This window comes from Biomphalaria glabrata, chromosome 7 (genome assembly GCF_947242115.1).
Source record: "Biomphalaria glabrata chromosome 7, xgBioGlab47.1, whole genome shotgun sequence".
Lineage (NCBI taxonomy): Eukaryota > Metazoa > Mollusca > Gastropoda > Planorbidae > Biomphalaria > Biomphalaria glabrata.
Window position 1 is genome coordinate 6,351,028 of NC_074717.1, and position 144,179 is coordinate 6,495,206.

The following is a 144,179-nucleotide window of genomic DNA, read 5'->3' on the forward strand; positions in this document are numbered from 1 at the left end:
GACTTCGTTTGGCGAGGTGGCTAATAAATTTAATATTTAAAAAAAATAGCTACAAAAAAAAAAACACAAAAAAAAACAACACATGAAATTGCTGTAAACCATGAATTTTATGCAAAGTAAAAGAGCCAATGTTGTATCATATTTTTGTCATATAACAAATCCAAAATCTTTCTCTTTGATAATCTTATCACCTTTTCTAAAATGGTATTTATAACGTTTACATATATAACTGTATAACGGGTGGCAGATTATCACTCTTTGTAATGAACATGAAGCTGATCTTGTTTTGACCACTTGATTATGCTCCTACATCTGGGACTATTACTTTACAACTGATGAACTCCAGCGGGTATATTACAATGAACAGTGTATTTGATCATGAACTATATACAACTTCTCAATAACCTTGACTGCTCAACAGTAAAATATGGTCTGGACGTGGATGCGTTAACCTGTTTGTCTTGTGTGTTAGTGTAAATCAGGGATTCTCAACCTGTGGGTCGCGACCCCCTTGGGTGTCGATCGACGATATATCAGGGGTCGCCTAAGACCATCGAAAATATGGATTGTTATTGTCTATTCTTCTATTGCTGCATGTGTGTGTGTGTAAGGGGTCGCAACAGAGTGGGGGTGTAAAAGGGGGTCGCCGAGCATAAAAGGTTGAGAACCGATGGTGTAAATGAAAGTATGGCCTGAATAAAAAAAATAAAAAAAGGGGGGGGGGCAGCAAATTAAGTTCATTAGTTGACTCAGTTCTTCAATTCTTTTAAATTAATTACTTACCACATATCGTATTCATACGTGCGCACTTTTCTACAGAAAAATAATAGATTCAGTTTGACATCAATTAATAAGTAGCGATACATTTACATGTAGACCACTCGTTATCTCTGGCTAGACTTTGAGAATAAAAAGGAAACAATGAATCAAAACTAACGGCGGTCTCATTGGCGTATCTAGGGGGTGGGGGGGAGAGAGGAGGGGGGAATTTGAAAATTTCCCCGGGCTGCCATTAGAGGGGAGCCCCCCAAATGAGTATTTTTTTTTTATTCAAATTAAATATTACGCAAAATTCAGGAGCCCCCAATGAGGTCAAGCCCACCGGGCCCTCAAACGATGGAAAATTTCTAGTTGCGTCCCTAGGCGGCCTCGCGGCTAAACTCAAAACTTGATAGAAGAATTGAGAGTCAACCCCCTAGTCAAACGTAGAAGCTGCTAATCTTTATGAAGCTCATATATTTACATGTCGACAGATTATTATAAGCTTGCCTTCTGTATCACTCGTTGACGTTTCCTTGAACCCATCAGCGTAGGACTGCAATGGCCTTGCTCATCTAAAGGCTCAACCTTAAATATGGAAAGGAAATTGCGACTCCAGTTTTACAGTCGCCTCTTCACTCAAATTACGCGCTGTTTGGTCTTAGCTGTTCTTTGGTCTTAGCTGTTCTTTGGTCTTAGCTGTTCTTTGGTCTTAGCTGTTCTTTGGTCTTAGCTGTTCTTTGGTCTTAGCTGTTCTTTGGTCTTAGTTGTTCTACGACTAAAAGCAGCTACAGCACGTCTTATTTAATAAATCAAGGATGTTACTGCATGTTTTAATCTAGTAAAGTTTATTAGTAACTTAAAGTCGTTTTTTTCTTGCTGTCTATCTGCACCAGGGAAGAAGCAGCACTTGTATGAATCTGTCCTAGCATTTAGAATAAGAAATATGCATTTAACTCTTTGTCTTTCTGAATGTTGCATTAGGTTTTGTTTTTGTTATTTGTAAATTATGGTTCAGTGTTTTATGTATTATTCTAGTTAACTGCTCTATTTTGCCTCTGTTGTTTCTTAATGTTTTCTTGAGTTGAGGGGTCCCAAACGGAGGATGCATATTCTATTATTGGCCTAACCAAGGTTAAATAACATTTTAGTTTTATGTTCTTATTTGATTTGTAAAAAATTCTTTTAATAAACTCAAATGCTTTGTATGTTTTTTTAAAGTAGTTTCATCAATATGTGAATTCCATGATGGTTTCTCATTTATTATAACACCTAGGTATTTTACGTATTTTTAGTCTGTTTATGGTCTGTGTCTCTGGTTTACCATGTCTGGTTTACCATGAATAAATGGTATCTTTATGTTTTCATTTTATTTTATTGTTTTACTGTTTATGTAACTCTTAATAACATGTGGGTCTATTTAGATCTACTTGTTATGTTTGCATATATACGTCTATGGTTAGAACATTCTCTTAATGACCTTAGCTTGTTTAAAATGTAGTCAAATGTTTGACATATTAATTGGACCTCCCTTCACATTCTGAAGATAATTAGATCCTAGCTCAAACCTGGCAACACGACGAGGGATGGTAGCGGGCAAGGTTCAATCCCGGGACCTTCGAGAGCAAGAAATATGTATTAGATCTTGAATATTTCTTTCTGCATTAGACTGTTAGACCCAATGAGGTCCCAACGAGATTTGCATTTAATATTCTATCTCAATGAGGCTCAAACGAAATATTCAATTAATATTCTATGTTTCTCTGTCTCATATTTGAACTTAAAAGATTTTTTCGAAAATATAACCTAAGGGACATTATCACTTTTGTACTTTGCTCAGCGCAATTTGTCAAGAGTTGTCTCTCTTATTTCTCAAACTTACACTGGTGGCGCCTCATAATTGAAAAAAAAAATTCTTTCGCCCCCCCCCCCCTTTTAATCAGTTGGGGACCTGGAGGAGAAAGAAAAAAAAATACTTGCAGATATAATACATACGATATCCTGCGTTCTGAGCTTCAGAAAATCTTTCTCCTGGCGTCAAAAGACTCCCTTTATCCCCTGGCGTCCAAAAGACTCCCTTTTACCCCTAGTCCAAAAGACTTCCTTTATCTCCTAGTGTAAAAGATCCCATGTAAAAAAGCAAAAAGGAAAAAGGGAGGGGGAGGGGGTTGTTGACATTGTAATGTTTTCTTGCAATCAGATCGCGCTGTAATCATTCTAGTTTAAAAAAAAAGTCGCTAGTCAAATTAAGTCTAATAAAGAAAAAGTGCAGCACTGTCAATACTATTTAGCGAGGGAAATTCGAGATACATAAAACGTGGGCCTACGCCTTGTTTTCATCTTTGTGTTTAGTAAGAATCTTATTTTTTGTGACACAAAAATCGTCGACCTAACGATTTACACAAGTTAGGAGCGTTTCGACCAGCCTGACATAAGAAAGTTGTGAAGACGTTTTGAGATGCCCTCTTCAAAACGTTTTAATACATAGGCTACCGGTAGGCCCTATATTGTCGCTGAAAAAGGGGCGGGAAAAAAAAATGAATATTTTAAAAGCACTTTAGTTTAAGATGGAACGGTGTACGTCTCTTGCTTAAATTATTTTAATTTCTAAGACATTGGTTATAATATCCTACCATTTTGTTTAATTAATATTCAAACAGGGGTTGATAAATATATATATATATATACCTACCTTTTTTTGGCCCCTTGATATATAATCTAAACTGCTTCGCCACTAATCGCCACCATCCGTTTGTCTGGAACTTGCGCCCCTTAAAAGAAGGCCCCGACCCCACAGTTTGAGAAACGCTGATCTTCTTATCTAATCTTATCTCATCTCATTTAGGCCTATTACAGACGTTACTTAAGAAAAGAAGATAATTACGTCCTACGCATTTCCTGAGTCAATCTAGTCATGCATGTAATGCTGGTTTTCCATCCTATTCACCAATGGCACCTTAGAAAGAACACTTGTATGAATTTGTTCTAGCTATTTGTCTTTCTGAGGTTTTGTTTTCTATTTGTAAATTTATAGTTCAGTGTTTTATGTGTAACCGCTACTTCACTTTTTTTTTCTTCTGCCCTGAAGTGTGTCCAAGTTTAGTGATTTTACTAATGGTGTCACTCTAATCAAATTGAAATCTTATCTTATATATTACAAATATATTAAATAGCCTACATCTTATATATTCGTTTGTTATAAATCTCACTGCTATATTATGTATCCTATACTCTTAAGCGAGCAATTCTTGTATGTATGTATGTATGTATGTATATATATTTATATTTATATATATATATAAATTTTATTTCGAAAACGGCTCTAACGATTTTCTTTAAAAGTTCACGGTATGTGCATAATAGTGAGAAAAAAATTCTCAACTCATTGGCCACATCAGGAAAACTCGAGGTCGACCGTTATATCGGTTTGAAAATGGCTCATTATCGAAAAATTTATTTTGGCTAGAATGTTTTATGAATGAAATTTTCTATATGACGTCAATGGGAAAAAAAACTTGACACCGCTTACGTCACTAGGCTCACAGCAGTACACTAAGACATTTCTTCGCAAACAAGAAAAAGTTTTAATGATTCAATTGGCGTAATTAAACATTTGCGCACCATCTTAATTTACATTGATCCATTATGAAACTATGGAAGAAAAATAATGAAATATCTTTATGTATAATTAGTTATTGTGTTTTAAAGGCTTTATAAATTGTTTACACTTGAATTGCGTACACCCGTAGGTAGCTTTTACTTTGTTATTATTTTGCTGGTGAATTATTTCAATGTGTTTAAGCTTCGAAGTCTGCCGTCCAATACCAAAACGTAGGAAATGGTCATAACACAGCTTATCTATGCCTTACTTGCACAATCAGGGCCGGCCCTAACATTTGCGGGGCCCTATGTGAAAAAAATGAGGATTGCGCGTGGACCAGTAAGGGTATTGATAAGGATAATAAGTGAAAATAAAGATTTTGTATTAGAAAATAAATTCGTATTTGCATTACATTTTTATTAAATGAAAGCTGACGATGCCGTTTTTTTATATCACGCGTAGGACTGGCGTTTACCATATTGATTGACACCCCAAAATGACAATTTTGTCTTTTTAAGGACATTTTTATGTGTTTCAGGAGGAGATTTCCAGGAGCTCCTTGAAAACAAGGAGACCACGGGAACCCTATTATAAATTATAATGGTTTAATTTAATAATTTACACCTAGAATTAGCGCGGAGCTTTTGAACCTTCGGGGTCCACCACTGTGACAACATAGGCCTAGGGCTGGCCCTGATGATATCCAGCTCGCGGTCAACGAATTTTCATCACGCTGCTGCCCTTTTTTTTTTATTTGTTAACTTATAAACCTCGGTAAAACAGAAGTCATGTTCCAAAAGTCACTCAATAAAACCTACTCAGCCCAAAGATCACTGCCATAGACATCCCTTAAAGTGGTAGATAACTTCACATTATCTGGGAAGCATTGTATCAATTGACGCATTGTTTTAAAGAGAGTTTGATATGTGATTATGGATAGTCGTGCTTTTGGACGCCTTCAAGCGAGAGTGTGGCGAAATAAATCGCTCGCCTGTCTACAAAAATCAGTTTCAACCAGTATTCTCTCAACCCATCTATGTGGATCTGAGACATGAGTACTTTATAGAAAGCAACTAAGACTTCTTGAACGACTTCACCAAAGACCACAATACAAACAGCGATATTCTTGCAAAATGGTATGAAATTCGAGTCCGAAGATAAGTGAGGAATGCAGTATTTCCCTTTGCTGTGCAGCCCCAACTGTGATCTACATATTTTGCCACATCCAGAGCAAGCATAACCATTGTCCGCAGGTGGCCGATTTAGATTTTCTTTTCGCCGTCTGCGTTTGTTCTCGGCTGCAGATTTTCTTTTTGTCTCAAATGTGTATCCCGCGGCCTTCGTGAGAGACCTCCAGCTGTCTCGTTCGGAGGCCGCATGCAACCAGGTGCTCTCTTCTATGTTAGCCAAGGAAAGTTGACGACTAAGCTGGTCTTTGAAGAATTTCCGTGGAGCGCTTCTGTCACGTCGACCACCTTTTAGCTCACAAAAAAAGACTGCCTTGGCATTCGTTCGTCTCCCATACGGGATACGTGCCCTACCCAGTGCAACTGTTGGACCATAAGAAGTCCTTCTATACTGTCCATACCGGCGTTGGCAAGGACATCGCTGTTTGTAGTGCGGTCCTGCCACCGTATGTCCATGATGGAGCGCAAGCATCTTTGGTGAAAGCACTCAAGAAGTCTTAGTTTTTTCTGTAAAGTGTCCATGTCTCAGAGCCATAATGAATATATTAATTGCAATATTAAATGTCAGAAAGTAACAATTTTAGAAGTTACACTGCAAAGACTTTCTTACAAGCCTATAATAGCCCAATAGTTCTACATGAAAGAAGCAATGTAAAACGTTAAGACGTGAGCTGTGGTTTTCTATAGGCCTACTGTTGGGGTGACTTTCTATTCTAATCGCCATGTACACTTACATTGAGAACTGAAAGAACTAAAAAGCAACTCTTCGGATTGATAGTCTTTACCCGATAGTTCATTTTAGTAATTACAACAATATTCCCAAAATAACTTCGGGTAAATATCCTTCCTTAACAAATTATTCATCCGAGCGAGGCTCGGTCACCTGATATTTAGATCTTAAGTAAGTTGTTTTTAAGTGTTTGATTTAATCTAGATCTGTGTGTCTCTAATTAAATTTAAAAGAGAATGAGTTTTAAACCTGCCTTTATCCATCTATTCTCATCCTGCAGGAGGTTTGGATTAGCTAGTGTGCAATAATTTTCATTTATGGAGGAACGTTCCAAACCAATGATACCAAAAAACAACAGATGTAAATTTATATATCTATAAGTTTAACTGTAATCCTATACTCTTAAGCGAGCAATTCTTGTATGTATGTATGTATGTATATATATTTATATATATATATAAATTTTATTTCGAAAACGGCTCTAACGATTTTCTTTAAAAGTTCACGGTATGTGCATAATAGTGAGAAAAAAATTCTCAACTCATTGGCCACATCGGAAAAACTCGAGTTCGACCGTTATATCGGTTTGAAAATGCCTCATTATCGAAAAATTAATTTTGGCTAGAATGTTTTATGAATGAAAATTTTCCGTGACGTGAACGGGAAAAACGCTGCCTACGTCACTAGGCTTACCGCAGTACACTAGAATATTTCTTTGCAAACAAGAACGAGTTCTCAAGGATCAATAGACCTAATGAAACATTTGCACACCATCTTACTGTAGATTGATTTATTATAGAACTATGAAAGAGAAGTAATGAAATTAAATGTACGATTAGTTATTGTGTTTTGAAGGCTTTATAAATTGATAACACTTTAATTGCCTAGAGCGGTGTAGATACCTTGTACTTTGTTGTTTATTTTGCTGGTGACCTTCAGCTGTTCTATTTCAGTTAAAGCAAGTTGCCGCCTGTCTTTTAAGCGTTTCGGTATTACGTCGTCCACTTTTTCAGCTCACCAAAAAAAGACTGCCTTTGGCATGTGTTCGTCTGAGATTCGTCTTCCATACAGGCCGCTCTGTCCAGCGTAACTGACGGACTTAAAGAATTACCTCTATTCAAAGCCCCGGATACACATTTGAGACCAAAGAAAATCTGCTGCCGAGAACAGAGGCAGACGCGAAAAGAAAATCTTAATCGACCACTGTTTGACAATGGTTATGCTTGCCCTGGATGTGGCAAAATTTGTAGGTCGCAGCAGGGGCTGCGTAGCCACGGGAAATACTGCAATCCTCATTAATCTTAGGAATCGAAGACAAGCCTTATTATTATTTTTTTTTTGCTGTTGAATTATTACCATGTGTTCGTGCTTTGTGTCTACTGTCCCGTACCAAAACAAAGGAAATGGTCATAACACAGCTTCTCTACGCCTTACGTGCTCACACTGAACATGATATCTAGCCAGCGGTCAACGAGTTTGCGTACGCTGCAGCCTCTTTTTATTTAACTATACACCTCGGTAAAAAGCATGGGGTTAGGGCTTGGAGATGGAAGGCCCAGTTGAGATCTGAATGGAGGGATGTGTATAAGCAGGCCATATCCCTCCACGGGCTGTAGCACCACTGGGATGGATGGATGGTATGAACTTCTTATAGTCCAACAGTCAGGCTGGGCAGGGCACGTATCCCGTATGGGTAACGAGCATATATTATTTGGCGTAACAGAGGTGTCCCATGGAAACGTTTCTTTAGAAAACTAATGCAATGATTTAAGTCTATTAAGAAAAAATGCGCCATTTTACATTGTCACAAAGTGCCTGTTTTACCCTATAACGTAGAGATTTGCGTCACTTGATGTTTCGTACTAAAGACACAATGAATATACTAATTCCATAATTAAAGGTCTGAACGTAACCATCTAAGAAGTTACACTGCAAAGGCTTTCTTCCAAGCCAATAATAGTAGACCTACAATAGTTTTACACAAAAAATGGATTGTAAAACTATAAGACGGATGTGAGCTGTGGTTTGTCTAGACTATAGAAGGACTTAAGAGACTTTATATTTAATCGCCATGTATAATTACATTTAGAACTAACAGAACACTAAATGTAACTCTTCAGATTAGTAGTATTTATATGATCGTTCATTTTCGTAATTACAAAAATATTCCCAAAATGACTTAGGAAATTATTTAACCGAGCTAGGATCGGTCATCCAGGTACTAAATAATAATAATAATAAATAAATACATAAAATGGGCGAATTTTTTTTTAATGGCGATATTAACTTTTTATTTGTTTATTTTTACAGGCAAGTGATATATGTTATAACATGACCTACGACCTTTAGGGTTTCCCTAAGTCTCTAGATTCTAGATTTACTAGATAGGGGTACCTGGCTTTTTTTTTTTTTATATTCTTATCTCGACGATCTCTAGATTCTATCTATAGATCTAGTCTATATCCTTCTTAAAAGTTTTACATGCCTTTAAGACAACCATTTATCTTCCTTCTTTGCAGAAGTGCTCGGGTATTGACGTGTTCACTGAAACGGCTCAGTTGTTTCAGAAGTATAACATTCACATTGTTATCATCGACTAGAGTTGAGGCTAGACCTTACTTTGGCAGTGGTAGACTTTTCTCTTCGAAATCCACAAAAACAATGGCATTATCAGAAGAAGAAGCCAAAAAGGCATGTGTTCCACCACCAATTGAAACAGAGGTAGATTCTTGATTACTCTAGAGTCTAGACTCTCTGCTCTAAACTAAATTGATTAATTTACTAATAAATTATAAATACTAATTCAAAAAATTGATATGACCAGATATCTTATGTATAAAATAATATAAATATAGACTATAAAAAAATATTATAATAAATCTAGATCTAGAGCCTCTACAAAGTCTACTTAGACTTACACTGTCACTATGTAAGTATATAAATCTAGATTCTAATAACAATGCCGACAATGGTTTAATCAATTAAGACTTAAGTCTAAGTATTTTAACTTTTAACCTATTATTATTAAATTTATAGATTATCTAATATTACTGTATATCTAATCTGTTTATCTAATAAATTACTCAATTACTGTCTGATAATTAAAGAAAAATAGAAATCTATGACAGATCAAAATCAAGAAGTAGATAAAAGCTAGTTCTAAATAAACCACTTTTTCAAGCCTATTAAATCCATGTATAGTTAGTTATAGACAAATTTGACTTGACTAATAGACTAGATATAGATGTAATTGATTCGACTGTTCTAGAATTTCTGCCTGACTGTATGGCATGCACTTTGGGGTGTCTTGTTGTTTTTACATGTTGTGGATGTTCGGAGTTGAAAATAATTTACTTCCTAGTCCAAATCTCTCTTAAGACGAGGGGATGGCAGTGGGCAGGGTATGTACCTGAGACCACAAAGAAGTCCAAATGATAGTCAAACAGGTAAACCGCACGACCAGACAGCCAATGACATTGAATCCTGTCCCCTTTTATTCGTTATGCAGGAGGTCTGAGCTAGGAGGTATTAATAAATCGTCATTTCTAAATGAGCGCCTCAAACAGACATCAGCTACACACTCTTTTACTACACAATCTTTTGACTGTCTCCCTCCATTCCTCTGACTAGAATATCTTTCAATGACAAGCCTGCCCATTCCTTGATCCTGTTTTCCCATCGCTTTCTCTGAGTCTTCTTTTCCCTGGTATTGTTCCCTGCAGGTAGGTCTTTGTTTTAGTTTGTGTTTTTTTGACAGAGTTCAGCATGTCATTGTGGTGCCTAATCGCCACCATGATCCTGTTTCAGATTTCCTCATTTGCGGTGGGGTCTATTATGACATTGATGTATTGATGTATTCCCCCAAAAAGCAGCAGACATTTTTTTTAGGGGGGGGGGTGTTTCTAAGGTGATATTTATTGTTGTTAGTCTTATAGAATGATTCAAGATAAGCAGCTCTGTCATAAGCTATGCTAAGAATGAGAGCAGACTCTAGAATGCCAGAGTGAGAGGATGTGTTTTTATTGTGAGTTAGATTTGTTTAAATATATTTTTTTTTTATTATTTCATCTCAAGCTGAATTTGTCTATTTGTTATAAAAGTTATATTTAGTTTTTTTCACAAAAGAACTTTATTCAAGCTATTTCAAGCTATATAAATTAAGATATAATACACCTACATCTTTTGAGTTGTCTACTAAGGACAGACTACAAAATGGGGTGCAGATCTTCATCTGACTTTGTACATTCCTACTAATTAATTATTAAAATAATCATTTCAGGGCTTCTTTTTCCAACAAACTATGCTGAGAGTAAAAGATCCTAAGAAGTCTCTGGATTTTTATTCAAGAGTCATGGGCATGACGTAGGTTAATAATATAAATATAAGTTTATTAGTATATATACAATTTTTTTTTCTCCTTAACTGCATGCACAACCAACAATTTGTGTGCTATTAAGATCTCCCTGATCTGTAGGTAAGTTATAAACACAGGGACATAGGCAGAGTTGTAAACTATCATTACTATAAAACTCCAAGACACTAGATGATAGTAATTGGTATGAATCAGGATACGTCATAACCTGTTTTTGTTTTTTTATATGAATCAGTAAATACACTGATCTAAGGATCCTATGGTCTTGAATTGGGAACTCAAATGAAATATTTTATTATGTTTAATTTAAATTATTATTACGTTGTGCTTGACTGTTCACTGTGTGTATTTTTTTTTAAATAAAGAAATTCTTTTATTTTCAGTCTGTTGCTCAAACTAGATTTTCCAGCAATGGATTTTTCTCTTTACTTCATGGGCTATGAGAATCCAGCAGATATTCCAACTGACCAAAAAGAAAGGGTCAAGTTTTGTTTTTCTAGGAAAGCTACACTTGAACTTACTCAGTAAGTGAAGACTGGGATTTTTAATTTCGGGATCTTTAGGGCACCTCTGAGTCCACCGAGTTTTAATGGATACCTGAGTTTAGTTGGGTAAAAATAAAGGTGGTTTGTTATGGCACCCTTGTTAACCGTGGGCCACAGAAACAGAGGACCATTACATCATCTGTCCAACTTTACTTTTTTGTTTGAGATGTCGCCATGCCTTGATAGCGTATTTCTAACAGGTGCAGACTGCCAGAACCAACTCCAAAGTAAGACTCCAAGTGCAAAAAAAAAGAAGAAAAGATGTACTCCTTTAAATGTACAAAAAAAATGTTTTGCATGCATATTTTTATCTATGTAGTAACGCACAAGTTGTGTGATTAGCAACATTTTGTTTTAATACTTTCTATTCTGTTCTTTTGCAATCTGTTTGATTAAAAAAAATATTCAATGTCTCCTTCACCTCAGCACACTTGTGCAGAAAATGTTTAAATGTCAGTTCCCATCACTGAAAATCAACCATACAGAGACCTATAGTTTCCTTAATGGTCAGGATCATTCTTGGTTTGGGTGCACCATGTTTTGTGAATAATAATACTAACTATCATCACCACTTTTCATTTTGTTTCATTCCATTTTAAGTTTTTGCTTATAATTTGATTGGCTAGTTGCTTTTGCATGTTGGGTAATTAGGTTCACTTCCTGTCATCATTTATACTTCATAGTCATCTTCTGCTCTCCTTAGCAGACATGTTATTTACAGTTTGTATGTTGATGTATAATATTGATTTATCTGCACAGCAACTATGGAACTGAAAATGATGAAAAACAGTCTTACCACAATGGCAATTCAGATCCTCGTGGTTTTGGTAAGTGAATAGTGTAAAGGAAAGACATTACTGATGCTACTACAGTTTGCTTGTTATATTTCATTATTTTAAGACTTCATTTTTATACTTTCTGTTCAAATGGTTTCAAATGTTTCAACTTCTTGTTTACCCAGGTCACATAGGCATTGTAGTACCAGATGTCTACAAAGCTTGTGACAGATTTGAACAGCTTGGAGTACCATTTATTAAAAAGCCAGATGGAGGTCTGAAGATTCTCATTTTGATATCTCTTTTAATAATAAACAGTTGCTCTTTTTTAATTCAAATCTAATAAAATTGTAAAAAAAATCTTTTTTTTTTTTTTTTTTTTTTAAATAGATGTTCAGAAGCTGAAATAAAAAAGTCACAGCACATCCTCATTGGTTATTTTATCTTGCCACCTTATTTTAAATATCTCCTTAAGCACTAGAGGTGGAGGATAATTGTATTTAGCATTTTTTCCTGCCTAGAGTAGGTTGACCATGTTTCTCTACCGTATAGCAGAGTGATCATCACACAGATATCTAATTGTTATAATATTTAACATCTGATAGTAATAATTATAACTTAACCTTTTATTTTAATGTACCAACAGGTAAGATGAAAGGACTTGCATTTATCCAAGACCCAGATGGATATTGGATTGAGATACTTAATCCAGTCAACATGGCTAACAATTAGGAGAGTTGCCCAGAAAGATTTTTACACAAACTTGTTTGAAATAAATTGTGAAATTGACTTTAATATGATTATTTTTTTATATATATTAACTAATACAAAATATAAATGTTGATACTAATTGCTGTTTGTTAGTGTGGCTAATGAAGGTTGGCATAATGATATAATGTATGTGAATACAATGTATGTGAATACAATTTTAAAACTTGTGTTTTTATATTTTTGTACTTTGTTTAAAAAGATAATTTTTATTGGTGCAATCAAATGGAAATTCTGTTTTGACAATTGACCACCTCAGCGTAACTACTGTACAATAACAATATAGATGCAAATATGAACAACATTCACAGCCGAAACACATACACACTTACAACCAGCGTTTAATGAATTAGACTTTTATGAATGTACTTCTTGATGACGACTGATGACCTTGTAACACTCTGACCGAAAGTGGGATGAAGGCGTTTTTAAATCTTTGTTTTAGTCCTAATGGAAAGAAGAAGACCACTTTGTTCAGATCTGATGTAACAGTGGTTTAATGGGTGCAGGTTATCTTTAAGAATCATGTTTTGGAAAGGCATGAAAAGCTCTTCAAGAGATGGTAGCTGTGTTTGAGTGATATATGATGCTTTTTTAATTAGTCGATTTAGTCTTTGTGCCAGTGAAGTATTACCATACTAGCAGGTAATGAAAAAGTTAATTAGACTGCTGATGGTTACTGTATAGAAAAATTTAATTATTGTTTTGTCGATGTTAAAAGTTCCTTAGCTTTCTAAGATAGAAGAGTGTGAATTTTGATGTAAAGACTTTGACAGTGTTCACTCCATTTCAGTTTGTTGTAGGTAGGTATTATTCTTGCACTTGCTCTATGGTTTGGTTGTTTATCTGAATTTCTGCAAGATGGCCTTTATGTTTCCTTAAATCTATTTTCATTTCTTTAATTTTAATTAGAAAACGTAAAGTACCGGTACTTTCAGACCTTGCGATCTATAAAGTAGATGATGTAAAGTTCACCTGTTTCTATGGTCCACAGTTAAGGTGGGTGTCATGGGGCCAGCGTGTTACAAAAATCTGTCGTCACTGAGATTCAAACCTGAAACCTCTACTATTGGTTTGAAAGCCAAGCACTTTACCACTCAGCCACCACACTCCATACACTTGACACTTTGGTGAGCACCAAATATTGGTTGTCAAAGCAACTATTTGCTTTTAAAAAATGTTGCATCAGTGAAAGACTTGAACTTTTGCAAGTCTGTTAGTATCTCAATCATTTCTAAAATAATTGGTACTTAACTTGAAATAACCTTTCTACTATGAAGCTATTTCAAACAAATAAAATATGGTTTGTGTCCCTTAACTCTTTCTCTCCATAATTATTTTTCCACTTTATGAAGGCATTCTTCATTTTGCTCATTACTATTTCACAACCTTGTAATGATTGGGCTACAATAGCTTTGTTGTTTGTTATAAGAAAATGTATTTGGTATATAATTAAAGGGAAATGCATGCTCTTTTTTATATAATTGAAAGTCAAGTTAAAAAAATTAAACATGTTTTTAATTTAATGAGGTCAAAATCAATGATGGTATCGTCGATTAGGAGAGAAAGAGTTAATTTCTAGAGTCCATATTTTTATAATTTCCATCCATAATACATTTCTGATTGCTGAGTAGACTACAAATGCTTTTAATATCCATATTGCCTAATGTTTAATGAAATAATGTTTAATTAACTAAAATAAAACAAGTGCACTTCAAATATATAAGTGTAGTTTCATCCTAGATTAATCACTTTAACTTATTAGTAATACATTTTAAATAGTTTTTAATTTATGAATTCAGCATCTGGCTGGAAGGTAAATAATTCAAAGACATCAAGTTAATATTAGGTTTTGTTTTGCTAAGCTTCACAAAATCAGAGAGATCAAAAGTAGACTTGGTGCATAGGTGGAGATAAGAAACTACAAACATTGTCTTTAATCCTCCCTCCCTTCATGAATTGTAGACCACCTATAACAAAGGGAAGTTCTACCTTTTCTAACTCCATGAATTGTAGCTGGACCACCTATAACAAAGGGAAGTTCTACCTTTTCTAACTCCATGAATTGTAGCTGGACCACCTATAACAAAGGGAAGTTCTACCTTTTCTAACTCCATGAATTGTTGCTAGACCACCTAAAACAAAGTGAAGTTCTACCTTTTCTAACTCCATGAATTGTAGACCACCTATAACAAAGTGAAGTTCTACCTTTTCTAACTCCATGAATTGTAGACCACCTATAACAAAGTGAAGTTCTACCTTTTCTAACTCCATGAATTGTAGACCACCTATAACAAAGTGAAGTTCTACCTTTTCTAACTCCATGAATTGTAGCTAGACCACCTAAAACAAAGTGAAGTTCTACCTTTTCTAACTCCATAAATTGTAGCTGGACCACCTATAACAAAGGGAAGTTCTACCTTTTCTAACTCCATGAATTGTAGCTGGACCACCTATAACAAAGGGAAGTTCTACCTTTTCTAACTCCATGAATTGTAGCTGGACCACCTAAAACAAAGTGAAGTTCTACCTTTTCTAACTCCATGAATTGTAGCTGGACCACCTATAACAAAGGGAAGTTCTACCTTTTCTAACTCCATGAATTGTAGCTGGACCACCTATAACAAAGGGAAGTTCTACCTTTTCTAACTCCATGAATTGAAGACCAGCTATTTTTAAATTTTAAAATAAGTTGTTAGTGGAGAAAAAGGATATTTTTAAAAAATATAATTTGTATATACAGCTAGTCTAATTAATATTTTACAGTACACTATTAAAAAAACATTGTTTAAATACTTTAATACTAAGAGGATGTCCAGGTTCGACTACATTATTCAAATTAATAACATAATTATGAACTAAAAAGAAGAAAAGAGTTTGAAAAAGAAATCATAAAGATGAGTGCACTCCTTTGCTGACAACTAATAGCAAAAAATGTACAAGAAATTTATGAGATTTCAATGAAATATATTTTGGCTATTTCAGATTTTTCCTCATTAGCCACAATATAGTGGCCATAAGCCTACTTGAAAACCTGCCAAGACAAATCCACCAAAGAATAACCTTTAGGTAGTGAGGGATTATTGTGTAACAATTTACATTGTAGTCTAGTGTTTATTATTAACTCTAACCCAATGTCTAGTCTAGTGTTATTATTATGTAGCATCGATTGTCAATTGTATTATAAAAGTAAACAAAATAATAAGGCTTGTCTTCGAGTTGAAAGATTAATGCAGTATTTCCTGTGGCTATGCAGACCCCAGCTGTGACCTACATATTTTGCCACATCCAGAGCAAAACATAATAATAAAAATAGATAAAGAACAAGAACACAATTGTATTCAATATTTTTGTAGTTTTAATTTCCCATTGAAATCCTGGCTACAATTAGCATGAAATGTATTTTTTAAAACAGTAGTAGACCAATATCTACTTGATATTGTAGGCTATTACAATATCATATCTTAACCACTGATAATCAAGCCAATTTCTAAGTGCAAGACAATCTAGTTCTAGCTGCATACAACACTGAAACTATAAATAGATTTGGGTCAGGGAGGGGAGAATCATAGAGGGACAAAAATCTAAATGAAAAAACAAAACTTTTAGAGATGGAAAAATAAGACTCCTCTTTTGCATACACTTGTCTCCCATTGTATAGAAACTACAGTAAACATAGATAAAGGTAACCCTGGCAAACTAAGTAATATGTACGTTAATTGTATTTTCATAATTTTCATTAATTACATTCTTGTCCCATACAGCTAAACAGTGACCATGCTCTCTTCAAGATTTTGATTCTTAATGTCAAATTATTTATTGAATCACAACCATTTGACCATATCATGGTTGATACTAGTATTTTATACACTATATACATAGCACAAATATATATTATATATATTTTTTATTTTTTTTTCCTCTTTTGCCAATTTACAGTTTTAATTTATTTCTTCAACAATATTTTAAAATTTTAATATACAAAATTCATAATGATTAAAAGCAGCATAATAGAGTACTGCATAGACATATTAACATATTATATAGGTCTACATTTCAATGCCTCTATAATCACAGTTGTTCCCCAATAATTAAATGTCAATGGCAGTGTCCTTAAAATGTAAAATTGATCTTGTGTTTTACTTTTTTAAATTACTGTACATAATATCACATCAACCATTTGTACAAGAGATCGTAAATAACAAGTCCATCTGTCTGAACAAATTGTTATAACAAATAAGAGTACATTTTGTAATATTTTGATTGCGGCAGTGGTATAACTAAAACAGTTTAAAAATATGGCTCTCAAAACATGGTTCCCTAACTAATAGGGTTGATACGGTTTCTTGAGTGAAACATTGCTTTACATGTTTCAGTTGTTCCTTCAGAATTGAAAATGATTACATCTTAACCCAAACCTCTTTCAGAAAAGGGGGGGGATTGATGGCTGTCAGGGTTCAAACCCAGGACCATAAAGATGACTGTCTAGAGCGCATACCACACAAGCAAGCAGTCATTCTATAAACAGTATGTAAACAGAATGACAAAAAAAAAAAAAAGTTAGAACCATTGGTTTGAAACAGAACCATTTGATAATTTTTAACTTAGTATCTTAAAATATAGCAACTATAAATAACAGATTAACCATAGCATCTGACATGTGAAATACTTCCAAATTCAGAACATATTTCATTCCTATTTAAAATTCAAACATACTTTACATGTTTCATTATACATAAGAGACAACAAATGCTAAAAATAAACAAGAGAAGTAAAAATATGAATATTGAATGACAACTTGAAAAAATCAACAAAGTCTGGAACATAATGAAAGACATGAATTGAAAGAGTTGAATTGAAAGAGTAGAACTAAATTTCATTTGTGAAAGTATTCAATTCAGTTTGTGACAGTTCAGTAATTAGGAATGAACAACCAATGAGCCTGTCATGGGATTCCTTACTACTTCCCAACTTATCAAATTAAATTGAACTGTTTAGTTTAATTCACAAATTTTACTAATCCTATCCAATTATTGTTGAAATAAATAAAAATAAACTAATTTAGATTTTATGAATGTGCTTGATATTTCAACACTGCAAAACAAAGGACATTTTCTTTTCTCTATTATTTCGCATGCAGGCAGAAATGCCCATAGGCCAGTTTCCTTACCAAATAAAATATGGACCATCAAACGAAAATAATTGTACTGTCCATTTAATTTTTTAAAGTCTGTGCATCTTAATTTATTATGAGTTTTAATTCTTGACAAGTTTCATGAGTTATGAGGCACAGATATAGCTCAGGTTGAATGATGCAAGTCATAATGCTCATTAAAACAGGATTTGATTAGTCAGCAAATGCCTTATTTCTTATATTGCAACATAACATTAATCATGGATTTTGTCACGTTTTTCTTTTTTCAATTGCCATTTGATAGGCACCCTCCACATTTCACACGCTAACCATGCACAAACTCCATGGTCTCATTTCTCAAGCATGAGTTACATCCTTCTTGGAAAGAATAGAATTCATTGCCAATGCAGCCAAAAAACTGATGCTGCCAAAACCGCATAATTATTTGCTTGATTAAGATCAAGAAGGTATGCTATAAATAGATGTGGAACTTTGGGTTTTGTATGTAGGCCTAAAAGTAATGAGAAAAATGTTTTTAGAGAAATTCCTATTAGTGCTCACATTTCTCCAAATATGTCAAAATTATATAAAACAATGATATTAATACTATTCTAGTCTATTCAAAATCTCCCTTACCTATAAATAGACAAATCACTAATAAAATACATTTTTAAAGTAAGTAAATAAGTTTATGAATATTTACACATTGGCCTAACAATAACATAGAATAGACTCTTAATACAAAGTCTGTGTAAACGCTATCCAAAATGAGATCATTCTATATAATAAAACTAAAATATGATGAACATAAAGTTTCACATCAAAAGATTAAAAATATGGTCAGAAAACAGTCTACATAAATCATGCATTCAGATAAACAGCATGGCCAACACTATTCAATAGATTTTTCATTTATTATATGATTTTAATAAAGTTGTACTCAGATTTGAATGTAATGTTAATGTGATCGTAAGGTACTTTGAACAAAGACAGTGTTGAAAAGAAAACCTAACTACATGGTTCTTACTAGGTACTAACTGTCCTACATTATGAAAAGATAAAAACATTACTAAGTCAACAAAGACAGTGCTACACTAATCAACTAACACATTTTTCCCTCACACTGAGGCTAGTGCTAACAGATAAACAGGTTAGGTTTGCTCCAGGTGGTCCACTAAAGTTGTGGTCAAGAGTGTTGTGGTGGTGACAGGGTTCAAAGAAGTATTGTCCAGGGTTTCTTAGCATCTTTCTCTCCATCTTCAGCAAACTGGGTGTAGAATAAAGAAAGTGTTTGATGGTTAACAAATTAAAGTCCATGCAGAAAGAGGAAAGGGGGGAGAAAGGGGGGGGGGGGGGAGAACTGTGCACAGGGCTTTATATAATCACACATTAGCTTATAAAACATGGGCCAGATTGGCATTGGCTGGACAAGGGTCAAGAAATTCTCTTTAAGACCCAAGTGAGCTAGAAGTCTAGTACAATGCAACGTCCACCGTGTTATATTTACAGAACAAATAATAATAATTTAAAAAAGGTAACACCTGCAACCTCTATAAACTGATGTCAAAATAATTCCTTAAAAAATTTAAATATTGTGCTGTTCAAAGACCCAATAAGGGAGTTAACTTCTAAGAGAAAAATAATAGTGCAATAAGCTTTTCTGTAATGACTCAATAGTAAGACACGTAGAAGTTGAGTTTAATTGGGTTTTTCCATATTGAAGCGACAGTACATTTAAAAAGTTAGAATGGAAATAGGTTAGAGGATTAACGGACAAGAGACAAAAAGACTGCTTGTAGTAAATCTTGAGATGTCGACTGTGCCCTTATTTTCTGTAATAAATTGTTTATCTAAAAGCCTAGATTATTTCATTCTATACTGTTTGTTCTGTGGTGATGAATACTTAAGAAACCTGCAGCTGTAATTAATAGCATTCCAAGTAATCAACATCATCTATATTAGATTTACACTCATTGAATCAACTAGATCTAACAATCACCAACAATACCCTTAGGGCAGATCTAAGAAATTATTATTAAACAAAAAAAAATGCTAATAATGCCTTAGCCCCACCTCTGAACATCAAGACTTATAACAGAAATCTACTTACCTGTTGAGCAAAGCGGTCCATGCAGGCCATTCTAATCCTTTCTGGGGTAGCCGGTGTGTACAAAGGAAAGTAACCTTTTAATCCTGAATGTGACCTTGCGGCCTTGATAGCAGCCTTGGTGGCCATCAAAACTGATGTGGCCAGACACAGGGGAGGCTCACCAACACCCTGGCCAAAAATATTTATACGATTTTTTTAAACACAATTCATATTTAGAAAAATATGGAAGAATTAAGCAAAAGAAAAGGGACCACATGAGGATACAATCATTTGTGTCCTAAGAACTGTCTGATCCAATTATACAAAATGTATGCTAGTGTATAACAATTATTTTGATACTGAAGGCTTCTGTCTAACTCTGCAATTCTAATTATGTCTAATTCTGGTTCTATTAGCAAGATTCAACAGTAGATGTCATATGTTGCTTTTACTAAACCATTTTATCTTCTTTTAAGCATCCCTTAAGTAGACTTCATTTACTAAGTATCCCTTCCTTTCACTACAAAGGGGTATGGTGGCTGAGTGGTAAAGGAATTGGCTACCAAACTGAGGGATCTCAGGTTCAAATCTCAGTGAGACTGGAATTGTTAATTTCTGGATTTTTAGGACACCCCTGTGTCTACCCAACTCTAATGGATACCTAACATGCTCAGGAAGTCAAGGCAGTTAGTCATTGTGCTGGCCACATGACACCCTTGTTAAACGTTGGCCATTGAAACAGATGACCTTCATATTATTTTCCCTATAGGTAGCAAGGTTTTTTTTGAGTACTCTAATTACTTTCACCATAAAAGACAAACAAAACCTTTTTTTTATGCTTTTAGAAAGGTTATCAGCCATTGTCCAAATTTTCTTATAAAACCCTTATGTCACCTGAGTATTCTAGAAGACCAAGGTTTACTTGAACTAAGTTTCATTTTATCTATTAAAATTTTTAAAGATTTCAATATATGTCAAATAAATTTCAAATGATAGATAATAAGATTACCTTGGAAGAGTAAACAGCTCTTGGATTTTGACTACTTTTGAGCAGAGAGACATTAAAAATATGTGGGATGTTACCAAACGATGGAATCTTATAGTTTCCTGGACCTCGGGATAGATGGATTCCCTCAGGAGACACTTTGTACTCTTCAAGCATCACAAGGCCATAACCCTAGAGTCAAACAGCAAAATTTAACATTAATTTTGTTTTTGACGTGTGATAATGTCCCTTGGAAATTGTATTGAAATGTGTAAATCCAATTTTCTAGCAATCAGTTTAAAAAATGTGAAGCTGGAATTCCATGAGATATTTGAGATTTTTTAAAATGAATACTGAGGTAGGAAGTATTTGTTACTAAAATAATCATAATTTAATGTTTGTTATATATTTCATTAAAATATTTGCAGACATGTAATAAACAACAATATGAATTAGTTTCTTTATTCCTATTTTTCTCAAAAAACTATTAACAAAATAAATTCTTATCTAAAAAGACAGGGCCTTCTGGCTAATCTTTCAAATTTTAGATTAGTTGAGACCAATTTTTCTATTATCTATTCTTTACTTTAAGATTTGCGTCATGTCTCATATATGGTAATTTAGAAAAAAAAAAGAATATTTAGACGTATCTAAAAAAATTATCATAAGAGACCTAAAAAATAGTTAAAGATTTTTAAAATGTAGACATATGAATTGTGAAGGCCAAACTCACCTGAGTAAATGCTCCTTCAATTTGTCCAACATCAATAGCTGGGTTAAGACTCTGGCCAACATCCATGACAATATCTGTCCTCAATACCTTCAAAATTATTTTATCATATTCATTAGATCACAGCCAATTGTTGTTGTTTTATAAGATTTAATATTCCATTATGTATAGAAGGTAACTTGAGGTTTATTGCTAGGTGACCAAGAGGATAAAGTTCATGATTAAAAATAAACTGATTGGGTTCAATTCTCCTCATACCAATTCCTCTAGGTGTTGAAAATATTTTTAAAAGGAGAAGGATCTTGATATTCAAAGCGAAATGAACGCATCACATATCAAACTGACTTATCAATCACATAGAGAAGAGAAAAGTGCAGGAAAAGATAAGCACAACAGCAGGCAATTTAGCTCCTCCACTGGGTCTAACAATAAACAGAGGAAAACAACAAGGTGTTCAAAATAAATGGGTCCCAACAACACCCAAGGCCAGGAAGATGTGGAATGTTTCACCTAACTTAACAATATCCTAGACAACCAAGGAGGAGCAGATGCAGATGTCAAAACCATCATTGGTAAATCTATCAGCTGGAGATCAAGGGAAATAAGCACTACCATTTTTCATGGTTGTTGATCATGATTCAAGTTAATTTGGTCATTGTTTCATAAAGCTATTGTTACAATTATTAATCAGAATTGGATTATTATTACTATTCTGCAATGGATTATTGATCCCATGTATCTCTACTGTGTTCCATTTGAACATTACTTTATGTCAGTCAAGTTATTGTGATTTATATTTGTGATTATTTATAGTGTTGATTTGAGTCTGCCAGCATTATTGCTTACCTGATGGTCTCCAGTGAGACAGTCTATCTCCACCTCTGAACAAGCAGCTCCAAATGAGAAATAGCTGAAAGGGCTATTGATCTTCCTGCTCCAGTCAAGATTGATACCTTCAAGTCTACGGGAGATAATTTGTTTTGGAAGTTTAAAATGACAACTTAAATAGTTTTTTAAAAAAGTGAGATAAAAACTAGGAGGGTGTGGTGGCCAAGAGGGAAAGCGCTTAGTTGACGAAATGATGGATTGAAGTTTGAATCCTGCTAGAGGCTGGACCATTCTCTAATGGGGAGCAGACACCAGTTTTTATTGATTTTTAAAAAATTAAGGTCTTAGACTAACTGGACGTGAAATGAAAACCACCTTGAATTATTCTTTACTGCTAGAGCTTATAGCAAAACTAAACATAGTTCTTTGTTGCTCACCTACAAGACCACCCTGTAACAATTTCAACTAAATACCAGTAGTTCTAAATTTTACAAAGCAATTAGTATATTATATATTTTTTCTGGGCTGCTCTTAGTTATTTATACATATGTTAGGTTTCTAAAAAAAAAGTTATAAAATCTATAACCATATTGAAAACATGACTGCTAAAATATTTATATAGGGCTTTGACATTTTCATAGTGTTAAACAAAATCGTTATACACTGAGAGAGATTTTTGAGAGTTTATAAAGGTGCTACTCCACAGCTTACTTATAATAGCCAACAGCTGATAATGGAACTCTGCTCTGGTGGGCTGCATGTGCCTATAGTCAAAAGAAGAAGACATATTGTTTAATTGGTACACCAATATATAAATTTCAACAAGCTACAACACTAGATAATGTATGGAAATGTATTTATTAAATATTACATTTATAACATAAAACAAATCAGTATGTTATTATTAATTAACAAATGATAATACTTATAATAGCCATTAAGTTTTTTTGGATTGTTTTTGTCCAAATCTGGAAAAACTATTTATTTAGAATTGTCACATGCATTTTAAGCTATGTGACTGTGGGTCATCATACGCATATAGTTCTGGCTTGTAATAAGACAAAAGATAATTTTATTGATCCAATCAAGTAGAAATTCAGTTTGACTACAATTGACAACCCAAGCATAACTACTGTACAATAACAATATAGATGAAAAATTCGAACAACATTCACACACAAAACACAAACACATTCACAAACAGCGCTTTATGAATTAGACTTCTATGTACTTCTCAATGATGACAGATGATCTTGTAACACTTTGACCAAAAGTGGGATAAAAGAGTTTTTAAATCTTTCTGTTTTAGTCCTAATAGAAAGGGAGACGACCATTTTGTTCAGATCTTATGTAACAGTGGTTTAATGGGTGCAGATTGTCTTTAAGAATCATGAGTGTTTTGGAAAGGCATCTTTCATGAAAAAGCTCTTTAAGAGATGGTAGCTGTATTCGAGCTATTCAAGAGATGGTAGCTGTGTTTGATATACGATGCTTTTTTTATGAGTAATAATGCAATTAGACTCGCATGAATTTCAGATTACTTATATTGAACAGAACAACGATATCTAAAATACACTGAGTTGAGTTATATCTTAGAAGACAAAATTTATTGAATATAAATAATCAAATTAATGATATCCAGCCATATGCCACTGACCATACAAATAGTTACAACAAAATATAATCCAAGTATGAACACAGTTTTCTCTTTTGATACTAAACAATGGTAAATCCAATTAAATAATATCCAAGAAACAACTCTTAACAAAATACATAAGTCCGCTCTCTACCAAGCTCAAATAGCAGCTGTCACTTCCGCTCTCTAAAAATCAAATGTGCATCTCATGGACACTGTTTTAAGTGACCACCTGTCACTGCCACAATGAGGCTGTGACATAAGTTAGAAATAATATAAATTCATTCTACTAAAGACGGCTTACCCATTCTAAGAGTGTCTTGTCAGGTTCTGCTGCTCTGAATGGTGCCAGGCGTTCTTTAAGTATATCACAGGCATCCTGTATGAGGATTAAATTGTAGGGGCACAGTGACTAGCAGCTTAAAACAGATACGAATGGAAAACACAATAGAAACAGGAATAAAAAGTCTATGAAAATAAAATACATTAAAGATAAAAAAAACAAGAGAAAAGAAAATATTCTTGAAACAAGAGAACTTACAATAATAGCAGCACCATAGAGATCTGAAGACATACTGGCAGCAGTGGGCCCAGTGTTGGGTACAAGTGTCGTGGAGGTCTCACTAATGTGTATACATGAAACTGGCACATCAAGCTCCTTACTGACAACCTACAACATCAGGCAGATAAATAAATGTTACAGTGAAAGTGAAGCACAACTTGAAATAAGGAAATACAAATCTGGACATTTTGTTTTTATAACGAAGTGATTATTATTCTCAAATTGCATTTTTTAAAAGTGAATTGTTGTATAGTTTGGGTTTTAAAAAAACTTCAACATTACATTTTTATTAGTTTAAATTATTTAAATAAATGTATTAAAATTAAATTGTTACACACTATTTATTTAACTGCCCAGGCAAAAAAAAAAATTAAGTTGCTTAATTAAGAAATAGATAGCATTCTACAAGCTTTTTAATAGCAAATTTTGGTTCTTGAATAAACAATAAAGAAGTAATATAAAAGTAATTTTTTTTTTTTAATATGTTTTTTAAAATCAATTCCTCTTTTAGGAAGCTGATAGTGGTCCATAGTTTCTCATTCTATTTCTTTCTTGTCATGCTTCATTATTACAATATTTCCAGTGAACTTTGCACCATCTAGTTCTTCTATTACAGTCGACCAGCTCATTTCTACACAAGACGGTGAACAAAATGTTCATGTTTGTCAATTTATCTATTTAACTCCTTACTGAATAAAAAGCCATTTGAGGTAAGTTCAGCATTTTTACTGAAGCCTGTTCAAAAGATATTTAAGCAGAGTGCAAGAATAACTAAATAGCTAAATTTTAATTTTAAGATGACTATATTTTGAAAAAATTATTATTCAAGCCAGTGTTTTTGTGGCCAGTTAGCTAAAAACTATTTTTCAAAGACATAAATGGTCAAATTTCTAGGGAATCATTAAAGCCATTTCTGAAATCTGCTTTCACCCACCCATGAAGAGTGTTGTGCAAGGCTGATATGAGACACAGTAATAATAATAAGGCTTTTCTTTGAGTTTGAAGAATATTAAGAAGTACAGAATTTAACAAGGCTATGCTGTCCCAGCTGTGACCTATATATTTTACCACAACCATTTTCTAACAGTGGTTGATTAAGGATCTCTTTAAATAGTTATACAATATTCAAATAAAACAATTTTCTTTTTTAATGGACTAAAGCATGCATGAAAATGTTCATTTTGATAAAATCTCTGACAATTAAAATGTAAAATAATGATTATTATTGTTCTTTTTTTATTACAATTAATATCTCAATTAGAATTGAGTAAAGTCCATTTATTAGTAATTGAATAAAATTGAAAGAGACTGAAATTTAAAAAATTACTTATCTTTCCTACCAAAAAGTTATTGTTACTACCTGAATCATCTTGGTGTGTAAACCTTGTCCCATCTCTATACCTCCATGAGATACAAGAACAGTGCCATCAGTGTAAATATGTATTAATGCTCCACCCTTTTTGTAACAAAAACAAAACAAAGAAATAGAATTTACTATCATCTACAGTAGATGATACCAAAATATATATATAGGCATATAGATTCAATGTTTAAATATAATAAAGTGGAAAAAGTATTTTTGTTCCAATACAAAAAGTTTTAAAAACAGCATTTAAAACTTCATTGTGGGTAAAAGGTAGCATAAAACAAGTTATACAAGAAAGACAGTTTTATGTTATATATAGCTGCAAATTAGCTTTAAAAACTATTCCTTCTCTGACAGTGAAAGCATGTGATAAAAATACATTTTTAAAGAGTCTTGTCTCTTTAATTCAAACCAGAAAGTACGAGCAGGCTAAATATGATTGCACTGAGAGGCTCATTACATAGGCAATCATTCCATAAGATGAGATACAAGTGGCTCCACCTACCTGATTCATGGACTGAAGTAAGAAAGCTAGCCCATACTTGAGAGGTGTAATGGCTATACCTTTCTTCTTCCAACGGTTTTCTCTGCAAAGTTTTTAAGATAACATTAAAATTATGAGAGTTGGTAAAATAAATTTTCCATTTCAGATCTGATGGTGCATTAGATTGATGATATAAAGATTATCAGTTTCTATGTTCAAGGGTTAAAGATATGTGGAAAGCACAAAATATACTCTTTTAGCTTAAAGCTTTAAATTCTATTAGCAGTACATTCATTCAAATGAGCCTGTCTTTAAAGTCTCACACCATTTTCTTCCCTCCTATCCCATAAATCCCACATCATCTCTTTACAATGACTTAGTACAATTTAAGTCTCTCGTTAACATGCATCACTAGATATAGACATGGATATGCAAAGGGTGTAATTACCATTGAAAGAAAGCCTCTAATTTATTAGACAAGATCAGATAACCCTCTTCCAAATGTACCTCTGATATTGCAAATCAAAGAAAAGCTTTATGTTGACTATAAATTGAATAACCTACCTGTTGTATTGTATCACAGCATCTTTCCTTCTGTAGTAATCGCTATTCTTTATACACTCTTGCCAACACTTTAGTATATTGCATTGTGTAACGACCTGGCCACATGGGATAGTCTCCCCTTCTTTATAAAAGTTTTTCTCCCTGACCTGTAAACAAACAAACAAAAAAACACCCAGTCACATTTTCAATAATAAATTATCCTTTTCAAAGAATAAGACTATTTTGTTGTAGGATAACTATTTCAAATAGGACACTTATATATCTACTTGCTTTATTTATAGTCCCATGAACTCAAATGTTTTTGGATGTCAGCAAATTCTGTTAGAGGAGAAGGAAAACCAAAAGGGGAAAAGCTTTGTGAGGAAAAATAAGAAATATGTGACCGTGACCCTTAGGCAGCTTGCAGTACACAGTACTACACCTTTGTAGAGCCTGAAACACGGCTGACCCATAATCAGTATCCAGTACCTGATGGTCCTTTGGAAATTCAGCTGCTAGGAAGGGGGAACTGCTGTGTGGGTGACATTGTTTCAATCATAACTAATGCCCAGGCTTTCATCTCATTTCTATGAGATGAGCCATAGTCATTTTACAACTGAAGAAGGCCTAAAAATTCTGTTAGAATGTGACCTGTTCTCATTCTTTCTGTAGTGGTAGAATTACCTACCAATTTTATTAACCATATTTGCTGTTTATCTGTCTTGGAATGTATTCCAATTAAAATAAAAAACGGAAAAATATATCTCAACAATCAGCACCAACCTCTTCTGGAGACTTATGAAGAACATCTGCTACATGGCTGACCCAGTTCTCTGCCATAATGACAGCCTGTGGGCCACCAAAGCCTCTGAATGCTGTGCAGGAAGTCAAGTTGGTCTTGCATAAGTGACCTTGAACTCTGAAGTTTGGAATATTGTAAGCATTGTCCAAAGCAAGTACAGCTGTCTCTAAGACCTAAATAGTGAGGATAACATTTTTATTTTCAAGCAAATTATTGTGTACACATTAAATTTGAAAAAATGGATGCTCTGGACTAATGCGCACAAGAACTTTTTCTTTTCAAATACTGTCATCAAAAAATGAGGGTTTAAAAAAAAGGGTTTAATCTTTTATTAAAGGGGTAATACTGTTCTATTTAAAAGAGCATCTAAGTCTTATGTTAAAAAAAATTTACAAAGTTTTAAGTTATATCTATTATTATACTACTTGACAAATTGATTGCCATGGACGAAATGCTTTGTGGTACCAATAAGTCATTGGTGCTAAGAGCAATGCAACAACTATACATACTTCAGGGGAATGATAAAACCAGCCATTAGATGGTTTGGGGGTGATTTTAAAGCAGCTTTAAAAACTATTGTGTGCTCTTCAGACTGCACATCTAGCAAAAGAATAAGTTAAAGCAATCACTAACACCTCACCCATAAATGTACAAAACAAGTCAATCTACTGACTACAAGTTTATTTTGAGTAGAAAGGTTTTTAAAAAAGTTGACCCCATAAATGAAATAAAGTATAGAGATGACCTTGAAAATGTATAATAATGAATTTATCTTTGGATTAAATATTGCAGATTTATAAAATGCTACATAACAAACAATTATAAAGAAGATATATATTTTTTTTTGTTAATTGCTTTTATATAGATAATCTTTCATGCTTATAGCATGCTAAGTGCGCTATGGTCCAATCTCTTTTGTGGACCATTGGGTATCTGGGAGAAGGCTTCCATGCTGCCTTTAGGCGATCAGCAAACACAACTCTGCTGAAGTCAGGATTAAAACTCGAGCCCCCTTGTTATGTGGTCAAACCATAGGCAAGCGGTTTTAGCCTCTCAGCCGCACATCCCAGACAGATTTGAAGAGGTAAGGTACAACTTAAATATACTCGGTATATTTTTATTTAGATCTCTGGAATACAATACATCTAACTATTCAAGTTCAACCTACCGCAGGTGACAGGTCAATGGAGTGTCCCATATTTAGATACAGGTGAGAATCAATAGCTACAATTTTTCCATCTTTATTGAAGCCAATCTATAATACAAAGAGATTCAAAATATTGACATTTAAACAATGTTTAAAAAATATTCTGACATTTTAAAACATTAATGCAAGGTTGGTTTCAACGAGTTTCATTGATCTACTTCATCTCAAAAAAAAATTTTAAAATTTTTTTTTTCACAAAGAGAAATTTGAAATAATTTTAACAAATATTTTCTTTATTAAATAGAAGTCTATTAGGACAGTCACTTTCTACAAAGCATGTCAGCTGCTCAAGGAAACAAGAATGTTTTTAATCTTGAGTAAAAAAAAAATAGCTAGATCTTTTAATCAGAAGTAAACGAAAATTTGAAAAAGAGCAAACATTAAATTCAGAAGGAATTAGCATTTAATTCAATGTCTTCAAACCAACTGACAAAAATGACCCTAAAGAAGCTTTTTTTAAATTTATATCCTTCATCATCATCATTATCATCATCTGTCCCATGACTTTCATCATAGGGAGTGCAGTGACACCTAGCATAACCAAATCCCTCAGGAGCTGTTCTTAGCAGGATATCAAGAGAGGTCTATTCTTTTCTTTAGACAACCCTTTCTTTGAATCCCTCCACAGCAGAGATAGCTATTATTAGGCCTATAATAATCAAAACATTTTTAACACACAAATAATTAACCCTTTTTTTCAGAAGCGCCAAAAAATTATGAAATTATAAGTCACTTACTTTGTATTTAATGTACGCAGGATGCCGCGTCCCAGTCAAACACATGTCCTCATCCCTGTCCAACACACATCGGACAGGCTTATTGGTTCTGTGATACACAAGAACAACCTGAGACTATTAGACTGATTTAAATGAAACTGAACTAAAGATGATTTAAAAGCATTAAATTCAATCTGGCAGAAAATATAAGAAATATAATAAATGCCTTTTCAATTGATACAGTTCAAAATTACATTGCCACTTACTTGACAGCTGCGACAGCTGCAGGCAGCAAGCATGTGGCTGTTCTTGTTTCCTTACCCCCAAATCCTCCACCTGATGAAAAGTTACATGTACTTCAATCATCTTTTTGTGTAAGCTTTGAACTTCTTCATAATAAGTCTTAATAAATTTAAAAACAGTTAATTCCAGGTTTAAGAGTATATAACACTTATATTGAATGCATCTTTAAAGCCAAACCAAACACAAGGACAGTTTGTCATACCCAGTCTCTTCACTTTCACTGCGATACGATTGGCTGAGAGTCCCAAGACTTTACCCAGGCATGTCTAAGCAAAAAAAAAATGTACAATTTAAATAAAATCATTCAAGATAATGAAAACTTGTTTAGTTACAAATCTTTGAAAGAAAAATGAAACTAAGTAGATTATGATTAAGGGATGTAACTCTACCGACCTGCATCTGTGTGGGTGACTGTGTGGTGGCTACAACCTCTATCTCCCCTGCATCCCTTGGGTACACCACGCAGCCCTGGGGTTCCAGATAAAAGTGCTCCTGGGCTGACACATGCATGTCACCTTCCTCAACATGGTCGCAGTTTTGAAAAGCTTTCTCAACATCACCAGTGTCCAACTGGAGAAATACAATATTTACACAATGACTGAGATTGGGCTTTCCTGACATATCAATAATGACCTTATACAATTTTAGCATTTTTTACAACAATTCACCCTATCAATCAATTTTATCAATAAAATCTATCAATCAATCTTATCAATCGTTCCATTCAATTCTGTCAATTAACCATATCAATCAATTCTATCAATCATTCTGTCAATTAACCATATCAATCAATTCTATCAATCATATAAATCCATTCTATCAACTAATTCTATCAATCAATTACATCAATCAATCATATCCCTGCACATAATGGGATAAAGATGTATAGCTGATGGCATAAAAAGGCTTGGCTATCTTTCAAGGGGACTGGAGTTTGAATCCTGACCCTAAGTTGTGTTTGAGAGTGCCTAAAGGCAGCATGAAAAACATATTGAACTGAAATATACCCAGATTTATAACAATTTTGATCAAGAACAGAAGTATTGTTCCAGTGTCTCCTCCCCTCTTCCCCACCTCCATTTTTTTTTTAAATTTAAAACCAAACTATTATTTCAATAGCTAGAAATTAACATTTTTGCTTATTCTCTTTCTCTTATGATTCCACAATTGTTGCTGCTTTTCTATTATTCAGTGATAAACAGTTAAAGCTATTCCCTGCTTTAACTGATATTACTAACATTAAAAAAAAAGAGCTCAGAGAACTAAGCAAACCCTCAACTTTATTCAACACAATATCACCTCACACTTCTGCTCTTACATAATACCAGTCATCACCACACTCTTTCTTACTAACCTATACATGTAAAATAGGCTTACACATTCACAGACACACACACACACTTTCACTATTGACCCACACTCATATTCAAAAAACAATGTATTATATTCAAAGCTAGAAATAGGCAATGCTGTTTGATAAGTCAATTCATTAGGAAAAGGAACATGAATGTAAATGATAAAAAATTTGATAATGGTATTCAAAGTTCCGCTACCTTGACTGGCGTAGGGAAGAACAAATTCTTTTCAATTGCCTGTTTGATAGAAAGAACAGGCTCCAAGTCTTCATACTCTACTTCAACACTGTGTGCCCCCCTCTGGGCCTCTGCAAGTGTTTGGGCCACCACTGCAGCAATTACCTGGCCTTCATGAACAACCTGGCAATTGCAGAGATTTACAAATTGTAAAACAGACAAGAAATGAAACAAAAATGTTAATAAATTTCACTTAATTGTCAATTACTAGACTGAGGACTGTCAAGCACATGTTATATACTGTTAAGTGCTTCCGCTGTGTCAAATTCTAAAAAAAAAAAAACAAGCTCAAATGGAGGTAACACTGAACTTAATGCTGGACAGAGAACACTGGTGAAAGGGCCAACAATCGATAAAGGTAGTCGATGCTAGTGTTGAACATCAAACACGTTTTATATACTCAAGAAGGGAACCATCGAATGTCATCTACTTCTAGCCGTCTATAAAATCCTTATTTCTATGTCAATAAGAAAAGCGTCTTGTTTATATCGACTCCTAGAGCATTCTTACTTTTTAAGTTATATCACATCATCGTCACTAAGTAAAAATTTCCCTGTTTTCCCTAATTCTTAATCATGCCATAACATTACTTTTCAATGTTTTTTTTGCTCTCCCAAGTTCTACAAAAACTCTTTCCAAATACATACAAAACACACACAATCTAGAAACATTCCCCAGCATTTGCAAAAATTTAGTTTAAGTACCATTAACCTTTCAGCAGAAAGGATAAGGATACTATTGGGTGAGAACCCTGATTATCTCTAGGCTGCAAACTTTTCTACTTTAACTTGTGAAAATTTAATAACAGGCAGTAAGACTGACTGGAGGCACGGTGAACTGGGTCCGAAGTTCGAATCCTGATGAAGAATGGGATATTTAATTTCGGGATCTTTGGGAGTCTCTAAATCCACCCAGCTCTAATGGGTACCTGATATTAGTTGGGGAAAAGTAAATGCAGTTGGTCATTGTGCTGGCCATATGACACCCTCATTAACTGTAGACCACAGAAACAGATGACCTTTACATCATCTGCCCTATAGACCACAAGGTCTGAAATGTTAACTTTTTTTTACTTTAGTAAGACTGACCATATCCTTGGCAAAGACTTGTTCTGTCGTGTCCCAGTTGTTATCCCCAGGGACATCTCTGTAGTCAACGACATCAACAACTCCAGGCATCTGCAGGACAGTGGAGAAGTCTACTTTGAGCAAACGAGCATGAGCTCTCTTGCTAGTCACCAGACCCACAAACAGTTCACCTTTTTGGAATTCACAGAGAATTATTAGAAAGGAAAATGTTGTCAAGCAAAGGTTAATAGGTAGTTCTAAAATGAGAAGGTACTTCTGAGCTCCTAGTTTGCGTCCTGATGACATCAGTCAAGTCTCACCCACTCTCTTTATAGTAAAGATTAGGAAGATTTTTTTATGCTTAACCAAAACCAGAAAAAAGAAAAACATTAAAAAATTACTAAAAAAAAAAAAAACTTGTGTAATTTTATCAATTAGTTTGGATCAGACATGTAATTAAAGTTGTAACAGATCTAGACCAACAACAATAAATCTTAATAGTATTTTTACCAAATGTTTTTATTTAGCGCTATTTCATGCTTTTAGCTTTCTCAATATGCTATGATCCTATCACTTGTTTGGACCAGTTGGGAAAATGTGGAGGGGGAAGAAAGAAAGGGATATCTGGGTGGATTTTAATGTAATTGTTTTTCAAAAGCATTTACAAAAAAACAAAAAAGCTGAATTCAAACTCATGCCTCACACCTCCTCGGGCTAACATGTTATCCACTCTGCTAGTGAGGTACTTGTGACTAGTTAAGATTGTATACTTATATATTTTTTGTTTCAATTTAGAGCGGTGACCTATAAAGGGGACTTATTCAGCTTAAACCACAACTTCAGTCAAGTACAATTTCTTTCCCTTGTTCATATACCAAACATAACAATTTATTACCAGAATTTAATTAACTAATTGGTTAATTTTTTTTATTGATTCTTGTGTTGTAAAAGAAATAACATGTTCAAACTTTTTACCAGACAGAGTGAATTGATATAAGATTTATAAAAAGAAAAAAGAGATCTTTTAAATAGCACTTGAAGGAGAATCATAAATCCACATATTTCTAATGAGTTAAAGAAGGTAGTTGTTGGGTTCTCTTTCTGTGGTCAGGCTTTTTGGAAAATGTCATGACTCAACATCTACACAATTTCAAAAAATCATATGTAGTTATTAGAGCTTGATAGTCTCAGAAATAAACTATATTCTTAGAAATTATTTTTTTATATCAGAACTCAAACATTGGACTTATAATTTAAATTAAATCTGCAGCTCATTTGATGGTAAAAAGAAACTTATTAGTATTGCCTTCTAAGAAAAATATAAGGCGTGGTGGCTGACCGGTAAAGCGCTTGGCTTCCGAACCGGGGTTCGAATCCTGATGAAGACTGGGATTTTTAATTTCTGGATCTTCGGGCGCCTCTGAGTCCACCCAGCTCTAATGGGTACCTGACATTAATTAGGGAAAAGTAAAGGCGGTTGGTCGTTGTGCTGGTCACATGACACTTTCGTTAACCGTTGGCCACAGAAACAGATGACCTTTACATCATCTGCCCTATAGACCACAAGGTCTGAAAGGGAAACTTTACTTATAAGAAAAATAAAACAGAAGCAAATATCTCCTTAAACAATAGTTGTTTTCAATTTTAATACTGGCCATATTTCTAGTTAGTTTGATCATTAAACATAAAGTACCTTGACATTTTGGTAAATCATCCATAAACATTGCCTCCCCTGTGACCTGTTTGTGTGCCGACACATGAACCAAAGGTTTGCCAATTGAATCAAATGGTGAATCAGGATCTTTAACTTTGTAAAACTGACTTCCTCTGCTTATCCCTCGCTTAAGTGGGTCAGCAGCGCTTAGACCAACAAGAGGTACCAAGCTCATTATGACCCTCTGAAACAAAAATTATTACTTAAAAATTTGTTTTAAAATTAATTTAATTAACAATGAAAATATTGTATTTATAAAAAAGAATTTCACATCCTCTATTTAAGATTGTTTTACATGTTTTCAGATGTTCCTTCAGGATTGAAGATTTGTACATCCTAGCCTAAATCTCCTACAGGACAGCGGGGGATGGCAGTAGACAGGTTTCAAACCTAGGACCATCAAGACAACAGTACAAAAAAACATGACCAGGAAGACTCCTGTGCTATAGCCAGATGTGCCCTTCAAAGGATACAGTTGTTTTGATAAAATCTTAAAGTGATACAGTTCAGAAAATGGAAAGCTGAAAATGGACACATTGCATTAAATTACATGGGATGAACCAACCTCTTGAAGCTTTTTAGACACAGCTGTGAAGAACTTGAAGAAAAAGCTGAGGGTCAGTGTCCTCCTGTAGGCCACCATCCCCCCAGGTGATCCTGGAGGCAATGGAAGATCAGCAGGCAGCATGTCTTGGGAGCAGGCAATGTCAAGGACAGAGTCATCCCACATTCTGAAATAGTTTTATAACTTTAGGAATTTTTATTTGAAATTTCTGAAAATTACAGAGAAAATTATATTTCTTAAAGTGAAGTAGTCAGATGGCAATACTCTGGCAATACTCTAGCCTTTGGGTCAAGCTTATTGATAAAGGGCTTGTCATTATAGTTGACTCAGGTGTGTCACTACCCAAAAAAATTGTGCTGAATAAAAACAATTGGTAAAAATATTTCTAATCGCACAAATATAATGTAAGTCTAGATCTATTACAAATTTAATTAAATGACTGATACAAACTAATTGATATAATAATAATTTATACAATTTAAAAAGTATCTTTAATGTTTTTCTTGTTTATGTTTTAAAATGATAGGATAGTTCCCATTCATATAACGTATTGATCCAGTTGTGAGTAATTTAATGGTGCTAAAGTTAGAATTGTTTTTTACATGATCTTATTACATTAATCTGTTATAACACACAAATTACGGAAATGGAAACACTAAAACATAACCCTACTTGTTGCTAACATAATTTTTTAAAACTCAAACAGCATGGTTACCTCCCCTTTAAAGCCTCCATTGTTTTTGCAGCCAGTACAGTATTGACAGACATGCCCCCAAATGCCAGCTGAATGTCTGTGATGACTCTAGTATTGAAGACAAGGGTCACTCTCATCCCAGCGTTGACTATGGAGATGTCATCTTCTCTGCGGCACGCTTGTTTGTAGCCATAAAAGAAATCATTCTGTTCATGAACAAAGAAGAAGAAGAAGAAAAAAATGAACAAAGAAGAACAAAAAAATAAACAAAGAAGATGAAGAAGAAAAAATGAACAAAGAAGAAGAAAAAAAAATGAACAAAAGAAGAATTCTTCTCAGGAAAGACATAATGAAAATAAAAAGATATACTACAATAATGAGAAAGATAAAAGGGTTGTCAACTCTTTTTCATCAGCCTTCATAATCTGCAGGTTTATGAACAGGTCAGTCGTGATATATCTCAAATAACTGTGAGAGAAGGGTTCAAAGAAATAAAGGAAAGAAACAATGAATCATGTATATGGGTGGAAAAATTAGGAAGATAGAGCAAAACAAACAATTAGTAAGTGGCTTTTTGTGTTAACTTCTATAATTGTTTCATAAAGGAAAAATTAATTTTACTTTTGGATAACACTTTAACAATGTAGTTACAGCTTCGCTTTAAATTCATCTACTAACAAAGTTCTATTGATTAGAACTGAAAATTAAGGGGGAAAATGTGCATTTGATTCAATTATACTGACACACAATAATGAAACAATACTCTTACTTCAGTTGTGAACGGTAAGGTGATTGAAATTAAAATCTCATGTGGTCGCATTCTTGTTTTTTTATAACCTCTGAAAAATTCTGTGTCCATTTTCACTGATCTATGACCAAGACCTGTTCATTGATAATCAACAAAAATCAAATCAACAAACCATACTGTTAAAAGTGTTATTTATCACTCAAAAATTCAAGTAGTTTTATATATACTTTTCTTTAATTATAGTCCCAGCTGATTTTGAAGGTTAAATTAAATGTTGGCCTCTTTCAATCATTGAAAAGCTAAAGCACTGTTTCATGTGAGTGTACAGTCATACTCTAAAGAGACATTCCTGTCCACATACAACGTAGGTAAAGGTGGGGTTTTTTTGGGGGGGATTGTAGGGGAACTACCATCTTTTTTTTTGTGGCTCTCTTCTCTTTCAGAACAGATGTCAATGCTTCTTCCCCATTCATTCAACAATTATATAAAGATAAACAAAAACAACACAAGTCAAAGTAGACGTGTAAAAGTTAAGCATTATATTGTACTTTGTCTCTAGTTCTTAGAGATTGAAGACTCGAGGGTTATGACAATGAACAATTGAAAAAGAGGCTTACTTTAATATACAGGAGGGGGAAGGTGTGCAAAAGTAGGTATACAGTGATAAAAAAATAGAAAACACTGGTATATTTACTGCATTTATTATACTGAAAGAATAAAAAGAAATGATTAAAAGTATATGCTCAACTAAACATAATTAATGCTTTAATTAAAAGGAAATTATGCAACATTTGTTTGTTTGTACAATAAATGCAGTAAATATATAGGTGTTTTCTTTTTTTTGTATCACTGTATACCTACTTTTGCTCACACACACCCTGGTATATTATATAACCTACTAATATCCAACTATTAAAAAAAATTACTGACCATGAGCAGCAAACTCAATTTCAGCATTACATGCTAGTAGCAGAGGATTCAGGTCTGAGATTGGGCTGGCATTTATGATATTCCCTCCAATGCTCTAAAATGCATGAGAAAAACAAGCTCTTGTAAACACTAATTTTAATGTGTAGGCTTTAATGTTCATCTTACACACACCTGTACACACACAGGGAATGAAATTGATATTTAGGCCTAGTTCAAAAGATATGGAAAAGGTATGCAGCTTGCAACTGGGTTTGTGAAGCAATGTGAAACACTGCATACATCCTTGAGCACTGGAATCGAAGACATTGCCAGTATAACTTTTTAATGATAAAGTTAAATTATATATATATTATATGATAAGTTGTTTTTTTCTATGATTGAGAGATATTGCAGACGTAGAGGTATAGAATCTGTAAGGATTAGGAACAAATCCTGTCAGAGGCAGAGATTCTACTATAAGAATTTCAAACATCCCCGATTCCATCCAAATCTATTGGGTACCTCAAATTTGATTTGGAAAGTTGTGCTGGTAGCCACATGACACCTCCTGTAACTTTTGGCAACATTATTATTAGGTCTCTAAGTAAACAGTTAATACATCCTGATATAATAGTATAAAAATGTATAAAATTGACTCTAACAATTGTGAAAAAATGGCACTGGATAGATCCACATAGAGAGCAAGTATAAAGGAAGGGTCCTGGATTGCAGATGGCAAAACAACAGGAGTACAAAGAAGGGTGAAAGTGCAACAGCACCTGGTGATAACCGATGCCCCAACTAGTGATCGCAGCTGTGCCTCTTTAGTCACTCTAGAAGTTGCAAAGGGAAAAAAAAGGGAAAAGATTGTCTCTCAACACGTAAAACGCCACAGAATAGTACAAGCTAATCTCTCATAATCATACTCAAAGTAGCATACTTAGGCATTGTCTTCATTTCTGAAGATCAATGATGAATGCAGTATTTAACTTAACCATGCAGACCAGTTGCGATCTACATATTTCACCAAATGCAATACAGACAAAGCTGTTGTCTACATATGCCAATCAATAATTGCTTTCATAACACTAAAAAAAGTGAAGACTGGAGCCTTAATCTTATTCTCACAGCATATATTTTATTGCAATGCTACTTACAGCAACATTCCTGATTTGTCTCCCAGCAAAAAATCCTAACATCTCAATAAATCCTCTAAACACTCGAGTCTTTTCCTCTGAAAGAAAAAAAAATAACAAAAAAATAATAATTAGGACACAATGTTTTATTTCCTTTTTATAACAATTCCCTTCAGCAATGCAAGAGTTATCTTGACAAAGCACAATCCTAACAATGAATTATGTATTAAAGAAAACTATATAGCCCATTAGCTGGTTTATAAGCCTGCTAGGGAAATTCCCTATTGTGTATGTCTTCATCATATTTTGCTAATAAAAATCTCCCATTCCAATGACATTTCATTGTGTTTGGCATTGGTCTAAGGGTTACTAATGTTTTGGGAAAGCAAAAAATAACTTTGTTCTAGCTGAAAATCAAAAATTGCTAAAATTATAGCAATTAAAATTGTCTTCTCTTAAAAGTCAAATTTATCTCTACCATCTCTATAAATCTTAAACTTTACAACTAAAAAAATTGAGGCCATGTTATTTATCAACATACAAAACAATTTATATCAAAGTAAATTTTGATCAGTGATATTTTGATCATTGATAAAAATGAGAATAATTATTTTATGCTACTCATATCCAATTACAGACAACATTTATCATTAACAGATTTTCAAGGTGAGAAATGATATCCTTTTGTTGAATTTTGTAATCTTTTTGTAGTTGCATTACCTCCCTTTTATTTAGACAGCTGGAATAAATTTATGTTGCATATGTTATGCATACTTAGTACATTTTCTATTATTGTGCAGGAAGTTACACAAAATTGATGAAAGGAAATTGAAAGGCACTTGTTCCTTATGATATCAGGTGTGTTATAAAATAATAAGAACCACAATGTGCCCATTGGTCAGAAAAGATAAAAGTACATTACCAGGATATGTGCTGACAGCTTTTCTCAAATGTTTTTCCATGTCAGTCAGTGACACAGAGGCACCAAACTTGATTCCTTTCTCCAGGATCTTGACTTCTCTGAGTTCTTTGACAAAAGCAGGACTCACTAAAGTTGTGTAGTGTCTTTGTCTAAACTTTGTTTCGATTCCTAAAACACACAAAAAAAAAAGATGCCAACTTTCTAGCCACAAATCTTACCTTAAAACAACATAACATACAGTATCATTTACTGTGGCTCAGTACTTTTATATGAGAGCCCATATTAATTACCAAATTTTTAAAGAATGTATATAGTTGTACACTTAATAGACTTTAACTGTTCAACAAAGAATAGAACTAAAAATCATTGACTAAGTCCATACATTATGCTGTGAATGCATGCCTGGCTCCGCTTTGTGCTGTTCACGGTATAGCTGTCACGACGATCGAAGGCCTCGGCAGTGTCAGGACAAAACTACACCCACTCCAGGTAGGTCTTGAAGGCATCTAATAAATGGGCTTAGAGCAAGTTTTGGATTTCTAAGATTTATGCCTCTGAGCAAACAGGCCTCTCTCTCTTTCTCGCATATGTATGTATATGTATGTATGTTTGTGTATCTGTATTTATATATATATATATATATATATATATATATATATATATTTATATATATATATAATAATATATATATATATTCTACCTTGAAACTAGTGGTGCGCTCTCTAGGAAGATTTCAATGTATTCCTTTAGGTATTTGGGTAAAAGATCATATCAATAATAATAATACTGGCAAATGCCTTCGATTCCAAAGATTAAAGATGAGTGCAGTGTTTCACATGACTATGCAAACCCAGTTGCAATCTGCATATTTTCTGCATCTCGTGCAGATAAAGCTGTTGTCCGCAGGTGGTCTATTTAAATTTTCTTTCAGTCTTCTGTGCCTTTCCTCAATAAGGGCCTATCTTTGGGTCTCAAATGTTTCCCACAGCTTTTGTGAGAGCTCTCCAACAGTCTCTTTCAGAGGCCATCTACTGCCAGCTACTTTCCTCTATGCCAGTGAGGGTAAAATGGCTCCTGAGTTGATTTTTATAGCACTTATGTGGGTATCTATGTGATGCTGCCCCCCTTTAAGCTTGCCAAGAAGACCACCTTTGGCATGGGGTAATTATTAACATTATAAATTTTATGTACCATTTCATATAAATTAACACTCAAATTTTAAAATAGTTTCTCCATTAAATAATAATCAATCTTTTATTTCAGTAAGAAAATGAAAGACATTTCCTCCAGCATAATTAAAACATTATTAAATAGTATTATTATTAAAACTGAATATTAAAAAAAACAACATAATATTTCAAAGAAACATCCACTGACCTATTTCTGTGTTGCCAGTTACCAGCCTACAATCTGGATATCTGTTTTTTATTTCAAGAAGCTGTGCCAGGGTCGTAGGGCGGAGCCAAGTACAGCGGTCTGATTCAAATCGGAGATTCTCACTAATCAGTTTTGCTGACATTAGCTTTGAGTTCAGAAAGAAAATGTTGAAAAAGAAAAAGTATCAAAGTAAAATTGATAAGTTGTCATGTTGATTTTTTGTTAGAAGCTGTCTGGACTTTACTCTCACCCAGGGCTAAGCATGGGTATTTCCAAATAACCAAGAATATTCAAGCTATCTACTTCATCAAGTTCAGTCTTAAAAAGCTTTTACTAATTTTTTAAAATTCAATACAATGAAAGACTACTTTTTTATAACTATTTTTTTTAATCTTAAGAATAGAAACAAATTAATTTTTTGTTCTAATATTTTATTAAAATATTAAAGGTTACAAGGTTTCACCCATAAAATAAATAACAAATGGGACTCCCTAAACTATTTCTACTACTGTCACTTTTAATAATACAGGATTATCTAATAACAGAAATGCATAAAATACAATTTTGAAAATTTACATTAAAAAACGTTATAGTACCTTTAACTCTGGTGGAAAGATCGGCTCTTGGCTCGGGTCATAGAATACAGGCTCAGAGAGTTCACATAGTTCCTAGAAATAAAAAAACAAAAGGATAATGATGGCTCTTCAGTTGAGTGGTAAGCATTTCAGACCAAACTATCAACACAAAGGTTACAGGTTCAAATCCTACCCCTCTTGTCTTTTTCATAAGGTTTAATAACCTTTGTTCTGAAAACAATATATGAAACTTATAAAACAAGACAAAACAGTTTTAGAAACTCAAAATGTTCCTAGAAATAACCACCATTATAATTACATTTGATACTCCTATTAGTCATTCACTATGTATGGTCATGAGTGAAAGCTAGTGATTTTTATCAGTACTTTTACTGCAATGGTTATGGTTTAAGTCATTAAAGTAGTTTAGAAAGTTCCCCTTTTAGAACTTTTGATCTATAGGGCAGACAATGTTAAGGTCATCTGTTTCTGTGGCCCACAGTTAATGAGAGTGTCATGTGGCCAGCACAACAATCAACCATTTTTACTTTTTCCCAACTATTGGTAGGTACCTTTAAAACTGGGTGGACCCAGAGGCGCTCTTAAGATCCTGAAATAAAAAATCCCAGTCTTCACTAAGATTTGAACATGGAACCCTCAGTTTGGAAGCCAAGTGCTTTACCACTCAGCCACTGTGCCTCTATTGAGTGATTATTCTCAAAATATTTGTAGAGATTCTCATTATAACGAAAGACATGGGGTTCACCTATGTAACTTGAAAACTGTTTCTTTCAATAGAAACACATTGGATTTACCATTGTTCATAAAGGTAGGTTGTATTTTCCTTTTCTTTTCTAACCCTGAAGTTTTAAAGACATACACAAACAACAAATTAAAAAACAAAAACTAAAACAGAAACTGAAATAAGCAGTTGAATTCTCACTTTTATTGTTCATTGCCCAATCTATATAAAGACTATCAAATTTTTACTTTTACTTTTTCCCAACTAATAGCAGGTACCCATTAATACTGGGTGGACTCAGAGGCACTCTTAAGATCCTGAAATAAAAAATGCCAGCCGTCACTAAGATTTGAACATGGAAACCCCATACCCCCTGGTTGTCCAGGACTGTCATTTGGATTTGTCGATGGTCCCGGCTTCATACCCTGCCTTCCCCCATCATCCTGCGGGAGGTTTGGACTAGGAAGTAAATTATCTTCAACTCTGAAGGAGCATCCAAAACATGTGAAACATTTTACAAACATTTTAGTTACTTTATAACAAATTCTTACATCTTCTGAGTTCAAAGAATCTTCTGCACTTGGATCATCAGGTGCACCATTTTCCGAAGCACAACCATTTGTCACTGGTTTGCTCTGATTCTTACAACATTTTTCTCCCATAGGACAATCACTGTATCGCTGTCATGAAAAACAAGCAAAATATAAAAACACTTAAAAAAACAAAAACAAAGCTTATCTAAGGGAAAGCATTCCACACTTACAACTATATCAATCAATAATGTAGAAGTTATGTCCCTTATTTCATAAAATATCAATAATTAATTATAGGTCGTTTAATTTTTTTTTAATGATTTGTTAGGTACTATAAATAATTGTTTCAGCCTAATCTGAGAATGGGTAGAGAAATAACATATACAGTTAGCTAAGGGGACAAAACTCGAAATATTAGCCATATCTCTCAATACTTTAGGATTAATTTCCCTTGTAGGCATGGAACAAAATTATTAATTACTAGTAATAAATTGACTTATTGTTGTTTTTTTATTACGTCATGTATTGTCTTCATCAATGAATAATTGGGCAAAGTTTGAACTTGCTCCAAGAATGAATGCGGGAGAAATTATGTATTCAAACTTTTTATTAGACAAACCAAGAAAGTCGATATAAGCTTTATGTTTTACTTTACTTATGTGTTAGTGAAATGCAAAGTTTGATTACATCTGAATGTAGTGAAAAAAACAATATATCACTGTTAAAGTTACCTTAATAAATGGATAAAAACTTTCAAGTATAGGACGATACCCAGTACACCTGCACAAGTTTCCTGAAAAAAAAAAGTACATTTCAGTTCTGAGCACTTATTGTTGTTATATGTTAAATAATTTTTTGAATATAATCAATTCCTGTTACTTTTTTTTAAACCTGTGTAACACTTAATGTCCCAGAAGAAACTTTATCGCTCTTTTCCTAGGACGTCATCTTGCTGAAGAAACCAAATATTAAGACACTAGTATGATCTCAATAAATTCTAATCAGAGTATTAAGGCTGTTCAATTTTTTTGCCTGGATTCCTTTTTATACAAGCCCTTCAAGTGTGTCTGTTTTATGACATGTTACCCATTAATATCAATGTGGAAGTGCTTCATTCACATGTTCATATATTCCTTCAACAATCAGAAGGCCTCTTGCACTCTAGTAAGTCACATGTGGTATTCAATTATGTGGCTTACATACAATATATCATAATATTCTTGAGCAAAAATCTACTGAACATGTTAAATATAAAAATATTTCAATGTTTGCAAAGTTATGCACTTATTTTAGTAGGTTAGATGTATAGAAAGATAAAGGATCACTTTTAGTCATTTTTTCGATATGAAAAGAGCATTTTTTTCCTAGTAGAAAATATAACCTTCTAAACAATGCAGAAGATGCACTGTGGCTGAGTTGTAAAGTGCTTGGCTTTTGAACAGAGGGGTCCTGGCTTCACATCCTGGTGAGGATTAGGATTTTTAACTTCAGGATCTTTAGGGTGCCTGACATTAAGTGGGGAAAGGTAAAGGCGGTTGGACCTTGTGCTAGCCACAAGACATCCTAGTTAACCATGGGTCACAGAAATAGATGACCTTTACACCATCTACCCTATACATCGTACAGTCTGAAAGGTGAACTTTACTTTTAAGCAATATAGAAGTAGGACATAACTATCTTCTTCTTTGAAGGAATATAGGTGATTTAAGATAAAACTTCATGACCAAATATATTAAATGATGGCTGCCTTGTTGTGTGATAATCATTCCAGACTGTCGTCACAATTATATTGATGTGAAATCCTGCTTGCTACCATCTCCTGCCGCCTTGCAAGGGACATAATAATCTTCATTTCTGAAGGAACATCAAAAACTTATAAACAAAACAAACACTTCTTCTGTGTTCTCATTTTTCAAACAATAAAATAAGATTATGTTCAAATATTAATTGCTTTTGAATTTATTACCAAAAAAATAGATGCAGTGAATGAAACAAAAAATTAAATACAGATTTCTTTATTTTTATTTAAAACACATTGACAGTGATAGTGCCACCGATAGTAAATAAAAATATGAATTATAGGCAGGTAGATTGTAATGAAAATGGAATACAGTTCAATCTTGTTATTCGGACCAAACAGGGATGCACTCTATTTCATCAGCTAGTCAGATTAACCGCATTCAACTCTATAACAGGATTTATTTCAGAAGTTTAGGATTCAGTCTGAATAAGCATCTGGTCAATTGGTTCGCCTGACCAGATTCGGCTGTATTGTTTTAAAAAGTGTGCATAACAGTACATAACCAGGCAGCCATTCTGGTATTAAATAAGAATTTCATCAATATTTATAATATATCTTAATTTACCGTCCATTGCATCATAGAGCTGCTCTGTTGTGGGGTGGGGATTGTTTCTGAGTAATGCATACATTGACATAATAATTCCTGGAGTGCAAAAGCCACACTGAGACCCATGATTCTCAGCAATCTGACGCTGTAGAAAACAAGAAGAAGTCTACTATAAATTTGGTGGCAATTTTTTATTCAAATCAAATGTGCTCTCTTATATAAGACAAAAAATTATTTTTATTTCAATTCAATTGTATTTTTTATTATTGCAGTCTCCACATAATAATAGGGTTACTCCTCACAACATAACTGTGATTCTTGACAATGAAAGACAAAATTGAATCACTAATAAATACACTAGATAGCCTACATGGCTTATAGAGAAACTCATAATAAGATAATAGATCTATTAGGCCTGATATTGCTCTATTAACTCTATAGACTATACTAGAGTATACTATAGTATAGGTTTAAAAAAAACTAAAATCACGTTTAACAAAAAATGCCCCCACCCCCGGTTCTTCTTATCGTCTGCTTTTTCTATGAAATAATTTCTCCGTTGACGTCATCAGTGTTATGGAATCATTCTTCAAGATCTTACTTCTTAAGAAACCGAAACTCTTCCCCCCGCAACTTCACATTCTCCCTGTTCTTTTTTTTTTTTTTTTACGTCTGGTTTGTGTATTAGTTCTACATTTCCGCCAGTAACCGAAATCATGTGACCCTATCAACCCGCGAATAGAGTGGATCTACTTTCTTTGGCGCAAATAAAAGTGTGCTAGAGGAGAAGAAGGAAAGAATTAATACTTTAAAAGAATTAGATCTAGTAGGCCTACTAAGATAGCAAGGCAGCATGTGAGTAAATTGGCGCGTAGGAAGACAATTTGTTATTTAATTTGGCTAGGTATGCAAATCAGCAGGCCTATGTGAATTTTGGTCTCAAGATGGGATCCGAAGTAGACAGGTGTATACTTTACACAGGGCTTATCTTTTAACCACTACATTACAGATAACTATGCTCTGCTGGAGGCCGGTGTGGACAGTATAGAAGCTTTAATACCATTCAACAGTTGCGCTGGGTCGGACACTTATCCCGAATGGGAGACGACCGCATTTCTAAGGCAGTATACTTTGGGGTGGCTAAAAAAATGACCGCGTAACTAAGGTACCGCCGTAAGCGCTATAAAGATCAACTCAGGCGCCATTTTGCCCTCACAGACATAGGGGAAATTAAGTAGCTGGCAAATATGGCAGCAGATGGCCTCTGAAAGAAACAGTTGGAGAGCTCTCACAAAAGCTTTTGAGACCCAATGTAAAATCCTTATTGAAAACAGGCGCAGAAGACGAAAAGAACACTTAAATAGACAGTCGGCGGACAACGGCTTTGTCTGCAGGATATGCGGAAAAAATATGCAGGTCGCAACTGGACTCATCTTTAATCTTCGGAATCGAAGGCATTGGCAGTATTATTATTATTGAGATGATCTTTTACCCAAATACCTAAAGGAATACAGAGAAATCTTCCTAGAGAGCGCACCACTAGTTTCAGGGTAGAATATATATATATATACAGACACACAAACATACATACATATACATACATATGCGAGAAAGAGAGAGAGGCCTGTTTGCTCAGAGGCATAAATCTTAGAAATCCAAAACTTGCTCTAAGCCCATTTATTAGATGCCTTCAAGACCTACCTGGAGTGGGTGTAGTTTTGTCCTGACACTGCCGAGGCCTTCGATCGTCGTGACAGCTATACCGTGAACAGCACAAAGCGGAGCCAGGCATGCATTCACAGCATAATGTATGGACTTAGTCAAAGAATGGACTAACAAAGCCTTTGAAAGAATTCTAATTCATTGAATGGACTAACAAAGCCCTTGAAAGAATTCTAATTCATTGAATGGACTAACAAAGCCTTTGAAAGAAGTCTATTTCATTGAATGGACTAAAAGTCTTTTGAATAATTTCTTTCGTTTTAACAAGTTTTACACTTAGGCAATTTTTTTTTTAAATGTCCTCAGCCACTATTATTATTAAGGTTAATTTAAGCTGAGCATATCAATGTTACGTGGTTCGCGGTTCGAATCCTATTCGCCTTCAATCTCAGCCGTCTAAAAGGAGGCATGTAGCCTATATGTATTATCTTTTTATAGAAGTAACTTCTCAAATATTTATACAAGGTTAAAAAAATGTAGGCTTAGCTAACAAGATATATTTTTGTTGTAGTTCTCTCGAGAGATAGATAGATAGACAGACAGACAGATAGATAGATAGACATACAGACAGACAAACAGACAGATAGATAGATAGATAGATAGATAGATAGATAGATAGAATTAAGCATTGCCCTCTGATATGAGGCCTACATATTTTTAATGACCTAATCAGTTTTATTTAATGAGACACGAAAAAAGGATACTTGATTATGTCCAATGTTGTATCATATCTTGAAAACATTACTGTACAGGCGCCGCAACCACCCTCGCCACATGCTCCTTTCGTTCCTGTCATATGGACTCTCCAATGTAAGGAAATTATGTATTATGACAAAAAGAACTTAAATTTTCCAAAAAAAAACAAAAAAAAAACTTAAAAAAAAAAGCTTATATAAGAAGAAGAACTCCTCTTATACATACATGTATCTAAATACTGTAATATTTATTTCCCCTTTTCGATATCAAAGAAGATTAATTAATTACCACTATTTGCTTAACTAATTCGTAAATATTTTTTGTTATTGATTCATGTTTAGTTTGGAGCAATGAATAATTGTGCAAAGTTTCAAATTGATCGAGAATGGGAACTGGGAGAAAGAACGTGTTAAAAATGTACCAGTGAAGCAGACACACTGACAGACAGACTTAATATAAGCTTTATATCTAGATACTATATTTGATTAAGTCAAAAAATGGGCTAACAAAGAGGTCTAATTCTTTGAATGGACTAAAAGATTTTTGAATAATTTCTTTTGTTTTAATACGTTTAACATTTATCTTCTTATCTTATATGATACAGACGTTACTTCAAAAAAAAAAAGAAGATGGTTACGTCCTACATTTAGTAATGCATATTAACCAATGACCTAAATTCTGCCAAGTCACTGGTTTTCCTAGCTAGCTCAGGCAACCCATTCCATGCTCTAATAGCACTAGGGTAGAAGGAGCATTTTTACAAATTTGTCCTAGCATATGGCATGATGTGCGTAGTGCATCTTTCTGTCTTTCAGAGTATTTTATTAAATTGTGTTTTTGTATTTGAAGATTATGGTTCAGGGTTTTATGAATAATTGCTACTTTACTTTTGAGTCTTCTGTCCTGAAGGCTTTCTAAATTTAGTGATTTTACTAAAGGTGTTACTCTAGTCATTTTGACTTATTAAAGAATGTCCTCGGCAATGACGATTACTGAGGTTAAGTTAAGCTGCGTAGACCTATGTGTCGACTCGATGGTTCGCGGTTCGAATCCTATTCGCCTTAAATCTCAGCCGTCTAGAAGTAGCGCAGACACTAGAGGTTGTAGCTTTCTAGCGCTTTTAATTATTTTTATACGAGCCGGATATGACCCACGGTCCTTAGTTTGTGTATCACCGATCTAGTACATTGAATTTAGATCGATGTCATACATGGCGATATGTTTCCTAACACTTTTATAGTTTTCATAAGAAAATGAAAGTAGACTATGAAAATGGGGTTTACTCATTTAGCCGACATATTCATTGCTAATATAAATTAGCTTCGTTCTTCGATATAGACTTTTAACATTCATTAAGGTCTCCGCCGTGATAGGAGAAACATTCATTTCAAACCAAATTTTATCAATATTGGTTAAAATGTTTTGATTTCTATCAGTGATACAGTCTATATACATACATACATACATACTCATAGCAATAGGCTTTGTGTATTAGATGTTTACCTATAAATGATATTGGCTTCAGGAAATTGATAGGCTTTATAAATCAAATTTAAAATTGATCCTCCGTTGAATATGAAACATAGAGGTGTAGAAATGATCTCCTCATGACAGAGATTCAAAAGAAAATGCAATGACAAAGCAAAAATGCAATGATTAATAGCCCCTCTCCGGGACACACAAAAAAAATACCATATGTTTCTGTCAGGCCCCATTCTTTTAATGTGGGACTAGTAGGCCTATATGACCCTCTCATTCGTACCCACCCCAACCCATTGTGACACTGTCTCACCATCACTTCTCTCATCCTAAACAATAGTACCGTCTGCTTTCCGCGCTTTAAATCGGAGTATGGTCATTGTTATTGCTGCTTCGTTAGTCATTATCAGCAAAAGACAGGTACTAGGGTGATGCTATATTTGTCTTTGAGTGTAGCTAAAGGCGTTGCGACTTTCAATACCTTTTTTTTTTTGCTCATTTTTTTTTAGGATACCTCAGCTTTTTTAGCTTTTGACGTCAGTTGTCAAGTTATTTACATCCTAAGAATCCTTTGGGCTTTTGCTTCTTTTCTTTGTCTCTTTTTGGGCTCTGACTTTTTTTTGGGGGGGTGGGGGGCATTTGGCCCCTTTATTGGGCTTTTACTTTTTTTTTATTTATTATAAAATGGTACAAATTAAATAGTTACAATTTAAAATTAATTAATTACAGTGGGATCAAACATGGAAATAGAAATAATTACATTACGGTTGCCATAGCATTTTATACGTTGCATTGTACAGGTCTAGTCATACGATATTTTGTTTTATATAATAGCACAAAATGAATATTTTTGTGAATATATATATTTGCAGTGAAAATGTTAACAATAGATAATTGAATAGAACAATCAAATAGTGAACGTAGTACATTAAATAATATTTGAACATTTTAAACTCTTAGTCACTATTTTTTTAGTTTTTTTTTTCCATTGTCCTTTTTGGTCCATTAAACCAGTTCTTTATATTATATTTTATTAAACGTATATATATATATATATATATATATATATATATATATATATATATAGAGAGAGAGAGAGAGAGAGAGAGAGATAGATAGTTAGATAGATAGATAGATATAGATACATAGATACATACACACACTTACTTACATAGGCATACAAACATCTCTATTGTTTATTTTATTTTTTCCCTTCATGACAATTTTTGATTTCCTCCTTTGAGATTCGGAACACTACTTCCTCCTCATCAAGGAGGCAAACATGTCTGCTAGAGTCAGTATCTGGGGAGTCTCTGCTTTGCGACAATTTCTCTGTGACTGTCTTTTAGTCACAAGGGTCTATTAGAGTTGTACAGAAAGGTTATGATATTCTTGAAAAAAACTGATTTTCTGATAATATTGAACTTTCAATAGTTTATTTGTCTGTAGACTTCACAAATATGTATTTTTTGTTTTTTTTTTGGAAACCTCAGAATTTGCGCTATTCAATTTTAGCTTTGTCATCATAGGACTCCTCGGGCCTTAGGCCTCTTTTCTTTGCCTCTTTTTTGGGCTTTATTTTTTTTTTATTTGGACAAGTTTTAACATTTATATTGATAGGCATGAGCTTACAAAATGAAGATTTGATGAAGGAACATGACCTGGACCTTTCAATAAGGACAACACAATGTGTTTTGAGAGTGATCAGTTTGTCCTTTATGGCAGCTACAATAAAAATGACAACAAATACGCCAAACAGTCAAAAATTGTCTCAATCAGTAACAACATAAAAGTGATCAATAAGTGAAATACTGCAATGTAAAAACTAGGTCTCACAAAGTGAGCCTTATGTCATACCACCTTGACAAATTTAGTTCATTTTTAGGTTTTATACCTAGAACTTTGACGAATAGAATAAAATTTATTAATGAAAAGAAAAGTGACCTGACTTATTTTAATAAGCTAGTTTTTATGTATTTAATATGTGGTCAGCAAGTTTCTGAATAATTAGTCGACATCACGCATAGCTGCAACTTCCGCAGAACTTTCAGCTTATGATTATTCAAATGAAAATAAAATACCACTCTAACAAAGTATGCTCTAATGCCAAATGATTAGAATTGGAAAAATAGTACTGTCTGTTTCCCCCCCCCCCAAATATTTTTTTTCCTCTTTCCAATATAAAATTGCAAGTATTTTTATATGTACTTATCAGCTTCCTAAAGTGGGACCAATCATTATAGGAGGCCTTGTGTCACGACCTGTGACGTGGCAACGAATACTTGGTCTAAAATGCCCATAGGTGGCGCTACATCGTAGGTCAGTGTTCCTTCACCTATCTCTTAGTCTGTTGAACTGTTGGGGTACCACACAGGATCTGTTGACAGTTTTTCTCCTTTCTATCTCTATAGTTTGCCTTTGATAGAATCAATGACAGGCCCGTCCATTCTTTTATGTTGTCTTCCCATCGTTTTCTCTGTCCCTATCTTTTCTTCTTTTTCCTGGTACTGTTCCATGAAGGAAGGTTTTGCGAGCCCTGAAAACCTTGTGATATAGCCAAAGAGTTTAAGTTTGCGTTTTTTTTGACAGTAGTTAGCAGGTCATCGTTGTGTTCGATCGCTGAACTAATCCTGTTTCTAATCTTCTTCGTTTGTGATGCTGTATTTGTATGTGATACCTAAGATCTTTCTGTATCATCTCAATTCCATCGATAGGATCCTCCTCTCTATTTCTACAGTCGATGTCCAAGATTCGCAACGATATAAGAATGTGGCCATGACCATGGAGCGTATCAATCTGATTTTTGTGTCGTGGACTATGCCTTTGTCTTTCCATTTTGTTTTGAGTTTTGCAAGTGCTGCTCTGGTCTGTGCAGTTCTGGTCAGTACTGGCCTGGTTAGTGTTTAGGACTACTATAACGGTCAATCACTTGACCTTTATGAACGAAGACCAGTTCAGGAATTAAGAAGATAAGGACACTTCATTGTGACTTTGAAAGAAAATTTCAAGTTTTCAGTACAATGGACCTCATTAACCAAACGAACGGTCACGTGATAATATTGATAAAACAACGAAAAAAAATACCTGTCACGTGATTGACTTTGTTGATTAAAATTAGATCGTAGTTTGTACAGAAGAGATAGAGAATCACGTGACTCAATGTTGTTTGTTTACGATTGGTGAATGAGGTCCATTGAAAAAGATTGAGATATTTTCAGTATGCTTTTTTAATGTGGACTGTGATGTAATGAAATCAGAACTGCAGATTGAATTAATTGAACTCTAATAATTCACTCGTTCACTTATTTCTAAATGTTCCACAATTAAGAGTTCTATAAGGGTCTGTTGAAGTTCATTTCCTGGAATTCAATATATCATGCTAAGAGAATGTGGTTTAATACATTCATATCTTATCTTATATTATACAGACGTTACTTCAAAAAAAAAAAAAAAAAAAAAAGATGATTACGTCCTACGCGTCATCCATCTAGTCATGCATGTTTACCAATGACCTTAATTCTGCCAAGTCACTGGTTTTCCTGGCTAGCCCAGGCAACCCATTTCATGCTCTAATAGCACTAGGGAAGAAGGAGTATTTGTACAAATTTGTCCTAGCATATGGAACGAAGAATGTGCCTTTATCTTTGTGTCTTTCTGAGTATTTTATTAGATTTTGTTTTGCATATTCCAGCATATAGTCTTATTTGTAAGTTGTAGTTTTTCTAATGTCCCCCCCTAACCCAAAACAGCACAATAGATTGAATAGAAGAATAAAGATCTATGGAGCGTTGTCTGATCTGGAAACTACTACAACACTGTTTCCCAAGCTTTTTCCTTAAAGGAACACTTCACAAATTTTGAGTATTAAGCGGAACATCTAGCTTATTTTTTAGAGAGATTAATTTACGTGGTGGCCAAACTAGTTAACTATTCCAGTAATTCGTGACCTCCCGGAACACTGGAGTCTCGCAGAACACAGTTTGGGAAACACTGTACCACAAAATTCATCTCAGATATTGGACTAGTCCTCTGAATCTCCCTAGGAGGAGAGGTGGTTGAGCGGTTAAGCGCTTGGCTTCTGAACCGGGGCTCCCGGGTTCGATTCCTGGCGAAGACTGGGATTTTTATTTCGGGATCCTTGGGCGCCTCTGAGTCCAGCTCTAATGGGTTAGTTGGGGAAAAGTAAAGGCGGTTGGCCGTTGTGCTGGCCACATGACACCCTCGTTAACCGTAGGCCACAGAATCAGATGACCTTTACATCATCTGCCCTATAGACCACAAGGTCTGAAAGGGGAACTTCACTTTTTACTGAATCTCCCTTCATAATATAGAAGATTCAAAGGATTAAATTGTAAAAAAAAAACTGTAACAAATAAAATCTGAAGTTAATTATGACAAAATTAGTACCACAACAGTTGCAGCTTCATACACCGTATCAATTTTGATACTATTAAATTGTCTAACAGATTTACTGTAATTTTTTTTTACACATTTAAAGAAATATTAAGACCTGTCAAAGCAGCCTCTTTTAGTTTTTGGCCCGCTACAAAAATAGCTCACCATTTCTAGTGACATGAACACAAGGGGAAGCCACTTTTGAGAAAGTAATTTAATTTTTTTTCCTCCCGATATTTAAACCAAAAAAAAAAAAAAATTAGCTTCAATGAATGTCAAGGATACGCTTTGACCTCAGAAAATACAACAAGGTCGTCTCTGGATTTGGGTTTGTCACTGTGATCTGTAATGAAAAAAAAAAGGGGGAGAGGGGGTGAGATGAAAAGCGACTCTTGTATTGCATGACTACTTGTACGTAATGGTAAGTCTGAACTAGAAATAACTAGGTCGGAATAATCTATGGACTAGTCTTACTGGGTAACCGAGTTACAGTAAGTGTAACACTTAGGCAGTGGCATATTCTCAAAGTACTCAAAGTTGAATGTTGTTATTAGCGGCGCTGAAAGGGGGGGGGGAGAGGGTCAGTGTCGGCACCTTGATTTAAGTGGGTATATGGCTATGAACGTTGATTTAATGGACGCAAGCAAGACATAATACTTGGACTAGACATTATAGGGCCCTACCTTATATAATACTTGGACTAGACATTATAGGGCGCTAACTTATATAATACTTGGACTAGACATTATAGGGCGCTACCTTATATAATACTTGGACTATACATTATAGGGCCCTACCTTATATAATACTTGGACTATACATTATAGGGCCCTACCTTATATAGTACTTGGACTATACATTATGGGGCCCTACCTTATATAATACTTGGACTAGACATTATAGGGCGCTACCTTATATAATACTTGGACTATACATTATAGGGCCCTACCTTATATAATACTTGGACTAGACATTATAGGGCGCTACCTTATATAATACTTGGACTATACATTATAGGGCGCTACCTTATATAATACTTGGACTATACATTATAGGGCCCTACCTTATATAATACTTGGACTAGACATTATAGGGCCCGACCTTATATAGTACTTGGACTAGACATTATAGGGCCCTACCTTATATAATACTTGGACTAGACATTATAGGGCCCTACCTTATATAATTTTTGGACTAGACATTATAGGGCCCGACCTTATATAGTACTTGGACTAGACATTATAGGGCCCGACCTTATATATAGTACTTGGACTATACATTATAGGGCCCTACCTTATATAGTACTTGGACTAGACATTATAGGGCCCGACCTTATATAGTACTTGGACTAGACATTATAGGGCCCGACCTTATATAGTACTTGGACTAGACATTATAGGGCCCGACCTTATATAATACTTGGACTAGACATTATAGGGCCCGACCTTATATAGTATTTGGACTAGACATTATAGGGCCCTACCTTATATAGTACTTGGACTAGACATTATAGGGCCCTACCTTATATAGTACTTGGACTAGACATTATAGGGCCCGACCTTATATGATACTTTGACTAGACATTATAGGGCCCTACCTTATATAATACTTGGACTAGACAATATAGGGCCCTAAAAGATACATACATATATATATATATATATATATATATATATATATATATATATATATATATATATATATATATATCAATTCCCGTAATAGAGACAGAGTTACTCTAGTAAACATAGAGTCAGAATGTTCTACAATGTTTAAGATCTGATCTGCGTTTCGAAATTTTTCATCTAAATTTTTTGTTTAGTTCTCTACGAGGCCCCCACCAATTGGAGGCCTTAAGCGGCTGCCTGGTTGGCCCATGCCTAAAGCCGGCACTACGGCGTAGGAATCTCGATTGTGACTCCTGCTCATCTAAATTTAGCGTCGGTTGTGATACAAAGCTGCCAAGGTTATCGTTACAGCTTATCTTATCTTATCATAACTACAATTTTCAAACTTTAGAACTGTTTTCTTATGCGCAATAGTTTTGGAAACCTATAAAAACGAACACAACGATCTCGAACAAGAGCTCACAGAGGCAAATCTTAGGATTGGTGGCACCTAAATATGGCCTTTATCAGTCTGTAAAGATATTAGTTAGGTTCAAACCTTTCGTCCATTGACGAAGAAAATTAAGTCATGTGATGCTGACGTCATTGTAGTAAGTTTCCTAAACGTGGAGTCTCTATTTCCGTATCGACCGTTTGCTCCTGTTGATTAATTCTTCTCTGAAAAAAAAAAAAAGACATTACTATACTTCAATACTAGCATTGTGGTTGCTACATCTATTTCTAATGAGTTATAAACCGGGTTTGGACATTGACGTAAAAAGTCTTAGATGGCTTGAGTCAGTGCTAGTAAGTTCCACTTTCAGACCTTGCGGTCTATATGGCAGATGATGAAAAGATCATCCGTTTTTGTGGCCCACTGTTAACGAGGATGTTATGTGGCCGGCACAACGACCTACCGCCTTTACTTTTGCCCAACTATTGTCAGGTACCCATTAGAGCTGGGTGGACTCAGAGACGCCCAAAGATCGCGAAATTTTAAAATCCCAGGATTCGAAAATCAAAGCGCTTTACCGCTCAGCCACCGCGCCTCCAAGTCAGTGCTGCTTTACCATTTTTTTTCCCGTCAAGCGTGTCAAAATAAAAATCGTCGTCCAATAAAATTCAGCCTATGAAACTTCATCATACACTGTGAACAAGAGCTTTAAAAGAGAGGGTGTATAGAACCGTCTACAGGCCGGATATGGACCGCGAGCCGTAGTTTGGAAATCACTGCATCTGTTTGTTTGTTTTTTAATATGGGGGAGTTCAGACGGCAATTTAAGGTACTTTGCGTACGTTCACATTCCACAACCACATCTCAGTAGCGCCTCTGATTCGGATAACATTGAGAAGTATTGTCGACGACACTGGGGATTTACGTTCTACAAAGTTACCGCCTTTACATCTTGACTTTTACATCATCTGCCCTATAGATCGCAAATGGGTAGGCATCAAAACATAACTAGAAGTCTTTCTACCTTCACTATTTATTTGAACACCATCAACAGAGGCACTGCTGACAATACTATTAGGCTAATGAAAGCAGTGAAGCAGAACGTGGTAACACTGTTGTTGACATATGGCCGTATGTCTGCTCGACACACTAAACGTTTTAGTTGTGGCCCTTGGTGTTGCACTTTTTGCATAAAACATTCAGCCAAGGACGAAATAAGAGTTTTTAGATAAGGTAAAGTAAGTGGTAAGCGCCTGGCTTCCAAACCGGGGAGTCCTGGGTTTGAATCCCGGTGAAGACTGGGGTTTTTTATTTCGGGGTCTTTACGGCGCCTCTGAGTCCACCCAGCGGTTGGTCGTTTGTGCTGTCCACATGACACCCTCGTTAACAAAGTGCCGCAGAAACAGGTGAACTGCCCTATATATTGTAAGGTCTGAAAGGGGAACTTAACATCACATGCCCTATAGATTGTAAGGTCTGAAAGGGGAACTTTACTTTTTTTTACTATAGAAAAACAGAAAAATCATTTTTGTTTTGCATGTCACAAATTTGAGTGACATATTCTGTTCTCTTAAATCAAATCAAATCCCAGAACTGAAGGAAAAGTTTCCTTTGAAAAGTAAAGATCTAATGGGCGAGTGAAGTAACAAGGGACTCTGGTACCTATCAGTTTCTTAGGGTGTTGTGTGGCCAACGCAAAGACTGGCTGCCTTAATTTAAAAAAAAACAACAGTTTGCTCCTTGGATTGGCTTTAGTTTTTTTTCCGACTTTCGTTTGCATTCTCAGAGAAAGAGAGACAGACAGACAGACAGACAGACGTACACAAGACTAAGAACAAAACGTAAGATTGTTACATTGTGAGTCGCTGTTGTAAAACTGTGGTTTAAAACACAGTGTAAGCATATTTGTACGTGTTAAAATGTCCAGTGAGTTCAATGCTGAAGCCGGTATATATGAGGCAGGTTTATTATAAAGCCTGTATTAACTCTGTCTGTCTGGTAAAAAGCTTGTACACGTTATTTCTCCCACACCCATTCTCAAACCGTAGCAAGGGAAAATTTTTTCTTCAGTTTTCACATATATGGCTAAATATGTAGGGTTTCGTCCCCTTACATAATTGAACACGTTACACGAACAGTCAATTTCTTGCATGGCACACAATTCGAGTGACATTTTCTGTTCTCTTCAATCAAATCAAAGCCTAGAGCCGAAGAAGCGTTGATAAAGTTTACCAGGAGCTTGTGTGTGTCTCTTTGTTGTTAAAGTCACAGTATGTCATCTGATGGGTCCAGTGAGGACCAGTGTGTAAGAACAGCTGATGGGCCCAGTGAGAACCAGTGTGTTAGAACAGAACATGTTATTTAATGGACCCAGTAAGCAGGGCCGGTTTAAGTATAGGCAAAGTAGGCAGCCGTCTATGGTCGGATTGGTGGGGACCTCGCACAGGTCTCATAACAATTATTTTAGAAGAAATAGAAAGGCTTGTGCCAAATGTTATTATTTGGAGTACTTTAGGTTTTAAATAAATTGTGTATTTGTTTTTGCTGTTTATTTTTAATTTTTCTATTGCATTTGAGGCCACCAAACTTACTTCGTTTAGGGTCTCCGATTATCTAAGGCCGGCCTTGCAGTGGGGACAACTATGCTAGGACAGAACGAGTCTTGGAAGTGTGAGGACTTAACGAAATTCCTAAACTATTTTTAGACTAGACGTGATGGCATTGGGGATTTTCAGAAAAAAAGAGTTTGGATCAATAGATCTGTCTGAAGACGTCTTACAGGTCTCACAACCATCCCTCACCCCCTATCCAGACTCAGGGTGTTATCGGAAATCGAACATAAGACAATGATTGACAAGGCTGTTAACTCTGAGCTACCAAAAGAAACTTTTATAGGGCCTTTGTTGTTGTTTTTTTTTAAACAACACTGAAGTCTCATGATGAGTATTACAAAGAGACATTAAAAATAAAAAAAATATTCAATTTTTAAAAATCAATTCTTATGTTATTTGCAAGTCCTATAGTAAACTGAACATTTGTATTATATTTTTTATAAAGTTTATATAAATTCATTCTGTCTGAATACCCGTCGTTATTTCTCCCAGACCCATTTCTTGGATCAAGTTAAAACTCAATTATTCATTGGTATGGAGAAGAAATGAATTAATTTAAAAAAAAATTAGTCTATTAATTACTGGTACTTAATTATTTTGTTTGATACCAATAGGAAAATTAATCTTTCAGTATGCACAGATATGGCTAAATATGTTTTGCCCCCTTAGATCATTGCTCAGTGTGGACAGTACGGAAGCACTGATACCATTCGACAATTGCTTATCCCGAATGGGAGACGACCATTTGCGAGCTTATAAGAGGACGGCGTAACAGAGGTGCCCCCCGTTAGAGCCCTAAAGATTAACTCGGGCGCCATTTCGCCGTCACCGGTATAGAAGAAAGTAGCTGGCAGCAGACGGAGAAATCTCGCGAAGGCTGCGGGACAAACATTTGAGACTCAAAGAAAAGCCATTATTGAAGACAGGCGCAGATGACGGAAAGAAAACTTATACAGACCGCCTGCTGACAACGGCTTTGTCTGCACGAGATGAGGAAAGGATATACAGGTCGCAACTGGGCTTGCGTAGTCATGTGAATCTTTTTTTTTTTTCTTTTTTTCCATTTTAGCTTTGTCAATTTTTTTTTTCTGTACTGAAGAGATGACATTGCCAACAACACATAAGATACACATAAGTTTACGGTTTACACAACAGTTCACGTTAAAATTGTTCATAAACTGTCCAAACTTGACAATCACTGGGTTGTCCATTGTCCTTTGCTGTAGAAGAACGAATCTTTTGGGATTCTTCCGGAAGGATCTGTCATTATTTCCTATGGAAGCCCAAAGATTCCAAGAAATATAAATGGTTATTCAGTACTGAATATATTACCTTGCGCGCGTCTTGAATCACTTAGGAGGTATACACATATTTCCATTATATAAATTTATTTTAATAAAAGGTTTTCATTTGTTCAAAACACGGTGAACAATTTTCTACATAATAGTCAAATGCAAGCATAGTTGCAGTTTCTCCGGAACTATATATATCTGATTCCATTTTTCATTATAAAATAAAAATACTAAATTAATGACCACTATTTAATTAAATATTTTTGTTTAACTATTTGATTGATTCATCTGTTGTCTTTGACAAGAAATAGTTGCGCAAAGTTTCAACTTTATCTGAAGTTGGGAGAAATAACCTGTAAACAATTTACATCCAACAGAGGGAGTTGATCTGTAACATCTGTTTACAATTATTGAAATGAACAGAATCATAGTCCAACATAGCATGTACCAGGTGATAAAATTAATATTGAAGAAACAAAAGTAGTGTTTCTTCACAAACGAAGATTAGATCTATATTTCTCTTCAGGCAGAATTCGAACAGGCAGTAAGGAGCGCATTAACACGATTAGCAGTGATTCAAACGATCCATAAAGATAATGAATAGTGCACAATGTATCTTTTTTATCATCTTATAAGATATGGAAGTTCTTTATAAAAATATTTACGTAATACCTATATCAATGTTTAACAAATAAATCTTCTGTTATTTAAAAAAGCACATTTCCCCTTTCAGACCTTGAGATCTATACGGTAGATGATGTAAAGGTCATCTGTTTCAGTTTCCCAAACTAAACGAGGGTGTCTTGTGGTTAGCACAACGACTAACTTTTCCTCAACTACGGTCAAGTGTCAATTAGAGCTGAGTGGATTCAAAGGCGCCCAAAAGATCATAAATAAAATAAGCAAAATATTTTACAAGATTAATATTTTCTAGTTTTCAGCAGGATTCAAACCAGGGACCTTTCGGTTCGGAAGTCAAGCGCTTTACCACTCAGTCACAGACCCCCTTAGACCCAACTGTGACCTACATATTTTGTCATACTCCAAGTACACAAAGGTGTTGACAATTAACTAACAAATCTAGAGAATTTTTTTTTTATTGGAGTTAGTCAGTGCGAGTGTGTGTTTTAAATCGAATATCATCTTCAAATCAGCACAAAATTGTGTGTGCTTATTGAAGTACTTTTATTTTTGTAACTGCAAAAAGCCAATTCTATTTATTCTAGATTTTATTTGCATCTTTCATATAGAAGAACTCGTTAAATTATTTCGTTTTCTGTGGCTCAAGAACTAAAAAAAAGTTTGTCCATCCCAGATCCAGAAAGCTCTAATCATTTATTTACTTCTGAGATTCGACATAGATTTGACGCCTCTCTTATAGATTCTAACTACGGCTGAATCAACTGCCTCTATGTCACAGTGACCTAGCCTCGCACTGGTCCAATCGATGGAATTTTCCTGTGACGGCGACGTCAATAACAACAAAAAAACAAAATATTGAGCCACCGACTTTAAGTGTTTTTTTTTTTTTTTGTTTTTTTCTATTCGTTTTATGTAACGAAACTTTTGGATAGTTGAACCAGAGCATTAATTCAGATGGTCCTAAAACGACATTTCTGGCTGTTACATTCGACCTGGTTTACCTACACTAAATGTACTACAGATGAATTGATAGGGTACCTCAATGTACGTTTGAAATAAATTGAAATTAAATGCAACTGTAAGATACATTTGGGATAGACAAGCGACAAAGCCTGTAAGGATTAATAGATAGACTCTGGAGACTCTTAGTGAGGGTTTAATATATCTAATCAATCTAGATTTGTAAAATAAGACTGGAAGCCTAGTCCAATAAACTTGAAAGATTTTACAAGAGGTCTATAGCATGATGAAATAACAAGATCTGGTAGATTTTGACAAGAGGTCTATAGTATAAAGAAATAAAAAGATCTGGTAGATTTTGACAAGAGGTCTATAGTATAAAGAAATAAATAGATCTGGTAGATTTTGACAAGAGGTCTATAGTATAAAGAAATAAATAGATCTGGTAGATTTTGAAAGGTACCTATAGTATGAAGAAATTTTTAAAAATCTGGTAGATTTTGACAAGAGACCTTTAGAATGAATAAATAAATAAATCTGGTAGATTTTAAAAGGTACTAATAGTATGAAGAAATATAAAAAAAAATCTGGAAGATTTAGAAATGAGACCTAGTTTAATGAATTTATAAGTTCTGGCAGATTCAAAATTTCTCACAGGTAGCCTAGTCTACCAATCGAGCTTACAAGATAGATCTATATCTGGTACTAGAGTCGAACCTAGCATATGCTTGCTGCTTATAGTTTTAATCGAACATAATAAAAATAATCTCCACCCAACATGATAGAGTAACAATGGCCTTTAATACACCACCATATCGATCACCTCGTGTTAACATATCTCCGCGAGATTTGCTAATTAAGACTGACTTCAGTTATAAGAGTTCACGACGTCAGAATCCTCTTGGTAACTCAATGTAGCACGCCATTTATGGCAACTTAATGTAGCACACAATTTATGGCAACTTAATGTAGCACACAATTTATGGCAACTTAATGTAGCACACAATTTATGGCAACTTAATGTAGCACACAATTTATGGCAACTTAATGTAGCACACAATTTATGGCAACTTAATGTAGCACACAATTTATGGCAACTTTATGTAGCACACAATTTATGGCAACTTAATGTAGCACACAATTTATGGTAACTTAATGTAGCACACAATTTATGGCAACTTAATGTAGCACACAATTTATGGCAACTTAATGTAGCACACAATCTATGGTAACTTAATGTAGCACGCAATCTATGGTAACTTAATGTAGCACGCAATCTATGGTAACTCAATGTAGCACACAGTCTATGGTAACTCAATGTAGCACACAATCTATGGTAACTCAATGTAGCACACAGTCTACGGTAACTCAATGTAGCACACAATCTATGGTAACTTAATGTAGCACGCAATCTATGGTAACTTAATGTATCGCACAATCTATGGTAACTCGGTGTAGCACACAATCTATGGTAACTTAATGTAGCACGCAATCTATGGTAACTTAATGTAGCACGCAATCTATGGTAACTCGATGTAGCACACAATCTATGGTAACTTAATGTAGCACACACTCTATAAACTGATTTGTAAACACACTAAAATGACATTGAAAGCATAATGGAGATTTCTCACAATGAGCTACACAATGCCAAGGACGCTAAATTGAACTTGCCAACTTGCAACTAAATAAATGTTACAAATGGAAAAGCTTAGAAATAAATTGATTCTTCATGGCTTAAACAATATAACAAAAAACAAACTCATATAACTTTTAAAAACAAAACTTATCAACAATACCTTTATTTGTGTACATCAGATACATCATAATGCTTTCTATTTTTAGGTTTTCCGCCATGTATAAAAATCCCCATAAGATATAATGTTTAAACTAACCTAGATCTATATGTTTTTGTCTTGGATTTCTTTAAATATCATTTGGCAAAGGCAATGTTAAAAGTAGGCCTATCATAGAAAATACATTTAAAATGTTTTAACTCTTTTTCTCCTCCATCGTTGATTTGACCTCGTTAAAGTAAATTAATGTTTGATTTTATAAACTTGACTGCGTTCTAGAAAACGAGCACGCCTTTCCCTTTAATTCTAGACCAAAATAAAACAGTGTCTGATAACAAACGAATAGGTTATTGAAGTTTAATCATAGAAGTGGAGTGGACTAGTAATGAGCAAAATGAAGAGTTCTGTCGAAACGTGGAAACATAATTACGAGAGAATGAGTTAATATGTCTGTATTAAAGTAACACAATTTGTGAAATAATGTGAAATACACTAACAAATTTACGATGCACTGACCGATAAAAAAAAGGCGTCATAAAAGTAGTGGAGGGTTTAGGCCACTGGCCACTCATCAAGTGACTCCGCCAAAAGTGCGACGTCAATTTCCAAGTTAACACGACGTACTACTGTCATATCGGACAATTTCAACGGCCTTAGATAATTGGAGGTCCTAGGAAAAGTGAATTTGAAGCCCCCCCCCCCCCAAAAAAAAAGAAAGGCACTGCGAAAACATAGAATTACGCAATGTAATAAAAATCAGCCCAACTGTAATTGATATATCGCCGAGTTAGACATGTAAATATAGAGTCATAGTGCTCTACGATGTTTGAGATCTGACACAAGTTTCGCATTTTTTTCTCTTCATTTGAGGACCTAGGTGGCTGCTCAGTTTGCTTATGGCCTAAGGCCGACCCTGACTAGATCTGGAAGTAGACAGAAGACTAAAATCTAAAGTAAAAGTAAAGTTCCCTTTTCAGACCTTTGCGATCTATAAGGCAGATGATGTAAAGGTCGTTTCTGTGGCCTACGGTTAACGAGGGTGTCATGTAGCCAGCACAACGACCAACCGGCTTTACTTTCTCCAACTAATGTCAGGTACCCATTAGAGCTGGGTGGACTCAGAGGCGCCCAAAGATCCCAAAATTCATAATCCCAGTCTCCATCAGGATTCGAACCCGGGACCTCCGGCTCAGAAGCCAAGCGCTTTACCGCTCAGCCACCGCGCCTCCAAAAACTAAAGTAGCATAGCAAAAAATCAGATAAACACTATTACAAAAACACAACCTAATAAATTACGCAGAAATAAAAAAATCATATATTCAAATTTCTAGTTCCATGGGCTGGAACACATTCATACAAGTACTTTTATCTTACAATAGCTATTGCAGCATGACTCGAGGCCAATCGTAACAGAATGCTTGAGCACTGACCTGCGACGTCGCAACCTGTGGGCAGTTTAGACCAACCACAAGCTGCTAGTGTTCAGGCCTTATTTAACGCTTGGCCTCATCCAAATCACTGACGAAGTAGAGTTTTAGTCTCTCATCAACATTAACGACTAGATCAGTGATTCCCAAAGTGGTCTATCTAGACCCCCAGGGGTCTACGAAGACTTCCAAGGGGTCTACGAAAGTGAAAAAACAAATTGGGGGTCTATGAGATGTCCAAAGGTGTCTACGATTTTATTTAAGCACGTCGTGACTTTAATTTTTACATCACATTAATGTAATTCTTTCATACACTAATATATGAATAGTATCTTAGTTAATAGTTAAAATATTTATACTGCTATTCAAATGAAAAATTATTGTATTTAATTTCAATAATAATTTAAAGAACCTAATTTTGTAAGTAATGTTTAGCAAAAAGTATTACAGGGGTCATTTATTACATTCATTACATTATAACATCCATAGCAACGGATCATAAATCTGCAAAAAGACATTTCCAGTGTGGTTGGTGATTCCAGCAATACATATTTATTTTTATTTTAATTGGTTTCAATTTGAATTTTATCAATAAAAAAAGATAGATCTATAGAACTTAGTAAGTAGCTTTAAATTACTTTTTCACTTTTCAACTCACTGCAGATAGAAATTAGTTTTTTTTTTAAAATGTTGATGAATTTGAAAAAATTTGCAAGTTGAACATGGGGGTCTACCGAAAACCAGAAAACATGGTAAGGGGTCTACGAGACAAAAAAAAGTTTGGGAACCACTGGGCTAGATTAACACAAGGATACTCGTAGGGAAAAGCTGTCTTCCTCTTGGAAGGAACGTACCGATATGTATTTTTAATTTAGGCCGAAAACGAAACAAAAAAAAAAAACACTAACATTCGCAAGGGAAGATAAGCATGATCTAATTTTCGCAAGCAAACGAAAATGATTTTGAGGTGTATCGTCTGGAAAAACTGGCATAAGTAGGTTGACACTAAATCACAATAATAAAACCAACAAAGAGAACGAGAGAGAGAGAGACTCACATAAACATTGAATATAATGTGTTTTTTTTTTTTCCTTTTTTCAAATAGGCCGTTAGTTTTTACCACAGACTATACTTTATGGTTTTTACCCTATAATTGTCCCCGATCAAAAGTTAGGTTAAAAAAGTACTTCCATGAAGTGCAATGATTATACGAAGACTATAAATGCACACACACACGTATTATCGAAGGTCTCTAAAAGTTACGAAAATATTTAGCTTGGACAGATTGCACTCCTAAATAACGTAGATATCAGAATATACACAATTTTATTCATTCAGATGCCAATAATTTACTATCTGTATTCAATGTTTTTTTGTCCATATGTAAATGAGTTTTTCGCATTTTTTCTAGAGCCCCCCCCCCCATTAGACAGTAAACTCTTTGAGTTAAAGAGCAGCTAGCATGCTGTACGGTTACACTGGAATGAATTTCTTATAGGAGAGGGAACATGAGATTTCATTCGCAGGGCAGAACTATTAGAAGCACAAGCAATAGATATATATCACTTTTGATGTATATCTAAAAAAACATTCCATCGAATGCTTCTCATGATAAAAGCTAAGATGTACATCAATTAAATTGCATCATTTAAAGAGATTATTATGGTGCTGACCATTTTGAATATTGCGGGCTTGTACACTTGTGTCCATAGTATAATCATTTCAATTGTGTACGAGTGTGTGATGGTATGATGAAGGCAATGCTCCTTCGTTTCAAATGTGTCATAAATGAAATAAGCAAAATATTTGTAAAAATACTTTTAAAACAAAGCATGATTATCTAAGGAGAAGAACTCCACATTGACATCAATATTTCTCAATGCTGTAATATTTATGTCCCTTTTTATAACAAATTAATTTTCTTATTTAATTATCACTAATAAATTAATAAATTGATTGATTTTTTTCAAATTCATGTTTTGTTAGAAACCAACAAATTAATTAATTAATTAATTATCACTATTTAATTAATTAACTGATTGATTTTTTATTCATGTTTTGTTAGGAACCATGAATATTGTGCTAAGTTGCAACTTGATCCGAGAATGAGACGTGGGAGAAATAACGTTGTCATAATTTGTACCAGACAGACAGACAGACAGACAGTCAGAGTGAGCCAGTATAAAGCTTTGTTTAAAAAATGACAGAAAGAGAACAGGTTCACACAAAAGAATGAGTAAAAGAACAAAGGGAAAAAAAACACAAGTAAAGAAAAAAATCTTTTAAATTCTCTGAATTTTTTTGTTCAAAGCTCACGAATTTTTACCTAAATGTACTAATATATATACTACTTATAAGCATGTTAAAAAGTCCCCTCTCAGACCTTGCAATCTATGGGTCAGAAGATGACAAGATATAAAGGACATCTGTTTCTGTGGTCCACGGTTTATGAGGGTGTCATGTGGCCAGCACAACGACCAACCATCTTTACTTTACTCCAACTATTGTCGGGTATCTATTTGAGCTAAGAGCACTCAAAGGCGCCTTAAAGATCCCAAAATTAAAAATTCCAGGATTCGAACTCCAGAGCCCTCAGACGGAAGCCAGGTGCTCTACCAATCAGCCACCTTGCCTCCTTATAGTCATGCTGTCCCTGCATATATGGGCCAAAAGACACAGGATGTCAAGCTTTGAGCGTATTGATCTATATTTGTGTCTAAAGACACATACTTCACATAGGAAGTCCATCCATGGGCATGTGTATTTAAATAGGAAGCACATACAAAGTCAAGCTAGGAGCCTCTTGTGTTTTGGGGCGTAAAAGAATACAGCGGAGACAGTCTACATTAATGTTCGTGTTTTTAGGTGTCTTCGGTGCATGCAGGTGAATTGTGTAATGCAGTGGTTCCCAAACTTTTTTGTCTCGTAGACCCCTTGCCATGTTTTCTGATTTTCGGTAGACCCCCTACATATTTTGTATTGCATTTTTAAATTCATCAACATTTTAAAAAAAAACTAATTTCCAACTGTAGTGAGTTAAAGAGTGAAAAATTAATTTAAAGCGACACTGTAAGTTATAGAGATCTATCTTTTTTATAGATAAAATTAAAATTTAAACCAATTAAATAACAATTAATATTTATTACTGGAATCACTAAACACGCTGGAAATATGTTGTTTTTTTATAGCAAGTTTATCATCCGTTGCTATGGATATTATATTTCGTATAGGAATTTATTGTTCTATGAAGTAGTCCTTCAAACATTAAATATTAATTAATTAATTTGCCATAATTGTAAAAGTTTTCGCAAAGAGCAGTTTCTCGTGAATATCTTGATCTTTCATGTGTGGCTCAAATAGTGGTGCTGCGGAACTGTTTTTACTAAAAGGAGAAGGAGCGAAAGCGAGTAACTGTCACCTAAACCAGTAAGCTTTTGGCAGGAAGGGCTCATTAGCCTTGGCCTTCTACCTACCTAGCAGAAGGAAAAATTATTATTATTATTATAGCTTTTATATAGCGCTACTTTCATGCTTATAGCATGCTCAGAGCGCTTTTGATCCAATCTCTTTTGTGGACCAGTGGGTGGAGGGGGTATCTAGGAGTTGGTTTTCCGTGCTGCCTTTAGGCGCTCAGTAAACACAACTCTGCCCGAGTCGGGTGTCGAACCTCGAGCCCCCTTCTAGGTAGCCAAGCCAAACCAAGTTCAAGCAGACTTGGCCTCTCGACCACACTTCCCACTATGACTGCAAAACTCTGCTGCCTCACAGCTATACCCAAATATGGGAAAGGTTTCGTGGGTCGTCCCTGAAGAAAAATAAGGAGCAGACACAAAGCACTACACCCTGTCAGAGCCTGCGACGCCCCTGATCCCAAACTCGTTTGCAAAGAATTGCATAAGAAGCTTTTAATTTTACAACTCATGCCACCTATGAGTCCATGAACTATATTGTTGCTTCAAGAAATTCTTTTAATAATAATCAGATATAGGTTTGTGTAAAACAGATTTTAAAACTACAACAGCTGGTAAAATGAATGTTTTCCGTATTTTGCTATAAATAAAGAGATATTGTAAGCCGCTCACAAACCATCATCTTCTCTATATGATGTCTAAGAGATTCTGTGGGTATATTCTGAAATTTATGTTTGAGTATTTGAAAGATTTTCAAATCTTCATCTGTTTTGTCAGGGTGGCATTGTCTCAAATGATCTTCTAGTGTAATTAGTTTCATATTGTCATAAAAGGGCACTTAGGCAAGGAAGGAATGAATCCCAATTTTAAATAATCAAAGCTGTAAAATCTACATTATTTTTGTGAAACATTAGTTACATGTAGACAAAATTAAGCTATTTAAATAAGTATAGAAATTAAATACAACAATTTTTCGTTTGAATAGCAGGATAAATATCTAATGGATTAGGTAAACATAATATATTGGTTTATGAAAGAATTACATTAATGGGATATAAAAATTAAAGTCACATCCTTCTTAAATGAAATCTATTATCGTAGACCCCCGTGGACATCTCGTAGACCCCCAATTTATTTTTTCCCTTTCGTAGACCCCCTGGAAGTCTTCATAGACCCCTGGGGGTCTATATAGACCACTTTGGGAATCACTGGTGTAATGAAATGTCAATTTTGTATAATGAACAATGCACAGTGCGTGCACAATACTCGTGTGCAGGAAGCCGTTTAGATTTTACCACACGAATGGCTGAAAGATAGGCTAAATAGTATTTAGGCCCTTGGAAAGGGAGACAATCAATCCCAATATATGTTATAATATCAAAATTAGCTCCCTTTGTCCTTGTAGTGGTAGGCCTAACTGTTGTCAGATTTCTAGATCTAGTCTAGTTCTTTTGTGTAGGAAGTAATAGTAAAAATAAACATAACTGCATATAAAAGAGCACCTACCTATGTGTCTGCAAAGAACATTATTAAAAACCTGTTTTAGAATATTGAGCTATAAGCACGGACACAGTTAACACAGGCGTAATAACAAATTATATGAACGATAGCAAAATAAGGGGGAGAGAACCCCACCATGTTTACATGCCGAATCAAGAAGGGAGGGGACGTGAATTATATTTAGCCAATGAAATGGCTTGAAAGCACTGGTCGGGAAGAGAGGGGAGTGCGAGTGCGGGGATGAAAGAGAACCAAAGGACACCGAGTTCTTTCAGACGTCTGCTAGAAATGTATACAAGGATTTCATCATACCGGAGTTCACGCTGAAACGAAGTTAACACATTTACCAGACTAGTTATATAAATGCCCCTTTTCACCCGAAGGCCCCGACGTCTGTATAATCAACGATGTACTCTACGTGTAGATAAATGTGTAAATATCAAATATATGTCAGTCTGCAGTTAGGCATATCATGGCTAAGAAATAAAAGCTGCATAATAATTATATTCAACACCCGCCCAGGGCCGTACCCTTAAAGAGGACCCCCACATTTCAAATATATATATATATATATTTTAAAAACAAAATATGCATATCATATTAAATAGGGAAACATATAGAGAGTATATTAAATACAAGTGCTTTTCCCTGCAGGGCCGGTCTTAGGCCACTGCAACCTATGCGGTCGCAGTGGGCCCCGGGCTTTCATAGGCCCCGCGCTATTTTATGTGTAATTATTAATTGCAAAATATATACGAAAAATTCCTGGAAATAACCTGCACATATTAAAATTTCCTGAAAACTCATAAAAATAGACAAAATTATCATTTGTGTGTGTCATTCATTATGGAAAACACCATTCCTACGCGATAAAAAGAAAAGACAGTGTCAGCTTTCATGCAATAAAATGTAATAATCGGATGAATTTTCCCCATAACCTAAAGTTCCAATACCGTATTTACTTTTATAGTCACTGACATATAAATATGCCATAGGTTGCAAGATTGGTAAAGTAAAATTGACTTGATCGCAATTTTATACTTAGAAAAAAAATGAATAAAATGCAAAGCCGAATTTATTTTCTAATATAAAATCTTAATTTTCACTTATTATCCTTATTCCCACCCAGACTAGGCCCCGCGCAGTTTCGCATAGGGCCCCGCAATCGCTAGGACCGGCCCTGTTTCCCTGTACTGAGAAGGCTTTAGCCTACAATTTAGAATTCGGGTCGTTCCCTTTTTTTAAAAAAAAATAGTACATTTAAGAAACCATCACCCAGATACCCCGTTCTTTCTCCCCCTTTCCAACTGGTCCAGACAAGTGATAAGATTATCATAGTGTATTGAGCACGCTAAAAGCATGAAATTGCGCTAAACAAAAACAATTGGTAAAAAAAAAATATGTCTAATCGCTCAGATTTATTATTATTAGTCTAGATCTAATACAAATTAAATTACATGATTGACTAATCCAAACCAATAGATGATACACTTAATATAAGTTTTTTTTTTTGTTTTTTTTTTATGTATCTCCCTAGAAGTTTTGCATGTTTGCTTGTTTAATTATATTTCTTCCTTCATAAATAGGACAAGCTTTTCAAACTATGAATATTATTAAGTGCATTTATATTGAAGCTTGAAGAGGACAAAAAACGTTTCACGTGAAGTAGGCCTACCCTTACTTAAATGCAGCACTGATTATATAATGTAATGAGCTTTTGTGACGATGGTCTAGAGTTCGAAACCTTGCCCTTTGCAAAAAGGTTTGTACTGAGACTTACTAACCCCTTGCTGAAAGTAGGTCTTTGAAAAAAATCCGCCAGCCTATTGCAAGTCCCAAAAAGCCAGTGGAGTCTGGGAACGCATAAGGCGCCCTGACCGCACTTTCCCCGTGGTGGAGGCTGTCCAGGCCTGAGCAAGCTATTATATCACAGTACAGGACAGGCCACTGTCCTGTTGGCTCATATTTCTCACGGCTATGGCTAAATTTCAATTCACGAGAGGAACAGTGCCTCATATTCTGTTTGGTCTCTGATCTCCGCCTCGACAGGTCTGGGAAACCAAAAAATCTCGACCTGTATGGAGTTTGATGAAGATGATGATTGCAAAAGGAAAGCAGCATTGAGGTCAATATAGAGCACGTAGGTCTGAAATGTCGTTAGTAAGACGTCCCATGGAAAATGAAGCCCAAACATCCAGCAGGATGGGCAGGGGATAAAAGCGGTTATAGGTCGAATTTAGGTTTTCCAGAAGACAGCCCGCGAAAGGCAGACACCACTTTTGTATACCTTAACTACCTGAAATAGGAAATGAGTAGGCTAAGGTGTAGGATGAAAAAATGGTATTGGTCGTTTCCTTTGGCGTAGACAGCAATGCTCAATTTTTTGTTCGTTCTTAGATCTACATTAATTTTCAATACGAATGCCATGTGCCGCATAGTCGCAAATATATATAGACCATAGACTTATATATATTGTATCTAGACTGCAAATCGGAAACAAATTCTTATCCGCGATTGATCGATTCACAGACCTATACAGGGGCGGACTGGCTATATGGGCATTTGGGCAAATGCCCGGTGGGCCGGTACCCAAAATGGGCCGGAAGGGCCAACGAAATGGCCTGATCGAAGTCACTATGGCACATATCAAGTTGTTAAAGGTTTTATAATATTCTTATTATGTTATTATTATTATTATAAAAGGCCCTCTGAGCGTCGTGTTTAAAAAAAAATCTTTCACAGACATTGCAGTGTAATAGCCTACTATTTTAATCTAACACATTTTTCGAAAATAAAATGTAGAATGTAGACAGTGCTACTATTAGTAGGCTTCATCTTTTTAGGGCCTACATAATTGCTGATTTAAAAAGACGCTATATTGCTTAATATCACTGTATGCATGCATATCGATACATTATCAAACTTAACAATGATTTTTAAGGACCGATACACCTAGAAATGGATGCCCATCACATGATAGAGAACTTGTGGGCCGAATTTTATAGAAATGCCCGGGCTGATTTTGACACCCAGTCCGCCCCTGGACCTATATATATATATATATATATATATATTTCTGTCTTAGAAAAGTAATGATCTTTGGTTTTCAAAGTTTAGAAATAATGCCAAATCATTTCTCGGATTTTCTTTAGAATGGGGTATTAATCACAGAACTATATATTCACGCAAATATATAAAACAAAGCCATTTCCTTTTAGTTTCCATTGAAATAATCCTAGATCGAAATAATACATGTCTGTTGATTTTAACCATCTTATGTACATTTAAATAGATTGATTACCCAGATCTTTCTAGATCATCTATCTAAAAATTACAAAATAATAATTATGAGACGAGAGTAGGCTTACTCTTATTTTTTGATGTTCAATTACCAGATCTAAGTGTAAAAATTAAATTATATGTTACATAGGTTAGGGTAGAAAAAACAACAATGTACTGTTTTTCTTATAACTACTTTACAAAACAACGCCTTGATTCAACGTTAAATATATTTTCACCACATTTTCTGTAGTTTTAAAAGAACTCCATGTCCAGTCTAGATATAATATAAATAAGTCTATGATATAGACACACACGAAGAGAGATTAATTAGGGAAATTGGCGAAATTCAATCCAATCCATACATTAATGATAAAATCTAGTTTTTAAAAAATAATGACGTAAATATACAGTCTCAGTGAGGAAAAAAAAGTGGTTCTCCAAGAAAGAGTGCGCATTTATTTAAAGTGATACGTTTCAAGATTCATACTGCGACTGTTTATTTTAACCGCTTTTTTTCTCCTCCTGGTTAAACTTGAGATGACGTCATTTGACTGATATGAATGAAATACAGGTAACAAGGTCACGGGAAAGATTTTTTTTTTGTGCACCCACTGTAAATGTAGTTTAGAGTAACTTAAACATTTTTTTAATAATGAATAGATCTAGTTGCCAAGTGTTTTTTTTTGTAACTTCAAAGATATAACATTTTCTAAAAGCAAGAAAAAAAATATAAGGTATATACTTTCATGTATAAATAATAGCTACAGTTCAGCTAGAATGGCCGTTAGAATACATTTTCTTGTTTTCTTTATGTTATTGAAATTATTACAACAGCCGCTCGTGTCAAGCCGCACCTAAAAATTCCCCAATATTCTACGCTACAACTTTATATTTTGTTACCATGTTTGTTTTACATCTTTCGCATGTTTGTTTAGAGTTCTAGCTAAAACCTTCCGCAAAACGTCGGGGGGTGGCAGCGGGCAAGGTATGAACCACGGGCCATCGAGACAACCGAAAGACAGTCCAGCGCAAATACACCAAGACCAGGCATTATGTGCATTGTAGTATGTAGTTATTTCATCTTTAACTATAATAGCAAGTCAAAGCGAGATTATGACCAAAGTTTAAGAAATGGTAAAATTATTCAATTAAATGATGTTGTCTCATCCTCTCTACATACACACGCACACACACACACATATATATTTATAGCTAGCTAGATAGATAGATAGAAAGATAGATAGATATTGTCTGTGCGTCTGACCATAAACATCGAAACAAATATAGGTCTGTGCATCTGACCCTAAACATAAAAATATATAGGTCCGTGCATCTGACTAACTGTTACTTGGAAGTTGTAATTTTAAAAAAAAATCTCACCTGTTTTACTTTACCTAAGCATCTGGATTTACTTTGTAGATAAATTTATCATGTTGATCAACTGATTTTTTTTTACCTGAGAATAGATTTCTGAAGTAACTCAGTGCTGTGTGCACTTTAAATCTGGAAATTAAATTCATATTTAATAATGTAACTTTGGTTGTAAAAAAAATATGTAAAAAATAATACTCAAAAAAAAAAATATCAAAGCTTATTATAGGGGAAGAACCACAAAATCAAACGTTAGTCCATTGATGTGTGATGGGTCATTTTAAAAATCTTGTTTGCTTGGATCATTTAAAGCAACTCGTTAAATATTGTTATAATAATAATAATAATAATAATAATAATATAATGATAATAATAATAATAATAATACACGTTAAGTGTCATCAAATGGACTGACACCGACCTACATGACATTGACAGGCTCACGAGGAAATTACAAACCATATTTCGATGTTTACACCCCCAAGTCCTCCACCATATGGCTATACCTGCCCCGGAAGGATGGAGGCCGTGGATTGCAGAACATCTTCAAACTGTGTAAGACGCAAGTATCAAAAATACGATCAAAACTGCACGCCTCCAGCAATGAACTAGTTTCCTTCCTACGCAAATACGACTCCGATGCGACCCCTCTGAACCTAAACAATGTTGATGTTAATGTCGGTTTGGACGACGTAGGGCATGATATTCGCAAATGGGAAGAAAAAACACTCCACGAAAAAGTCCCGGCTTTATTAGATGGGGACAACATTGATAAGGCTGCTTCATTAGCATGGTTCAACGCAGGTCATATCTACCCTGAAACTGAAGGCTTTGTCACAGCAATACAGGACAGAGTAATTAGGACAAAAAATTTACGAGAAACATATCCTAAAACTCAATATTGTTGACAAATGCCGAAAAGGTGGAAACGTGGGTGAGTCGATTGAACACATAATGGCAGGATGTTCAGCGCTGTCAGAAACTGCCTACCTAGGTCGCCATAACCAAGTTGCAAAGCTAATACACCAGCACTTGGCTTTGACACACAATTTGATCGGTAAGGATACTCCTTCCAATTACAAATACTCGCCACAAGAGGTTCTCGAGTCTACGGATCATATACTGTACTGGGATTGGTCTATTTCGACTGACAAAACGGTAGATTTTAATCGCCCTGATTTGCTGCTCATCGATAAAAATGAAAAAGCCGCTACCATTATTGACATCGCCGTACCACTGTCTCATAATTAAAAAAACAACAACTGAGCAGTAAAAACAACGAAAATATGGGAACCTTAGCTTGGAGATTAAGCGTTTATGGAAATTATCTAAAACAACAATATACCCCATTGTTATATCAACCGAGGGGATAATAACAACTGACCTCACAGATCACCAACCCATCAAGGCCTTTGGCATTCCTAGGAACATTCTCGTAGCCTGTCAGAGGGCGGTATTGCTGCAGACCTGCCACATTACCAGAAAATTCCTCAGTGGAAACTGTTAAAGGGACTACGATGAATTGTGTTTCCCTTATCTTATCTTATCTTATATAATACAGACGTTACTTCAAAAAAGAAGATGATTACGTCCTACGCGTCATGCATTTAGTCATGCATATTAATCAATGACTTAAATTCTGCCAAGTCACTGGTTTTCCTGGCTAGCTCAGGCAACCCATTCCATGCTCTAATAGCACTAGGGAAGAAGGAGTATTTGTACAAATACTTTAACGAAACTCGACCCTGGCTTCGCCAGAGAATGAATACTCGTTCTTTTCTAACATAATAATAATAATAGTAATAATAATTTGTTATTGTCATTATTATTTTCTATGGCGCATGAGGTACAAATATTAAAGGATGGCCACCTCTGATCTAGACTGTTTTCATCTATTATCTACTTCTGAGAGACATTATTAAACGTCTAGTAGTGTGGCTTTCTGATATATTATAGTAGAATAGAAACTTTGAAATTAAAAATGTCAAAATTTGTCGAAAACAGAGACAATAAGAAATTTTTTAAGTTTTTATTTCAAACATTTCTCAAAGCTACAAACTAATATTCTAATACAGGGCCGGCCTTAGGTAATTGGAGGCCCTAGGTAAAGTGAATGTGGCAACCCTAAAAGAATTTTTTTTTAAGTAGAAAGAAACAGCAAAAGACTAAAATTACTCTATTTATCTTATCTTATAAAATACAGACGTTACTTAAAAAAAGAGAGTGGATTACGTCCTACGCGTGTTCCTGGGTAGGTCTAGTCACGCATGTTAATTAATGACGTAAATTCTAAAAAGTCATTGGTTTTCCTGGCTGCCTCAGTCAACCCATTCCATGCTCTAATAGTATTAGAGAAGAAAAATTCATATGTCGCTGAGTTAGACTTGGCTTGGCTTGGCTACCTAGAAGGGGGCTCTAGGTTCGACACCCGACTCGGGCAGAGTTGTGTTTACTGAGCGCCTAAAGGCGCACGGAAAACCAACTCCTAGATACCCCTCCCCCCACAGGTCCACAAATGAGATTGGACCAAAAGCGCTCTGAGCATGCTATAAGCATGAAGGTAGCGCTATATAAAAGCTATAATAATTAATCTTATCAAAGTTTCGTAATTTTTTTTTCCTCAAAAATTGTGTTTAGTCCTGTGCAAGGAAAGCCCCCCCCCCCCACACACACACCAGTTGAAGGCCCTATAGTCGGCTGCCTAGTTTGCCTATGCCTAAGGCCGGCCCTGGCTACTAGATCCAGTCGATTTAATATGACGCATAGGCTAATAAATGGTTTAAGTCAAAGGCTAACGGCTTATAAGACCTATATCAAACATGGCCTATTTCACAGGATAATGGCTTGAAAGTTTATGGCGTCTTTAATTAAATCGAGCCCATAGAAATGGCGGTGTAGATATTTGAAGAAAGCCGTAAAAAAAATTCCATATGTTTTGATCTGAAGTGTGAAGCGGAAGTGAGGTGGGGCTGGGGGTGGGAAATCAAAAGAGCCGAACAAGGTGTTTGTTATTGAATCTCCAACAGTGTACGCATTTAGCCTAATAAAAGCACTTATATTAACTCCTTCTCTCCGTAATTATTTTTCCACGTTTCGACGGAATTCTTCATTTTGTTCATTACTATTTCACCACCTGTTATGATTAAGCTTCAATAGCTTTAATTGTTGTTTGTTATCATAAAATGTTTTATTTAGTATAGAATTAAAGGGGAATGCATGATCTTTTTACATGACAAAAAATAACGTTTATAAAATTAAACATTAATCTAATTTAATGAGGTCAAATCAACGATGGTATCGTCAATTAGGAGAGAAAGAGTTAAAATAGGCTATTCTGGTCTAGCATATATTTTCACATGCCCTTTCTCCCGATTATCATGACATTCTAAGCAACATTTCAACATGCAAATACAAAAATATATTATGCCCTAAAAATACCCGGAAAAACACAAAAGATAAAAGCACATTTCTTATCCCATATGCTAGGAAAAGTTCGTAAACGAGTTTTTTTTCTTCGCCTGTAATATTAGAGCAAGAAACGTAATACCAGGGTCAGCCAAGAAGACCAAAGACTTAGTAGATTTTAAGCCTCTAATTTACATATATACGACTAGATTAAGCCTCTAATTTACATGTACTAGATTAAGCCTCTAATTTACATATGCGACTAGATTAAGCCTCTAATTTACATGTAGGCCTACGACTAGATTTAAGCCTCTAATTTACATGTACGACTAGATTAAGCCTCTAATTTACATGTACGACTAGATTTAAGCCTCTAATTTACATGTACGACTAGAATTAAGCCTCTAATTTACATGTAGGCTACGACTAGATTTAAGCCTCTAATGTACATGTACGACTAGAATTAAGCCTCTAATTTACATGTACGACTAGATTTAAGCCTCTAATTTACATGTACGACTAGAATTAAGCCTCTAATTTACATGTACGACTAGATTTAAGCCTCTAATTTACATGTAGGCCTACGACTAGATTTAAGCCTCTAATTTACATGTACGACTAGAATTAAGCCTCTAATTTACATGTACGACTAGATTTAAGCCTCTAATTTACATGTACGACTAAATTTAAGCCTCTAATTTACATGTACGACTAGATGTAAGCCTTTAATTTACATGTAAGACTAGATGTAAGCATCTAATTTACATATACGACTAGATTTAAGCCTCTAATTTACATGTACGACTAGATTTAAGCCTCTAATTTACATGTACGACTAGATGTAAGCCTCTAATATTTACATGTACGACTAGATTTAAGCCTCTAATGTACATGTAGGCCTACGACTAGATTTAAGCCTCTAATTTACATGTACGACTAAATTTAAGCCTCTAATTTACATGTAGGCCTACGACTAGATTTAAGCCTCTAATTTACATGTACGACTAGATTTAAGCCTCTAATTTACATGTACGACTAGATTTAATCCTCTAATTTACATGTACGACTAGATTAATTGATGGATATTCCTTAGAACGTAATTATCTTTTTTTTATATATGAACGATAAAAAGAAAGGTCTGGGATGATTGTCCCTAAGTTATTCTCGAAGATCTCCCCATCTCTTCATATCCGGCATTAAAATTAACTCTTAAAAACCCATTGGATTTGAATAACTTTAAATTCAGTAAAAAAAAAAATGTTGGTCCGATACATCATCTTTTCTTACACACGCATTCGCGCTACTGTTATTTAGAAATCGCTGGCAGACAAGTACCCGGTAGACCTAAACCGTTGTAGGTGCACTATATTTAAACTTATAAAACTTGTAATACCTTGAATAGACTTCTTTGTGAACAAAACTAATAACTTTTATTACAATATAGACAAATTCAACTTGAGATGAAATGAAATAAATGTAGGTTAGAGTAATAATGTAAAATGGTATTTTAAACAAACTCTAACTCACTACAAAAACACTCTGGCATGTTGGACTCTAACACAGATTACGACAGGGCCGCTTATCTTGCATCATTCACATTGCATTGCCACCAACCAATCGCTAACTTCTTCTCAACGAAAGCATAGAAACACACACACACACTCACTCGCGCGCACTACGTCCCTGGATACATATGTTAATACTTTATGTAGATTAATTGGGTAATTAACTTCTGTTAAGGAAGAAGGAACTAGCACATACACACATGTAGAAAAAAAAACTTACGTGTGAATAAATTTTAAAATTGTTTCGTTCTCACATGCGATTAGAGTTTTCCTAAGAGCCATAAGTGTAAACGCAGAGATTATGATATTGGATGAGAGGAAGAAAGAGGAATGGAAAGAAAGTAGAGACATGGAGTAGAGAAAGAACTAGAGATGTAGCTAGAGGGAGTAAAAATTGAGAAAGTAGGAAGAGGAATGGGGAGGGGGTGGCGCGATGGCAACCAGTGAAGTCTGTGACCGTGTCTAGCCAGTGAAGACTGTGACCGTGTCAAACCAGTGATGTCTGTGACCGTGTCTAACCAGTGAAGTCTGTGACCGTGTCCAACTAGTGAAGACAGTGACCGTGTCTAACCAGTGAAGTGAAGTCTGTGACCGTGTCTAACCAGTGAAGACTGTGACCGTGTCTAACCAGTGAAGTCTGTAATCGTGTCTAACCAGTGAAGTCTGTGATCGTGTCTAACCAGTGAAGTCTGTGACCGTGTCTAACCAGTGAAGTCTGTGATCGTGTCTAACCAGTGAAGTCTGTGATCGTGTCTAACCAGTGAAGTCTGTGACCGTCTCTAACCAGTGAAGTCTGTGACCGTGTCCAACCAGTGAAGTCTGTGACCGTCTCTAACCAGTGAAGACTGTGACCGTGTCTAACCAGTGAAGTCTGTGACCGTGTCTAACCAGTGAAGACTGGGACCGTGTCTAACCAGTGAAGACTGTGATCGTGTCCAACTAGTGAAGACTGTGACCGTGTCTAACCAGTGAAGACTGTGACCGTGTCCAACCAGTGAAGACTGTGACCGTGTCTAACCAGTGAAGTCTGTGACCGTGTCCAACCAGTGAAGACTGTGATCGTGTTGAACCAGTGAAGACTGTGACCGTGTCTAACCAGTGAAGTCTGTGACCGTGTCTAACCAGTGAAGTCTGTGACCGTGTCCAACCAGTGAAGACTGTGACCGTGTCCAACCAGTGAAGACTGTGACCGTGTCCAACCAGTGAAGACTGTGATCGTGTTGAACCAGTGAAGACTGTGACCGTGTCTAACAAGTGAAGACTGTGACCGTGTCTAACCACTGAAGACTGTGACCATGTCTAACCAGTGAAGACTGTGACCGTGTCTAACCAGTGAAGACTGTGACCGTGTCTAACCAGTGATGTCTGTGACCGTGTCCAACCAGTGAAGTCTGTGACCGTGTCCAACCAGTGAAGACTGTGACCGTGTCCAACCAGTGAAGACTGTGACCGTGTCCAACCAGTGAAGACTGTGATCGTGTTGAACCAGTGAAGACTGTGACCGTGTCTAACCAGTGAAGACAGTGACCGTGTCTAACCAGTGAAGACTGTGACCGTGTCTAACCAGTGAAGTCTGTGACCGTGTCTAACCAGTGAAGTCTGTGACCGTGTCCAACCAGTCAAGTCTGTGACCGTGTCTAACCAGTGAAGACTGTGATCGTGTCTAACCAGTGAAGACTGTGACCGTGTCTAACCAGTGAAGACTGTGACCGTGTCTAACCAGTAAAGACTGTGACCGTGTCCAACCAGTGAAGACTGTGACCTTTTCTAACCAGTGAAGACTGTGACCGTGTCTAACCAGTGAAGTCTGTGACCGTGTCCAACCAGTGAAGACTGTGACCTTGTCTAACCAGTGAAGACTGTGACCGTGTCTAACCAGTGAAGTCTGTGACCGTGTCTAACCAGTGAAGACTGTGACCGTGTCTAACCAGTGAAGACTGTGACCGTGTCCAACCAGTGAAGACTGTGACGGTGTCTAACCAGTAAAGACGGTGACCGTGTCTAACCAGTGAAGTTTTTGACCGTGTCTAACCAGTGAAGACTGTGACCGTGTCTAACCAGTGAAGTCTGTGACCGTGTCTAACCAGTGAAGTTTTTGACCGTGTCCGACTAGTGAAGACTGTGACCGTGTCTAACCAGTGAAGTTTTTGACCGTGTCTAACCAGTGAAGACTGTGACCGTGTCTAACCAGTGAAGTCTGTGATCGTGTCTAACTATTGAAGTTTTTGACCGTGTCTAACCAGTGAAGTCTGTGATCGTGTCTAACCAGTGAAGACTGTGATCGTGGATCGGCTTTTTTAGTGACACGAGAAGTTGTCAAGATTATTTCTCAAAATGTAAAATGCAACAGACTAATATTCAATTAGCAAGATATGTACACAGTACACCTAACCACGACGACACCCCCCCCCCTAAAAAAAAGCTTAGATTTAGATCTAACTAAATCAGGAAGATTTGTGATTCCAAAGTCTACCTTCTTCGGCCGTGGAAGGGGGGCATACAGGGGAGAGACTTGCAATATGGACCAGGAACAAATAAGAACTGTCACGGTTTCAGGAAATATATAGTCTATAGACTACGTTGTCGAAAAACAAACATTTAGTACACAGCGGTGACTGGCCGTACTAGGTTTACATAAAGAAAAGGAAACTTCATGTCATATGTTTTGTGAGTTTCAGTTGAATTTTGTCTACATTTTCATCTAAAATTTTCATCTTAAAGCGTTTATCATTCATTTCTTGTAGGCCACTTACACAACTTGTTTTCTTATAAGAGCATCACCTATTCAATATGAATCATCTGAAGAACCAGTGGTCTATATGACATTCTTTCATATTAGATCCCTTATCTATCCCATACCTATCATAGGCTAAGTTTCTGTATTTTTTCGCTTTGTTGTCAGAACCAGTATTTGTGAAAACTAGTTTAGAACTTGACTGTTTGATTTCAGTAGAAAACGGCACATTGGACCAGGTGAGGACTGGCAATTTGGGCATTCGGGGAAATGCCAGATGGGCCAGCATTAAATGATTCGCTCAGATGACACCGGTAAAATTAGGCCTACTGCTCTGTTTCCTTGCCAGCATGGCTCAAAAGATTTAACTGTTGTTGAACTCCATGACGTATGATTGATTAAACACAACGCCGGTTACTTCTGATCAAGCCACGTTACTTTTTTTTTACCTTTACCTATCCCTTAGTCTGTTGTACCGTTGGGGTACCAAGTTTTTTCGACCGTCTTTCTCCATTCCTCTCTGTCTTTTGCCTTAGAACCTCTTTCAATGGCAGGCCCGTCCATCCTTTAAGTTGTCTTCCCGTCGCTTTCTCTGTCTGCCTCTTCTTCTTTTCCCTGGTACTGTTCCTTGAAGGAAAGTCTTTGCGAGCCCCGAAGACTTTGTAATATGGCCATAGATTTTTAGCATGCGTTTTTTTTTTTTTTTACGATAGTTAGCAGGTCATCATGGGGTTCAATCTCTGCGGTAACCCTGTCTCTAATCTCTTGCTTTGTGATGGGGTCTTTAAATGTGACGCCTAGGCTCCTTTTGTAGCACCTCAATTCCATTGCCAGGATCCGCCTCTCTAGCTCTGCAGTCGGCGTCGAAGACTCACAAGGATTTAGGAATGTGGCCACAAGCCACGTTAGCTGACGAATAACACCAATATATAATCACAAAGAAGCAGACAAGAATGAGGTTGTCTTTCAATTACTTGATCCAGCATTTTAACAACCATTTAAAAATTACTACTACCACTACCTATAAAATGCTTCCTAATGGCATGCGTCTCAAATAGCCTCTGATAACCAGTCCAACTCCTGGCCTTCACGTGTGGCTCAGATATTGAGTCCGGCGGAACTGTTCTCACTAACAGGAAAAGGGGCAAAGGCGAGTAACTGGCAAGAGAAGAAGGAGCATTTGTACAAATTTGTCAAAGCATATGGAACGAGGAATGTGCCTTTATAGTTCGAGTCTGCTAGAAGATATAAAGAAGTGAACCAGCATATCCTCATAATCATATACTCTTGGAGAACAACCGTGACCTAGAGAATAGCTTGAAGTTGTGAAAACATCATCAATGGTCCCCTAACCTCAACCTAACTGAACAACCTGAAGGCGTCTTAATAATAAGTTATCCCCCTTATGTCTTATTTATGTATGTTTGTTATCGTCCTTACTTTATCACATACATATATATAAACTCTCGGGATTGGTAAACGCTTCCGGTTTTACTTTTCTGATTACAAACCTAAAGAGATTTCTAAACAAATCGTAGGCTACGGTAGTACATTCACTGTAACTGTCACTAATAGTTACTAATACACGACACTATGTATAGATTCTAGACTAATCTTAAATCTAGAGAGTAGAGTCTACATGATGCATCTTTCTAACTATCTATTCTAGTGTAAAATCATGAAATTCAAAAATCACAGTCATTGACTCAGTCACTCACTTGCTACTGCTCTAGTCTAGAGAGTAGAGTGGGGGACTAGACTCACTAGAGTCAGAGTACTAATTTAACTCATTACTTATTTTTTTACTACTACTCCTACTCCTAGCCAGCTTACTTAGTAACTTACTAGACAAGACAGCTACGATCATTATCATACTAATCTAATCATAGGTCTAAGTCTAGTCCTAAAATAGAATCGTAAGAATAATAACTAAGAATAAATAATAATTAGAGTTAGACAGAGTATTTAGAGCTGTAGCTAGTGTAACTTACTGTTGTTACTAATCTAAATCTATAGACTATTTACTATAGGTTATACTTTAACACTGACTTAGCAACTTAATTTCTTAAACTGTCACTATACTCTACATAGAGTGCAGTACAACAAGATTCTAGATCTAGAATAATCGTTTGAACTAGACTTTACTAAGTCTAAGTAACTAAGTTTAGTTACTTACCGTAGCTTTGGTTTTAGCCTATTAGAAGTTAGCCGTAGTCCTTAGTGATTAGTTGGCTTAACTTAGTGACAGTCATCTTAGTGATTTTAATCTTAGAAGTTAGTAAAAGTTAGTGTAAATTCTGTTAGTATAATAGATCTAGATAATACTAAACTACTAGACTCTTATTATAATTAGTTAAAGTTAAGTAGTGTCAGTAGTAGACTTGGCATCACTCACTCACTATGACTCAGTCTAGATCTAGACAAGACATTAGCATGATTATGATTAATATTAAATAATAATTAATATGATTCTTAAGTCTAGAAATAGATTATTCTAGATGGGTGGCGGCCTGGTCATGCAGTTTGCGTGCTGGACTGTCGTTCGGACTAATTAATGGTCCTGGGTTCAAACCCTGCCCGCCCCCATCCTCCTGTGGGAGGTTTGGACTAGGAAGTAACTAAATTATCTTCAACTCTGAACTGAAGGAACATCCAAAACATTTTACAAACAGGTCTAGATAGATTTATCTACTATTAGTAGTACGAGTTTAGATCTACTACTAGACAAGATGACAGTTGATAGATTAGATCTACTCATTTAGGTATAGATCTAGATCCATATAATATTATGTTGTGCATTGAAAAAAACTTGCCCATGTGCTACTTATTTCTGGTACTGTTGAACTGTTCCCAGAAGAAAGGTGATAAAAATTTAGTTTGTACAAGTGCTATTTTGACATTGGTCAGCAGGTCATTGTGAGGCCATGACCAAGGAACACATTAGTCTAATTGTTTAGGGTAGCCTAAAAGTTTTTTTTAAAGTTTCAGATATATTCCTTTAATATTGAAGATTATTACTCTTTAGCCCAAACCTCCCACAGAACAGTGGGGAATGACAAATGAGTTTGAACCCAGGAATATCAAGATGGCAGTCCAGAGGATGTAGCACACAACTCTGGTAGCCATCCAGACTGACTAGAAATTGTGTTTAAAATTTTTTTTATTGAATCGGAACTAAATTAAAGTACAGAATGGAAGGATCCGATATTTAAAATATTGCATCTATAGATCTTAGGGCACACACACTAAACAAATGCCACTCACATCACTATAACTAGAGCATAAGATTTCAAATTTATAACTTATATTTCATGTTATCAATGTATTTTGAATAATCCAAAGAAAACAATTTTTTTTATCATTTAATTCAGTTTACTTGTACTTAGCGTCCAAGATTGTACTAATTATTACTTTAATTCACCAAAGACTCACATTACATATTTAGTTTTTCATATCTCTTTGATCACTTGTCCTGGTAAATGATGCTGCTATAAATATCTAATAAGATTTTCTTTTGTTCTTACAGTGTCATGGAATCCTCTTAACATGCTATGGACAAAAAAGAAGTCACTATTTGTGATAAGGATATAAATATTCTTGATGACCCTGAGCATAGCATATTGGAAGATAAACTTTTCTCAGATATTGAAGACATTGACCCTTATCAGAGCGTCGACTTAGTGGAGCGTGTGGTAGCTCACAAAAATGATTTCCAGAAAGTCGAGGTTGTTGAGCAATCCGCGGAGCTGTTTCCTGATACAGCATCGGATAGCAGCGATGGGAGTGAAGCGTTAGAGAATGAAAAAAACATTTCAGAATCCTCCGTGCCTAACGCCAAGCAAGAAAGTGTTACAGAAAACAATGTGACTGTGAGTGGTGGAAACAGCGCACAAGCAAAACCAATGCTGCAAAGTAGTTCCACTATTGAAGGATGTGTTCTGAGGCATAGGCTGGACCCTGAGCCCCCGAGGTCTGTCTTGGATAATGATGGTGTGGTGCAGCACCAAGAAGATGGTAATTTGTTGACTAATTAAAGTGTAGGCTACATTTTAAACTATGGCAAAGCTTTTGTTGTAATATAAACCTTCGATTCTTCATTCTTAAAGTAGAAAATCATTTTAACTAAAGTTTCTGGTCACTGTCAATTCTTTGCTACATTGCAGTATTTATCTGATAGGCCAGTGGTGCCCAAACTTTTTCCTTAAAAGAACACTTCTCACTTTCTTAGTATTCAGCAGAACTCTTTTTGCTTGTTTTTTAGAGAGATTAATTCATGTGGTGGCCTACTAGTTAATTATATAGTACTTCATAGAACACTAGGGTTCCACATTTTGGGAAACATTGTAATAGGCTAATAAAGATAATATTAAAACATCAAACATCTTTTATTATTTTTTTAAGCGAAAAAACTAAAAAACTCTAAATTTCAATTAATACCTTTATGATTAGTTTAAAATGAACAAATGCTAATATGTAACCCTCATTTATCCCTTAGTCTGTTAAACTGTTAATGCACCACACATGTCAACTGTATTTCTTCCATTTCTTTCTTGTCTTTTGCATTGCATAGAATCTCTTTCAATGAAAGGGCCATCCATTATTTTATGTTGTCTTCCCATCACTTTTTCTGTCTGCCTCTTCTTCTTTTTGCTGGTACTTTTCCTTGAAGTCTTTGCTAGTCCTGAGGACCTTGTGATATGACATTAAAGTTAAGTTTGTTTTTTTTTTTACACTGTCCAGCAGGTCATTGTGAGCTTAATCACCATTGTAAGCCTGTTTCTAATCTCATCATTTGCAGGAGACAGGAAAAGGAAATGCTAATACTGACACATCAAAACACATTTAGCATCTAATATTTCTTCTGATAAAACACTTTAGGATTGACAAAAACCAGCCCCGACTGTACCCCAGAACATCAGCCAGTCCCTTGAAACAAAACTAATAACCTTGCATGATTTATATTGTCCTCAATTCTTATATTTGCTAGCTTGTAACAGACTGTCGCCTTTGGCCCTTTGTAATGCTAAGATTAAGTCTTAATGCTTGCTGTGCCAAGTCAGGCAGAAAAAAAATCAATCTTCAGGCAGTTGAGAGTTAATACAAAGCCTCTTGCTCTCCATATAGTTTTCTTTCTGTTGGGGTGTTTTTGGGCCAGTGTCTTATACGGGCCTCTTGGTAAAGAGAGCAGTTTTGGAGGACGTGGTCAGCATTCTCTGGTGATACTCCACATGGGTAGATTTCACTGGTTCCAATTTTGAGCTTCCGGTACATGTGTTGTCACATTCTGATTGTGTCCGGTCCTGAGTCAAAAGATTAGATGTTGGTCTTGTTGGGAATAGCTTAAAGTAAGCGTCATCTTTCTTGTGATTTGGATGAGAGCTTGTCCATTTCTCATTTATTTTATTTACAATTAATTTCTTCAATTCTTCTGGATAGAGTGCAGAGTTTATTTGTAAGTTAGTTCTCCCACTCTTGGCGAGTGTGTCAGCCTTCTCATTTCCTTCTTTTTTGTTTTAATCATGAACTAATGCCTGATAAATGTACCCAGTATATATTTTTTTAAATTGAGAAACCTTTATTTTCAGATGCAGTCCCAAAGGGTTTGAAAGAAAAAAATAAAATACGATTGATACGTAAAACCTTAGATAGCAAGCCAGTTGATGTCGCTGCCCTGAGAAATTTGGCCATCAGCCCGGGAGGACTTATCAATACAGAGATGAGGCAGCGTGTGTGGCCCCTACTACTAAATGTCAACACTAAAAACATCACTCCCAAACCATGTAAATATGAATCTATGTGTCATACAGAATATTTAAATGTTCTTTGTTACTTTGAAAGCTTGTAACAGATTAAAGTTATATCGTCAGTTAAAGTGATAGCTATCTAATGTTATTGTGTTATCTAATGTGATTGCCTCGCTAATGTTATTGTGTTATCTAATGTGATTGTCTCTCTAATGTTATTGTGTTATCTTATACATTAACTCCCGTTAAACTTATTCAGAGATTTTTTTTTAAGATTCATTTTATTATTTTAACTTTGTTATTGTTGATAAACAGACATTCATAACAAGGGTGTTTTACATACTTTGTATTAAAATTAAAGTGCAATAACGTAAAATTAACTTAAAAGTTCCGTTCAGTTCCATCTAATAAAATTTTGGTCATTGGTGATTTTATTTTTCTGTTTCCATATCTGACAGCACACGAAGAAATGTTGGCCATGTCCAAGACCTATACTCAGGTTGTGATGGACGTTAATAGGTCAAGCAGCAGATTTCCACCTGGTGAGTAGGAACTAACACTCTTAGTAATAATGACAAACTCCTAATTTGTCTTAAATTTAGCATAGAAATCCATTTGTTAACAAGTAACGTAAAAAAAATTTAAAGGCAACTCCTTTTTCTTGAAGCTGATATAAGAGCATTTAAGTTGCTCTTAACAACTAATTAATTTTGAAATAAAAAAAAGGAACTTTTTTTTTTCGCCCTAATTCCCTCCCCCTCTAAAAAAAAACTCCTGGTTACTCCGATGTTTAAATTTACTCATAGTATATAAATATAAAATTTTAGTTTGGTGATATAGATCCAGATTTAGTAAGATTAAAAGACAGTAGTCAATACTTATTTCAACCTAAGACAGTACACAAAATGTTCCTGAATGTCTGTTTGTTTAACTCTTTAGTGAGTTTATGCAGGAATTTTTCACTTACATGTGTTCAAGATATAGATCTCTATACCAAATTTAATTTTAAAATGATTATATTTTTGAAAATCATAAATGTCAAACCAGAGTTTTTGCTGTGTAGCCAATTAGTTAGTAATTACTTTCCAAAAGATATACATAAACTGTCAAATTTCTATGAAAAATCATTAGAGCCGCTTTTTGAAATTCACCCACATTTATGAACCCATTAGGAGTTTGCAAGCTAGTAAGAAGAATGAAAAGCTAGGAAGAAACAGCTTTGGCATACACAACTTTCTTTTGTGTGCAGGTATTGATGACCATGTTCGAATGTCCATGAAGGACAAACTGGTTGACTTGATCATGCGTGTGATGCTCAAGAACAAACAGTTGAAGTATTATCAGGTAATCATGTGTTACCTTTTAAAAACATGAGAATTATAAAGTCGTGTGGGAATTTCTTTTGAAGAAAAAAAAACATAAAAAAAAAAATTTAAATTAAATTTTCAAATTCTTCAGTTTACATTAAATCTCAGTTAAGGATGAAAGTAATTGTTTTTTAAAGATAATTTGTTTTTATTTATTGAGATTATTTACTTTTATTACTATCTCTTTTTATATAGATCATAAGTTTTAAATCTACCAAAACTGTTTCAACATAATTTAAATATTCATTTCCTTTTATTGTTTCCCCTGCATTCTATTTCTTGTTTATTAAAGTGTTTATCCTACACAAAATAAAAAAAAGAAACAAACCCAAATACTTCCACTTGTAATTTCTGTGTATACTTTTATTCTTCAAGGGCTTTCATGATGTGTGTATAACATTTCTCCTTGTTATGGATGAGGATCTGGCTTTTGCCATGGTGGACAGACTAGCTCTCGGGAACATGAGGTACTTGTTCCAATGATTAACGAAAGGAAAAAAAAATGTCAATGTATAATTATTTCCGTTTTGCATTTGGCCTGTTTCAGAGACCTATGATTAAAGAGAATATCTGTAGCCTTCATAAATAACAATCGCCTATACTTTCCCCAACTTATATCAAGTACCCGTTAAAGAGGAATGAAAACAGATGAGCTTTATATCATTAGCCTCAGGGTCACCAAAGATGATAAGCATACGATCAAATGTAGTTTTCTCTACTTGTATATATCTTCAAGAGTTCAGGAGTGCAAACTGTCTTGGTCTAAAGAGTAAAGCTGTATTTGTCTATTATTAGCTAGACTAGTTTATCATTGCCCCAAGATGTGTTCAGGTTGTTAATTTTTTTTTTCCTTTAGTAGATTTTTTGTTTTTAACTATCATAGTTGTAGGGCTGTAGTGGTATTATTGGCATTGATTTCAGCATTCTGAAACATTTAGTTTGTTTCTCCCCAGGGAATACTTAGACGAAACTATGGAGAGGACGTCCTTGTTATTGAACTATATTTACCCATTGGTCAACAAGTGTAATCCTGAGCTGTGCCAACACATGGAAAGGTAATTTCACAAAACTTACTAGCAAGATAACTTTGTTGGTAAGCTGTCAATTAGATTATGGTTTTGATATGCTGGATGCTTTATTTTAAACTAATGTAAGGATTCATATTGTGCTGGCTGCAAACAGAAAGTTACTGTAAAAAATTAGACTGAGAAAATATATATATTTCGGAACTTACTAACAGCCCTATTGGAGTATGGGCCTTCACCAATAGATCTCCATAGTCCCCTGTCCTGTGCCACTCTATCACTTGTTCCAGGTATAACTAAACTTGAAAGTGTCTGCCTCTAGTTGCCAGATGCTTCTAAGATGCTCTTTCTTTCTCTTGCCTTCTGGGTTCCACTTCAATGCCTTGCTTGTGAAGCTAGTTGGTGCTTTGCGCAAAGTGTGCCCCATTCAGCCCCATCTTCACTCAACCATCAGCAGTAGTAACCAAGTCATCTCCCTTGGAAGAAGAAATCAGAAAGCGAAGATACTTCTATACAGTGTTATGGCATGATTAGGAATTTAATTATTTGTTTCGGAAATAGGGGAAGTTTTGACATAGTGACAATAATAGTGACAATAATGTGACTAGTAAAAACAAGAATAGGTTCTAGAGATAGAACGAAATATCAGCTGATGTAAACAGACTACTTCCAGGACAACGTAGAAATAGGTAGCATTTTATGAACATATCGAGTTAGCTGACATTCAGCGGTTCCTTTCATTGCTATCAAACTTGTTCGACATTCAATGTCAGCGTCGACTAACTTCTTTTGATTATTCTGCCTTTCGTTGGTGTTATTGGATTATATATTACGTTCAGTTTTACCTACATTTGAATTATTTGCATTAGACACCGCAGAAGTGCCTAACAACAGTGAGATTAATAAAAAGCTAAAACGCATCAAGAGTTGTAATATTTCAAATCTCAAGAATCATTTTTCATGTTAGTCTTTTTTTTTTTTTAAATATGAATTTATTTATTTGTTTCAGAAATGATTTAGGCACAATATTTGCATTGTCCTGGGTGATCACCTGGTTCAGCCATGTTCTTGGTGACATTAAAAGAATTGTTCGTGTCTTTGACTTTTTCTTAGCCTCGCACAGATTAATGCCAGTTTATTTATCAGCAGCAGTAAGTTCTTCTTTTGTCTTGAACATTAGCAAATTATTTTTTTTTTTAGTTTAAAAAATATACTTGTAAAATAATCAGTGGAAATTAGCAATGTTTAGTAAGCAGTCTCTGAAATAATAATTAGATATTTTTCATTAAGTCTTAGGCTATTACCATAATTCTGATAGATTTTTACTTCTTTTTTTTTTCTTTTGCTTATATAGTGCCTGTAACCACTAGTGTCAGGCACATAATAACAAATAACATAATAACTACTGGTATTTTTCTGTACTTTACATTAAAGTGTTTATTTACATAAAAATGAAATTTAAAAAAATAGAATTAAAATACAGTGTATCATATAGAATAGTAGTAACAAATATTACTAATTACAATACAGAATACTTCAACATGATAACTTCACTTTGGCGACCTCTAAGAGTTCTTATTGGTGACGTACGAAGCCAATGTAAGACTCTTCTCACATTTTAAGTGTTTGCCTCAGAGTGACCTTCACCAATCTATTTAACTTTTAAAATGATAATTACAACATGAATGTGAGCTTCCTTCTGTTTAACTTTTCACCATCATATATCTATCTATATGAGCTACTCAGTGATGCAGAAAAAGTCTGCAAAATATATTTCTAGCTTTAAGCAAAATAATGTGTTGTAAAAATGTTTGTAAAATGTTTTACATATTTCGGATGTTCCTTCAGAGTTGAAGATAGTTTACTTCCTAGTCCAAACCTCCCACAGGACGACGGGGGATGGGAGCGGGCAGGGTTAAATAAATAAATCCGAACGACAGTCCAGCGCGCAAACCGCACGACCAGGCAATAACAATAGTATTGTTTGATGCATATTATTTATAGAATTTAATAATGTAATCTTTTATCAGTCATTAATATATATATATTAAGAAAAAGAGTAAATGTGTAGAATTACTATTAGACCTATTAGCTGGAACGAACAGGAAGTAGAAGTTTTGTAGCTATTAAAAAAAATGAATTGCAAATTTTGTATTATGTTGCCTTTCAAAAACATATTGGGTCAAAATTGTGAATAAAGAATTATATTTGGTAACCACTGTGATTTCGATCTTGAAAATATTTTACTTGTCCTAGACGAAATTTTAACTTTCATTTTTTTTTTCCATGGCAAGCGGGAGAATTAGTGATGAGTGAATCAGGGCCCTTGTAAATATATTACAGAGTGCCAATACAGTTTGAGATCAGCAGCATCACAGGATCTGCCAGCAGTGTATGCTGCAAGCTAAGGGTTGCCAGTTCCTGAGTTTTCCTCAGGGTTGACTTCTTATTGTAAAGGCACTTGCTGTTCTGTTGAATAGATAACTCATGGAAAGAGGGCAACTGCTGTGTGGGCGACATTGCTTTTTAAACCAGAGCTAATGCCCAGGCAGGCATTCTTCTTATTTCCATGAGATGATCCATAGTTGTTTTGCAACTGAAGTAGGCCATATACTGTGAATCTAATGATATAAAAATGTACTTTATCTAAATACACATTTTCTAATTGTTTTTAACCTAGTTAGAAAAGTATCGGAAATTGCCATAAGAGAAATTATGATTCAGTACTTTAACCAACTTCTATGTAATTTTCTGGGACAGTAAGTTTTGATATCTTTATGCTTCAGTGATAGAAAACTGTTTAGTCATTTTGTACTGCGTAATAATCTAAAGAACATTTGTCTCCACAGTTTGTTTTATACAGAGAGCAGGACATCTACGCGGCAGGCGATGAGATGGGATACATTCACAAATGTCTTTCAACAATCCCTTCAGACCTGCCCTTGGAGTCTCTTTTGGAAAGGGCTGGTGACCTTTACCTTCAGTATCCCCCCATAGAAATCAGCCAGGACCCGATGCTGATAAGAATGAACAGGTAAACAGCTAGGAAAGCTGGATAGTTTGAACTATCAAGAAAAGCGAAGATGACGACCTACTTGTAGTCAAAGTGGGGTCGCCATTTCTGTTGAAGTTAGAGGTTGAGGAAGGTATTGTTATTTCTGTTGAACAGGTTGCGAGTCTGCTTACTTGAAATCATGTTACTTGTAGTCGTGAGTTCTAAAAATAAACACTCCATCAGCAGATAGAATAAGTTAATATGTCCTTTTTAGAACACAATAGTTTATTACAGAAAGAAGGGTACAGTCCACGTCATGCTAAAGAAAACACATCCTTTCCTAAGCATTTACTACAAGAGGTCTTTTTCGTCCGTTAGTCTTTCTGTAATCTATTTCCATTCTAAGTTTTTAATGTACTGTTGTGTCACTAAGGGAATCCCCAATTAAACCCAACTTCTAAGCATCTTACTATTGAGTCATTACAATAGCCTAATTTAGTGGTCCTCATCATGAATGAATAACATAACTTAGTGGTCTACATCATGAACAAATAGCTTAATTTAGTGGTCCACATCATAAATGACCAGTTTTATTTAATGGTCCACATAATAAATGACTAGCTTTATTTAAGTTGTCCACATCATAAATGAATAGCACAATATAGTGGGCCACATAGCATAGTTTGGTGTTCCAATCAGCTGAACAGATACATTTTAAAAGAATTTGAAGGAATGTCTGTAATTTATTAGATAACTAACTTGTTCCAAGATATGTAGATATGTCTGTAATTTATGAGATAAAATAAGATCAACCTTTTCTAGATATATAGGTTCCCTTCAAAGATAACTTGATTCTGAAGTGTCCTTCAGTCCTGATAACAATATTGATTAGTTTACTTTTATAAATATTCTTGACTTTGCTATGCTTGTAATACAGTATTGTGTTTGGATCTGATAGGCAAGTGTATGAGCACTTCAACAGGATCGACAGTCGCAATGCTTCCCGTCGGCTGGCCCAGCAGTCCAGCGACATACGCAGTAGGATGTTTGTCAAGTTCACCATGTGGACGGTGACAGCCGTGGTGGGCGTGGCTGCAGCGGTCCTCTACCATGCATACAGGGGCCAGGAGTGGGCCGCGGTGGATATATGGAGCCCCTTCTCTTAGCGATCTGTAAAAGCATGATAGTTGAGTGTAGCGCTAAGTGTGAGTGTAGTAATACAAGCGTGAGTGCAGTAATACAAGTTTGAGTGCCATAATACAAGTTGGAGTGCAGCACCACAAGTGTGAGTGTGGTAATACAAGCGTGAGTGCAGTAATACAAGCTTGAGTGCAGTAATATGAGTGCATCTTTGCATGCATGTGCGATGAAAAAAAGTTCATATTTAATCAAACTTGTGATAATTTTGTTCTATTTATATCATTCTAGTACTTGAGCTCCCCCCCCCCCCCCCCCCCCCCCAGCCTCTGTATTGGAATCTGTCTTCTCATGTTTCTGTACAATTTATATATATATATATATTAAAGTTTGTATATTAAATGTTTTGGTCTGTTAAAACTTCAAATGAAAAAGTGAATTTAAAAAAATGCTTTTAAAGATGTTCGGCAGCTTCTTCTACTATAAGATTTGTCAAAGTCGCTGTAGATATTACGAAGACTCTTCACCCCACTGTTCCTACAGCAAGTTTAACTGTCAGCAATTTAACACTGACCTTGTTACATGTGCTAGTCCTTAGTTTTAAAAACAAAAATATTTTTTTTAAAGGCTTTTTAAATTTCCATAATTTAAAAAAAAAATGCTCTGCAATGTTCAGAAAAATTGTGTGCCTCTTAATAAATGGTCACGTTATGTAACTTTACTTGTCATGCACTCAATGTTGACTTCTAGTGTTCATGTTTTTAAGTTAAAATGTAGTTGTTTGTTGTTTTTCTTTCATTTTTCCCAACTTGGTCCCTGGGTTTTAGTTGCTTGTCATTTAAATAGCACGCTTATTTTTTAAAAACATCTTCTTGGTCATTGCCAATTTATTTAAGAATGATCCTTATTAAAATGACTTGTTATTTAATTGTGTATAAAGATCGCTTTACAATTTGTATCAGTAGAACAGATATTGTCACACTTGATCAGCTATAGGGGGATGCTTTTTTCTTATGTCTTTGTGTTTTGGCCCAACTTTGAGCATTAGTTTGATATGCTTATAAAACATTTGATAAAACTCGTGGCATAAACAAATAGAACTAGAATTAAAAAAAACACACACAAAACTCAGTCTGTCAGTGTAGACATTAGCATCATTATAAAAATGATTATCAATATACATAGATTAAGAAAAATAAGTTCATTGTTTGACATTAAACAACATATTAACCATTGAAGAAACTTGCTTTTGATTTCTTTATAAATGCTTATACCTCATGATGTATATATTGCCATTACACGAAACGACACATTTCCCACTTTGTTTTGTGTTATGTGTCATCAACATGATGCAGCTCTCTTGTTTCAACCTATATAACTTGAAACTTATTCAAAGTTCATAAACCTATTCATAGTTCATAAAAGTAATACATAAATGCCAGTGCATAAAATAATTTTCATTTCCTAACCTTAAAGCTGGGGTGTGGTGGCTGAGTGGTAAATTGATTGCCTTCCAAATGCAGCGGTCTTGGGTTTGAATCTCAGTGAAGGCTGGTATTTTGAACTTTGGGATCCCTATAAGTCCACCCAACTCTACTGGGTACCTGACATATGTTTGGGAAGCTTAAGACAGTTGTGCATTGTGGGTATCTAATTAACTGTCAGCCATGGAAACAGGTGAGCTTTTCATCATCTGCTGTCATAGACTGCAAGGTTTGAACGGTGTAGTGGATTACTCCTAAGCGTTTAATCATTTATTAATTTTGTTTACCACTGCCTGTTGCCAACTAATCAACTGATTGCAAGGGACCACCATTTGACCTGTCCCATGTCCATGCACAAGATCTTTTAACTTTTTTTTTTTTTTTACATCTTGGTCACTTCTGTGAATTGAACTAGTCCAGTTAATAGAGAAAAAATATGCTAAAAAATATCTTTATGCCAGATACTGATAAATCTTAGAATTTTAAAACCCTGTCTATTAAGGCCAAAGTTAGATTTGACTTTTAAACTCAGGATTTTGTGGCACATACTGATAAATCTTAGAATTTTAAAACTATGTTAAGGCCAAGGCTAGATAAACCAGACAATTTCAACCGTAGCATCTGTGTGAATTCAGATTTTCATAAATAGATTATTGTCATAAAACAAAAAATTTTTTTCTTTGATTTTTTTGCTAGACCTTTCATATGTAAAAAGTTTTCTTTCTCATGATTATGAAATTGTTAACCTATGATATTTGCTAAGTTATTTGCATAAACTTGTTTGATAATGTAAACAATTGAATGTTGTTTAATGTATTGTATCTTTTCTTCACTAAACTGTACATGAAGAGCTACACATTTCTTTCTATGGATTGGAGTTTGGTTTAATTGAGTAAAATAGTGATTATATCTTTTCACTTTTGATTGCTATTATTGTTCATTAGAACTAATTTTTTTATTGTTTATTTATTGTTTAATTATACATTTATTGATTGTAAAAAAGTAAAGTTTCCTTTTCAGACCTTGAGATCTATAGGGCAGACAATGTAAAGGTCATCTATTTCTAAGGCCAACGAGGGTGTCATGTGGATGTGGCCAGTACAATGACAAACTGCCTTTACTTTTCCCCAACTAATGTCTGGTACTCATTACAATTGGGTGGTCTCAGAGGCGCCCTAAAGATTCTGAAATTCAAAAGCACAGTCTTCACTGAGACTTGAACCCATGAACTCTGGTTCAGAAGCCAAGCGCTTTATCACTCAGCCTCTCAAAATTATTAATTTATTTTTGTTTAAAATATTTTGCATTTAATTTGGGCTTAATGTTTGTTGAGTGGATTAAAAAATGTAGACTTGGAAGCAGACAATATGCTGCCTGGTCATGTGGTATGTCTTCTGGACTTACATCTTGACTGTCCCGGCTTCGCCAACATACTTAGCATCCTGCTGGAGTTTCAGGCTAGGATGTAATAATTTTCATCTCTGAGGGAATGTTTGAAACGTAAAACAAATGTGAAACAATTTCATACTTAAACCTCAAAGGAAGAAAAAAGTATATTTCTTTGTTACTTCTTTTACTGCAGCAATTCAAAAAGTCTAATTATTTTACACTTTATTCAACAGTTGAAACAATTCTACATTGATTTAAAATCGCAGTTTTAATTATGAACTGTTAGCCTTAATTTCTATTGGATATTAAAAAAAAGCTTTTGTGTTCCATTGATTATGTTAATGGTTACAATACCAAACAATAACATATTTTAATGTTCAAACTGCACACAATGAAAGTTGTTTTTTTTTCTTTTCTAATCACACTTTGTTCTGTTCTCTGAAGTTTATTATAGATGTAGAACAACAACAATAAATCTGTGTGAATAATAATTTTTTTACCAATTGATTGGGTGTCAAAGAAATAATGTGTACAAACTTTTTACTAGACAGGCAGACAGAGTGAGTTGATATAAAGTTTCCTTTACAGACCTTGTGCTCTATAGGGCAGATGATGTAAAGGTCATCTGTTTCTGTGGCCTTCGGTTAACGAGGGTGCATGTGGCCAGCACAATGACCAACCGCCTTTACATTTCCCCAACTAATGTCAGGTACCCATTAGAGCTGGGTGAACTCAGAGGCGCCTGAAAATCCAGAAATTAAAAATCCTATTCTTCACTAGGATTCGAACCCCGGTTCCCAGTTTGGAAGCCAAGCGCTTTACCGCTCAGCCAACGCACCTCCTGAGTTGATATAAGCTTTGTATAAATTGCTCTGATTGTTGAAGTATTTTTTTGCTTACATTTATTCCCACAATGTGAAAAGAGCTATGTAGGTCAGTGATCACTTTGGATATAATCTAATTTTGCATTTATGTTTATTAATTTTTGTTTGTTTGTTTTTAACAATAAAAAGAAACAAATACAAAGGACAGATTACATTATGTTGGGGACATTTTTTTATGAGTTTGAACTGCTTAAATGTTAACTTTATATGTAAAGGAAAAATATATTGTTCAGCCATCACATACATAAATTACTCATCAATCGATTTGCAATTATTTTTCAAAATTGATTTTTAAAAAAAGTACAGATACTAATACCAACAAATATAGGCCAGTATAAAAGTAGTTGGAAATTTGAATCTATTAAAGTAATTTTTTTTTTGTTTTGTAGTGTCTCCATCTTGTTGGGTACATTTAATACAATCTCACTTCCGTGGAGATGTTGACAGTTCAATTATTTAGGTGAAACTTCCCTCTGGTATACTAGTTGCTTGGGCTTAAATCCACTTGACTTTCAGAAGCTTTGTTGATCAGATAACTCTTTCAACTTTTCTATTCTCTTTATTTTTGAAAGAAGACTGTGTGGGAAAGGCTGTTTCATTTTTTTTTGTCTTTTTTTATTTGTACACATTTACACCATATACATTGACATTTAGCTGTAGTTTTATCATTCACTAAATAAATTATTACTTGTATAGCACATCACCCATGCATATATATTATTCTTAGTTTGCTCTGGTCAAGTCTCTTTTGTTGGAGTAAGGGTATCTAGGACAGGATTCCCTGTTTCATCGAGGAGCTTATGTCAGTATTAAAAAATGTAAATTTCTTGTCTCCTTTGGGAGCTACTCAGTTTATCTACCATGTGTTTTTTCTCAATTTTTTTTTATTCTAGCTTATCACTCAAGTCAGAGAAGGACCAGGCCTAAAATAATAGTGCAATAATATTTTCTCATCCCCACTCAAATTGCACACATTAAATTTCCAACATGTGATCAAATTAAAGTTTGCTAAAACGTTGTTGATACAAAAACATTTTTTAGAGTAATAGACTACATCGACCATTGTAGACCAATCTTGACTAGTTAATATCTGAACTGTATTCATTGTGATATAACTTAATGAATTCAACAAACTGTTTCTCTTCTGTATAAGATTTTCGAATATATTTACAGTTTCATTTAAATGTGAATGGATTGTAATTTTCATTCTCATGTTGTAGACAGTTTGTAAGTTTCAAAGGTCATATGTAAAAGTTGAAGTATTTAAATGTAGGTGTTAGATGGGATACATTCTAAATTGTGTTAATAAATCTTATCTTATGTTTAGTTGTTTAAATATTTTTATTTTCCATTGTTTTTTTCATGACTTAAGTATCAGCTTAACAGAAGTTTCAGCTTAACAGAAAATGGCTGTATGTTAGAATGATGGCAATGTCTTCGATTCTGAAGACTAAAGATGAGTGCAGTGTTAAACATGACTATGCAAACCCAGCTGCAACCTGCATATTTTCTGCATCTGATACCGACAAAGCCATTGTCTGTCAGCAGTCTATTTAAGTTTTCTTTTTGTCTTCTGTGCCTGTCTTTAACAAGGACTTTTTTTTGGGTCTCAAATGTGTGTCCTATTGGCTGTGTGGTAGACCACTTGGGTGTTAACTGATGGTCCAGGTTTTAACTACTGATATTTAAATTTAAATCGTTTGTTTACTTTTGATTTCACCTCCAAATTTTTTTACTTTGAATTTGACATTTAAAATACTGGTAAAAGCCCATAACCAAAGCTGGCTGTAGAGTTCAGTTACTCTTAAGCTTGCAAATTAATTAATCATCCTAGGAGATTGAGGAGTAAGTAATGATGATAAAAAATATCTCTCGTTAGATTTATATTTTTGTCACACCAGTTACATGTAGGCCTCTATAAATAAATATTAAAAATAAACAATATATTTTCATCTAAAGGAAAAATTGTTATGACTATTCTTTGCAAATGGTATGTTATGATCATCAGTTGAAATTTCTAGACACACAAGACATAATTAATAGCCTACTTTGAACAGTAACCATCATCTTTAAAAATACCATCATAAAGCAAAAGCGGAGAATCTGTATCTTTATGTCTCTGGTCATAATCCCTTAAAGGCAAAGATTGATGACAGAAACTTGTTGCTATTATTGTGGACCAAAAAACAAATATTGCCGCTGTTAACCACAGCAATAATTAAATGGAACTTAGAATCGACTCAAAATACATTTTCTTTCTTCATCTCAATGTTTTAGTGTGCAGCAGTGACAAATATTATGACTCTCATATAGTTGAACCCTCCCTTACTACATGCTAATAATACAATTTCTTTAGGACAGTTATTAAAAATTATATCTTATAAATTAGGGGATTTGAACTAGACTCTGTTCATTTATTTGTACAATTAATTGCTCTTTAAAGGGACAAATGTATTAAGAATTTAACAATTTTTTTATTTTGTGAGTTTGATAACAGTCCTGATGTTGTTGTGTATAAAGATGTTTTCAGAATAAAAACTAAAAAGAAAGACAAATTAAGATCTAAATATTATTTTTGTTTTAAATTGCATTTATTCATGGTGTTTCTAAAAAAAAACAACTTTGTAACATTTATTCCTGAGCTAACTAAAATGTACACTGGGAACTACTAAAAATATTACATATAGCATACATATGACTTCATTCACAGGTAAATATCTTTTCAATTTGATATACTATTGATATGTCTAAAGAAAATTTGTATAAAAAACAAAGAAAAATATGAAATAGAATATGAAAATTTTCATTATTTATAATTTTGTTTTACTTTGCTCTCAATTTCTTAGCTAAAAAAATCATCAGTAAAAATGTACATAATTAAAATATAATACAATAATTATTCCTTAATTGCAACAATGGTTGTGAGTTTATAAATAACAAACATTGTGTAGATTAATTAAAGTCACAGCCACAAAGGGATGTAATTTATACTTTAGCAGACTGCCTGTGTACATAGTAAGAGTAGTCCAAAGAAGTAATATTACAGTGGCGTGACTTACTTATTGTAATATTCATTTCAGTAAATAAACACTAGATTTGTCTTTTTGAATACCTGTAATAAATGCAAACTGAAATGGCACATCACGGGGGATTGATGAAAAGAAATATCAGAAAGACATCATGGTATGGATGGAAGTCGGTGTAGAGGAAACCATGTGGACTACATAGACTAATGAGAAATGTGAAAACTAGTCGACAAAGATTTGTGTTTTGCCTCAGAAGTGTCACAACTGCATCTAAGAATAGAGGACAGATCTGATAATTTTAAGATTTTTGTTTACTTTCAAGACATAACTGCTGTTTTCTTGTCTCCCTTACACAGCCGCAGTTACTCCCCCAGATACTGCAATTACTCTCAGCATACAAGTCTATAAAAGTAATCAGACCAGATTTTTAACAACTAAAATTAAATAAAACTTAATAAATAAAACATTGCCAGAGACTCCACCAAGGTGCTAAGAAATAGACCTTTTGTAACCTTATTTTCAAAACAACTGCAATAGTATAAATTTAAGACCTGAATCAAAATATAAATTAATTCATCCCTTCATTACAAATTGACTGTGGTCTTAGTGGTCTTTAGTAGCTATTATAAATATAGTTCTGGTCAAAATAAACAAAAACATCTTATTAAAAAAAAAACTACAAATATTTTTTTTTACACTGACACACCCAGTTGCAATGTTTTTTTACAGCCAATAAATTATTACCTATAATAGTTTTTTAAATGGTTGTGATTAATAAGGCACTGGTAAATTAGAAAGTAAATTTTAATTATAGTTCAAAAGAATTTCACAAAATCTTATCAACTTGAGAAGAAACAGATTCATTTTGAGAAAATATACTAAAGGAACGCATAAACAGAGGCAATGAAATAAAGGAAGGGGGGTAATTCCAAGGGAAAGTAAGAGCAATGAATACATCACAAGAGCACCAGTTGAAGCCAATTAATACAAGTATGTGATACAAACTGTTTCAAAAATTAATTTCAAATTAGATACCAGTTTTTAATATACTTTAAAACTATACTAGCAGTAGATTAATTTAGGTGGAATTTTTTGGTTCTGCATTAAAACCTCTGGGTTGAAATCTTAAAAGTAGCACAGCAGCATTGAAAACATGGTTACACCTGTCACTATACCATTTCTATTTGAAGTTGAGGTTTCTTAATTCTCTGTGTATTTAATAACAAGTACTGTACAATTTGTTGATGGCTGTCACAGAAATGGAGATCTCCACAAAACTGAGATACTGTCTTCCATCATCAAGCTGCCAAAGAGAGCAATAAAAATAGATTTAGGAACATGCCAACGTTGTGCTTAACTTAGAGTTCAATTGAGTTGAAAGAGAAATATTTTCTTGTTCACTTACTTTCCCAATGTCTAAATCAATTTTCCCAACAGTGTCCTCGTAATGTATTGACTGATAAGCTTCAGGATCAAATTCAAACTGATCTAAACAATAAATGACACATTGAATTACATACAGTACACAAGAGTTTCAACAAACTATTAAAACATATACACAGAACAATTTTTCATCTAGAAAGCAGCGAAGGATGATATATAAGCCCCACTTTCTAGGGAGCCCTCCAAAAAATTGAAAGAGTAAAGCAATATCATACATAATTGATAATAGGTATCCCAATATCATATTAGGCATTGAATAATATCTGGACTTTTAAAGGGACCCATATCTCAAATAGATTAGGGCCTTATCAAGTCTAAATCTGGCCTTTCTATACAAAAAAACAACAACAACCTCTTATTTCCCAGACTTACTGTATTGCAGAAGGGGATGACAACAGCCAGAGTTTAAACTCCAGAAAATTTTGTGAACAATCTAAAGCACATACATAACAGTCAGACAGTATTTTACAGAATGAGTTTTTTCTTTGTTTTACAGTTTTACAGGGCCTAGTTGGCAGGCAGTACAGATTGTGATTGCTTAGTTAAGTGCTTTGCTGACTGACACATTTTGAAACTGCTAAGATTGTAGATTTTGTGTGCTATCCAATCATTTATTTGCTCTTATAATGTATTGTTATGTGTTTTTGTGTAAGCTGAATTTCATTGAGGATAATAAAGATTATTACTATTGTTGGGATCAAACTAGCAACAAAACTTACTTTGTACAAAACCTACTTTGCACAAAACTTACTGTGTTCAAAACTTACTTTGCACAAACCTTACTTTGTACAAGACTTACTTTGCAAAAAACTTACTTTGCACATTTTGTACCACAGAAGGGGGGGGGGATCTAAGCATATAAGGCCATGTTGATATTAAGTTTTTAAACAGAACTTATATAGATATAGGTAACCTTTTTTAAAATCAAATGTTCAGTTTGGTCTAGATATAGAATGTTTATTCTAACTAATTAGCTGAGTCTCCTGGTGTGAACTTTTCCAAATGAATCTTACGTGATAGATTTTTGTAATGTACAGCAATAATTATTCTGTTCAATGGCAATGATTTCATAGCTAGTGCCCTTTAATTAAAAAAATAAAGTTATGCTAGTCTAGCATTTCTTACTGGTTTGTGAAGACTGTTTCACTGCAACACATGATGTCACTGTCCAGAAAGGTTCCCCTCTTTCATCCAGTAATGTTATATCTAAAATACCAACATCCTGTACACAAAAGAAAAGTTATATCTAAAATACCAACATCCTGTTGTGGCTCTTCCATCATGTCAAATACAAACAATGAAATAAACAGGAGGTAACCTTCAAACACCGGCGAAATGCCAAAACAATCAAGACAGGTAGTCGACACTAGTGTTAAAATAGGAAACACTTTTAATCCTCAAGAAGGGACCCGTCTAATGTCCTCGGTTACTAGCCATCTGGATATAACTTCTTATTTTCACTGGTCTAATGAAAAACGTCTTGTTGATAGTGTCGAATAGAGCATTCTTACTTTTTAACAAATTTTACGTCATCGTCGCTAAGTAAAACTTTCCCCTATTCCCGAAACAAATAACTAAATCCTACTCATGTCATAACAATCCTGATGAAGAAAGTAAAGTTATATCTAAAATAGAACAGTGAATGTATTCTGTACTAATTAACACTTGTTCTCTAAGCAACAGTTTAAGTGATGTGAAGAGATGAGAAAACAAAAACAAGCCACATGGAGTAAAAGATACAGGAAGGGATAAAACTGTGTCCTGGTCAGAACTTGAAGGTCACTTTCTTACCTTCACAACACCTTTAAATAAATTAGTTTTCCAAGGAAAATTGATTTCTTTAAGGCATGTGATGTGGGTCATTTTATCCTCTTTTCTCACTGGATTAAACAATGCGAAGCCACCATCTGTTTGAGAATAAAATTATAAAACATTTTTTAATCAATTGAAACAGATTTGTGGAATTATAAATTATAAAAGATAAACTGTGAGACTACGATATTAGCTTTCATGTTGACTCTTTCTCTTATTATTTTCCAAGTTCTGACTGAATTATTCATTTTGCTCATATGTATTTCACTGTTATGATTAAACTTTAATAACTTTTTTTTTGTTTGTTATCAGAAAATGTTATATTTGGTATTATATTAAAGGAGAATGCACACCCTTTTTTCAATAATACTAATGGATTAAAATCAATGATGGTATTGTTAATTAGGAGATAAAGAGTTAATACTTTAGAAATCAATTCAGCAGATTCAGCTTTATTTTCCCCCATTGATTACCTCTCTGTGTTTTTTTGTTAATGTAGTTAGTTGGTTCTGGTTGTCATTGCCCAAAGTGATGATAATAATAATAATAATAATAATCTTTATTGTCCGTATGGAAATTAGTCTTACAATTTGTGCATTACACCAAACAAAAAACATTATAACTATAAGAAACCAAAGTGTACATTCACACCAGACTCACTCATAATTTACATGTGACAAAGTTTATATCAGATTGTTCCTATTTAATGATTTGATTGCCAGGGGAACAAAAGAGTGTTTGTGTCTGTTTGTCTTTGCTATCGATGATGGAAATAAGCTTCCAAAGGCATGAGTCTCAAACAGCCTCTGACAACCAGTCCAACTCCTGACCTTCATGTGTGGCTCAGATATTAGGGCTGGTAGAACTATTACTCACTAACAGAAGGGGCTAAATCAAATAACTGGAACATAAACCAGTAAGCTTTGGAAAGGAGGGGATCCTAAGCCTTGGCTGGCTATCCATCTAGGAGAAGGTTAACTATATTGACAGTAGCTAATACCCAGACATTCTACTAATTTCCATGAGATTGATCCATAGTCATTTTGGGACTGAAGAAGGTTAGTTCTGCAGTATTGTTAATTCCATCGTATTGTTAATTCTCTAGAACTGTTAGTTCTGAACCATTGCTACGTCTGTAATATGCGTAATTCTATTATAAGAAAAATGAAACAACTTACTTAATTTATTTTTGGTTGTGAATAAATCCACAAACTTACACTCCAACAATTTCTGCCTCATGTTTCTTACAAGTAGAACACAAGTGTAGCCATGGAGACCTGCATTTGAAATGCACTGATTTAATTAAAATTAATTTCATACTAACTTAGAAGAATGATCTTCCATTGAGCTTAATGTTACTGAAACAACATTGTACTAAATTACTAAATTATATAGAATAGATTTCTGAATCATTCAAAATCTAATTTACTTTTGATAACCAACAGACATGAGAGAGAAGGCAAATAAGCAAACAGATAAAGAAAGTACATGAGGCCTTCCAGACCTTGCAATCCATGGTGTACATGAAGTAAAGTTCATCTGTTTCTAGGGCTGAAGTTAATGAGAGTGTCAATGACTAACCACCTTTACTATCCCCAACTAATGTCAGGTACCCATTAGATTCGGGTGAACTCAGGGGCTTTCTAAAAAATAAAGTTTAAAATCCCAGACTTCAGCGGGATTCAAATCTGAGACAACCCAGTTTGCAATCCAAGCACTTTACCACTCAGACTCCATACCCCATTAAAAGTATAAAGGGTACTGCTTTTTGAGCAAAAATGTCTCAGAAAAATATTGGAAGACAACAGCCACCCACTCCATCATAACTACGTCAAGTCATCACGAAGTGGGCTACTAGAACCGAGCAGTACAAAAACTCGTTCGTTCCTTACTCTGTTGGACAAGAATCTATATCAATGTCACTCGTTGATCAAGAAAGATGAAAAGGACCAAGATGCCTGTGTGTAGTCCCTCAAGTCTTTATGTTGTGTCTGTTCTATTTCTGTGAATATTTCTGCTGTGTTGTTTTGATATGAGAAAAGAGTCCTTGTAATCACAACTGATTTCCATAAGGATCAATAAAGCAGTCTTAGTCTCTAAAGATCATTGAGAATATTTAACATTGAGAAAAACAATTGGAAGATAAAAAAAAAAGAGAGAGACAACTTGGCAAGTTGCACTGTGTATAAAGGCATTATCCTCAAATTTGAAGATCAAGAAAAAGTTCAGTAATTTATGTGGTTTTGTAGACCCAGGTGTGCACTAAATATTTTGTCACATCTGATCCAGGCCAAGCTGGGTGTCTCTATTCAAGTTTGATTTTCATCACCTATTTATGTCTTTGGTGGTAGCTTCTCTTTGTGTCTCTAAATGTAAATGTTCTCCAGCTGTCTCTTTCTGAAGCCCATTGCTCTCCTCCATGCCAGGAAGGTTCAAACAAAGTGACGCAGCAAAACAAGACATGCTGAAAAAATGGCTACAGCTACCTAGACACACCCATACCCAAAAAAGAAAAGGAACATCTGTGATAATAAAGTCTTTTAGAGTCACGAGTGCTGGCCCTCAACAGGCATGCCATACAGAACTCAGATCTGAAGATTTCATTAGAAAATGAATATAAGAAAAATCAATTGTAAGTGTTACCTATATTTTTTTTCAACTTTATGAATCATTTCCATATGATACATTTGTTTACTTTTTTTTTTTTGGTGCAATGTATGATTTGCTACCAAGAGTGTCAAACAAAGACCTATTTCTCTTTCTTTACATCATTCTTATGGTCCAACAGTTACACTGGGCAGGGCATGTATCCCTTATGGGGGATGAACGTATGCCAAAAGCAGTCCTTTTTGGTTATCTAAAAGGTGGTCGACGTAGCGGAAATGCTTTAAAGACCAGCTTAGGTGCCAACTTGCTTAGCTGACATAGAAGAGAGCACCTGGTTGCATGCGGCTTCAGAACAAGACAGCTGGAGGTCACTCACAAAGGCTGCAGGATACACATTTGAGACCAAAAGAATATCTGCTGCGGACAGATGCAGACGGCGAAAAGAAAATCTAAACTGACCACCAGTGGACAATGGTTATGCTTGCCCTGGATGTGGCAAAATAGGTAGGTCACAGCTGGGGCTGCGGAGCCATGGGAAATACTGCATTCCTCATTAATCTTATTATTACATCATTTAGTATTTTTTCAATGTGTACTGAAGTGTTTTCAAATCCAAACAGCAATGATTTTTTGTTGTTCCATTTAGTTGCCATATAAGTAAATCAATGCCACATAATCAAAACAGGGACAATGTGTTGTACATATAAATTTGTTCAATAATGAAAAAAAAACAAAACAAGAAACTCTACCATAGTGTGGATCAATATCATCTTTGATTCCCGCGACTTCTGACATTTCCCAGCACCTAAGAAATAAAATAATAAGCATAACATCCTCAGTTCTAACAAGCTAAAACAAACCGGAAATGATCTACACATTTTCTTTTTAGAATTTTTTAATTTTTAAATATGCATTAAAGATAATCACAACATCTAATTTTTAAATGCACATAAAAAAATTTTCTTTGGATTACCTTATTTCCTACACAATTATTTAAAATTTAAAACAAAAAAATGACACAGAAAAATGTTTCGATCTATGAATAAAAAGCTAAAAAAAAATTAGCATATTATGCTGCATTTTGTTCACTTGTGAAATATTTAATACCTAACATAGTTTATTAAAAATATTGTTGATAATCGATTTTCGTAGGGAAAAGAAGGAAAATGATATTGTTTCTGTAGCTGGAGAGACTATTGAAATTGTGCAAACCTTTAAATACCTTGGTACTATCCTAGACAATAAACTAAATTTTACTGCAAATACTGATTATATCAGCAAAAAAGAAAACTGTCCTCGTTTAATGTTAGCAAAAAGGCCTTGGCTATATTTTATCACGCTCATATCTGCAATATTTTAAGTTTCAATATCACTGCCTGGTATGGCAATCTGAGCTTTAAAAATAAAAATAAACTTTATAGAATCCTAAAAATGCTGCTGGTAAAATCATTGGCAAAAAACAAACCCCATTTGGGCAGTTGTTTGAGACAAACATCTATAAAAAAGCTAACAAGATCCTCAAAATAAAGAATCATCCTTTGTGTCAGGATTTTGTGATTTTACCATCACAAAAGAGATACAAGACACAGATAGCAAAGACAAACAGACACAAACACTCTTTTGTTCCCCTGGCAATTAAATCATTAAATAAGAACAATCTGGTATAAACTTTGTCACATGTAAATTATGAGTGAGTCTGGTGTGAATGTACACTTTGGTTTCTTATAGTTATAATGTTTTTTGTTTGGTGTAATGCATACATTGTAAGACAAATTTCCATACAGACAATAAAGATTATTATTATTATTATTATTAAATAGAAAATGTCTCACTTGTCAGGAGTCCCACTCAAACAGCGTGAGATCATGTTGTGATAGTGACAAGAGAAAGTAACAAAAGCTATCTCATTGTCAGCCTTTCAGAAAATAAAAATACTGGACTTTGAGCATCATAAATGACTTTAACAAAACATAAACAAAATAACAATTTTTTCCTATTCAAATATAACTTACCTTATATAGTGCTATGATAAGACCACTAAAAATTTCATACAGTTCAACATGAGTATCAGATCCAACAGGTTTTGTTTTTTGTAAAGTTTCTTTTAAATTCCCCTTAAATTCTGTGAGTAATGATTTCTGTAAGATGCTGAAGAAATTTTTAAAAAGCAAAATTAGACAAATTATATAAAGATATAACAATTAAAATATAGAAAATGTATTCCATGAATGTAAAAGTCTTTAAAGCAATAAGTTGACTCTAGAGATAAGAAAAAATAAAACATGATCAACTAAGAAAAATTATATTTAAAAAAAGGTATTATCATGAGAAACCATTAAGAAAGTAAAAGAAAAATGCATATATATATATATATATATATAAATGATGCAAATAAGTTAAAGATGCTGAAAGTATATGTTTCACAACAAATTTTTAAAGTAAACTCACTAGTGAATTTTTTTCATCTTTTAATCTATAATCCTTTTCCACTGCGATTGAACTATTATCCTTTTCCACTGTGATCGAAATTTTAAATATCTCCACCTGATCAGCAGATGACTGACTTGTGCAACCCTGTCAATAACTACTAACTTGACTAAACCTTTTAAAATACCTGACAATAAACTTAACAAAGAAGTGAAATTTACCTTACCCATCTTTTGCTGGTTTTGATGGGCCATAAAACATCAATGGTGAACAAGCATAGATTCTGACTGCTCTTAATGATTGCAAGTCTGGAAAAGTTAAATCATACCACCGAAGACTTGCAGACATGGTATGCCAGTAAATGTCACTGTGTGATGCAGACCATGTGACATTTGAAGTATTGGTCAGGCTCAGCTCAAACCTTGTGCCAACTTTACTATGACAAAGAATTAGAAAAGCTAAAAATGTTATCAAAATCTATAAATGGCATTTCGCTAACTCACTAAAATATTGTGGCAAAGGCAGCTTGCTGATTGTTAGCTCTAGTATTACTCTTATCACCTTTAGCTGTCTCATTTCCATTATTTTTAAGATTATTTTACAATTAAAGAAGAAACTGACATTAGTTCCCCTTTCAGACCTTGTGGTCTATAGGGCAGATGACATTAAGGTCTCTGGCCTATAGTTAACTAGGGTGTCATGTGGCCAGCATAACGACCAACCGCCTATACTTTTCCCCAACTAATGTCAGGTACCCATTAGAGCTGGTTGGACACAGAGGCACCCGAAGATCCTGAAATAAAAAATCCCAGTCTTCAGCAGGATTTGAACCCTAAACCCCAGTTGGAAACCAAGCCCTTTACAGCTCAGCCACAAAAGAATAATGTCAACTAAAAATTATAGGAATTTTCTTTGAAAGTAAAATAATATTTCTCAGTATATTGACATGCAATTAAAAGATTGCCTAAACTTGTGTACTGGTATGCAAAATCATATTATTTCGCCAGAAAACTGTATGGTTGACTGATCATTTGGTGGTATTCACTGGAGTATCATCTCAATGGTCCTGAGTTTGAACCTTACCCACCTCCATTCCCGGCCATCCTGCTGAAAATTTGGCTAGAATCTAATAATCTTCAGTTCTAAAGAAACATCCAAAACATGTCACACAAAGTGTGCACTTGAAAATTATATAGATACGAAATGATTAATAACTGGCACAAATGAATACTGCCTCTCAACCACAAACACTTTAGCATTCAGTCACCACGCCCTCGACAGAAACAGATGACTTTTACATAATCTGCCCTATTGGTCCCAAGGGCTGAAGGGGTACTTACTTTTACTTTTTAGAATATGTATCTTAAAAAAAAATCTAAAGTAAAATATTTTCAACCTTAATGTGAGCTCTGGTCTTTGTTTCAGCCCAGTGTAACTGTCTGGCTGCCTCCATTTCTTGAGATAAATTTTGTCTCTCTTTATGCGACATCTGAATAATTATTACAGGTATATAATTTATCAAACCATTTCTCAAATATATAAGCACTAATAAAAAATTTTATTCAATGATAAATATTTGCAATTATCATAGATTTGATACATACATATTGAACATAAATGAAAAGCAACTCTGTTGAAATTCTTAGTGAACACAAGTGTGTTAAGGTGGGGCTAACTGGGGCATGTGACGATTGACCACTGGGGTGGTAATTTGCATTAGGACAAATGACTCTGGACCAGAAGAATGTTTTTTTGACATTCCAATGGTCTAGACGTTAAGTTCGCTTGGCAGTGTGTTACTGATAGGTGGTATTGTCGTTGCCAGGGTCACTGGTTCAAGCTTCGGTCTGCACAGTCCCTTATTTTTGCATTTAATTCACTACTTTCTCTCATTTAAAAACTTGGTCCCTGGTGCTGCTTTTCATTTATGTTCAATATGTATGTATCATTCATTTGTTTCAGCACCAAGCTTCACATTTGTATTATCATAGATATGCCTAGTTCTAGGTGATATCAGAAAAAAATATTATATTTCTTTTCAAATCCAGAATTAAAAATGACAAATAGCTGATCCTCACTGATAATAGTAACCAACAAAAAAAAATGCAAAGGGAAATAAGTGCAGTGTCACTGAGTTGGAAAGAAAAAGAGTTGCATATGAACAAATGTAATCCCAACACTATGTTAGTCTTATTCTCTGAAAATTTCTTTCTGTTTGCTCTTCCATTATTTATAAATTTGAGAAGAATCACACCAAAATGAAAGAGACAGTCAAATACTCTTAACAATAAGAGATTACCATTGGTTCAATCTGAGGGTTGAGGTTTACTTGAATAGTGCTTAAATAATTGCTTTCTTTTAAAATAAATTGGGATCAAAATATTGGGTACAGTCAGTGGATGAAAATATTAGGCAGTCAGTGGATGAAAATATTAGGCAGTCAGTGGATGAAAATATTAGGCAGTCAGTGGATGAAAGCTAATATGATTACAAAATTCATAAGCATTATTATAATTATACTTAACTGTTTCAAGCAAAGATTTTTCCAGCATCCATCTTTAAGATCTTGTATTGGTATGTTATCTTCTTCTTCCTTGTAAGTTGGGCCAACAAAACGAGCATAGAAATGTTTCCATATTGAACTAAAATATTTAAAACAAGAGTCAATATATTTACAATGACTTGAATTTTTTCATTTTTATAAGAAAAAAAATAAAACAATTTAAGTTCAAAAGAAATAAAATAACCATGTTTACTTTAACTTACAAAACTTAACACAAGGGTGATAAAAAAAAACCCATCTCTGACTTACTTGTCATTAGCTACTTTGTGCCACCTTTTACAAACTTGAGAAGCATTGACCAGGTCTCCAACTTTTAATTTCCACAAGATGATAGCTATGAGCTCATCAGGCAAGCTATAGAAATAAAGAAAAATACAATTCAAACTATTTTTTCCATGTAGCTGATTGGAATAAGTTGCTTCTCCTGATGGAGACTAGAAGTTTTTAATTCTTTACTTAGGTCAAACTGAGTTATGTTTGAAGATATCTCTTACTCCACATGTTAACAAAAAAGATTGGACCAGAGTGGCATGCTAAAGTAGCATGGATATGAGCTAAACACAATATATAAATAGTTATATATATATATATATAAGTGTGTAGTTTGGCCAACCTGGTACAATGATGACCACTTTTGTCATCCAGGAAGCTGAGAGCTCTGCAATGTGGTTTGGTGCTTCCTGATGTGATTGGTAAACATATGTGATACTAGAATGTCCACTGGGCAGGTTATTTTCTCTGGAGCTTGCGTCATTTACTTTGATTTTTTGTCTTTGGTGCTTTTCTTCTGCCAGAGCTGTTTTCTATCCTCTGCAATTTTTGGTCCAATTTTTACAGCACTACACAATGATACTCTATCATGTGCTTCCATCTCACAGGTGGGTGGCAGAAATCATGTTGAAGGTTTTCAGAGATGCTTTGAAACACTGAAACATTTTCTTTGTCCTTCCGTTAGCTGTCTATAGAGGAATTGTTTTAGGGATGTGGGAGTTGTTCATTCTGAAGACATGGCTTCCCCATCGCAACTGAGACTGCATCAGGCTTAGGTGTAATATTTGCATGTAAATACACAGCAATATTATGCCTTTTCCTATAGTGTATACATGAAATAGCAACAAAATACTTGTTTGTCCCACACTAGTCCTATATAAACTACTTAAAGTAAAAAAAAGTAAATTCCCCTTTCAGACCATGTGATCTATAGGGCAAATGATGCAAAGGTCATCTGTTTCTGTGGATTTACAGTTCACAAGGGGGTCATATAATGGCCAGCACAACAACCAATCACCATTACTTTTCCCCAACTAATGTTGATTAGAGCTGGGTGGACTTAGAGGCACCTTAATGGTCCCAAAATTTTAAATCCCAGTCTTCACCATTATTCGAAATTTGATCCCCAGGCCAGAAGCCAAGCGCTTTACACTCAGCCACTGGGCCTCATGAACTACTTTTCTTGTCTGTGACTAATCATGTTTACCTACACCAAGATTCTCATATATTCATAGAATGATTTTTCTCATAAAGTAAAATATCCCTTTGGATAGACAGGGAAAGGAAGTAAAGAGGGTGAAGATCGTGAGCTGTAAATAAAATTCAGCACTTACCTATCAAATGTTGCTTTTGTTTTTCTTTCACTAGTCGAATGTATTGTAGGTAGTTTTATTAATTTCTTTCCTTTTGATCCAGGCAAAGAAGATGGAGTATGCGACTTATTATCATTTGCAGTTCCTGATTTCCTATGTCATATCGTGACATGTAATTATTAGCCATAGTAATAGTTGAATTATTAAATAAATTATTTATAAGAGGAACATAACTCAAACTGTATTATTATTAGTAGTAGAAGTAATGAAAAGTAATCACAGTTTTATTTATGTAGCATAGAGGTCGCTAATTTAATTTTGAAAGAGTTACTATGGGATTTGAATTCCAGACGTACCAGAGATCATCTACTAATAAATTTTTGGACAAGATGCAAATTGTATAAATATCATATAAAAAATTGTAGACATGGAATATCTAGTGCATTGACCTTGTTATATATCTTTATGTGAACATTTTGATCTACATATAGAGTCTCTATGTTAAAGAATTATGATAATAAGACTAAATAAGTATTTCATTTTAAATTATTTTAATAAATTAAATATTCATGCAGGATTCTATAGTCTTTCTATACTTATACTATAGTTATAGGATCGTAAATACTTTATTTAAATATAAGACTATATTGTATATTAGTGACTAAATCTAGTTTTATAGATCTAGCAGGTAATAGTTAACGAAATATGTAGACTGCATTTTATATTTCAATTATTAGTCTAACCTATTGTTGGTGGAGTTTATAACTTTAGAGTGAGAACGTAAGTAAGCGTCAAGAGTTGAACGATGCCGAAGATGTGCATTGACGGTGGCCATTGTGTAAACAACATTGATGCTTCCGCTGTTAAGTAAAGAAACGTGATTTTTTTTTTTTTTAAATATATCTAGATCTAGATAAAAAAAATGGCGATACAGATCTAGAAAAAAAAATTATTTTATAGCGTATAAATTTTGTAGAGATTTACTACATGTGCCAGATTTTGATATATAAATTACCAACATTCAAAAATGTATTGATCTAATGAGTAAAAAATTGATACAAGTTTTATAAATAAAATATTTACAACTGTAGTACATGGGGATGTAGCTCAGTGGTAGAGCGTCCGCTTTGCATGTGAAAGGCCCCGGGTTCGATCCCCGGCATCTCCATATTTTTTTCATTTTGTTATTTTTTGGAACACTACTTCTGGAGTGTGTGAGGTATCCCTTCAGAAAATCGACTTTTAGGTCTACAATAAAGTAAAAATGAATTTTCCCTATCAGACATTGCGATCTATTGGGCCACTGGCAGATCCAGCGGATGCGCCCCCCCCCCCCCCCATTCGGGCTAATTTTAGTGGAGAAATCACATTTTCTATACTTATTTTAATAATATATACTACTAATTATTTATAATTTAGCATATTTTTTAGAGAATGTCACCACCCCCTCTCCCACTTAGCATGTTGTCCTCATATGCTTTCAACACAGCATAAAACCTGTTTTTACACTAGCGCAGTGTTTCCAAAGTGGGGTACGCGTACCCCCAGGGGTACGGAAAGACTTTGGAGGGCGTACGCGTTGCACCTCATTAACTATGCTGATTTTTTTAATACCCAGTTGTTATGTTCTGTTAATAAATTAAAGTGTGGTTGGGGTGGGGGGGGGGGGCGAGGGATACTGGGCACTGCAAAAATTATAAAAGGGGTACACAAAGGTCCAAAGTTTGGGAAACACTTCTCTAGCAGATGCAGAACTTTTAAAGGGGGAGGGCGATATATATATATATATAATCATGGGCGTAACCATACATTTTTTTGAAAACTACAAAAAAAAAAGGCCCTTGGTTAGGCAATCTCTACTGTAAGCAAATCATTATTTGACAATCGATGTTTGGTATCGTTTTTATTCCTCACGATCTCCAATTTGATCAAAAACGCCCCTTGAAACTCTGTTTTCCCTTAGGCCTATTTCGGTAATGATCGGAAATCTTCTGTTAACTTCTTAACCCATTAGCTCATTAGTATCATTTTCTCTTATGTTAAAATCAAAAATTTCATGTAATTCTGACCATTAGTTTTGTTTACAAATTATGAGTTTTAATTTGTATACAATTTAAACAATATGACGCCATAATCATGGCAACCACCGTGGGAAAATGGGTATTTTGAAGCTTTTTTTAAATATTCTATTGGTATTAAAAGTATATATTTTTTAAACTAGACATATCGTTTTATTTTTTAAATTTGTTTGTTTGTTTATATGTATTAGATTAGATCTTAAGTTTGATTTCTTTAAAAATATTTTTTAGGATTTTTTAAATTCGGAACTATCCTTCTTTGCTTAGGGCCTGGTAAGGGTTTTTCTAAACCGGAAATAGGAGCTATTCGGGCAAAGTAGATTATTTTTAGCATTGTTAATAAATAAAGAAACGCAATTGGTTGATTTTACCCTCCTGGTCGGAATCCCGGTAAATACTTTGGTTATTTCTGCCTATCGATAATAAGTCTATTTCAAAGGACGATTGTTTAAACATTGCTCTTTCTGTTCACGTGTGCATTTTCTAATTTATTCAACAGTATATTTCTAGTTTTATTCATCAAATATTCCAAATCTACTTCACCTTGTTTTTTTCATGAATGGCTAGACTCAAGAAAAGGCTAATTCAACTAAAACATGCACGTACATTTCAGAGACGCAAATTACTGAAATTAGATCAAGATGAAGATCTAGAAATAGTAGAAAGAGGTACCGCCAGTGCCGGTAAATCTAAAACTACTTTGTCTATTTCTACAAGTCCTTCTAGATCTAGATCTAAATCAACATCTAACCCTACTAAATCTAGATCTGATTCATCCAGATCTAGTGGACATACGACAGCATTTGAAATTGATACAGTGAGTGTGTCTACTGAAGCCAATAATTTCAATAAAAGTAAAAGTGAGGCATCTAGATCTAGATCTAGATTGGATTCTTATTCTAGATCTACCAGGAGTAAGACTACTAATACTATGACTAAGACTAGTAAGATTAAAAAAAAAATTATTGATATTCCCAAATTAGATGTAGATCTAGATGATTTAATATCCACCACACCACACAATAGAACAATAGTTGACTTTGACCAGCTTCAGGCCCTTATACAGCCTTTACTTTGTCCTGGATGCAATAAATCTTCATTAAAATTAAATACTGATGAAAAATGTCACAATTGCCTGTCTGTTAAACTTAGCATTAACTGTGAAACATGCAGAAAAGTTGTAATTACTAAGTAGCAACCAAACATCGGTTTAGTCTAAAGAAACTAAAAGATTTGTTCTGTGAACAATTTTGCTGTCCTACACATTTAACCAACTGTGAACATTTAGACATACAGAAATGGAATGTGTAAAAAGAACAACACCTTTTTAAACTAATTTACAAAAAAGTTGATGATATTAGACAGGCTTTAGAATATAATACTGTTGACCTTATTCATCGGAAGCATGCAGAGGAAAGTGGAGTTTCCATAGATGAAGAATTGATATTGATGGCCCGTGGCTAACCAGAGGCCACACTTCACATATTGGACTTGGATGTGTTGTAGATGTCCTAACAGGATATGTTCTGGATTTTCACAATGTTTCAACATTTTATTTGGTCTGTTAAACTATTGGCAGAAAGATTAAAGAAAAATCCCCATCACAGTATGCAGAATGGTTTGAAACACACAAGCCCTTTTTGTGAAATCACTACACAGGTGAGGGTCTATTAAATATAATTAGCATTTCTATCAAGTCTTTGTGTATAGTTTTTAATTCTTTTCTCTAATTTTCTATTAGTTTGCTTAAGTCAAGTTTGTACATTCATTAAATAATAAAATATATATATAGTTTTTAAACTTTATGATTCTTTTTTATATTTACAGGCTCATCAGCTATGATGGAAACATATGCCACAGAGGTAATATGGCTGTGATCAGTTGAAATGAGACTCCTGGTCCACAAAGCAAGCTTCTCTGCACTCCTCTAAACTATAGGCTACTAGCTGACCACTTGAAACCAATTCATAAGCGCTTCTCTGAGCTACCCAAAATGCCAATTCATTGCATTCCAAGATTTGGAGTACTTGCGATAAAAAGAAATTTTCTTCTTTGAACAAAGTAACATTGTCAGTCATATCTCTTCTATTTGTGACTTTCACTTTGGATTAGCTGCTTCAAAGAGAATGAAAAACATTCTGTTCTGCAATAACACGTTTCATGATTGTCTTGAGTCGACAGAACCAACGATTAAGTGGGTCTGCCTATAAAAAAAAAGATGACCTCAAACTCGAGTTAAGAGATGCAGAAGGACAGATTAAGCTGTGTTTTTTTTACTTTTTATTCTTTTTTTTTTTTTTTTCAGAAATCAACAAATATAAATTTTGCATGTCATTTAGCTGTACATCAGATTTGTCCCAAACTTGTTGTTAGATTTTAATGAAATTTAAAATACTTGTTCTAGACATGATATATCTTATTTGTTTAATGAGTTTCATGAAACTTTTTGATGTACCGGTCAACTCATTTTTCTCAGAATGTTAGTTTTTGCATATGTCTTTATGCCTTACAAAGAAATTTTCCTAAACTACTTGTTAGGTTCTGGTGAAATCTGAAACATACGTCTTCAGGACATAATATACTTTACTCGTACAAAGAGATTTGTTTTTTTCAAAATTGTATGTACTTTTTAAAAGAAAATGTGATTTTCATTCAAATTTATCCTGTTTTTTTTAAATGTCAAAAATATACTAAAAATGTGTAAAAAAAAATAAAAATAAGGTACTTAAACCTTTAATTCTGCCTTTATATCAATTTAGAGTATCATTTTCTCTTACGTTAAAATCAAATTTCATGTTAATTTGACCATTAGTTTTGTTTACAAAATTATGAGTTTTAATTTGTATACAATTTAAACAATAGGACTGCCATAACCATGGCAACCACCGTTAAAAAAAATTTAGCATTATTTATTTTAGTCAGTACCGGTATATGCTACCATAACAATTTTCAAAGGCCTAGCTTTATAAATAACAAAAATTAGATTTTCAGCGATACCTCCCTAAAGACACTAATAATATTGACCAAGAAATTCAACAGGCATGATAAGGGTATTTATGGAAATTACATATAGTTTTAAGAACAGTATTGTAAAGAGTCTAGTAGAGTCCTCCATAAATGTGTTCTTGAATTAAATAAAAGTGATTGAACTACTTACAATTAGGGATGAAAAAAAAATTATTAACCGATTAAAACACACAGAAAATAATACTAAAGCAAACATATATATATGTCATTTTAAGTTATTGTTATATTATTACTACAATTTCCCCTCCCATATCTGGCCATTTTATGGGGTTGAGGGATGCCAAAAAAAAAGTGTTTTTTTTTATTTGACTGATTCACTTATAAATATTATTAATTTAGAACTAAGCCCATAGCTTTGTCTTCATTGAATGAGGCAAAATTGTTTGGTCACACCTGGTTCTGCATTCATCCTTGATCTTTAGACAAGACCTGCACATTATTATTTTAGGACACAGGGTTCGTAGCACTCCTAAAAAAATGAAAACTCTCCTAAAATTTGCCAGAATTCTCTTAAAATTGTGTCCACTCTCGTAAAGTTTTAACCAATATTTGTTTAAAAATAATTAAATATAATTTTGCTTATTTCTTGCTAAAAATGTTGTAAATGTCAGGGAAACTAGATAGTTGAAAAAGAAATTGTGCTTGAAAAAAAAACAACGCTAATAGGTCTAATACCCCTCCCCCACCCCCATCCAATTATGTATTATGCAAATGTCAACTAAACATACAAATTGGCATGTGTATTATAGGATCTTTTTATGAGGAGGATTTAAGCACAGTTAATTAAAGAATAAAACGACCTCAAATGCACACCATGACTCTAGTATCTATGTAAGTGTAAGATACACATAGGAACTAAAAATGTACATTTCCACCACAGAGAATATACATCATGAAGGCATCTCTAAGAATGTTTCTTATTTTAAAAAAATGGAATCTCATTTTATATAATAAAGACATTACTTCAAAAAAGAAGATGATTACGTCCTATTTCAAGATTATGATTCAGTGTTTTATATATAATTCCTACTTTACTTTTGAGTCTTCTGTCCTGAAGGCTTTCTAAATTTAGTGATTTTACTAAAGGTGTTACTCTTGTCAAATGTGAATATTCTTTTGTTATGAATCTCACTGTGTTGGTTCCAGTTTCTTACTGTTTTCTTGAGTTGAGGGGTCCCAAATAGAGGATTCATATTCTATTATTGGCATAGTGCATTGTTTTTAAAGTAACTAAACCAAATATTTGTAAAGTATAATAAAACAAATTGAAAATTTTTAAATTGTTGCTTTTATTTTATTTATGTGATTTTCTCCTTTGACATTTTCAATACAACTATTTTATTTCATGATTATATAATTATATGTTCAATTTTTGAAAATGCCATGAAAAGGTCAAATATAAAACATATAATACTCTCAATGTCTCAGTTGTTCATAATTCATTAACATCTACTGAAATACAAAAATATGAAATTTGTGTCAAGGACAATAATCATGTGTATGTAGGAACAAATTGAAATAGTTTACCCTTATATGAGGACAAAAAGAACAACAAAAAAAACACCTCTAGCGTTGAATGAATGTGTATAAAAATGAAGAAATACACAAATGTTTTGTTACTTAAGATCTATGGCTAGTGAAAAAAAAATGTCTAAAAACTAAAATACGAGAAAAAAATTTTTTAGTTCAAAAGCAATTAAGTAGAATGTATATTATAATATATATCAATCATGAGAGTAGCTTTGTGCTATGTTAATGACGATTATAGACGTTGCAAAGCCTATGATAAACACTTAAAACTTGTAAGCTTTAACATCTTGAACAAAAAAAATGGTCGCAGAGGAAACAATTTGATTTCTAAAAAAAAAAAAAGAGTGGCAACTAAGCTTATAGAAACCTCAAGAAAAGTAGGTTTATTTTAATGTCCTCAACTTTTATGAAATATTTGGTCTCAGATCACTCAAGTAAAGTGTTAAGCTTTTATAATGTCACATAATAAAGCATTGATGTGGAAACATGAAGAACGCAACTGAGTTTATGTAGTCCCGGGAAATCCTGCACTCGTCCTTGATCTTCGAAATTGAAGACATTGCCATTATTAATTAAACACTAACCAACAAATGACTTTAAAATGTGTTTGTGTTACTGCTTTGTGGTTTGGTCTTCAGGCAACAAAACAGAAACGGGAAATAATGAGGGAACAAAACAAAATGTTTTTATCAAATTTGATATTCACTACTGATTCCTTTGACTTTAGACACAGTATGTGAGGAAAATGTTAGAGAGTATTTCAATTAGAAAACAAAAAAGGTACAGTACATAAAACTTGTATTGAGCCTACAACTTTAAAAACAATACTGTTGCACTTGCATTTCACAAAACCAGTTACTTCCCCTTTCACTAACTAAAATTAATTTCTTTCCTAAAAGCCTTAACTTAATGGATTCTGTGCCAATTTATGAATCTTAATTTTTTTCTAGTTATAAGCTCACAGGCAGAGATGTTAAAAAAGAGAACTGAATTTTTTGCTAGTTATAAGCTCACAGGCAGAGATGTTGAAAAAGAGAACTGAATTTTTTCTAGTTATAAGCTCACAGACAGAGATGTTAAAAAAGAGAACTGAATTTTTTCTAGTTATAAGCTCACAGACAGAGATGTTGAAAAAGAGAACTGAATTTTTTCTAGTTATAAGCTCACAGGCAGAGATGTTGAAAAAGAGAACTGAATTAGGCTTTGCGCCCGATGTAAATACTGCATGCTTCATCTTCAGACCTAAACACATTCACTTATTGGCTCACAATGAAAATCACTTTAGGGGATTTTTTTTAAAACAGCATTGTTTTACCATTTTTAGACATTAAAAAAAAAACATTTAACAGCCTGTTTCATTTAGAACACCACCAAACAACCTACAAAGTTATATTTTTTAAATTGTTACCAACTTTACAAAGTAACTGGAATTGTCAGGCAAAGTTCACAATGATTATTCTTTAAAAAAAAGAAAAATATGTACATATATATATATATGTAAATATAAAACCAGTACCAAAAAATGTTGAGCTATGTTGCTATATTATAGTTTAAAAAGTCAAAACAACGAGAATTATAATTAAGATTTGATGTTTTTTTTATGGTAAACAAGTCAAATTATATCACATCAACATGAATAAAACAACATTGAGTTGGGTATGTACAATTCAGTTTCAGGTTTTATGTATAGCTCTTCAATACATACAACAAAAGGACAAGAATATCAACAAATAGTGTTTTTAAAAAAACTTAATTGATCAGGTGACTTTTAAAACTGGACAGTGATTGGCTTGGAGTTTCTAATGCAGGTGGTCTGTTGTCATCCATGCTTGACCCGGTCCACAGCTACGTAGTAAGATTTCTTGTCATGGACAGAATGCCACCCGATGGGGCCAACCTCACAATCAGCGCACATTAAATATTTAATGTTATCAACCTGAAATTAGATAAGTTATTTACATGAATGACATAGGCCTATTTCATTCTAAAAAAAAAACAACAACAACAATAGAACAAATTTAATGGCATTCTTTCTATTGGTTAAAAAGTCATGTCAGTAATTTTGGTCCAGGTACTGGTATCTTATATAATACAAACGTTACTTCAAAAAAGAATATTACGCCCTACACGTCATGCACTTAAACATAAAATATTATCAATCTACTCTTTAGAACTTCAAGACCTACAAAGAAATTCAAACCTGAGCGCACAGCACTTGTTACCCCAGTTAAAACAAAGACTTCTTTATTGACCCTAATTGAAAAATTTAATGTGATTACAAGGACTCTTTTCAATTAAAAATAACAACATTCAACAAACGAGAATAGGTGCAACACAAAGAAGTCCTGACTGTATTCACATTCAACCAGTAGTACTAAACAGTTTGACAGAATAAGGAACAAATGAGTTTTCGTACCATTCGGTTTTAGCCTTGATGGAAAGAAATCACCTACTTTGCGTCAGCTTGATAAAATTGGTGGTGGTTGTCTGCTAAGATTTGTTCAGACTTTGCTGAGACATTTTTGTTAAAATCTAGTAGGGTTGTGTGCATGATTTCTGATACTGTCTTCGCTGCACAACAATTTGGATGACATGTTGCCTTACAGACAAGTTATTGCATAGGTTAAACTAAAACCTCTTAATGCGTTAAATGTGTTTTATTTCATTGTTCAAAGATAAATGTCAATGCTAGAAGATAATGCTCTCATTGCAAGGCTTGCAGACTGAAAACATTTTAGCAACAATATAATCACAAACATAATCACAGGATCAGAACCAATCAAGCAATTCCTCAAAACAAAAGGCTTGTTAACAGATGAGACATAAAAAAAAAATGCTGCCAACTATAGAAGAATCTAATAAAATACCGAGAAAGATACAAAGATAAAGGCACATTCCTCATTCCATATGGTTGGACAAATTTGTACAAGTCCTCCTTCTTCCTTATCGCAATTGAAGCATGGAATGGGTTGCCTGAGCTAGCCAGGAAAACCAGTGACTTAGCAGAATTTAGGTCATTGGTTAAAATGCATGACGTGTAGGATGTAATCATCTTCTTTTTCGAAGTAACGTCTGTATTATATAAGATAAGAATTAAAACAAAAACACAAAAAAAAAAACTACCAAATAAAGCATTGATTTATGTAATATGTTATTGAAATTATTACAACGAAGTCACGATGATGGACAGTTTTGAGTATGTACAGATCCCCATCTGTAAAATTTTACTAATAAATATAATCATTATACAATAATCCCACCATTCCTCTTCTGTGGAGGTAGCATAAAAAAAGGATTACCAAAGTAAAGCTGGCTGGATAATATGAAAGAATATGCCCGCTGCTGACCAGGAAGAGTAGAAGAATTGGATTACATGAACCATCACCGCACCCATAGGGACTGATGATGATAATATAAAATGATTAATGATCACAACTGTCCAATACTTACTGTTTTAGAAAATCCAACATTATCAAAAGTGAGCATATCCGATACATGCCAAAAATCAACTAAAGTCACACCTTCTATAGGTGTACATTCATTCTTTTGGTACATATTTGGAAGAAAAAACTGTAAGTAAAACAAGTAAATCGTAATTAATAATAACAATAATAATAATAATTACACCAATAATAATAATTTTATACCAATGTAAAGTACAGATGTTTAACAGTAGCTGTGAATATTTTTGTAAGTTAAAGTTATGGTTCTAAAGTGTTTTCATGTATTATAGCTACTTTACTATATATAGGTTATAGTTAAAGAGTTAATTAATATAGAGTCTGACTATAGAATACTATATAGATCTAGTCTAGATATAATGTAGAGATCTAAAAAGTAAAAATTTTATATACACATACATACTAACATAGAGTTTGATAGAGTAGAGACTAATGACTATGACTATACTATAGTTCTTTTATATAATTTAATATAAAAAAAAATTAATTAATTATTTAAAACTCTGGTCTATAGAATACTACTATCTAGATCTATGACTTATACTTATGACTTATGTCATGATGAGTTGACTATGAGTAGATCTATGAAACTATTATCTAAATTCTATGTCTCAGTCAACAGTGATTGAACAGTGTCTCAGAGTGTCTGTAGTCCAGTGTAGTGACTGTGAGACTAGTGACTAGTCTCGTGTCACTAGTATTAGTAATTTAGACTACATCTAGATCTATACTATAGAAGAATATTGAGTCTAGTTAGTTAAAGTTAAGTTAAGTAGATTTCTAAAGTTTAATGTAGGTAAGTTGTATGAAAATTACAATTATTATAATTTTTTAAAAAAAGCTAAACCTCTTTTTGAACAAGTGTAGCTTGACGAGGAGACAGTACAAGACTGGGGCATCGTTGACAGTATATTTTGGTTTTATTCTTGCCTCCGACGTCAGATATATTTTCCAGCTTAGAAGATTGTTCGCGATTTTGGTTAGTGTGCAAGCTTTTTGACGACTCTTGTTCAGCCATTTTTCAAAATAAGATAGATCTAGACGTCTATACTAGATTGAAATAAACAACCACAACGCAGAGGATAGTTCAAGATCTAAAGTCTATCAGTAATTAGATCTATTTGTATAATTGCAATAAAAATAAAAAGAATCTTGGCTCTATCGTCAAGAAAAACTTTTCCTGTAGATCTTACAGAAAAAAAAATGACTACGACGCCATGTTGAAAACACCAAGCAGATAATTCGCAATTTAAATTGCAAATACATTTTAATAATGTTTTCGCTACTTTGTTTGTTTTATCCAATATAGTTTATTATAAACTATAAACAATATATGATTTAAGGGTTTTTCGTTAATCAATTATTTTGATGTTATTTTTTTTTTGCTGCACTGTGAAACGATTTTTTAAACTTAAAAAATACAATCATTATCAAATCAAGGAAAATTGTGGGACATCATTTATGGATTGTACCAAAGTCAAGGGCGGTAATCTACAGAACAATAAATGCAAATCCAGGCAATGTTTATAACTAAGATCATGCCATCATTTTGATGGACGTCCGGTTACTCTATCGTCACCTCTCCCTTTCTCATTTACTTATCGTTTCTAAGGTGACCAGGTAGGCCTATACATGGGCGCCCGCAGGATTTTTTGCAAGGGGGGGGGGGGGGTTTACAAGTCGCCACTCATGGCTCAAAGTCATAACTGCAACTTTTTTATTTCAAAGAATATTAAAGAAAAGAAATAGTGCACCATGCCACCCATACATGTGAACAAACCATTTACTGTACACTTTGGTCAGTTTATCTGTGCGGTCCGTGTATCTCGACGGTTGATCAAACAAAAAATGCAAACGTTGCCAAAACTGTCAATAACTTTACTACTCAATTGCTTCTTGTCGCGATGGACTAGCCGGCGATGAACGCTTATCTGCAGTGCTGATATTCTTCATAATGTTGCAGCTCTTGTATCATTTTAGGATGTAGACAAAACAAGTTGAACTGAGCATTATTACTGCTTGAAAAGCGAAACGTTAATGAAGAAACTAACGAACAAAGTGACGTCATGTAAAGTCACGTGTTCTGTAATAACTCCCGAAATCCAAACATATGTTTTTTTCTCGGCGAGTCTGTTAAATGCAAATTCTCGGTAGCACCAACTCAATACCCCATTTGCCTGTCAGCAGTTTCGCCTTCCTCAAAATGCCATCCTTGAAATGTTCCTCAACATATCCAAGTTGGCATTTATGTCATTAATGTGACTGCTGGTGTGCTGTTAAGCGGCCACTTATGCTAAGATGGACAGACTGCAACATCACGGAAACTGATTCATGAAAAGATGAGTAATTGACAATTAAAAAACAAATTAGAAACACACGAGAAGCAGGCACAGATTACGCATATGCAGTTTGTCAGGTTTCACTTACAGCCGTTATTTTAAAATACGCTAAACAGTCAAAGATCTTCTCAAAGTTGTGACTTAACGCGCGAAGGAATTCGTATTTCTCAGTCCATTGTGTCACACACAAAAGAGGTAATTTAGCATCAACGCTCTCTCTTGAAACTGCTATGGAAGAAATAGATAATCTCCTGGATGGCACCAACAGCATTACGTATATCTGAAATGGCATTTAGGTCAATAATAACAAGTTTAAGTCTGTGGGACTCGCAACGGACAATGTCTGCTTTAGGATATTTTTTCACGAATCCTTGCTTGAACACAGTTTTAAAGGTTACCCATCACGGGGGCAGCCATCGTAGCTTTGGCCGTGTAGTTTGTCCAGTACAAAATGTATTCGCTGACAATGAAGTTGGACAAATCAACGTTTTGACTGGGGTGGTGTGGGAAGAACTTTGTTTATATCTCTTCTATCACAAACTGGTGGACGTGTTTAACCTGCAATTTTATTTTATTGAGCGCTAACACTGACCGCAACTCCGCAAGATGTAAATAGCCTACATTTACCAAGATGACTATTCACTCTTCAACCTTGTTCAAAGACACTTTCACATATATCAAATGAAAAGACAGCTGGCAAGTTTTTTTTTACTCCAAGACAAAAAAAAATACTTTTATATATTCTAGGCATTTACTAAATGTAATGATAACTATTAATTATATACAAATAAAAACAAATAGTTACGTCTAACATGCTGTATAATCGCAAGCGTACATGGTCGGACATATACTACAGATGAGCTTGTTACCGTTTATTACAACAATAGCTTACCCTTATTAACTTTATTTTAACGGAAACAGTACATGTTAAGTTGCTTCCTAGCAGAGGTTAATTAATTTGAAGGTGTAAAAAACTGGCTAAAATTTGGCTACCAGAATTCAGAGGGGTGCACGTGAATGGTCAGCCATCAATGCCTGATAAGTCTAGGCCAGTCTACTACAACTGTACTTCAGTCACCAGTGGAAGCACTACTTGTTCAGTTGCTACTTAGATTTTAACTGATCTGATGGTGCAAAACAAAAGGGGCTAGAATTTAGCTACTTAGAATTCAGGGGGGTGCAAGTGCACCCCCTTGCACTCCCATGCCCATTTTCCCATTCATCTTTGCCTGACATCTCCGCCCCTTCCGATTTCCCGCGCTTTTACACCAGCGTAGCTCATTTCTTTTCTGCCCGATAGAGAACAACATCGGACAGATAAGTTCACTTAAGTCTATTTTGTGTTAATTGTTTTTCATTTTTTTGTTTGTTTTTGTAGTTGATGAAGGCCTCGTGGCCCAAACGTCCTTTGTCCGGTAGGAATATTTTCTATACAGTCGTTTACCAGCAGTAAACCTTTGTTTTTGAAATAACTGTTCAGTAAAAGTTTCTTTTTTTTTTTTTTAACATTTTTAAAGTTAAAAAAAAAATTGGCCATTTTATATAGATCTATATTTCAAACTCAAGGGTTTCTTAGAACAATTTACCACCGTATTGATCCATCCGTGATAAAAAGAAAATATTTTTAACTATAAAGAATGTAAACGATGGATATTTAAATAGCCAAAGAGTGTTCCTATTTTATTTATAATGATATTAGGCCTACTTTGTTTCAAAACTGTTTCTTGTGCACAGTAGTCTTGGTATTAAGACAGGCCTTACACGTTTGTTAACTTACTTAGAATGTAGTTATTATACAGGTCTAGACAAAATCATAATATCCTGTATTGAACTCGGTGTAGGATGCTAACCAACAAAACATGAAGTATTGTTGTAACTCCGCTCCCGTGCCACGCTGATGGTGCGCATCAGAGCACCATTCAACACTAGCAGTAGAAGACAGGTTTATACAAAGAAGGACTGTTGTAGATCCGGCTGTAGTGATCAGCAATTCATTGAATTCTGAGCTGTCTTGACTCAAGAGAACGCCCTTTGCGCTATCTGTGAACTGTGTTGAGGACCTGGCGTGGCACTGGGAAGTGTATCGGTGGTCTGTTCTGGTATTTAGATCATCATCATCAAACTCCATTTGAGTAAGGGCTTGAGAGGCTTAAATCCTCTCTTGCAAAATCCCTGGACAGAAACCCCGCTGTCTTGCGTAGTGCATACGTCACCATACAGGTCGAGAATTTTGGGTTTCCCAGACCTGTCGAGACGGAGATCAGCAAGTCTGGGACAGTCAAACATAATATGATGCACGGTTTCCTCTTCTTCCCCGCAGCGGGGGCACCGTGAATCGAAATTTGACCATAGCCGTGAGGAATATGAGCCAACAGGACAGCGGTATTTAGATAGAAAAGGACTGGTGTCACTTAAGATAAGACACTCTGGGACTTGATAGCTGAAGTCTATGCCTGTTAGTTTGTACTGTAAATAAATACCTCGGCTATTATTACCTCCTGCCTTTCGTTGAGTGTCTGCCTTAGATTTACAACAGTATCAAACAAGCAAATATAAAATAAAAATAATAACACAATAAATTATAACTAGCCCATTTCGGCCTAGTCTTTTTTTTTTTTTATTACCAGTATAAAACAAAATTTGAGTCATATATAATCAGATCATGTATGTTTCTTAGCACTGATTATAATTTCAATATAAGAACAGCAAAGCGGGCTGTTGCCATTTTATTCATATATAACCTAGAGCTATATGGAAAGAATAGTAGCGTAGAGAGTAGAGACGTCTGGAACCTAACACTTTATTACATCAGTAGTTTAGCAATATAAAAAGTAGTGTTTAACATGGGTGTGGGAAAAATGGGTTAATATTAGATATTAATAAACATAAGAAGATTCCCTTTGATTTGTTTTGAAAGTCTTGTCTCGCATTGCCATTAGCCGTGTGGATCAGTTAGCTCCTGGGGATAAAAAAAAGGAATATTAGAGTTATCCAAGAAATTCATCCCCACTGATCTATATAAACTATATTTATTTGTATGCATCACAGTTAATAAAATGTTATTAGAGATCTAGTGTGTTCGGCTATTCGCTTAGAGATATAGATCTAATTCTGATTAATTTTAAACAATGTTTAGGGAAAACAAAAACCATATCGTACTGTTACAGAATCCACACGACAGAGGGCACTGTTGTCTCATTTCCTGCATTTGGCAATCGTCTGCTGTTGCTAGTTCACAAAAGTTGTACTCCTCATTAAACGTCTGGTCTTGACATGGTCCTGATACCAAAAATAAATAAATAAATTGGCAACAATGAGGCAAGGTTGCTGAGCGCTTGACTTTCGAACCCGGGAGCGCAATTTCAACAAGAATAAAAATTTAAGCAATGTTTCAGAAGGAACTAATGATACTTACCTGAAGTCAGGGCCGGATTTAAGGGAGGGCATGCGGGGCTACAGCCCAGGGGCCTCCACAAGAAACGCGCCTCCATGAAAGAGAAAAATATATCGGAATTTCGACGTGTCAGAACTTAAAATTATTTTTTCCCCCTCATTTTTAACGCTAGCACTTTAAATCTTAGGTCAGGTCTTGATTAAGACTTGTCCGCTTGTAGTTCTAGCATGCTCGGAATTTGTAAATACAGCTCCGGATTTACGGCAGTGCGTCTACTCAGCGCCTTACCCTCCACAAACTTCAAGGTATACCCTTTTTAAAACTAAAATATGCATATTAAATATATTTTAAAAAAAATGGAAAGTGAGGTAAAATACTCTAGCACATTATTTCTTTTTTTTCTAAAGATATACATGTAAGTATTTTTGTGGATTTTTATTAAAGCTTTCGAAAGAATGTTGGGGCCCCTGCCAGACGTCAGCAATGCCACAAATTAGGTCTAGAGATTATACAAGCAGAGTGGTGGTATGAGTAGATCTGCATCGCATGGCGGATATTTTGGTATACCCGAAGTCACATATAGGACATAGGTCTATGTTTGGCTAGGGATTTAAAGACAGTCCGCCCAGTTTAAAATTGAGAACATCTCTAGTTTTTGAAAACAAGAGAGAGAGAGAGAGAGAGACAGAGAGAGAGAGACGGATTCCCCTTGTTTAATCCATAGTGCGTAAGCTCCAATGTCCCTATTTTCAAAATGATACAACCGATAAAGTCAAAGCCACTTACTGTCGCAATTTGGGCCAGTGTTGAATTGGCAGGCGCACGTGCATGTTAGTGTGTCGAGGACTCCTGCTGTCAAATTAGCCGCTGTGCATGTTTTTCTGCAATCTGTAAGCCGAAATAAACAAAAAGTTTAACTAGAATGTACTAGATCTTTAATAGTTTTTAAAGATTTCAAAATAAGCATACACAAATTTTTTTGGAAGATATGCTGATCCAAATTCCAAATACATATTTGTAGCTACATTATTCTCTCATTTTGGCGATATGCACTTCTAACTTTCAATTATTTTCACCTATCTTACAACAGTTTCCACAATGATAAATAAATAAAAGCATTTATTTCGCTTTGGTAAACGTGTATGTGAGAAGGGCAAAGACTGTCGACGCCTCAGCATACCAATCAGAGGCGCATTGAGCAAAACGTGCGCCGCCCCCCCCCCCCCCATTTTCCAAGAACATCACATAGAAACTTAGGCTTATAAATAAACAAAATTGCATAAAAATATAATACAAATTACCCAAATAAAATATCCACAAGGGCAACGTGCCCCTACGCCCCCCCCCCCCCAACCATGCCACCGATACAAAGGGATTGCTGAATGTGACTAGGACCAACGCATACTCAATGAATTTATATTATTGCTTATGATAATCATATTAATTTAGCTGTAACAATTCATAGATATACCATACTCTTAGCTGACTCAGGCATCCCATTTCACGAAGAGCATTTGGCAAAAGCTCCAACATGCGTTTTTTCTAGCTTGTTGACTTTTAATTTTCATGTCTGTATGATAGACAAGGTAACATATTTCTCCTAAATTGGGGTAGGGGCGATTGAATATATCGCTTTGTTCAGACTCCTTTTCGATAGCAAGGAATGAAAAGTTAAATCGCCGCTGCCCCATCTATATCATCCCAAGGCGATGCCCAATTCTCTAAAGAGAGCACACTCATACAGGCGCTCAGTAAACACAACTCTGCCCGAGTCGGGTGTCGAATCTCGAGCCCCCCTCATAGGTAGCCAAGCCAAGCCAAGTGCACTTAGCCTCTCGACTATGCTTCCCACCAAAATATAAAGAGATTAACTCTTTTTCTCCTAACTGACGATGCCAACGTTGATTTGACCCCAATTAAAGTAAATTGATTTTGGACTTATAAACTTTAATTTGTGTTGTGCAAAAAGAGCATGCATTCTCATGTGATTCAATACCAAATATAACATTTTCTAATATTTTGTATGATAACAAACAAAAAAGTTATTGAAGTTTAATCGGATAGTGAAATACAAATGAGCAAAATGATTAATACTTTCGAAACGAGGAAAATAATTACGGAGAGAGAGAGAGAGTTAAAGGACCGAGAAGGCCCAGAGGAGATCTCACCATATGGTAGAATCTGAAGTCCTCGTGATATTTAATTTCATTGTTAGCGAACACTTTTATAGAATGGACTATCAAACCATCAAAGTGACTGGCAAACCTGGACCACTTTGTGAGGAACACTCGATACCCCCTACCCCCAATCATTCATTAACAGTCATTCATTTCCAAAGTGTCTCGTTAACTTACCACAAGTTCGCTGTTCTGTTTGACTACAGGCAGCTGAAAGTTAAGAACGACAAAGTCTTTACCATGGCAGTATTGGTCACATATTGTTATTATTATGGTTATCTTGTCTTATCTTATGAGCTATATGGGATTAGGAAGGCTCGACGAGAGGTTGATGTTATAACTAAGTCAAACAACAATTACAAGATAGTTGTTATGGAGTGCGTGCGTTGAAGTTAGTCTATTATACAGCATCTGTTTATCAAACACATTAGTCTGTTAAACCCTATAGTTGGGTTTTGATTTTCTTTCTCTTAACTTGTATCGGCAGGTTGGATTTGCACTTTTATATCAATCAGTATCATTACTAACATTACTTGGTGACTCGATGGTCGGGGCTTCAACCGAGTCCAATTCCCCTGATAAGAAAGACTTGTTCGGTTAGCAGGAGGATTCAGAGTAGAGTTCTCTGCGTTGTTCTCTGTTTCGCTTTGAAGCGAAGGTGTCGCATTCCTGGAAGAACCTTCTCTCTGCACAAGGGGTCTCACATTTTCTGCGAAAAAGTCTTTTCTTAAAGAGACTGTTTCTTCTTGGCCCGTAGATGTTCTGATAAGAGCGTATTGAGGGTTGCTGTTCACAAGCTCTACCTCCTCTGTTAAAAAGCCATACTTAGAGGATCTATTATTTCTTGTTAACAACACGGGACCAGGTGATGTTAACCACGTTGGTAGGGATGTTTCAGAACTACTTCTGCGATAGAATCCAAAGAGTCTCTCGTGTGGAGTTTTATTCGTTGCCGTACACAGAAGTGACCGAATTGAGTGCAACGCGTCTTGTAATACTAGTTCCCACTGAGACGTACTCAAGTCCTGGGAGTGTAAAGCTAAGGTTATAGCTTTCCAAAGACTACTGTTCCGTTTCTCTATTTGACCATTTCCTCTTTCATTAAGATACTTCTGTACTTCAGCAGACATAAAGGAAGTACCACTGTCGGTATGGACATAGGAAGGAAGCCCGAATAAGGCGAAAAACTCATTAAGGCATTTAATAACAGTAGCAGATGACATATCTGGACATGCACATGCAAAAGGAAACCTAGAGAATTCGTCGATCATGGTAAGTAGATATTTATTGCGAGTGCTGGGCTGCCCACACGTCAACAATCACCTCTCTTCTATACTGACCAGATCCAAAAGGGATTGAGAGGGTCGCACGGATAAACTTACCTACCTGTACAGTTAATAGTTTGTTCGCGTGTTTATTTCACGAAACAAGCGTTTACAGTGCTCTTGATATCACATATGACAAAAAAAAGGGAGGGGGCGACGCATTAGTTCTTTTCTTTAATAATCTGCCTAACTAGAAAGTAATAAGAAAGTTAGAGCTACGACTAAAGCCATAGGTCGCAAATTGCACCCCCTGCCAAAAACATCCTGCGGGCGCCCCTGCGTCCAGCTCATATCCATGTGCTAACCCAGTGTTTCTCAAACTGTGTGCCGCGGCACACTAGTGTGCCGCAGAAGATTTGCAGGTGTGCCGCGGGAGTTTCTACAAATATTTGAAATTTATACACCACATGTCTGCCGAATATTAAATTTGTATCCTACGTTGAGATGACATCCCCACTTGCAAACGATCAGTAATAGTAACACGAACTCTTTTCTCTGTCCTGATAAATCGGAACTTTACATTATAACGGAAAGGGGTGTTAGTTATTCAGGTTATAGAATTTTCGACTATACATATATATTGTTATAATGACTCAATTGTAGGTCGCCCTAGCAGACGCACAGTAGTTCTTAAATTGGTAACGATAATAATAAGCGATTGTGTTTCATGTAAATTTTTTACGTGCATGCTAATAATAACAAATTATTACTAAGCATTATTCATTGTTATCCATGGAGAAATACGTTAGCAAGAATAAAACTGCGAAAGTGTTAAATGAAAAGCAAGGAACCAAACGAAGGTACAAGGAAGATTGCATCGGATATGGTTTCATATCTTCTGGACCTGAAGATGTTCCATTGCCATTCTGTCTGATCTGCAATGCAACTCTATCGAATAAGACGCTTGTTCCAATCAAATTGAAGAGACACTTGGAAACAAAACATCCAGCTGTAAAAGCGCAACCGAAGGAATACTATGAAAACATCAGGGCTTAACAAAATAGACAAGCTAAGAACCTTACGAACTACCTAAAGCTGCCAGAAAAGGGATTAATAGCAAGTTATAAGGTTGCTCAGTTATTAGCAAAACACAAGAAAGCGCACTCAGAGGCTGAATCATTGCACCAGCTTTAGCAATAGTTGTTGAAACTATCATAGGACCCGATGCCACCGAAAAAGTTAAGAAAGTTCCTTTGTCAAATGATACTATCTCGCGCAGATTGGAAGACTTATCGTCAGCTTTAAAAGATGAAATCTGTGAACACTTTGACGCTCCTGACAATGAAGTGTCTCTGCTGTGGTCTCTTCGAGTTGATGAATCCAATAATGCTAACGGCAAAGCCCAGCTGATAGATTTTATTTGGTTCATAAAGGATGAAAAATGTGTCAACGAATTCTTATTTCGCAAAGACTTGCCAACTACGACCAAAGGCGAAGGTATTTTCAATGTGGTGAACGAGAACATTTTCCTCTTCAAACTACAAAGTGGAGAAACTGTGTCAGCGTTTGCACCGATGGCTGTCCTTACATGCAGGGAAATAGAAAGGGATTTATCATTCATGTCCGTCAAGAAAATCCAAACCAATTAGTTGTTCACTGCATGATCCATAGAGAAGCTCTTGTCTTCAAATCTTTGCCGAAAGATTTGATGTCTATTCTGGATCAAGTTATTGAAGTTGTAAACTTCATCAAATCTCGACCGCTTGCATCCCGACTTTTCTCTCAGCTCTGTGAAGCAATGGATTCAGACTACAAATGTCTCCTGTATCACACCAATGTTCGTTGGCTCTCCGGGGGAAAAGTGTTAAAGCGTGTCGTTCAACTCAAGGTTGAGCTGATTTCATTCTTGGAGGCTGAAAAAAAAAGGCTTTGGATTTTCTATTCATGGCGAGATCTGGTGTGTTAAGGTGATATTTCTCTCTGATTTATTTGACAAACATCATTACTGCATCCTTAAAACTGAAGTCATTTGGTGAAAAATTGTCGTTGTACGTTAGTAAGATCTCGAAAGAAGTCTTCGACTGCTTTCCTACTTACAATAAATGTGATTCAAATATAGAAATCACCCCCAAATTCTGGACTCTTGGACACTTAGGTACACGCTGCAGTCAGCATTGCAGCATTACTTTTCAACAGTTGGAAGTAATGAATATGGATGGGTCAGCTATCCTTTTGGAAACAATGAAGCTACAAATCTTACAACTGAAGAAGCAGAGAAGCTCATTGATTTAAAAAACGAGGCGACTCTTATGTCAAGTTTTGCCGAGAAAAGCCTGGATGTGTTTTAGATTTCAATCAACAAGTTATATCCTGCAATCAGTTTAAAAGCAATCAAAATAATTATTCCATTCGCATCTTCATGGTTTTGTGAGTTTGGATTTTCAGCACTGACTGAAATCAAGTCCAAGAAAAGAGAGAGCCTTCTTACAATAGACGATAAAATGCGAGTTTGTTTGTCGATTTTGGAGCCTAGATTAGATCGCATTTGCTCTAAAAAAAAAAAAACAGGCACATTTCCTTCACATTAAATGTAATACTTAAAAACAGGTAAAATAAATGTTTATTTTATTATAAAAGATCTGTTGTTCTTCCTGGTATGCCGCGAATTTTTTTTAGTTTTTTAACTGTGCCGGCAGACAAAAAAGTTTGAGAAACACTGTGCTAACCTAATCATGAATGTTAAAGACTTAAAACCTGCCAAGTCGTTGGCAACACTTTTACATGCTCTAATGGCGCTAGGGAAGAGAGAGCACGTGTACGACATTGTCCTACATGGAATTAAAGAAATGTGCCTTCATCTGTGTGTCTTTCAGAGTATTTTATAAGGTTTTATTTTTGTATTTCTAAATTATGGGTCAGTGTTTGATGCATTATTGCTACTTTACTTTTTAGTCTTCTATGCTGAAGTGTCTCTAAATGAAATGCGTTTATTGAAAGTACACATAGACTAACTACACATAGTTCCTAGTCCTATGTTTATTTCAGTTAGCAAGGGGCGCAATTCAGACCTTGTGGGCAGATGATGTAAAGGTCATCTGTTTCTGTGGCCTACGGTTAACGAAGGGCTCTTGTGGCAAGCGCAACGACCTAACGCCTTTATTTTTCCCCAACTAATGTCAGGTACCCATTAGAGCTGGGTGGACTCAGATGCGCCCAAAGATCCCGAAATTAAAAATTCTAGTCTTCACCAGGATTCGAACCGGGGACTTTACCGCTCAGCCACCGCACCACAGTATGACTAGTTAAATATAGAAAATTTGTACAAGGTAGGTCATAAGTAAAAATGTATCGTAAATAGATACAGCACAACACATAGACTTGTGTTATGGAAGTAATTTGTATAGGTAGATGACCTTACAGTAGACATTGTTATTGTTACAGTAATCTCGGACACGTTTCCTTGGATACGTTTTTTTGTTGTTTTGACAGATCGACTGTTCTGTAAGGATCCAATTTCCGATTATTTCCAACTCGCCCCAGAATAGTTGTGAATGTAAATCTATGTACCGTAATCCAATATTTCTTTGTCTTCTCGTAAATCTAGAGTTACTTCTCCTGAAAGTGTATTGTGCCTACAAATTGATCACAGTTAGCAGTTTGACGTCACATAAAGTAAGAACAATACCCCAGGTGTTAAAGAGATAAATGAGAAGAAGATTCAGCTAATTAACACTCTTGTCTTATACTTACCACATAGATTGTTGTCACAGAATGAGGAGGGACTTTCACAGCTTGAACAAACTGGTCCATATTCAAAATCAAATATATCGTGAATGCTGAAATGTAAAAAAATAAATATTATGCGTGTATTTAAAATCTATATGTGAGCAGGTCAGGCAGGCGCGAGTGGATAGAGAGGACCTATTATCTGCTGCTCAACATTAAAATTTACCTAACAGTAGGCAGATGTTTGCGCTACTGGGTGGGCTCATCTGTGACACCTCAGTCTACGACCAAGGGGCTAGAGTCACCTAAGTAACCAGACAACTAACTATACTAACTCAACTAAATGAAAACAAGATAACAAACTTTAGTTTACAATAAATAAAACAAAAAGAAACTTTATTTACATACAAAAATAAATCAATAATAAAAAATAATATATACACTAACACTACAACTGAACTCAGCAACTAACTAAAACCCTCTAAACCCACATCACTAACAAACTAACCAAACCAACTATCTAACACAAACTGATCAAAACAACTATCTAACTAAATCACTAAAACTACTACACTATAGACCTGGATCTACAATAAACACACTACAATAAACTAGTCTCTAGATCTACAATATCCTACTATTACACTCATAACACTAACACTAAAACAAGAATATCTTATCCTTAGGCTCAGTACCTTACTATTCACTAAGAACAGAACTGAGAAACAGACTATAAATATAACTAAGTTTACTAAGGCGATAATAAAGAAACAAAATAACACTGGCTTAAGCTTCCCTAGAATTAGATCTAGAATAGATCTAGAGAAACAATAACAAAACTATCAATAGCAGAAACAAAGTAACACTACACTAGCTTCCCTAGAATTAGAATAGATCTAACAACAGCAGTTATAAACAGCAGCTATTGGCAGTAATATTCAACAGCAGCAGCTAAAAGCAGCAGTTAAAAGCAGCAGTTAAAAGCAGCAGTTAAAAGCAGTAACAATAGCCTGCAATACATAAATGCAAAACTATATTAGTATATTAGATCTATATTCTATTAGGACTGATGGACGCCGCCATCTTCCGTACAGCATGTTGCCAACTATTATGACAAATAGTCCAAGTAGAAAATAAAATAACTACCTTACACATAGTATAGATCTAGTAAAAAATATAAAATATTTCTACACTTACAGGCCGTCCCAGGTACAGGAATAAAAATATAATTAGATGACAGACCACAACGATCTTCAGCTGTCACACAGACAGATATGGTACTGACCACTGGTCAAATGTACACTCAGCTGTTTTTAAAACAGCGTGGCATCACTTTTTATACACAAAAAGCGGAAGTACAAATAATGTTTGGCACTAGCCTATAAAAATAAAATATATAAAAATATAGCTCTGGGAGTGCAAGCTCACATATAATTTTAACAGCTTCAATATTTATTTAGTTGAAATAAACTATCAAAAACAAAACCTCCACATTTTACAGATTAAATAATACAAAGTCCTACCTTCCGCGGTAACTGCACACTAAGATGTGATAGGCTGTGTTATTCAGGGCTATATTAAAACATCCCACACTTGCTTGTTGAGCGTTCATCATCTATAGTAAAAAAAGAGAAAGCATGTCATCGATGGCTTACGATAAACTAACAAATGAACATAGACTTAAACAGTGTTTCCCAAACTGTGTTCTGTGGAGTCCAGTGGCGTAGCTAGGGTGGGTGCAGGTGAGGTCCAAATTTGAACCCCCTCCTCCCCCCCCCCCCCGAGCCACCACTTGAGGGTGGGCCAAAAAAGTGTCCGAAATTTGTTGTTTTTTTTTACATTAAATATAACACCATTATCTCATGTCATGATGTCGAAGGTCAAAATGCAGGGGCCCCCAAAGAGGTCAAGCCCCCAGGGCCTCCAAATCACCAGCTACGCCAATGGTGAAACCCTAGTGAGGCCTGAATAAGTGTTCCACGAGCCTCTGGAATAATGAACTAGCACGCCCCCTTAATTTTAATAAATGAGTAAGTCATAAGTAAACACATGTTGAAGTTTCCCAATAGGAAAGCGTTGGTGTGAGTTATATTTATTTGTTATCAAAACTTTGTGATTTACTTTTGCTCTTATCTGTATTTCTTTTTCTAGAACGCCATTTTAATCTAAGCGTTCATCCATAGAATTATATATATTATAAAATAGACTGGACATGGAGATCTTTTAACACTACAAAAAATGTCGTGAAATTTATTTTTTTTAAAGTTGAAACAAGACGTTGTTTTGTAAAAGAGTTAGTGGTGATTTTTTTTCTCAACCCTAACCAATGTAACATATAATTTAATTTTTAGATCTAGATCTAGTAATTGAACATCAAAAATAAGAGTACTCTAGTCTCATAATTGTTATTTTGAAATTGTTAGATACATAATCTAGAAAGATCTAGGTAATCAATCTATTTGAATGTGAATTTGAAAAAAAACATGAATTATTTGAAACATTATCTCAATGGAAAATAAACAGGAAATGGCTTTGTTTCATATATTTGCGTGAATATATAGTTTTGTGATCAATAGCCCATTCTAAAGAAAATCCAAGAAATGAGTTTGCATTATTTCTAAACGTTGAAAGCTAAAGATCATTACTTTTCTGAGACAGAAAAGATTGATTGGGGGGACTTTCATTACAACTTCAAAAAGAGTAACGTACATAAATATCTCTATATATATATGTCTGTGAATCAATCAGTCGCGGATAAGAATTTGTTTTCGATTTCCATTCTAGATATAATATATAAAACTCTATGGTTTAAACTTTATTTTTGTATAAATCATTGGAACAAACTGAGACTTTCATACTCAAAGTTTAATCGCAGTTATTTCCTCTTTGTTCACAAATTTGATTTTTAGTTTGAGGCTACGAAAAATAACTTCTGCTTCTTTACACCGGGTACACCCAAAAATGCAGCTATTTTTAGATTTGTCAGCATTTTATGAAAATAATGAAATAGTACATACAATTTTTTTTTTGGTTATACGCATAGGGCGCAACTATCTTCTTTTATGAAGCGACGTATTTAATTCAAAAGATAGCCTACTATTTTTTAAAAAATGTATAAAAAGTTCAATATGTCACAGATTTCATAGGACCTTATAAAATGACATCAATTGGCATCGTTCCACAATTTCTCCAACCCCGAGGTTTAACTTAATTTCAGGAGCAATAACTCACATGTCTAAAGTTTCTACACCTATTCACAGGCGAGCACGCTTTCTCATCTCGTATGAATACACGTTTCTCCTGTTTCCAAGCGGCAAGGATGGTACCGATAGGGTTCTCCTGACTCACAGTCCAACCAAAGTTGTAATTGAGCTCTTCTTCCGTAAAGTTCGCTAAAGGTCTCCAACGGTTACGACTGATTCTGTACAGGATGCTCCGGGCTTGCTCGGCCATTGTTTCACTCCATACCTATATAAAATACTCATATATTTATATGAATGAAAATATTGCCGTGAGATTTATAACAAATGACTACTCAAGTTTGATTAGAATAACACCATTAGTAAAGTAACTAAACTTAGAGAGACACTTCAGGACAGAAGACTTAAAAGTAAAGTAGCAATAAAACACTGAACCATAATTTACAAAAACATAACCAAATTCTAATGAAATACACAGAAAGACATAAAAAAAAAGGCACATTTCTTTCTCCAAATGCTTGGATAAATTCGTGCGAATGCTCCTTCTTCCTTAGTTCCATTAGAGCATGGAATGGGTTGCCCGAATCAACCAGGAAAACCATCGACTTGGTGGCGTTTAAGTCACTGATTAACCTGATCGGGGAGTCAGGCTCCATGAAACACGTAGGGTGTACTTATCTTCTTTTTTGAAGTAACCTTCCTGTTATTTAAACAGTTTAGGGAAAATTTGATTACAACGTAAACCAAATAATACAAATATTTCTTAGAAATGCGATAGATTTGTTGAGTCTTTTTGCTAACAAATGCTCCGTTTTTGAATCAAAATTGATCTTAAAATGAGGCCTTCAAAAATTTTTAAAGATTAACCCTAAGACTGAATTTATTGATCCTAATTGGAAATGTTTTTGATTTCCCTTTTTTTTTTCATTTAAAACAAGAAAATGACACAGAAAAAAAAAGACAAAAAAAAACAACAACACAAGACAATGAGATGTATTCATTGTACTTTGATCTCTCACGATCCCAAGGCAACAAGTATCGCCGGTACAAGCAAAGTTCGAACTATTGACCCACACTATCGTCATATAACTTTTATGTTTCGGTCATATTAATTACAATGTACAAAGCTTCTATCAACTCACTCTGTCCGGTACAATGTTTGTACACGTTATTTCTCCCATTTCTTACTCTCGGAACAAATTAAAACTTTGCACGATTTTTCATTGACACAAATTAATAAATTAGTGATAATTAATTAATTTAGTTTGATAGTGATTGGCCTACTGGAAATAAATCTTACAGTGCTGATATATAAGACTATAAATATACAGTTCTTACCTTTAGACGTGTCTAATGTGTTGTTGTTGTTTTTTTTTAAGTATTTTTTATATTTGCTTGTTTTAAATTGTTACATTCCTTGAGTTGCAATATTTTGTAACATTTCGACTTAACACTGCAATGATCTTCTGCTCTATAGAATTAAAAATTTTAGATCAACTGAGAAGTCGGGTGTTGTATCTTTGAGCTAGACTTAGTAGGCCTACAGTTTGTCAAAGAGCACTCTCGAATTCGATATAGATACTAACCTAGAACCTACTAACCCCTCCAACTTATTGTGTAAGGAGCTTACATTGTCTGCTACGATGGAGAGAAGTCCTATTGTCTTGTTATGTTATCTTATATGATACAGACGTTACTTCAAAAAAGAAGATGATTACGTCCTACGCGTCATGCATTTAGTCATGCATATTAACCAATGACTTAAAATTCTGCCAAATCACTGGTTTTCCTGGCTAGCTCAGGCAACCCATTCCATGCTCTAATAGCACTAGGGAAGAAGGAGTATTTGTACAAATTTGTCCTAGCATATGGAACGAGGAATGTGCCTTTAATCTTCTATTATACTTCCCCCGTATTCCTCCTCTATCTTCTTATCTTACAGACGTTACGTCCAAAGAGAAGATAATTACGTCCTACGCATTTTATGGGTTAATCCAGTTTGTTTGTTTGTAAAATGTTTTACATATTTCGGATGTTGCTTCAGAGTTAAGGATAATCTACAGCCTAGCCCTAACCTCCCGCAGGACGATGGGGGGTGGCAGCGGGCAGGGTATGAACCCGGGATCATCGAGACGGCCGAACGACAGTCCAGCGCGCATGGTGGGAAGCGTGGTCGAGAGGTCAAGTGCGCTTGAGGTTGGCTTGGCTTGGCTACCTAGAAGGGGGCTCGAGGTTCGACACCCGACTCGGGCAGAGTTGTGTTTACTGAGCGCCTAAAGGCAGCACGGAAAACCAACTCCTAGATACCCCCTTCCCCCCCCCCCCACTGGTCCACAAATGAGATTGGAACAAAAGCGCTCTGAGCATTACATAAGCATGAAAGTAGCGCTATATAAACGCTATAATAATAATAATATAATAATAATAATACCGCACGACCAGGCAGCCATCTAAGTTGACCCCATGCACCCCATAGTAGCAGCTGTACGTAGATCTAATACCATTTGTGGATAATAAATATAACAGCAGTTACTGTAACATCTATAACTATAACCACTGCTACTATATCTATAACAACTATACAACAGGTAAAACAATTACTAAAAAACTAAAACTATAAAAAATTGTAACTATAACAAATGCAGCTAGAATTACATAAAGGGTTCTCAATATTGAGATAAAACATTTCATACTGACCAATTTATTCATGTTGGATATATTCAACTCAGCGGCGAGATTTGATCTGTGTTGGTTGTGGAGCTCTGTTATTAGTTCAGAGTGCATGATGTTACTTAATACTGAAGACAGCCAGCATGCTGGAACAAAACAGACAAAAAATCGTACACTACAATGTAGTTTGGATGTACAATACTATAAAGGTCAAGTGCTTCGATTTCGTTAGTTGTAGCAAATAATGTAGGTCAAAGCTTGGTCTACATAGCCACGAACACGTCTGACTTACTTACTTAGACTAAGGTCCTCTCACGCCGTTCGGCGCATTGGGCGCCAAGCTGTCTCCATTAAGATCTGTCACTGGTAATGTCTGAAGCCTCCTCCCACCTGGTGTCCACTGCTCTGAGGTCCTCCATGAAGGTGTTTCGCCAAGTTATACGAATACGTCCTGTTTGCGCTTTCCTCGTATTGGCCTCCATGTCATCGCAACTCTTGGTATGCGTAATTCATTTTGTCTGAGAACATGTCCCGCAAACCTCATGCGATGCTCTGTCACAACCTCACTAAGTGTTCGACTCCCAGTTCGGCATAGGATTTCCTTGTTTGAGACCCGATCTGTGTAACTGACTCCCAAAATCCGTCTCAGCCATTTTTGTTGAGCCACATTTAGTCTTTTCTCAATTTTGGCAGATAACTTCCATGTCTCACATGCATAAGTTGCTGTTGGGATGACGATTGTGTTGAGAAGGTGTATTTTTGTCTCGAGCCCAATGGCTTGGCTTGTCCAAATAGGCTGCAGCCTTTGGAAAATGCTCCCTGCCTTTCCTATACGGCACGCTACATCGTGGTAAGCATCCCCATCGTTTGTTATGATGCTGTCAAGGTATGTGAACTTGTTCAATTCTTCAAGCTTTGACTTGCCAAATCTGATGGGGCACCCTTTGCTTTATATCCCACTCGCAAAATTCTAGTTTTATCCAAGTTTATGCAGAGGCCAATTTAGGGTGCTTCTTTATCTAGGCTCTCCGCAATTTCTTGCATGCATTTATTTGTATCCCCGAGTAGTGCAACGTCATCGGCGAAGTCCAAGTCCTTCATTCGGTTTTGTTCACGCCATGAACACATCAAAACTCTTTCTTAATCTTCCAACTCGAAGACAGAAATTATTGAAAGATTAAGGAAGAGCGCAATGTTTCAAGTGATGACCCAGGCCCATGGTTAGTTTAAATAATTTGCCACATGTATCGTAGACAAAAGAAATGTCTGCCGGTTGCCGTTATGAGTTTTGTTTTTTAATTTACTATCTGCGCTAGCTTTAGTGAGTGGCCTTCGTTTGGGTTTCAAATGTATGATTACTCCAGCTGTCTGGGAAGCCAATTGCCGTCAGGTTACTCATCTTTTGTTATTACGCCAGTCAGGGCCGGATTTAAGCCTGTGGAGACTCAAGCAAAGTTTTTGTGTAGGCCCCTACACTTTTTCGAACGCTTTAATAAAGACCCACTTATGCGCCATTTATTAATAAAAAATAATGCTTATATTTAAAAGCTTGCCATATTTTAGAAGAAAGAAAAAGAAAGTACTCGTAAATTTAATCTCATTTCCATTTCTTTATATTATAGATAAATATTCTATTTTTTAAGGGTGTATGTTTTTGAGTTTCTGATAGGTAAGGCCCATGGTTGACGCACTGCCGTAAATCCGGAACTGCATCTGCATATAAGGAGGACGCTATAATCGGACACTGTTACCAGCTGGAACTTCGTCGATTTAAAGTGTTGGCGGTAAAAATGCGATTAAAAATGGTAGAAATAAAAAAGTAAAATTTTCTGATCAGTCGAAATTCGGATATATTTGTATTTTTATTGAGGAGGCCCCTATCTTGTGGAGTCCCCGGGGTAGTGGCCCCAGTCTGCCCTCTCTTAAATCCGGCCCTGATGCCAATGATAACAAGCGGGCATCTGACAATACCTTATTTAAATGGATATTTTTAAAATTATGCCCCTTATGTCTTAAGTTTCAAAAACCTTTAAAATGAACAGAATATGACGCATTGAGTTTTAAGATTCTCATTATTGTGAGTAATGAGTTATTGTTGTTTTTTTTTCAAAGCTTATATCGTCTCACACTGTCAGTTTGTCAAATAAAAAGTTTGTACACATTATTTCCTATAAGTTGAAACTTTGCACAATTATTTATTTACACAGAGGCATAGGCAAGACATAAATAAAAAAAAAAAAATCTGTCAACTAATTACAATTACTGGTAATATATTATTTTGTTTGACACAACAAGAGAAATTAATCTCATATTTCTCACACATAGGTTAAATATGTAGGGTTTGATCCCCTTATATAATTGTTTCTCTCACATCCATTCTCGGTTCAAGTAGAAACCTTAAACATTTATTATGCCCACAAAATCGTTTCGTT

At 34.8% G+C, this 144,179-nt stretch overlaps 6 protein-coding genes, 1 long non-coding RNA gene and 1 other non-coding gene across 10 annotated transcripts; 4 read left to right on the top strand and 4 right to left on the bottom strand.

Annotated features, from left to right (window-relative positions):
- Nucleotides 1-8,603: 8,603 nt before the first annotated feature.
- LOC106078725 (lactoylglutathione lyase) lies at nt 8,604-12,759 on the top strand. Of its 2 annotated transcripts, XM_056036693.1 has the most exons (7): nt 8,604-8,667; nt 8,797-8,998; nt 10,557-10,639; nt 11,033-11,173; nt 11,954-12,021; nt 12,156-12,245; nt 12,617-12,759. In XM_056036693.1, the coding sequence occupies exons 2-7, from the start codon at nt 8,939-8,941 to the stop codon at nt 12,700-12,702; spliced, it is 528 nt and encodes a 175-aa protein (XP_055892668.1). In that variant the 5' UTR covers nt 8,604-8,667; nt 8,797-8,938; the 3' UTR covers nt 12,703-12,759. The 2 variants fall into 2 exon arrangements, with proteins under 2 accessions (XP_055892668.1, XP_055892667.1); XM_056036692.1 differs by lacking the exon at nt 8,604-8,667 and having other exon boundaries at nt 8,682-8,998.
- Nucleotides 12,760-16,073: 3,314 nt separating this feature from the next.
- Nucleotides 16,074-69,204, bottom strand: LOC106062035 (xanthine dehydrogenase/oxidase-like). The gene is made up of 36 exons (XM_056036015.1): nt 69,044-69,204; nt 55,504-55,622; nt 53,623-53,680; nt 47,472-47,568; nt 46,747-46,855; nt 45,064-45,190; nt 43,429-43,490; nt 42,716-42,844; nt 41,444-41,515; nt 40,848-40,992; nt 39,471-39,638; nt 38,570-38,646; nt 37,434-37,527; nt 36,525-36,637; nt 35,777-35,961; nt 35,062-35,227; nt 34,476-34,680; nt 32,804-32,973; nt 31,677-31,838; nt 30,517-30,693; nt 30,326-30,389; nt 30,087-30,156; nt 29,842-29,929; nt 29,066-29,152; nt 27,879-28,070; nt 27,117-27,262; nt 26,574-26,655; nt 26,063-26,158; nt 24,682-24,810; nt 24,445-24,519; nt 23,216-23,268; nt 22,523-22,637; nt 21,680-21,766; nt 20,971-21,138; nt 19,983-20,150; nt 16,074-19,139 (listed from the first exon to the last, which is right to left on the bottom strand). Exons 2-36 carry the CDS (start codon nt 55,549-55,551, stop codon nt 19,086-19,088), a joined length of 4,038 nt encoding a protein of 1,345 aa, XP_055891990.1. The 5' UTR covers nt 55,552-55,622; nt 69,044-69,204; the 3' UTR covers nt 16,074-19,085.
- A 13,664-nt stretch (nt 69,205-82,868) lies between these two features.
- On the top strand, nt 82,869-93,973 carry LOC106051764 (TBC1 domain family member 20-like). 2 transcript variants are annotated; one of them, XM_056036026.1, is made up of 10 exons: nt 82,869-82,938; nt 84,921-85,408; nt 86,980-87,174; nt 87,597-87,680; nt 88,388-88,482; nt 88,881-88,972; nt 89,459-89,560; nt 90,540-90,681; nt 92,380-92,564; nt 93,484-93,973. In XM_056036026.1, exons 2-10 carry the CDS (start codon nt 84,946-84,948, stop codon nt 93,689-93,691), a joined length of 1,566 nt encoding a protein of 521 aa, XP_055892001.1. In that variant the 5' UTR covers nt 82,869-82,938; nt 84,921-84,945; the 3' UTR covers nt 93,692-93,973. The 2 variants fall into 2 exon arrangements, with proteins under 2 accessions (XP_055892001.1, XP_055892002.1); XM_056036027.1 differs by having other exon boundaries at nt 82,933-82,952.
- Nucleotides 93,974-101,368: 7,395 nt separating this feature from the next.
- On the bottom strand, nt 101,369-113,731 carry LOC106051758 (F-box only protein 15-like). Its single transcript, XM_056036028.1, has 14 exons — nt 113,624-113,731; nt 112,902-113,033; nt 111,547-111,651; nt 111,260-111,376; nt 110,131-110,223; nt 108,961-109,170; nt 108,320-108,455; nt 108,140-108,222; nt 107,057-107,112; nt 104,879-104,977; nt 103,680-103,795; nt 103,014-103,110; nt 101,851-101,933; nt 101,369-101,748 (listed from the first exon to the last, which is right to left on the bottom strand). The coding sequence occupies exons 1-14, from the start codon at nt 113,713-113,715 to the stop codon at nt 101,662-101,664; spliced, it is 1,506 nt and encodes a 501-aa protein (XP_055892003.1). The 5' UTR covers nt 113,716-113,731; the 3' UTR covers nt 101,369-101,661.
- A 245-nt stretch (nt 113,732-113,976) lies between these two features.
- Nucleotides 113,977-114,048, top strand: Trnaa-ugc (transfer RNA alanine (anticodon UGC)). The gene has a single exon. It is a non-coding gene; the product is annotated as a tRNA-Ala (tRNA).
- A 1,780-nt stretch (nt 114,049-115,828) lies between these two features.
- On the top strand, nt 115,829-119,881 carry LOC129927377 (uncharacterized). The gene is made up of 2 exons (XR_008778990.1): nt 115,829-116,617; nt 116,786-119,881. It is a non-coding gene; the product is annotated as an uncharacterized LOC129927377 (long non-coding RNA).
- LOC106051809 (guanine nucleotide exchange factor MSS4-like) lies at nt 119,847-124,205 on the bottom strand. The gene is made up of 3 exons (XM_013207012.2): nt 123,824-124,205; nt 122,966-123,085; nt 119,847-121,451 (listed from the first exon to the last, which is right to left on the bottom strand). The coding sequence occupies exons 1-3, from the start codon at nt 123,992-123,994 to the stop codon at nt 121,335-121,337; spliced, it is 408 nt and encodes a 135-aa protein (XP_013062466.1). The 5' UTR covers nt 123,995-124,205; the 3' UTR covers nt 119,847-121,334.
- A 3,687-nt stretch (nt 124,206-127,892) lies between these two features.
- LOC106067455 (cysteine-rich venom protein Mr30-like) lies at nt 127,893-141,891 on the bottom strand. Its single transcript, XM_056036116.1, has 8 exons — nt 141,775-141,891; nt 139,109-139,345; nt 137,401-137,492; nt 135,902-135,987; nt 131,064-131,096; nt 129,496-129,597; nt 128,475-128,594; nt 127,893-128,274 (listed from the first exon to the last, which is right to left on the bottom strand). Exons 1-8 carry the CDS (start codon nt 141,859-141,861, stop codon nt 128,264-128,266), a joined length of 768 nt encoding a protein of 255 aa, XP_055892091.1. The 5' UTR covers nt 141,862-141,891; the 3' UTR covers nt 127,893-128,263.
- Nucleotides 141,892-144,179: the final 2,288 nt, after the last annotated feature.

What these genes read in the sequence shown, in the direction of transcription:
- LOC106078725 (XM_056036692.1), top strand. Translation starts at nt 8,759, where the DNA reads ATGCCTTTAAGACAACCATTTATCTTCCTTCTTTGCAGAAGTGCTCGG. An exon ending in CACCACCAATTGAAACAGAG is followed by an intron (nt 8,999 to 10,556) that starts GTAGATTCTTGA and finishes TAATCATTTCAG; the next exon opens with GGCTTCTTTTTCCAACAAAC. An exon ending in GCTACACTTGAACTTACTCA is followed by an intron (nt 11,174 to 11,953) that starts GTAAGTGAAGAC and finishes TTATCTGCACAG; the next exon opens with CAACTATGGAACTGAAAATG.
- LOC106062035 (XM_056036015.1), bottom strand. Translation starts at nt 55,551, where the DNA reads ATGACGTCAGCATCACATGACTTAATTTTCTTCGTCAATGGACGAAAG. An exon ending in GCTCTATGATGCAATGGACG is followed by an intron (nt 43,491 to 45,063) that starts GTAAATTAAGAT and finishes TTTTTTTTTCAG; the next exon opens with GAAACTTGTGCAGGTGTACT. An exon ending in AATTGAGTTTGCTGCTCATG is followed by an intron (nt 36,638 to 37,433) that starts GTCAGTAATTTT and finishes ATCAATGAACAG; the next exon opens with GTCTTGGTCATAGATCAGTG.
- LOC106051764 (XM_056036026.1), top strand. Translation starts at nt 84,946, where the DNA reads ATGGACAAAAAAGAAGTCACTATTTGTGATAAGGATATAAATATTCTT. An exon ending in AAACATCACTCCCAAACCAT is followed by an intron (nt 87,175 to 87,596) that starts GTAAATATGAAT and finishes CATATCTGACAG; the next exon opens with CACACGAAGAAATGTTGGCC. An exon ending in AACAGTTGAAGTATTATCAG is followed by an intron (nt 88,483 to 88,880) that starts GTAATCATGTGT and finishes TTATTCTTCAAG; the next exon opens with GGCTTTCATGATGTGTGTAT.
- LOC106051758 (XM_056036028.1), bottom strand. Translation starts at nt 113,715, where the DNA reads ATGGCCACCGTCAATGCACATCTTCGGCATCGTTCAACTCTTGACGCT. An exon ending in ACAAAAGCAACATTTGATAG is followed by an intron (nt 111,652 to 112,901) that starts GTAAGTGCTGAA and finishes TTATTTCTATAG; the next exon opens with CTTGCCTGATGAGCTCATAG. An exon ending in TTGATTTAGACATTGGGAAA is followed by an intron (nt 101,749 to 101,850) that starts GTAAGTGAACAA and finishes TCTCTTTGGCAG; the next exon opens with CTTGATGATGGAAGACAGTA.
- LOC106051809 (XM_013207012.2), bottom strand. Translation starts at nt 123,994, where the DNA reads ATGGCTGAACAAGAGTCGTCAAAAAGCTTGCACACTAACCAAAATCGC. An exon ending in CTACACTTGTTCAAAAAGAG is followed by an intron (nt 123,086 to 123,823) that starts GTTTAGCTTTTT and finishes TTTTACTTACAG; the next exon opens with TTTTTTCTTCCAAATATGTA. An exon ending in ATGTTGGATTTTCTAAAACA is followed by an intron (nt 121,452 to 122,965) that starts GTAAGTATTGGA and finishes ATCTAATTTCAG; the next exon opens with GTTGATAACATTAAATATTT.
- LOC106067455 (XM_056036116.1), bottom strand. Translation starts at nt 141,861, where the DNA reads ATGCACTCTGAACTAATAACAGAGCTCCACAACCAACACAGATCAAAT. An exon ending in CTGTGACAACAATCTATGTG is followed by an intron (nt 131,097 to 135,901) that starts GTAAGTATAAGA and finishes CTTAACTTTCAG; the next exon opens with CTGCCTGTAGTCAAACAGAA. An exon ending in CACTGGCCCAAATTGCGACA is followed by an intron (nt 128,595 to 129,495) that starts GTAAGTGGCTTT and finishes TTTTGGTATCAG; the next exon opens with GACCATGTCAAGACCAGACG.